The 136674-nt window shown below is 48.0% G+C and overlaps 10 protein-coding genes across 22 annotated transcripts in view; 5 read left to right on the top strand and 5 right to left on the bottom strand.

The window, feature by feature from the left end:
• The window catches only part of LOC111151399 (nemo like kinase), a 167218-nt gene extending 143983 nt beyond the window's left edge, over positions 1 to 23235 (top strand). The window contains exons 7-11 of the mRNA XM_022509393.1: positions 2404 to 2505; positions 13009 to 13095; positions 19593 to 19791; positions 20717 to 20810; positions 22857 to 23235. Of these exons, the coding sequence (XP_022365101.1) occupies positions 2404 to 2505; positions 13009 to 13095; positions 19593 to 19791; positions 20717 to 20810; positions 22857 to 22911 (537 nt within the window). The 3' untranslated portion in view covers positions 22912 to 23235. The remainder of the gene's footprint in view (positions 1 to 2403; positions 2506 to 13008; positions 13096 to 19592; positions 19792 to 20716; positions 20811 to 22856) is intronic.
• A 21580-nt stretch (positions 23236 to 44815) lies between these two features.
• LOC111151356 (transmembrane protein 97) lies at positions 44816 to 52451 on the top strand. Its single transcript, XM_022509318.1, has 3 exons — positions 44816 to 45023; positions 50119 to 50263; positions 51086 to 52451. Exons 1-3 carry the CDS (start codon positions 44895 to 44897, stop codon positions 51343 to 51345), a joined length of 534 nt encoding a protein of 177 aa, XP_022365026.1. The 5' UTR covers positions 44816 to 44894; the 3' UTR covers positions 51346 to 52451.
• A 106-nt stretch (positions 52452 to 52557) lies between these two features.
• LOC111151357 (intraflagellar transport 20) lies at positions 52558 to 61003 on the bottom strand. Of its 5 annotated transcripts, none has more exons than XM_022509319.1 (6): positions 59946 to 60083; positions 56340 to 56579; positions 56050 to 56178; positions 54858 to 54943; positions 54214 to 54317; positions 52861 to 52966 (listed from the first exon to the last, which is right to left on the bottom strand). In XM_022509319.1, exons 3-6 carry the CDS (start codon positions 56174 to 56176, stop codon positions 52885 to 52887), a joined length of 399 nt encoding a protein of 132 aa, XP_022365027.1. In that variant the 5' UTR covers positions 56177 to 56178; positions 56340 to 56579; positions 59946 to 60083; the 3' UTR covers positions 52861 to 52884. The 5 variants fall into 5 exon arrangements, with proteins under 5 accessions (XP_022365030.1, XP_022365029.1, XP_022365027.1 ...); XM_022509323.1 differs by having other exon boundaries at positions 52876 to 52966; positions 56340 to 56391; positions 59946 to 60042; XM_022509320.1 differs by lacking the exon at positions 59946 to 60083 and adding an exon at positions 56974 to 57720 and having other exon boundaries at positions 52876 to 52966; positions 56340 to 56391.
• A 2294-nt stretch (positions 61004 to 63297) lies between these two features.
• On the top strand, positions 63298 to 71919 carry LOC111151353 (TNF alpha induced protein 1). 4 transcript variants are annotated; one of them, XR_002640853.1, is made up of 7 exons: positions 63298 to 63746; positions 64325 to 64494; positions 64917 to 65006; positions 65083 to 65135; positions 65915 to 66110; positions 67509 to 68783; positions 71326 to 71919. XR_002640853.1 is itself a non-coding variant. In XM_022509315.1 (6 exons), the coding sequence occupies exons 1-6, from the start codon at positions 63542 to 63544 to the stop codon at positions 67743 to 67745; spliced, it is 882 nt and encodes a 293-aa protein (XP_022365023.1). In that variant the 5' UTR covers positions 63298 to 63541; the 3' UTR covers positions 67746 to 70152. The 4 variants fall into 4 exon arrangements, 2 of the variants coding, with proteins under 2 accessions (XP_022365023.1, XP_022365022.1); XR_002640854.1 differs by lacking the exon at positions 71326 to 71919 and adding an exon at positions 69365 to 70152; XM_022509315.1 differs by lacking the exon at positions 71326 to 71919 and having other exon boundaries at positions 65083 to 65132; positions 65981 to 66110; positions 67509 to 70152.
• LOC111151352 (DNA polymerase delta interacting protein 2) lies at positions 70931 to 79776 on the bottom strand. Of its 3 annotated transcripts, none has more exons than XM_022509311.1 (11): positions 79544 to 79776; positions 77869 to 77950; positions 76292 to 76389; positions 75469 to 75565; positions 75225 to 75300; positions 74883 to 74990; positions 74292 to 74428; positions 73487 to 73513; positions 73187 to 73312; positions 71926 to 72005; positions 70931 to 71389 (listed from the first exon to the last, which is right to left on the bottom strand). In XM_022509311.1, the coding sequence occupies exons 1-11, from the start codon at positions 79702 to 79704 to the stop codon at positions 71275 to 71277; spliced, it is 1107 nt and encodes a 368-aa protein (XP_022365019.1). In that variant the 5' UTR covers positions 79705 to 79776; the 3' UTR covers positions 70931 to 71274. The 3 variants fall into 3 exon arrangements, with proteins under 3 accessions (XP_022365019.1, XP_022365020.1, XP_022365021.1); XM_022509312.1 differs by having other exon boundaries at positions 76292 to 76335; positions 79544 to 79759; XM_022509313.1 differs by having other exon boundaries at positions 71339 to 71389; positions 71918 to 72005.
• A 96-nt stretch (positions 79777 to 79872) lies between these two features.
• Positions 79873 to 84491, top strand: LOC111151492 (transmembrane protein 199). 2 transcript variants are annotated; one of them, XM_022509507.1, is made up of 6 exons: positions 79873 to 80124; positions 81407 to 81480; positions 81808 to 81897; positions 82418 to 82460; positions 82655 to 82767; positions 83081 to 84491. In XM_022509507.1, the coding sequence occupies exons 1-6, from the start codon at positions 79914 to 79916 to the stop codon at positions 83174 to 83176; spliced, it is 627 nt and encodes a 208-aa protein (XP_022365215.1). In that variant the 5' UTR covers positions 79873 to 79913; the 3' UTR covers positions 83177 to 84491. The 2 variants fall into 2 exon arrangements, with proteins under 2 accessions (XP_022365215.1, XP_022365214.1); XM_022509506.1 differs by lacking the exon at positions 83081 to 84491 and having other exon boundaries at positions 82655 to 82985.
• Positions 84492 to 87063: 2572 nt separating this feature from the next.
• LOC111151223 (SEBOX homeobox) lies at positions 87064 to 87951 on the bottom strand. Its single transcript, XM_022509018.1, has 3 exons — positions 87888 to 87951; positions 87585 to 87745; positions 87064 to 87444 (listed from the first exon to the last, which is right to left on the bottom strand). The coding sequence occupies exons 1-3, from the start codon at positions 87916 to 87918 to the stop codon at positions 87064 to 87066; spliced, it is 573 nt and encodes a 190-aa protein (XP_022364726.1). The 5' UTR covers positions 87919 to 87951.
• Positions 87952 to 89449: 1498 nt separating this feature from the next.
• On the bottom strand, positions 89450 to 93447 carry LOC111151505 (vitronectin). 2 transcript variants are annotated; one of them, XM_022509532.1, is made up of 9 exons: positions 93409 to 93447; positions 92211 to 92340; positions 91993 to 92112; positions 91596 to 91916; positions 91376 to 91515; positions 90993 to 91149; positions 90637 to 90789; positions 89880 to 90224; positions 89450 to 89639 (listed from the first exon to the last, which is right to left on the bottom strand). In XM_022509532.1, the coding sequence occupies exons 2-9, from the start codon at positions 92272 to 92274 to the stop codon at positions 89527 to 89529; spliced, it is 1413 nt and encodes a 470-aa protein (XP_022365240.1). In that variant the 5' UTR covers positions 92275 to 92340; positions 93409 to 93447; the 3' UTR covers positions 89450 to 89526. The 2 variants fall into 2 exon arrangements, with proteins under 2 accessions (XP_022365240.1, XP_022365239.1); XM_022509531.1 differs by lacking the exon at positions 93409 to 93447 and having other exon boundaries at positions 92211 to 92429.
• Positions 93448 to 94228: 781 nt separating this feature from the next.
• On the top strand, positions 94229 to 112833 carry LOC111151330 (sterile alpha and TIR motif containing 1). Its single transcript, XM_022509253.1, has 10 exons — positions 94229 to 94768; positions 95350 to 95352; positions 100772 to 101390; positions 101824 to 102036; positions 102299 to 102390; positions 102488 to 102723; positions 105201 to 105303; positions 105380 to 105569; positions 111103 to 111224; positions 111314 to 112833. Exons 1-10 carry the CDS (start codon positions 94299 to 94301, stop codon positions 111441 to 111443), a joined length of 2178 nt encoding a protein of 725 aa, XP_022364961.1. The 5' UTR covers positions 94229 to 94298; the 3' UTR covers positions 111444 to 112833.
• A 1813-nt stretch (positions 112834 to 114646) lies between these two features.
• On the bottom strand, positions 114647 to 121385 carry LOC111151331 (solute carrier family 46 member 1). Of its 2 annotated transcripts, XM_022509254.1 has the most exons (5): positions 121131 to 121385; positions 119823 to 120675; positions 117604 to 117687; positions 115782 to 115938; positions 114647 to 115240 (listed from the first exon to the last, which is right to left on the bottom strand). In XM_022509254.1, exons 1-5 carry the CDS (start codon positions 121356 to 121358, stop codon positions 115183 to 115185), a joined length of 1380 nt encoding a protein of 459 aa, XP_022364962.1. In that variant the 5' UTR covers positions 121359 to 121385; the 3' UTR covers positions 114647 to 115182. The 2 variants fall into 2 exon arrangements, with proteins under 2 accessions (XP_022364962.1, XP_022364963.1); XM_022509255.1 differs by lacking the exon at positions 117604 to 117687.
• Positions 121386 to 136674: the final 15289 nt, after the last annotated feature.

Genomic DNA, 136674 nt, shown 5'->3' with positions numbered 1-136674 from the left:
AGCTAAGTAATGATAAATTCTGTGAAGAAAAATTAAACCAGGTTAGGGATAGGAAATGATGCTAGGGCAAAGCAGTGCTAAAGGATTCTCTGAAAGGATGACATTTGAAGAGTGGCTCAAGTGAAATGAGGGAGCGAGATACTGGGTAAGTTCCAGGAAAAGGACAACCAACATAATTCAGCTCCTGAGGCAGGAACAAATGTAGCCTGTTGGAGGGATGGCATGATCCAGGGAGAAATCGTAGGAGACCAGGTCAGAGAGAGAGAGAGAGCGAGCCTGACCATGGTGACTGGATAAGGACTTTGGATTTTATTCTGTCCAAAGTGTAAGGGAAAGCTGTATGAAGGTTTTTGTTTTTGTTTTTTAAAAGATTTTATTTATTTATTTGACACACAGAGAGAGAGAGATCACAAGTAGGCGGAGAGGCAGGCAGAGAGAGAGGAGGAAGCAAGCTCCCTGCTGAGCAGAGAGCCCGACGCGGGCCTCGATCCCAGGACCCTGAGACCATGACCTGAACTGAAGGCAGAGGCTTAACCCACTGAGCCACCCAGGCGCCCCTGTATGAAGGTTTTGAGCAAGGGAGTGTTATGACTTGATTGATCACATTTTTTAAAAATCACCCTGACTACTGTGTATCTTTGTAAATAATACCTGCACTTGACCCAAAATGGAGTAATTTCTTTTATGCTCTTCTAGAAAAGAATTAACCGATACATTAGAAACTGTATCTGCTATGATCAGCATTTGAAATTATTTCTCTGCTATACATTCAGTCTATTTTTATCAAGTTTACATCTTAAAAATTGATCCTGGTGATAAAAAATTATCATATATAGTAATAATGTTGGGTACTATTGACAGTACCCACTTTACTATTTAGTTTTTTTAGAAAGTAGATTTTAATGGACTACCTGTAAGACCCATCATGTCTGGACATGAGACATGTCTACCATACAGAAAAGCTTAAATAGGGGCAACTGGTTGGCTCAGTGGTTTGAGCATCTGCCTTCAGCTCGGGTCATGATCTCAGGGTCCTGGGATTGAGCCCCGCATCGGGCTTTCTGCTCGAAGGGGAGCCTGCTTCCCCCTCTCTCTCTCTGCCTGCCTCTCTGCCTACTTGTGATCTCTGTCTGTCAAATAAATACAATCTTTAAAGAGAAAAAAAGAAAAAGAAAAGCTTAAATAAAAGTTAAGGGGTTGTTCGGGACACCTGGGTGGCTCAGTCAGTTGAGCATCTGACTTGACTTCAGCTTATGATCTCGGGGTTGTGGGATCAGCCCCACATTGTGCTTAAGATTCTCCGTCTCCCTCCCAACCTGTGTGTGTATGTATGCACACACGTGCGCATGCACGCAAATGTATGTTCTCTCTCAAATTTTTTTTTTAAGATTTATTTATTTATTTGACAGAGAGACAGCAAGAGAGGGAACACAAGCTGGGGGAGTGGGAGAGGGAGAAGCAGGCTTCCTCTGAGCAGGGAGCCCGATGTGGGACTCAATCCCAGGATCCTGGGATCATGACCTGAGCCGAAGGCAGAGGCTTTAACCCACTGAGCCACCCAGGCACCCTAAACTTCATAGTTTTGATAATTGCAAAAAATAGGGCTTTATATCTGGCAATCCCAGTACAAGGGAAAGAAGTATTCTGTAGGTAAGAATTTCCCATCCTGGAGGAATCTGAATGGCATGTTATTGCTAATTAGGTTATGAAGTTAGAACAGTTTTCACACCACAGAAAATTGTGAAGGTGGTTTCCTATCTACCAAGACTTGAGAAGACCATTTTCTGTCATGCTCAGCTGACTAAGGTGGTCTTATGCAGTGTTACAGTTTTTTCTAAGAACGACCATTTTCTGCCAGTGTAAGAGATTTCTAGAATAACTAGAATGTAAATGATGTGTACAGGCCCAAACATCAATAGCTTAGCTTTCATTTCAGATGTAAAAGTTCTGAGTATTTACTGAGTCACAGCTGCCTGATTTATGGATTAACTCCTTGATGAGCCTAAATCCATTCGAAGCATAAGAATCCATTCATTAACTGTTTGAAAAGAAGAGTCATTAGCCATGTGCAAAAGAGCAGTTCACCCCGCAAGGATCATAGATACTGTCTTATCAAGACCCAGGGCAGGTACATGCAGATTCCTATTACTATAGCCTTAGAGTGCCCTGCTTGTCAAAACGTATTTTATTTCTGTCCTATGGGTTCCTAATAACATTTTTCTGGCTTTTTTAATAGTCCAGAAAGTGAAAGTAGGGGCTCCTATCAGTTAATCTGGAACTTACCTTAAAGGCTTGTTTTCCCCCCACATTTGGTCCTCGTCTCTAAGGGCAGTGATTTAAGAGTAATGGAAAGTTGTTTCCATGAGCTCTTACTATCTGTCTGTATTTCGTGTTTCCTTGCAGCTGGATTTGATCACGGATCTTTTGGGCACACCATCGCTGGAAGCAATGAGGACAGCTTGTGAAGGCGCTAAGGCGCACATACTCAGGGGCCCTCATAAACAGGTAAATGAGAGGGCGGGGCCTATAGTTGGTAACCACCTGGGCAGGACTTCTCTTCCAACAGAATAATGATTTGAGACTTTTTAAACAAAAACATGACTTATAGGTTTTATTTAGTTTTTTAGGTCACAGTCATAAATAAGAAATTGCTAAATATTTGTCAAACCAAATAAAATATCATCATTCCCAATGCTGTGGGAGAGAGTAAATACTTCTGTAGCACTATTGCTAAGAAATGACTCCTGGCATTTTGTCTCCTGGTCTTTGATGTGTCTGGGAAAAGTTACTGGGGTGGAGCTTTCACTTCAGTGCCATGTATATCAAGATGTCTTTTCTGAATACTGAGCCAAAATACCTGGTTTCTCTTATTCCAGCCAGGAGTATGAGGCTGATTCTATTGCACTCTTACCACTCACACAGAACCATGTTTGAATGCTTGTAGAAAGGAAGTATGAAGAAGAGATTGCCAGATTTGCACTGATCAATATTGCTTGTAACCAGATAAGTCACTGCTGAGAAAGACAAAAAGATGGCTTTTATCTCCACATAAGCAGCATTTTTAAGGAGAACTTTTCCTAATCTACTTTGGACAGAACAGTTTACTGATGTGAAGAGTGAGCAAGGGAAATAGTTTTCCTAGGAACAGCAAACTGAAACAGAAAGAAGGCTTGAACAGAAAGACTCAGCAACTAATTTTCGTGGGCTCTGCCTTGGTTTCTTTTAAATTAGTCATTTATAGGGGCGCCTGGGTGGCTCAGTGGGTTAAAGCCTCTGCCTTTGGCTTGGGTCATGATCTCAGGGTCCTGGGATCGAGCCCTACATCGGGCTCTCTGCTCAGCAGAGAGCCTGCTTCCTCCTCTCTCTCTGCCTGCCTCTCTGCCTACTTGTGATCTCTGTCAAATAAATAAAATATTTAAAAATAAATAAATAAAAATAAATTAGTCATTTTTGTGCTCTGATTGATCATTACATCTGATTGATCTGAGTAGCCAAGTTTGCTACTCCTCTCAAATTACCAGCCAGACATTTTGGCAGGGTCTTGTGCCTTGCCCCTGCAGTTTCTCTCTCTAATTCCAGTGTGACTCCAAAGCTCCCATTTTCACATCATAGGGAGGGGGCAATGGGTTAAGTGTGTTCTCTTCTAAAACCAGTCTGAACTAGAAAAACAGAGATGTGGATGGTGGTATTTTATTTTATTTATTTATTTTTTTTTAAGATTTTATTTATTTGTCAGAGAGAGAGAGTACACACAAGCAGGCAGAGAAGCAGGCAGAGAGAGAGGAGGAAGCAGGCTCCCTGCCGAGCAAGGAGCCCGATGCGGGACTCGATCCCAGGACCCCAGGATCATGACCTGAGCCGAAGGCAGTGGCTTAACCCACTGAGCCACCCAGGCGTCCCAGGATGGTGGTATTTTAAATAACCCCCTGTTGGTTATATCTTTCTGTTGTATTTAGTTTATAAACTGTGAAATAATTTGAGCCCTAACTCTCTTAGAAGAGCACACAGTAAGTCTTAACCTAGAGGAAGGTTCTGTATTAATGGAAGGAATTCAAAAGATCTATTATGTTCTATTTATTGGCCATTATCAGGAATATTAAAGTAATTTATCAATACTTCATGGTAAATGTGTCCTTGGAACTAGCAAAATAATTTTCCTCTTTTCCTGACCTTAGGTCAGTAAATCTTTCCTGGCTAAATGTAACCAGTAATGAAATGTGATTAAGATCTCATACCCTGGTGCCACCCTTCCATCTCTAGAGGAATTTTAACTATTGCTAATGGTTGCCAGCTAATTAATCCTTTGTGTCAGAGCTGCTGAAGTGCAGCTGAGAGAGCAAGGCTTCCTAAGGAGTTTCCTCCCTGCCTTCTAGAACAGATCAAAATGGTAACATACTGCACCGAAGATATCTGTGCTCTCCTTTGAGCATTCCTGGCAAGTGAGTCCTTTTCCTTCTAGAAATTTTTAGAAAATCTGTTAGTTGTAAAAACCTTAAATTTTCAATTAATAAAAAATAGTTAAGTATCATATTACTGTCTAAAACAAAGGAGGGAAGAAAGTAAAATTTAAAGACCTATGTTTATTTAACTAGTTAAGTAGGTTAAGATGTTAAGCAGAGGGGCACCTGGGTGGCTCAGTGGGTTAAATTAAGCCTCTGCCTTTGGCTCAGGTCATGATCTCAGGGTCCTGGGATCGAGCCCCGCATCGGGCTCTCTGCTCAGCTGGGAGCCTGCTTCCCTCTCTCTCTCTGCCTGCCTCTCTGCCTACTTGTGATCTCTGTCTGTCAAATAAATAAATAAAAATCTTTAAAAAAAAAAAAAAGATGTTAAGCAGAATTTTTTCCTACACATTTTTACATGAACCGGCCTCTTAACAAGAATGCCTCTTAGAATTTATTTTGTTTATCATTAAGTTTTGTGATGGTCTTAAGAGAACACCATAGCTACCACTAAATTTAAATCAGCTACTGGAATATTTTGGTTTTGAAGAGAAGACTGGTAGGGTGGAAAGAAATTAGGTGACCATTTTTCCTCAAAGGCTAGATACACTTTGCACAAAACTTTAAAGTCTTTTTTTTTTTTTTTTAAGATTTTATTTATTAATTAGAGAGAGAGAGCACAAGCAGGGAGGAAGGGCAGAAGGAGAAGCTGACTGAACAGGGATCCAGATACGGGGCTTGATCCCAGGATCATGACCTGAGCCAAACACAGACGCTTTTTTTTTTTTTTTTTTTTTTTTTTTAATTTGACAGAGAGAGATCACAAGTAGGCAGAGAGAGAGGAAGGGAAGCAGGCTCCCCGCCTAGCAGAGAGCCCAATGTGGGGCTCGATCCCAGGACCCTGGGATCATGACCTGAGCCGAAGGCAGAGGTTTTAACCCACTGAGCCACCCAGGCGCCCCCAAAGGCAGATGCTTAACCAACTGAGCCACACAAGTACCCCAGAACTTTTAAGTCTTATCTTTAGATGTTTTTAACCAGGGCTAGAAATGGTCTCCTGAGTCAACTATTCATGGTCTTTAGCAGTAACCCAGGTAGACTGGTATAGAGTAAGTTATGCCTACCATATGTAATTAAATGTAAATGAACTTAGCATTCTACTTAGTTCCAGTTTTTCCCCAGTATAGAACTTCAGGTTTTCATCTACATTTGCTAGTTGATCTGTATACCACTAGTGCTCTCAAGAAAGGTTAGCAGACCCTTGAAGCTCTTTACTTAGACCGTCATTCAGACTCTACTTTTCCCCTTTCCACTCTCTATTCCATCCCTTACCCCATGATGCATATCTTTTATGCCTCTTGTTGGCCTGTTAGCAGCTGTTTGAAGGTATCTCAATTCATGTTAAACCTGTTTAGAGCTGAGATCGGAAGACACATACATACCCATGCCCAAGCATATTGGTATGTAGCCACTTGGATTTTTTTTTTTTTTTTAACTTTAAAAGATGAATTTGGTCCCAAATCCAGTATGGACACTATAGCTTGTATAGTTCTGTACATGATGACTATTCTGCAAAGAGCATAGTTCTTAGCTCAGCGCCCCACACCAGATATATGCTCGTTTATTTCTTTGGTCTGTAGTGATGAAGAGCGCAGGCTGCGGTGGCAGTGTCAGGCTTAGCGCAGTGTACAGCACGTTGACGGTGTTCCGGGAGTTGTATGCTACAGTTTTCAGACAGACTGAATGTGAATCCTGCCTCAACCGGTAACTCGTTTTGTGATCCTGGGTAAATTATTTAACCTCTGTGTGCCTCAGTTCATTCTTCTATAAAATGGGAATAAAAATGGTTCCTACCTCATTAAATTGTTATGATGATAAAGAGATAGTGCATGCCAGGAAGCATAGAATAGTGTCTGGCGGGACGCCTGGGTGGCTCAGTTGGTTATGCAGCTGCCTTCGGCTCAGGTCATGATCCCAGCGTCCTGGGATCGAGTCCGACATCGGGCTCCTTGCTTGGCGGGGAGCCTGCTTCTCCCTCAGCCTCTGCCTGCCACTCTGTCTGCCTGTGCTCGCTCTCTCTCCCTCTCTCTCTGACAGATAAATAAATAAAATCTTAAAAAAAAAAATAGTGTCTGGCATTCTAAACATCTAGTAAATATTAATAAATATTACCGGTTAAAGTTACCACCCTAACATGGTGTAGCTATAGCTTGTGATTTTTTTTTTTTAAATATATACAACATTATGATCAAATGGAGTTTGTTCCAGGGATCCAAAGACAATTCACCTACAGAAAATCTGTTAATGTATTTTGACATTTTAAATGAGAAAAATCATGATTATCTCAATTGATGCAGAAAAGGCATTAGATAAGGTTCAGTCCTTTTTATGTGCTACCATGATGAAAGTTCTTTACAAAAACCTATAGATAAATTTATAGATAAGTATATGAACAAGGCAGAATGAGCTGTATTAACACATTACTAATTAAATGAGATAAAAATGCATGCACAGAGAAAAAGCCTCTAACTTTTAGAAAGGACTCAATTCTTTTTTTATTTAATATTTTATTTCTTTATTTGCCAGACAGAGATCACAAGTAGGCAGAGAGGCAGGGGGGCGGGGCGGTGGGGGAAGCAGACTCCCTGCTGAGCAGAGAGCCCAATGTGGGGCTCGATCCCAGGACCCTGAGATCATGACCAAAGCTGAAGGCAGAGGCTTTAACCCACTGAGCCACCCAGGCGCCCAGGACTCAGAATTCTTAATGAAGCTGCTTAGGCTATTAGAGGTCTTCCCAGGGCAAGATATACCTTACTGTACTTATACTAAATTACTGGATATAGGAGTTAGATAAACTATATATAAACTCATGAGGAATACTTCTAAAATTTCAGTACAAGTTTTTGAGTTTGGACTATAAAAAGAAAAACTTTTTTCAAGTAGTTCCCACTTAAGTAGCTACTCAAAGTTAGATGGAAATAGCCATTCTTTACTATTAATAATTATTTCTAACAATATTTAGAAGTATGCTATATACTAGTCACTGTCCCAACCACATCTTATACATTAGTTCATTAAACCCTCACAGCACTATAATACACCATTTGTTCCTTTTTACAAACAAGAGATGAAGGATTACTGAGGTCAAATAATAAGCTTAAGGTCATAAGCCAGATCTCAAAAGTAGGTTTTTCTACTTCTAAAACTTACGTTCTTAGCCAGTATACACTGCCTGACTCATACACCTTCACAGCAGATTTTTTTTATTAATTTCATTTATACATACACAAGTAATGTGAGTACATGTAAAATAAAAATTTTACAGTTCGTCATCCATAGCTACCCCCCAATACTGTCCCAGTCACCTCTAGATTAATGTGAGAATATCTTCCCAGACATATTTTGTTTATTTATATATATTTATATAAATAAAAATATGTCCTATTGTTTGTTGGGACTTCTTAAAAAATACAGCCATACATATACATAAGGACAATCTAATTGGCTATTTTCTTAGAGTACAGATTACTGTCTCAAATTAGTTTTCTTGTGTGCTTGATTAATAAACATATTCCCATGGGTGCCTGGGTGGCTCAGTGGGTTAACCCTCTGCCTTTGGCTCGGGTTGTGATCTCAGGGTTCTGGGATTGAGTCCCACATTGGGTTCTCTGCTCGGCGGGGAGCCTGCTTCCCCCTCTCTCTCTGCCCCTCTGCCTACTTGTAATCTCTCTCTATCAAATAAATAAAATCTTATTTAAAAAAAAAAAATATATATATATATATACACACACACACACATACTCCCATACAGTTTATCAGTCAGGACTCTTTTTGGTGAAACTCAATTAAAACTGGCTTAAGTAGGGGCGCCTGGGTGGCTCAGTGGGTTAATAAGCCTCTGCCTTCGGCTCAGGTCATGATCTCAGGGTCCTGGGATCGAGTCCCGCATCGGGCTCTCTGCTTGGCGGGGAGCCTGCTTTCTCCTCTCTCTCTCTCTCTCTGTCTGCCTCTCTGCCTACTTGTGATCTCTCTCTGTCAAATAAATAAATAAAATATTTAAAAAAAAAAACTGGCTTAAGTAAAGGGAACTTACTGGCTCGTAGCACTTTTCATATGAAGTTGTTGATCTACAGCTGACTCAGTCTTTGCTGGATTTAAGTAGTCAAGTGATGTTCCAAGCCAGGAATCTGATTCTTTTCTGTTTTGTTTTCCTGTGTGTTGGCTTCATTTTCAGACAAGCTTTCTTTTCCCCTGTGTGTTTGTAAAAATGGAACCAGTGGTCCAGACCTATGTTCTACTAGCATATCAATCCTTCAGGAAAGAGCTTTCCCAAACAGATCTAGAAAAAATATTTGGAAGGTCTCTGATTCAGTTATGAATATGTTTGGTTATGAGAAATAGAAAATCTTGCTTACTATGGTTTAAAGACATAAGGGTTCATTTTTTTCTCATATCAAGAAGTCCAGAGGTTTGCAGTCTGGAGCTGGTATAGCTGCTCAATTTATGTCATCAAGGACCCAGGGTTTTTTTTCTTTCTTTCTGCTCTGCCATCTGAGGAATATTGATTTCATACCCTCTAGCTTATCTCCTCCTGGCCACAAAATGACTGTAGCTTGAAATCGTATTCACATTCAAAGCAAGAAAGTGGAGGAAAGAGGGAACACTAGTGCTATCTGTCTCTTTTATTAGGAAAGGATATCTTCCCAGAAGCCTGCCTAGCAAGGTTCTGCTTCTGTGTCATTGTCTAGAACTGTGTAATATGTAACCTCCCAGATGTTAAACAAGCTTAAAAAAAAAAAAATGAGTGTTTCCTATCTTCTGTAATAAAGGTAGGTAAAGGAGAAGAGGATTGGGGTGGGTATGTGTTGGATTAGCCAGTCCATTGGCTGTCTTCTGTTTTAGAACCTGTATCTTTCTCAGAGTCAGTCAAAGGTGTTCAAGGGAATATTTCATTTGATCGGCCAGGCCTGGGTCAGATGCCCATCCTTGGAATTGAGAGATTGAAATCAAGCTCAGCCCTTTGATTTCTGAGTGAAGAGGGAGTGGTATTCGGTATTTTTGTTTGTTTGTTTGTTTCTTTTCTACAGCTCAAAATCTTGGATGAATGCAATCTTAGTTGCCATGACCCAAGTATCTTTTAAAGTAGATACTTGGGAGGGGCGCCCGGGTGGCTCAGTTTTTGGGCGTCTGCCTTCTGCTCAGGCATGATCCCAGGGTCCTGGGATTGAGCCCTGCATCAGGCTCCCTGCTCAGCAGGAAGCCTGCTGCTCCCTCTCCCACTCCCCCTGCTTGTGTTTCCTCTCTCACTGTGTCTCTCTCTGCCAAATAAATAAATAAAATTGTTAAAAATAAAACAAAAAAATAAAGTAGATACATGGGGCACCTGGGTGACTCAATCAGTGAAGCCGCCAGCTCCTGATTTCAGCTCAGGTCATGATCTCAGGATCTCAGGATCATGGGATCAAGCCCTGCATTGGGCTCTGCGCTCAGCACAGATTCTGTGTGAGATTCTCTCCCTCCCCCTCTCCTCTTCTCACTTGTTCTAAAATAATAAAATATTTAAAAGAAGAAAAGAAAGTAGATACTTTTTGAGGCACTGACTTACTGGTAGGATTGAAAAGTCTATTATCAGCCCTTAGTCCTTCTGTTCATCTCTTTTAAGGTTTAGATTTTCCTTTTTCCTCAGATTGCTCCAACTAATTGTGACAGAAATGCATGTAATATTTTCGTTAAAGTGAAAATGGTTCTGTCTCCTGACAGGAACCGTATCTTACATTTAATAGATTATGTTAGAGAGTTCATTCAATTCAAACTAATTATTTTTCAGGTCGGGATTTCTTTTATATAATCCCCGCGTGCTCACCATATAGTGCACTGCACATTGTGCATACTTAATTAACGTTGCTGACTGATGATCACAGTTTTTTTCCCACTGGCTAAAAACTTACAGGACAGGACTCAAACGGCCAAGCCAGCCTAGCCAACTCTATTGTGGTGACCAGCACTCTGCCCTTGGCTTATGATGACTGTGACATATAATTTAGGGCCCCTCACCCAGGTCCAGAAGCTCATCCTTGCTTCATTTCACTGACAGTTAATCATAGTCATTAATGGAGGACTCTTGATAACCTTTCCCATCCTCATGATTCAGCACTGGCGCCTACTCACTCCTACATTGCTACATGGCTTATAAACTTGCAAAACGAACAGAAAATGGCCTGGCATGTCTTAAAAGGGAAAAAGTAATATCTGTGAATGCTGGGGGAATTGACAAAAACTTTTTCCCAAATGAAGTATTTAGGGCATATTTCTAAGCATTCTGTTTTTTCATTCAAATTGATTCTGTTGTGCTTGACTGAGAAATATGAACTTCTTATCTAGTTCTGATACCTTGTGCCCAGCTGGTTTCAACCATAATGGCTGATGAATTACAGGGGAAGAAAATGGAATTAGATATTTGGCATCTCTAGTACAGCATCTTTCCCATGGAGCCAGTGCTAGGAACTAAATTATTAGTGGTTATCCTTCTGGAGAGGTATTGGCATAACTGAACTGACTTCTTTTTCTCTGTGTCCCTTCTGAACGTGCAACACAGTAAAGGAGAAAACATAAGATGATGGTTCGAGGCTGTGGTGAAACTTAGCCTTATTTTTAGTGTGTTGTTAGGGTGTAATTCTATAAAGAAAGATAAGATGGGAGAGGGTGTAAAATTTCAGGTTACCTTAACATCCACTCATTTGATTTTCACAAGCTCGTCATGTATCCAGTTGTCCTCGTGTCTTAACAAATTTTGCCTTCTAATTTGTCCTCTATTCTCCATCCTCTAGAACTGTTTGTTCGTATGTTTTCCGTGCCCACCCAGGACCCAATATTCATCTTTGTTACTCCAACATCTAACCCAGGCCCTGGCATTTTGTGCATGGTAAATGATTAACAATGCTTTGGGTCAGTAGGCTGATCTGTGCCAGTACAATCTAATAGAAGAGAAAGCTGAGGTTCTAGCAACTTACTTGACCATAGTGATGGCAAAGTTAGAATTGGAACCCACCTGTTCTAGTACTCATCCCAGTGTTCCTGACCCTGACCCTGACCTTAAGCTATAACACCATCTATAGATGTTATACATGTTATAACATCTATAACACTAAATTCACTTGGAAAATGGAAAGGAGGGGCGCCTGGGTGGCTCAGTGGGTTAAAGTCTCTGCCTTCGGCTCAGGTCATGATCCCAGGGTCCTGGGATCGAGCCCTACATCGGGCTCTCTCCTCTGCAGGGAGCCTGCTTCCTCCCCTCTCTCTCTGTCTGCCTCTCTGCCTACTTGTGATCTCTGTCTGTCAAATAAATAAATAAAATCTTTAAAAAAAAAAAAAAGTGGAAAGGAGGGGCTCCTGGCTGGCTCATTTGGTGGAACGTGCGACACTTGACTTCAGGTTTGTGGGTTTGAGCCCTGTGTTGGGTGTAGAGATCACTAAAAAAATAAAATCTTAAAAATTATTTTTTAAAAATAATTTTTTTTTAAAGTGGAAAGAAGAGATTTGCTTATGGTGAGATATTTTGGTAAGAATTGGCTGAAATTTGGCTGCTAACCTGCATAAACCATTGAAAAGGACCAGCTATTTACAACAAACCAAGAATCAAAATCTTTAAAAAAATATCAGATTACTTCATTTTACACAATAAAGAAATTGTTAGGGGAAATATGTAAATTAAGTTGTAAATCAAAACCTCCACACTCTCCACATGCCACTCCTTGACTAATGTAGATAATTTCAGGACTACCATAGACTTACATATTTTTAACAAGAAATACTTCTCTATTGGCAAACAAATATTTGAGTGCCAATTGTAAATGGGTTCTGTTCACATAATGCTTTTTCTGTCATAATCCTACCGCGTTTCCTATAATTTTTGAGCTAAAGTGAACTTCAGAGATCATTTAGTCCAACCATCTCCTTCTGTGCTTAAGAATACTGGGATTCTCACATGTTGATTTATCCAATCGGTTAGTGAATTAGAGCCTCATCTCATCTCATCTCTGTTAGTCCTTGATCCTGCAGAAAACTTCTATGAGGTAAATAATTCTCTCCCGGTGATTCTGAGACACCTTGCTGCTATTCTTACTGGGTTTTTACTATGTGGCTTTGTTGGAAATAGGCGACGTGTAAGACAGAGTTCACATGCACAGTTTCCATGCTTGACTTCGCACGTACCTATGGTTTTAAATATTTTTGCCTCCCAATCCCAGGCATGTTTGGTCTTCCCTTCTTGCCTGAGCATTTACAGTATAAGACTAACAGGAGCACCATATTTACAGGATTAGCCTTCATTTTTTGTAGGCTCCTTTGTGAGCTAACCTACAATAGGTAATCCTGCAATATAAAATATTCTACTGGAAGTCAGTAACAGTTGCTGCTTCTGAAGATTGGTTAATTAGGGGAATACCCCTTCCCTTTGAGGGGTTATACATATATGCACACAACTTTTGAGCTGGATACTTGTAATAAATTGGCTGTATTCTGTATCTACGTACACAGAGACTCACATATTTTAATTCTTCATTTCTTGCAGCCATCTCTTCCTGTACTTTATACCCTGTCTAGCCAGGCTACACATGAAGCTGTTCATCTCCTTTGCAGGATGTTGGTCTTTGATCCAGTAAGTAGTGTTTATTTTTATATTGTTTTAATGAATTAAAAATACATGTGTTCTAAGAAAAACATCCTGGCTTTAAATAGATGAGCAATGTGGGACGCCTGGGTGGCTCAGTTGGTTGGACGGCTGCCTTCAGCTCAGGTCATGATCCCGGGGTCCCGGGATCGAGTCCCACATCGGGCTCCCAGCTCCATGGGGAGTCTGCTTCTCCCTCTGACCTTCTCCTCGCTCATGCTCTCTCTCTCTCAAATAAATAAATAAAATCTTTAAAAAATAAATAAATAAATAAATAGATGAGCAATGTAAAGGATGACTTTTCAAAGATAAACTTCAGTCCCCAGTTTTGTGTGTACCACTGTGCCCACTCACTGCACAGAAGTTTGATTATTAACACATAAACATCTAGGTGAAAAGTGATAAGGAACCTGCACCATCCTTATTTATCTCAGGATTTGAAAAAAGAATTTGACGCCAAGGTAAATCAGGAGAAAGGAATTTTAACGTTCTTGGAAATAATCTGCCCATTATATTGCATAAGGAACTGTTGACTCGTTTGGTGGTTGAGATGGTAGCTTTATCAAATGCCATTTGTAGTCTTGACTCTTCTGGGACAAAGTTCAGGTCTTCATTTACCTATTCATCCGAAGAGTATTTATTACTCGTCTCTGTTCTGGTAACTATTGCCAAAGAAGACTCAAAAATGAAAACATTTAGAAAAGAACGTCTTACTTGCCGAGAGTATAAGAATTCCTCAAGTACAAACACAGCAGGTATTTAAAGAGGGAAAAACCACAAAAGTACCATTTATGAAATTTACATTGGTATGTTCATAATGAGAAAACAGCTGCATTTCAGGGGACGGAGTGAATTTTTTCTTCATTTGGTGTTTATTTTTTGGTTTCCATTTGTTTACTTCAGCATGTGAGGTGCCCATGATATGGGAAGCAAAACAGAGTGGCCCTTCTTGTTTCCACACCCCCTCCCTGTGGCCAAGCTTCTACCATTGAGGACAGTTTCCAGCACATCACTTGCTCAGTGAGCTAGTGATTTAGTGTCATTAGTTTGATTTTTTTGTTTTATTTGGCAAGCCTATCTACGTAGCTCAACTATTTATACAACAGATGTTAATACCTAAAGACCTTTTACATATTTTTTATATATCTTTTGTGGTTAACAAAACTAGAACCACATGAATTTCAAGCGTCAGAGGTCGTTTCTGTATGCCTCTAGACAATATATAACAAATATATTTTGTATATTAGTATATAATAAATAAATTATAATAAAGGCCCTGAGGTTAAATTTTATGTTTATGTGTCAGAAATATGTTACTCTTTTTAGTTCTATTAAGATTGAGAACCAAGAACCATGTGATTCACCTGTACCAACTTTTATTTGCAGTACTTAGAGCTGTTAGCTGTCCTATTTCTCTGAGATCCCATGGTTATTAATGATCCTGTCCTGCCAGGAATTCATAATCTTTACAGCCCTAAGGCTGGAATTTCCTAAGCCACAGAGTGGATACCAGGCATGTTTTCCTGGGAGGCCTTTTAGACATCAGTTCTACACATGAAATGTCCTTTTTCCTTAAGAGTGGGATTGTCACACCTAATTAAAATGAAGCTTTTGGTGTGTTCATAGTTATACATTAGGTTTATCTATAAGAAGGAGGTAAGATTTATCTGGTAAAAAAATAAAAAGAGGATCAATTCTTACTGGACCTATGCAAATAACTCCATGGTTATTTAAAAAAAAAGAATTCCATTAACACACCCCATGTAATATTTACCCATTTTTATCATTGTCTTATAGAACAAGGCCAAAATATATTATTATTTATTAAAATATATATTAAATATATATAATATATATATAATATATATATTATTATTTATTTACCAAAATATATTATTATTTATTTACAAAATCATTTTTAAATTGGCCTGATGCTTTATTAGTTTATGACTGATATTAAGGATTCTTTTCTTTCTAATTCTGAGGGTTCAATTAGAAATAGATACCATTTTTAAAGAGTGTTTCTGATTTTAACCTGTTAAATTGAGGCCTGATGCTTTATTAGTTTATGACTGATATTAAGGATTCTTTTCTTTCTAATTCTGAGGGTTCAGTTAGAAATAGATAGCATTTTTAAAGAGTGTTTCTGATTTTAACCTGTTAAATTGAGGGCTAGAGATACATTAAGAAGAAAGAAATGAGGTTTTAAAAAATATCCATTAAAAATAGAACATTAGCCATAATTAAATCACTTTATTTAGTCCGGTTAGTCTGAGATAATTATTTAATTACTTTACTGATCTTGGGTTAAGCATGTGTCTGCTCTTGGACTGACACATTCTGAAATCCTGACTCAGTTACTTGGTTTAATCTAGGTGATGGCTGTCTGTGGTGATAATATCAGCTGTTCCCATAAGTTTATGTCCTGAATTTAGTAGTCAGGAGTACCTGGTGTAACAGTCCTTTACTGAGGTTCTTGTGATGTTTCTCATGGGAAATTTAATTCCTTAGCTTGTAGTAGAAGTCTTTAGGCAAATAAAAGGAGAAACCAGAAGCCACTAAAGGGTAAGGTGAAGGGCTCTGGTTCTTTTATTCTAATAATATCAGTAGTGTTGGAAAGGATGGGTTGTAGTAATCAGTTTATAAAGGTGTAATTAACTATTAACCCAAATAGTGAAGGCATTAAACAAATCTCCAGAGACTTTATCTAAATGCAATAAATAGTTACAAGCAGTATTTTTAAAGCACAGCAATAATTATTAGGAAGTTAGACAAAATTATTCACTTTTTTCCTCTTGCCAAATATATCTGTTATCTTGCATAAACATCTTCCTATCATCCCATACTCTTTTATACTCTTTACAAAATACATATTACTTTAACCCAAAGATACTTGCACATCTTTTTTTTTTTTTTTTAAAGATTTTATTTATTTATTTGACAGAGATCACAAGTAGGCAGAGAGGCAGGTAGAGAGAGAGGAGGAAGCAGGCTCCCCGCTGAGCAAAGAGCCCGATGCGGGGCTCGATCCCAGGACCCTGAGATCATGACCTGAGCCGAAGGCAGCGGCTTAACCCACTGAGCCACCCAGGCGCCCCTTGCACATCTTTTTTAACTGTTTATTGATGGCTCCTCTATGATATATTAATGAAGAGTCTTTGTATATTAAAATTATGTTGTCCAGGTATCCCAACGACTGTCTATTAACTCAAATTAATTATTGCCAAGGTCTTAATATTAACTAAGAATCAGATTAAAATTTAAGTTGACAAATTAAGTCCTTATGAATTGTAACATTCTAAAAACTAATTTCTTTTTAAAAGCACGTTACCTGTTATCATTCATCTAATGTAGTTGAATACATAATTTTGCAATTCTGTAATCTTACACAAAGGGATATTAGTTTATCTGACCAACAAAATCAGTGGAAAAAAAATTAAATTCAAAATGATTAGGCTTTTTGTGAGAAAACCCAAAATTTATAGAATATTGTGATGGCATTATGTGTACATGGCAGTAAAATCAGAAAGAAAACAGAGATTTTAAAATATTTATAACTATTAACTCAGACTGATTTGTCCAGAGTCACCTTGCATAGTAATACCATATGACCTCTTTATCTTATACAATTATATACCAGATATTAAAACTTTTTTAAGTTAAGAGAAATATTTTGCTTGTTACTTTGTAACCTACTAAACCAAGAATATTATTTTAATTCACAGTTAAAGCTTTATTTAATCTTTGAGTTACAACTTTTTTTTTTTTAAGATTTTATTTATTTATTTATTTGAGAGAGACAGAGACAGAAAGAGCAGGAGCAGAGGAAGAGGGACAAGCAGACTCCACACGGAGGGCAGAGCCTAACACAGGGCTCAATCCCAGGACCCTGAGATCATGACCAGAGGTGAAATCAAGAGTCAGACACTTAACTGACTGAGCCACCCAGGCACCCCTATGAGTTACAACTTTAGCAAGAAAAATTTCTAAATAGCCAATACATTTAATACATAAAGAAGAATAGGGTTTTAAAAATCTTTTCATTTCTTTGTATATGTCTTTAATGTGTTGATATTGGTCCTCAAAACCAGTTAGAATAGGAATTTGCCCCATTAGCTTTTTAAGAGATCTCATAACATGATATATTAACTCCCCTCAGAGGTATACAAAGTACATTAATGTGTTTGCTTAGAAATGCTTTTTATTTGTAAAATGGAAATTTTTATTAACTCTTCAGAACTAAAAGAGCCACAATTCTGATGAAGCAACAAAATCTAGGGTAGAAACAAGTGTCCACATCTATTATAAATGTTGATCAGTTAAACAACATGTGTACAATATGTCATTAAGAATATATATGAACATGGGACGCCTTGGTGGCTCAGTCAGTTGAGTGTCTGTATCTTGATTTTGGCTCAGGTCATGATCTTGGGGCCCTGGGATCGAGCCCCAAGTCGGGCTCTGTTGCTCAAGCAGGGAGTCTGCTTCTCCCTCTCTCTCTGCCCTTCCCCCAACTTGTACATGCACGCACACATGCTTTCTCTCAGATAAGTAAATCTTTATATATATATATATAGAGAGAGAGAGAGAGAGAGAGAGAGAGAGAGATAACACAATTAAGCACCACTAGGTCCTTCCAAAGAACATTATTGAAAAATCTGAGTAATTTTGTGATCCCTTTTTCAATTTAGTAAAGCAGTTTTTCTTTTCAGTGTTCATACCCTTTACAAAATGACAGTCTCCTTTCTTTGCAGAAGTTCTAAAGAGACATTAATTTATTTAGAAAAATGAAAGCTGATCATTGATTGCATGCTAAGGATTTGATTTACTTTTTGTTCAAAGACTTCTCTTAGGTAAAATACTTTAGAGGACCCCATGTTGGTGCACACAGAACGTTCAAAAACAGAGCATGCTATCAGTCATTGGGATAACACCAAAATCTTTTCAAACCTGCATGCTGGAATTTTAGGAAATATCAGAATCCACAGACAAAAAAAACTAACAGGAAAACCAGATTCCAGCTGCTGGTGGCAGCTGAGATGACCCAATTTCTGACATCTGCCACCTGACGGAAATGACTTAATGGTCAGGTGATAAACTTAAAACCCAGATTCACCCACTGCTAACACCTGTGTGTTCACAATTGGCCATGCTCAGTCAGAAACAGAAATAGATTTGTCCAAGAACCAGCTCTAGTATGCAGAAGCCAAAGAGCTCAGTCCCTCACATGAGACCGGCCAGGGTCACTGAGGACTCCCAAGGGGCCTGGTCCCAGGCACAATGTACTGTCTAGCCAGCTTGTTTCCTTTGGTTCTGACAATAGACCTTTATCCCAGTGAAACCTCTAGGAATAGCTGGATCCATTTAGAAAAAAAAAGAAGAAGCTTACTTGCTAAGAGTACCAGCGAGTCAAGCTTCATAAGGGCTGGATCACCAGTTATACCATATGACAGGTAGTGAAAGAAACAAAACCAAGGTTGTCAAGTTTACATTCGTCTGTTCATGGTATATAAACAGCAGCTTTCTTTTGTGATTATCATATCCTGAAAAGTCATGACATGCCTTTTAACATCAGCAAAAAATTAGAGATAGAAGTGTTTTTAGGGAAACCAGGTTTATGGGAAATAGTTACCATTTTGTTATTTGGGGGACCAGAACCAGTCAGGATGATCCATATATTTTTGGTTTGAGCACCAAATGGTTTCCTTTGTTTTTAATTGTGTTGTGTGTGAAGTGGGGCAGAGTGTCCATTTTTGTTACTCTGTACTGAATCCATCCTTAAATTCTTTAAAATGTACGTGTATGTCCACTAAGCTAAAAAGAGGAGCAGGGTTGTTTCTTTTTTTTTAATGGAGAAATGATTTTATGATTTATGTAAACCTGAACCTACTACATGAAGTATTCTGATCTGAAGTGCTAGAAAACCACAGGCCACTGATACTCAGACGGTGTTGGCTGTCAAAACATGGCATTCAGACCTTATCTGCTGCCTGACCCCAGCAGTTCCCCATAGGCTTTTGCCCTAAGTTCAGTTGGCATTCTAAGAGAATAAAAGTTTCAAGCAACTTTGTAAAATTGCCACTGTGATCACATCTCTACCAAATGCCAAAACACATTTAGAAAATATAACTGTTATTTAAAATGTAAACTTATCCCCTCCAAAGCTTTGCATATTTAAATGTCATGGTATTTGCCATTTTTGACCATGCATATATCTATTTCAAGGTAGGAACTCTTCGGGATCTTAGCAGAGTCACTTCTAAATGCTTTCTGGTGGTGTCTGGTGGTTGGTTGTCCTACGTCATATACTCACTCTGCTGCTGCATTAACGTGCCTCTGCGTTCAGACATCCTTCTTTATACAAGACACACTATAAATTAGGGATAAGCTGTGAGAAGCAGTCACTGTGTCTTAATGAAAGATCCTGTGTAGACAGTCATGTTTATCTGTAGTGTTGATGTGCTGGTCTCTAAATTTGATTTCAGTCCAAAAGAATATCCGCTAAGGATGCCTTAGCCCATCCCTACCTAGACGAAGGCCGACTACGCTATCACACGTGTATGTGTAAATGTTGCTTTTCCACCTCTACTGGAAGAGTTTATACCAGTGACTTTGAGCCCATCACCAATCCCAAATTTGATGACACTTTTGAGAAGAACCTCAGTTCTGTTCGACAGGTTAAAGGTGAGTATCATTTTTGGCCTCCGGCCAGGCAGGATGAATAATAACATTTTCCATTATGTGGCTGTGAAAAACTGAGTCTTGATGGTGACCAAAGTTCCTCCATATGTTTATTTTACAATGTTGCATATAGCTGTTTGTCCAGGGCATATATGCCAAGAAAGCTATGTGTGTTATAAAAACAGATTTAATATTGCATCCAGTGAAGGGTCAGGCAGAGGAGCTTTTCAGACTGACTTGTTTAGTGAGTGTGAGACTCAAAGCAGATAATATGTATTCACTCAGTGTAATTTCATTGCATGAAACACGTTGGACTTTTTTATATAACATGCAAATTTTAGGAAGGATAAACACCCACTGAGGGAATCATTCCTTGAATGATCACAAGAGAGGAGAATTTCCAATAGTCCACTCATAAAATTCCCTGACACGATCACCTGCTGGGGTGGAGATGGAGGTTAATGACACCCAAAATTCTGAATGATATTAGACATTTTAGGGCGTTTTAGAAGAGAGTAGACCCCGAGGTAAACAGCCCAAAACTATGAACCTAAACAACTGTGGGTTTTTTTAAGTGATTTTCAAAAGAGCAATAATTACCATCAACGTAGAAAATCGATTCATAAGGCCAGCTCTGTGGAATCACTGTCAAATTTGTAGACCATTTTACTCCTCCCTTGGATGGAGTTTTAAACCCATATAAATGCCATTTGGTCAGGGGGGTGGGGAAGTTGCCTGTGTTTAGCAGCCACTGTCACTTTGGTTTCAGGAAAGTTCCACTGGATCCTGCCTTATACATGATCTGTGTGCTTGACCTCACAAAACCAGTGGGAAATGCTGTTTGCAGATGCTGGCCAGTTAGCTGAGAGTCTAGTGCTCACAGGCCTGCAGATTGGCATGGATTGTATGATGTTTGTTTTCTCCACAGAAATCATTCACCAGTTCATTTTGGAACAGCAGAAAGGAAACAGAGTGCCTCTCTGCATCAACCCGCAGTCTGCTGCTTTTAAGAGCTTTATTAGGTAACTATATGTATGTAATTCTTACTTTCTTGTTACTAAAAGGATGTCATTGTGATTTGATTATTCAGCATATTTCTCTTTTTATTTAGATTAGATAATACAGACAAAAACAAGGTTTCTTTTACGAGTTTTGACTTTAGTCAAAAGCAAGTAAAAAATGTGAGCATTGGTTTCTACACTGATGCCCCTTCATGGGTGGTGGGGGGTTGCTTTGGCAGTTTTGTTCACAGATGACCACTCTGCTCACTGCTTGTGCACATGCATAGGGATCCTCCTGCAGCAGCAGCATGGTGGCCACTGCCCTCGAAGTAGACATGGTCATCTTGGTTCCCACTACCATCCCCACCACCTTAATAATAATGCAAGCAAGATGATTTTATAGGTAGAGTGCTGGTGTGTCCTATCTAGAGTTTTGTTTAAAGAGCTTCATAGCTGCTTTGGAACCTGACAAGTCTCATTCACTTTGTCTCCCACCCTGTCCTTTCCTTCTCAGTGTCTTTTCCCCTATTCCTTGCATCAATTAAGGTACAGCCAGGAGAAAGCACACCGGTAATGTGAACAGGGAAAATTTAGTAGTGAGAAGTATTAACTAGGAAAAGATGGTTAACTTCCAAAAGGTGCATAAGAAGATTCTGGAGGGCCCCGAAGTAGCAAATGCAGAAAGCAGGTACTCCCTCTAGACTAAGGAAGAATGAACAAGGAAGATACTAAGAATTTGGAGAAGGACCCTCCACGCAAGGCTAATAAAATTTGGACCTCTTTGTAGAGGATATGACTGCCACAAGAACACACAGAGCTTGAGGGTGGTGAAGAAACTTTGCAAAAGGTGTGGGCAGAACTGGTCCATCAGAGAGGCCTGCTGGGTTACAGAGAAACTTGCCAGAAAGTTTGGGTAGGACAAAACCGGGCCTTCCATGTCAAAAAACCACTCCAGAACCAGGAAGGGAAGCTGCTTCCTGATGCTGTGGCCTTGCGGTGTCCTTCCAGCATAAGCCAGCTGGCAAAGGATAACTGTGAGTAGGGTCTGGCTCCAGTATCACAAAGCAGGACAGAGAAGGGTGGATTTAGATCTGAGAGGCCACACTCTTCCTCCTTTCTTCTCCACCTGCCTTTCTGCCTTTCCCTCTTCTTCTTGCTTCCCTTTTAATTGGCCTTGACATGATGTTGAAGTTGATTAAAGTTATTAAATCAAGGTCAAGAATTTTTGTTTAGAATTTTTTTAATCAGAGTGACTTTCATTTCTTCCATGTATTTTTCTGTGGAAAGAAGGAATTAGGTTGCATTTTTACCTTTCTGTGGTTCAAAATTACTTTATTATTTTCCCCTAAGAGTTAGTGACCCAGTCAATCATGTGTTTTAATACCTTTCAGGTGCAAGTTATTCATTATCCTGGGCCCCTGGGAAGCAAAATGGTTACACACACACCCTCAAGTTTATAATCTAGTTAGCAAAATTAGACAGATACGTGAAATAACTGAGAAAACTGATCCGTGGATAACAAATGCTAGATGATTATCATTACTGTTGAATTCATACTTCATAAAAGAGTGCCTGTAAGGCTCATTCACATAGATTCCCACTTAAAGTCACTGTATTTTGAGAGGCTGCTTTTAAATGGATAATTCTGCATCCCTTGAGGTTATTTTCTTAGTTGATTATAGACATTATTGTAATACCTTCCACCTACTTCATATTACAAAGTAGGCACGGTAGAAGGCACTTTACCTACATTATCTCATGTATTCATCACTGTCCTACAAGATGGATGGCAGGCATCATCCCTTTCCAAAAGAGAATTATGCTCGGCCTCCCACCTCAAGTAAATGACTCATCTTTAAGCCCATCACTGTTGCCTCACTTATCAATACAGATTCTTGAATGAACAATTTGGAACAAATGCAGCTTTAGAGAAGTTAAACAAATAAAAATCCAGAAATGGACTTTATAATTTTTTTAAAGGAAGAGAGGAAAACACACAGCGTTGACTCATCCTCTTGCCCTTTGTGGTGTCACACCTGGTTTCACTGTGTCTCCATTTTTTTCCAGTTCCACTGTCGCCCAGCCGTCTGAGATGCCCCCATCTCCTCTGGTGTGGGAGTGACGGTGGAAGATAATGTACTACTGAAGATGTAATGTAGCTTTCCACTGGAGTCTGGGATTTGCAATTCTGGAGGTTAATCATGCTTGTACTGTAATTTTACTAATGAAGTTTTAAATTAACAACCACTACTTGTATGATATGAATAATATTTAGAAATGTTACTAGACTTTTAATCTTGTAAAGTGGTTGTGCTTTTAGAAGAAAAATATTTTACCCAGAGTTGCACATGTTTTATGAATTTAGTGCAGCTGTTATGGCTCACCTCAGAACAAAAGAGAATTGAACCAAATTTGGGATTTTGGGGTTTTGTGTTTTTGTTTTGTTTTGTTTTTCTTTTCTTAAAATGAAGTGAGATTGTTCACACACACACACACACACACACACACACACACACAGAGGACAGTCGTACATTTTGATATTTGAGCCATTCCTGAAAATTTGGGGTTTTCTAAAACAAAAGAATCTAGAAACCTTGCCTGCGACCAATCATGGAGCCACATGAGCTGATCGTGGCTGCACCTGGGGGGGTGGGGGGTGGGGCATGCCACCTAATGATCAAGCCCTATAATTAGCTTCTCATTAGAGCCGTGACGGTGATGTGTGCTGTCTAAAATCCAATGTTGTGGGTAGAGAGAATGAGTTTGTGACTAGGAGAGACTAAACTTCTGTTTTCCTTACCCAGTATAAATATATATATATATATTTAATCTATTTTTATTAGAAGTTTTTCTGCTCTTTCTTACATAAAAGAACCCCCCAAGCATGCATCTTTCACGTGTGTAAATAATTCATTTCTGGGCTAATTTCAAAAGAATCCCAACATTGCTGTATAGAGAGAGAACTAGCTTGCACATTTTAGGTCTGTGAAATTTTGTGAGACTTTTCCTGCACTGGACAGTTAAAAAATAAATAAATAAAGACAAAAACAAATTTTTAAAAATTTTAAAGCCACAAAAAAAGGCACATAGGGAATTATGTCAAATGTGTTTGTGTCCTTAGGCAAAGCTGTGGGAGTCTTGAAATGTCACAGTAGTAAATAACTTATTACTTTTTGACAAATTTTTTTTTCTGTTGGAACACTGAATTCTTCTGTGCATATGTATATATGAATACAAATTGAAGGCCTCTACCTCCTGGAGTTATACAACTTGGCTTGTTTACCTCCACATGCTGATGATGACTATTTTTTTTTTTTTTTTAAGTTCAATGTGGAGACTTGAAACTTGAATGTCCCTTCCAACTTTTATATTAAAAATAAAAAGACAAGAAAATTGAAGATCGTTTTTCACCTGTACAAGGAATACTAATGGATCGTCTTAAAATTGGTCTAGGAAAAAACCTTGGTGTGTGTTATGGACAATTAACTGTTAAAGTTATTGTAAGTTATCTGTATTTAGCAGAGTATTTTCATCTTGAGTGATCTGAGCTGAATTTGAAGACTATTAATAAGTTATGTTTGGAAGTTTTAACTTCAATGAAGTAATTATTTGCTGTGAAAGAAACAAACATTGAATTACTAAACAAAGATGGTGCAATATCTTTGTTTTTTTTTTATGAGGCTCCTGAGAATCAACCCAACTGAAGCATTTCAATTCACTTGAATGAGAAACGTGTTTAGTATCAAAAGAGCCCAAGAAGACACTGGTGTGAAAGGTACAATCTCAGAGGTTGGTCAATTACCGTGGCACACTTACTGGTCACTTTGTACAATGTAGATTTGAAGTACAGTGGTGAAAACATTAAATGTGACATTTGAAAAAGATGTGTCATCCGATTTCTTTTAATTCTTTTGTTTTCTCTTCAGTACAGCTTTCATTCCTGATTTTGCAGTTTTAAGACATTTCTTATTTTTCTTATTTTTATTTTGATCTTTGAGGAAATTAATTACGGTTTTTGAAATTGTTCCCAGAAACTTTACATTGCCAAAAATATACCAAAAACTTACTTAAGCAATATTAAAGATACTTTGAGTCATATATAATTTGAAAGTCTTTCCAGACCTTAGAGTCTAATCCAGTGGTTTTCAAGCCTTTTTTTTTTTTTTTTTTCCCTTTTTTGAGCAAAGAGCCCTATTCTCATGTGAGATCAAATTTCAATACACTGGAGTCAAAAACATTAAATAAACAAACTGGATGAAACAGGTGGCTGGGGACTTGACCTCACCTTCTCTTCCTTTCTGCCTCCTGCCCCCTGGCAGCCCAAAGGTAGTTCTAGCAAAGGAAGAAGTCCTAGCTGGAGTGCCTGGGTGGCTCAGTCAGTTGAGCATCTGCCTTCTGCTCAGGTCATGATCCTGGGGTCCTGAGATCGAGCCCTGCATCAGGCTCCCTGATTAGCAGGGAGCATGCGTCTCCCTTCCCCCCTGCTGCTCCCCCCTCTTGTGCTCTCTTGTTCTCTCTGTCAAATAAATAAATAAAATATTTTTTTAAAGGGTTGGGGGAAGAAGTCCCAGCTGGGTGGTGGTGTAATTATGACCTGACACCAGACTCCCTAACTTCAGAATACCTTCCGGTGGCAGATAAAGCAACATGACTCTTGAGTTTGTAGATGGCATGTATTTCCCCCTGTCTTTCCTTGATTCAGCAAAATGAATGGATTTTTTTCCCTGACATGGAGAGAATTGACTGTTCTAACTCATATAAATTAATACACATAAGTTTGTTCATCCAATAAACTTTTGAATACCCATTGAGTGCAAGAATTAACAAGGACACCTTGTTAATAGTACTTGAATAAGAAAACTAGCTTTTATCACAAGAGAACATTATGAATTGCACATATAACAGTTTGAAACAAATTCTTCACAGATAGTTTGACCTGTTCCCACTGGAACCTGCTAAGCTAACCAAGGGATGTGTGCCCCGCTTTTTTATTTATAATTGTTGATAATTGCGGGGCACCTGGGTGGCTCAGTTGTTGGGCGTCTGCCTTCGGCTCAGGTCATGATTCCAGGATCCTGGGATTGAGCCCCGCATCGGGCTCCCTGCTGCTTAGCAGGAAGCCTGCTTCTCTCTCTCCCGCTCCCCGTGCTTGTGTTCCCTCTCTCGGTGTGTCTCTCTCTGCCAAATAAATAAAATATTTTTTAAAATAAATAAATAAAATTGTTGATAATTGCAAAAATGGGGAATTTCTACAGCCAGTGAGTCAGTATGGACAGATAAGTTAGAGCTCTAATCAGCTACAGTTTGTTTGCCATTTAGGTATAAGACCCAGAAGATGGAAGTAATTTCTTGATAGTTCATAAGGCTTGGAATTTTTATTTGTTTTTCTTCTATGGTATATCATTTAAAATACTATTATATTAAAGCAAAAATATATTCAAGAATAGAATACGACATTTGCATGAATTTTGAAATAAAGGCCACATTGCGGGGATCTGTTTCCTGCTATGCTCTAAGGAGCATCGAAAGGGCATGGGTAGTAAATGAGCACTTTGAGTCTTCTCTCCACCTCTCCTTCCTTAAATGGTCTTTCCTTGGCTTCCATAACACCACTCTGTTTTTCTCCCTTCTTGGGGACCACAATCTGTACAGGCTTCTTCCTCTGCTTAATCCTCACAATGTTAGGTTCCCTGGGCTAGGGATCCATCCTGAATCCTGGCTTCTTTTAATGCTCTGAAGCCACAGGTTCTTGACGGTTGGCTACTCTCCTCTTGTGACTTCATCTGCCCTCAATGAGCATAATAGAATGAACCCAAATCTCTTACCTATATATCCAGATTTTTTTGCTAGGTGCCTATCAGAAATCTCCACTTGGTTATCTTATAGGCTTCTCAGACATGTCAAAAACTGAAATTAATAATGATTCCCACACAACTTTATTATTAAATCCTTCTCACTTTTCCATAGTGGTTCTTTTTTCCCTCATTCCTAGACGAGGGCCAACCTTAGCATATTGTGAGAAATTGTGGAAGAGAAAGGAATTGTATGTTTGTGGGCAAGAGGGACAGAGTTGGGAGCTGGCCCAGGCCCCCCTCTTCACATTAGGTTAGGATCTGTGCCAGTGTGGTGCTCTTGGCACCAGAGTGCCAGGTTTTCCTTTGTGGCAGGAGAGGTGAAAGAAAATGGCTCAGGTTACACTGTTCATCTGCTCCCTTCCCCTCAGTTCTGGTCCAGGGCTTCATATCCACCCCATTACTTAGGCCAGAAATCAGAGTCCTCCTCACTCCCATCTTCACAACAGAATTCATGCACATTTTTCATTCCATTCTTTAATATTCATTTATCTTGGGGCACCTGGGTGGCTCAGTGGGTTAGGCCTCTGCCTTTGGCTCAGGTCATGATCTCAGGGTCCTTGGATCAAGCCCCGCATCCAGCTCCCTGGTTGGCGGGGAGCCTGCTTCTCCCTCCCTCTCTGCCTGCCTCTCTGTCTACTTGTGATCTCTCTCTTTCTCTCTCTCTGTGTCAAATAAATAAAATCTTTAAAAAATTCATTTATCTTAATGTTCTAAATTACATGCCATAAAAAAAAATATAAAACGTGCCTAGCTGATGAGTTAGATGCTGTTGAATCTTGTTTTCCTTTTTGGAAATCAGGGCTGAATTGAAGAGACTGCTATTACTTGCCGAACGAACTTAACAGCCAGTTTCTCCTCTCTCAAGATTAAAATATTTTGAGAATCAAACCCGTAAGTGGTGACATTTTTCCTACACTTTCTTATGTGTCAGGTGTACAGCTCTATAATTCAACATCTGTATACACTACAAAGTGATTACCAGCAAAAGTGAAGTCACTGTCCATCACTATACAGTTGTCCCACTTCACCTGTTTAGCCCACCTTCAACTTTCTTCTCTAACCGTTAGTCTATTCTCTGTATCTATGAGGTTTTGTTTTGTTTATTTTTGTTTTTAAACTCCACAAGTGAAATTATAGCATTTGTCTGCATCTGACTTATTTTGCTTAATGTAATACATTCAAGGTCCATCCATGTCACAAATTGCAAGATTTTTCCTTTTTATGGCTGAGTAGTGTTGCATTATATAAATATACTACATCTTCCTTAACCATCTCTTAACAGATGCTTAGGTTGTTTCTATATGTTTTTTTTAAGATGTTATTTGTTTATTTTTCAGAGAGAGCACAAGTAGGGGGAACAGCAGGCAGAGGGAGAAGCAGGCTCCCCACTGAGCAAGGAGGCCAACATGGGACTCAATCCCAGGACCTAGGAATCCTGGCCTGAGCCAAAGCCAGACGCTTAACCAACCAAGCCACCCAGGTGTCCTGGTTGTTTCTATATCTTGGCTATTGTAAATAATGTTGCAATGAACATAGGAGTGTATATATCTTTTCAGAGTAGTGTTATCACATTTGTCACCTAAATACCCAGAAGTGGAATAGCTGGGTCATGTGGTAGTTCTTAATTTTCTGAGGACTCTCCATAGTGTTTTCAATAGTAGTTGCACCAATTCACAATCCCACCAGTAATGTACAAGGGTTTCCTTTTCTCTACGCCCATTCTAACAGTTATTTCTGGTTTTTTTTTTCTAATAGCCATTCTAATAGATGTGAAGTGATACCTCATTGTGCTTTTGATTTGCATTTCCCTAATAGTGATGTTGAACATCTTTTCATGTGCCTGTTGGCCGCCTGTATTTGTTCTTTGGAGAAATGTTCATTCAGATCTTCTGCCAGTTTTTTAATTGCGTTTTCTGTTGAGTTGTATGAGTCCTTGTATATTTCAGCTGTTAACCCCTTATCACCAAAGTTTTGCAAATGTCCTCTATTGATAATGGTTTCTGTTGCTGCATAGAAGCTTTTTAGTTTATTTTTGCTTTAGTTTCCTGGATCTTTGGAGTCTGATCCACAGAGATGCTGCTAAGACCAATGTCAAGGAGTTTACCACCTGTGTTCTCGTCTCAGAATTTTATGGCTTCGGGTCTTATATTCAAGCCTTTCATCCATTTTGAGTTAATTTTTGTGTGTGGTGTAAGATAGTAGTCTAGTTTCATTCTTTTGCATCTGGCTGTCCATTTTTCCCAACACCATTTATTGAAGAGACTATCCTTTCACAATTGTATGTTCTTGTCTTGTATATATGTCTAATCTGTGTCATAGATTAAATGTCCGTGTGTGTGCGGGTTTATTTCTGGGCTCTTGATTATGTTCCATTGATCTGTGTGTCTGTTTCTGTGTCATACCATACTGTTTTGCTTACTGTAGCTTTGTAGTATAGTTTTAAATCAGGGGTCCTGATACCTCCAGCTTTATCATTCTTTCCCAAGACTGCTTTGGTTCCATACACATTTTAGAATTATTTAAGTTCTGTGAAGTATCCCATTGGGAATATTGGTAAGTATTGCATTGAATCTGTAGATTACTTTCAGTGTTATGGACAGTTTAACAAAATTAATTCTTCCAATCCTGTATTCCAAGAATACAGAATATCTTTCCATCTGTTTGTGTCCTCTTTGGTTTCTTTCATCAGCATCTTACAGTTTTCATTATACAAGTCTTTCACTTCCTTCATTTAATTTATTCCTAGGTAATTTATTCTTTTTGATGCAGTTTGTAAATGGTATTGTCGGGGCACCTGGGTGGTTCAGTCCATTAAATGTCTGCCTTTGGCTCACATCATGATCTCAGGGTCCTGGGACAGAGCCCTGAAGCAGACTTTCTGCTCAGTGAGGAGTCTGCTTCTCCCTCTTCCTCTGCCTGCTGCTTTGTCTACTTGTGATCTCTATCAAAAAAAAATAAAATCTTTTAAAAATAAATAAAATAAGAGTTCTCATTCTTTTTCAAGTAATCTCTACACCCAGTGCAGGGTTCAGACTTAGCACCTCAAGAGCAAGAGTCCCATGTTCTACTAACTAGCCAGCCAGGTGCCCTGGTATTGTTTTCTTAATTTCTCTTTCTGACGTCTTGTTATTTATGTATAAAAATGCCACAAAGGGGCGCCTGGGTGGCTCAGTTGGTTAAGTGTCTGGCTTCGGCTCAGGTCATGATCCCAGGGTCCTGGGATCAAGCCCTGCATTGGGCTCCCTGCTCAGTGGGGAGCCTACTTCTCCCTCTCCCGCTCCTCCAGCTCGCTCTCTGTCAAATAAAATCTTTAAAAAAATAAAAATAAAAAAAGCCACCGCTATCTGTATATTGATTTTGTATCCTACAACTAACAATTCAGTTACTAGTTCTAATTGTATTTTTGGTAGATTCTTTATATATATATATATATAAAATCTGTAGATAGTGGGAGTTTTATTTCTTCCTTTCCAATTTGGATCCCTTTCTTTTTCTTACCTAATTGCCATGGCAACTTCCAATACTATGTTGAATAAAAGTGGCATCCTTGTCTTGTTCCTGATTTTAGAAAAGGAGTTTTCAGTTTTTCACCATTGAGTATGATGTTAGCTATATATAGGATTCTCATATATGACACTTCCTTATGAGGTATGTTCCCTCTGTACCCACTTTGTTGAGTTCGTAATTATAAATGGATGTTCAATTTTGTCAAATGCTATTTCTGCATCTATTGAGATGGTCATACGGTCTTTTGTTAATGTGGGGTGTCACACTGATTTGCAGGTGTTGAACGATTGTTCATTGTTGAACCATTCTTGCATCTCACTTGATTATGGTATATGATCCTTTTAATGTATTTTGGACTTGGATTGCTAATATTTTGTTGAGGACTTTTGCATCTATGTTCATGAAGAATATTGGTCTGTAATTTTTTTTGTGATGTCCTCTGGTTTTAGTATAAGGGTAATGCTGGCCTTGTAAAATGTGTTTAGAAGCTTTTCCTTCTCTTTAGTTTTTTTCAAAGAATTTGAGAAAGATCAGTATTAAATTTCTGAGTGTGTGGCAGAATTCTCCAGTAAAGCTGCCTGGTCCTGGACTTTCTGTTTGTTGGGAGATTTTTCATTACTGCTCCATCCTCCTTACTGTTAATCTGTCTATTCACATTTTCTATTTGTTTATGATACAATCTTGAAAGATTGTATGTTTCTAAGGATTTTTTAAATTAACATATAATGTATTATTGGTTTCAGAGGTAGAGGTCAGTGATTCATCAGTCTTATATAATACCCAGTGCTCATTATATCACATGCCCTCCTAATGTCCATCACCCAGTTACCCCATCCCTCCACCTCCCTCCCCTCCAGCAACCCACTAGGAATTTTTTTTTTTTTAAGATTTTATTTATTTGTCAGAGAGAGAGAGAGAGAGCTCAAGCAGGGGGAGTGGTAGGCAGAGGGAGAGGGAGAAGCAGGCTCCCTGCTGAGCAAGGACCCATATGGGGGACTCAATCCCAGGACCCTGGGATCATGACCTCAGCCAAAGGCAGGTGCTTAACTAACTGAGCCACCCAGTTGTCCCTGTTTCTAGAACTTAACATTTTTTTTTAGGTCACCCAGTTTTGTTGGTGTATAGTTACTTTCCCTACAATTTTAAGTAACTTTATTAGTAAATGAACAATGCCCAGAATCTTGGAAAGAAGTGGTAAATTGCTGTTCGTAGAACTTTTAACAAGTAGACTTCTTTTGCTAAGAGGTCAGCTTCTATGTTAGGTAGCAGACTTCAGAGGTCTGCAATCCAGTGGTCAGTTTCCTCATATGTCAGGGAAATACTCACCAAAGATCTCTAGGGCGCCTGGGTGGCTCAGTGGGTTAAGCCTCTGCCTTCGGCTCAGGTCATGATCTCAGGTCCTGGCATCAAGCCCCGCATCAGGCTCTCTGCTCAGCAGGGAGCCTGCTTTCCCCTCTCTCTCTGCCTGCCTCTCTGCCTACTTGTGATCTGTCAAATAAATAAATAAAATCTTTAAAAAAAAAAAAAATCTCTAAAGAAAGATGGGTTTATTTTATTTACTTATTTTTTTAATGTATTCATAAGAGAGAGGCAGGCAGAAGGAGAAGCAGGCTCCCCTGTGGAGCAGGGAGCCCAATGGGGAACTCGATCCCAGGACCCCAGGATCATGACCTGAGCCAAAGGTAGATGCTTAATGGACTGAAGCCATCCAGGCACCCTATTTTAACTTTTATTTGGATAATAACACTGGTTTTCAGAGCTCATCATCCTCATAGCCAACTTCATCCAGTTCTTAATTGCAGCAGCTATCATGGTTTTTAAGAATGAATAGCTTTAGAGTCTTTGAGAATCCTTATCCTTGAGAAAAAAAATCTTGTACAGACAATATTGTGGGATCCTTTTAAAAATGAGACTGGTTGTGTGTGTGTGTGTGTGTGTGTGTGTGTGTGTGTTAGTATTACATTCACATGGTACAACCTACAAAAGGACAGTGAAAAGGGAATTCTCCCTAAAGTCAAAAACCACTGTTTCCAGTTTCTGTGGATCATTCCAGAGATACTCTGCATAATCAAGCTTATGTATTTTTATAGAATGATATCATAATCTGTATATTCTCTTGCCTCTTTCCACGTGATATATGTAGAGATTGTTCCACATGAACACACACAGATCTGATGCTTTTAACTTGAGCCACTTTTTTATTACGAAAGTAAACAATGAATAACTTGAACTAATTACCCCTTATCCATGTTTTTATCCTTTGTCGTGACATTGTTTTCCATGAGGACAAATAATTCAGGGTAGAACCAACTTACCCAGTTTTAGTACCCATCCTTTAAATTATTTTTTATTTCATTAATGAATTTTCTTAAAAAGTATTCAAGCCACTTTTTTTAACTAACCATTTTCCGTCTCCCTAAACACATTTGTTATATAAACTCTCACTTGACAATTTCAGATGTGGCCCTTTCTACTCATTTCGTACCGTTTTTCATTCCATTATGTTTGCCAAAATTCAAGGGCCTTAAAAATTAACATGACTTCACACACATCATCACGCATATGGCAAATAAAGGCCAAGGGAATGACCATATCTTTAATACCCATGTTCTCAGCTAACTATCAAGAATCAGGTGAAGCTGGGTTTTGCAACCAGTTGTGTTTGTATGTCTTTTTAAGTACAGCAAAGATATTTTTATTTCCAGCAATATAGATGATTTGATATTCTAAAAAACAAGCTCTATTAAACACCCAGGAATTCTTGATGAAATATAACTATAAGTAACCAAGCTTACAGAAAGAGGGGAATCTTTAAGGACCAAAACGAAAGAACACTAGAGCCATTGGTTCCCTAGGCCATCTGCCAACTGGTGAAAAATATAATAGCTAACACTAAAGCTAATATTTATCAACTGATTATAATATGCCAGGCCCTGCTGTAAGTACCATACGAATATTAACTATACAACATCTCCATACTGTGGGTATATTATTAGCCCCATCTTTCAGAGGAAGAAACGAAACACATGAGAACCTTGGCTAGAAACACTACATGGGAGACAGAGATACAACCTTGAGCAAGATATGGAATTAAAATTTAGATTCCCCCATATAGCTGAAATATTCAAAGAGCTATCCTTCAGTGAAAGGAAAAAAGCAAAGTCCAGCCTGCCACAATACATGAGAGACCACTAAAAATGAAGTACTAAAGATACCAGAAGTACTAGATGCAGAATACAAAATGATTTTGCTCTAAAATATTTAGAGAAGGGACGCCTGGGTGGCTCAGTCTTTAAGCATCTGCCTTTGACTCAGGTCATCATCCCTGGGTCCTGGGGTAGGGCCCCACACTGGGCTCCCTCCTCAATGCGAAGCCAGTTTCTCCGTCTCCCACACCCCTTGCTTGTATTCCCTCTCTCGATGTCTGTCAAATACATAAAATCTTTTTTTAAAAAATATTTAGAGAAATGAAGGTATGTACTTTAAAAAAGGGGGGTTGCAGGGGCACTGGGTGGCTCAGTCAGTGAAGCATCTGACTCTTGATTTCAGCTCAGGTAATGATCTCAGGGTTGTGAGATTGAGCCCTACACTGGGGCTCTGCACTGGGTGTGGAGACTGCTTAAGATCCTCTCTCTGGGGGCGCCTGGGTGGCTCAGTGGGTTAAAGCCTCTGCCTTCGGCTCAGGTCATGATCTCAGGGTCCTGGGATCGAGCCCCGCATCGGGCTCTCTGCTCAGTGGGGAGCCTGCTTCCCTGTCTCTGCCTGCCTCTCTGCCTACTTGTGATCTCTGTCTGTCAAATAAAATCTTTTAAAAAAAAAAGATCCTCTCTCTGTCCCTCTCTTAAAAAAAAAAAAAAAAAAAAAAAAGCCAAGCAAGCAAAAAAAGTCATTGAACTATGACCAGGCAAATTTGAAAAATAATAAACTTATGCAAGTGAAAAAAAAGTCATTGAAAGTAAAAATAGAATGGGTAAGTTAAACAGTTAAATGGAATACTGCCAAAGAAAACAAACTAGAGAAATGTCTGGATGGTTCAGTTGGTTAAGCATCTGCCTTCAGCTCAGGTCATGACCCCAGGGTCCTCCGATCGAGTCCCACATCGGGCTCCTTGCTCAGTGGGGCACCTGCTCCTCCCCTGCCTGCTCTGCCTGTGGCTCCCTTTGCTTATGCGTGCTCTGTCTCTCTCTGACAAACAAAAATCTTAAAAAAACAAAAACAAAAACTGGGGCACCTGGGTGGCTCAGTGGGTTAAGCCTCTGCCTTCAGCTTGGGTCATGATCTCAGGGTCCTGGGATGAGCCCTGCATCAAGCTCTCTGCTCAGCAGGGAGCCTGCATCCCCTCCCTCCTCTCTCTGCTTGCTTCTCTGCTTCCTCATGCTATCTGTCAAATAAATAAAATCTTTGAAAAAAAAAAAAAAAACTAAACTAAAACCTATAAAAGATTACCAAGAATACATTACCTAGTGTACAGCAGAAACACAAATATGCACAGGAAATAATAAAAGACGTTAAGAGACTTGGGGGATAGAGTGAAAAAGATTGAATCTATATAAAATGGGAGTTCTGGGGGCGCCTGGGTGGCTCAGTGGGTTAAAGCCTCTGCCTTTGGCTCAGGTCGTGGTCCCAGGGTCCTGGGATCGAGCCCCGCATTGGGCTCTCTGCTCGGCGGGGAGCCTGCTTCCCCCACTCTCTCTGCCTGCCTCTCTGCCTGCTTGTGATCTGTCTGTCAAATAAATAAATAAAATATTTTTTAAAAATAATAAAATAAAATAAAATGGGAGTTCCGAAGATAACACAAGAGAAGCAAAACTAAATAACAGCTGAAATTTTTCTAGATCTCATCATAGTAGGGAATCATTGGATTTAGGGAGCACACAGATCATGAGCAGGGCAGTGTTCTAGGGGGACTGCAGGATGACAAAGCGGTCTTAAATGTGACAAAGAGACACCTGGGTGGCTCAGTTGGTTGAGTGGCTGCCTTCGGCTCAGGTCATGATCTCAGCATCCTGGGATGGAGTCCCACATTGGACTCCTTGCTTGGCGGGAAGCCTGCCTCTCTCTCTACCTCTGCCTGCCACTCTGCCTGTCCGCTCTCGCACTCTCTCTCTCGCTCTCTCTCTCTCTCTCTCTCTCTCTGACAAAATAAAATAAAAAATCTTAAAAAAAAAAAAAGTTTAAAAAAAAATGTGACAAAGAAAAATTGCCTAAAAAGAAAAACATTGAGAACTTGACTTCTCGACAGCAACAAGTAAAGCTAGAAGACAACAGAATGATACAAAGTTTTGAGAAGAAATAAATGTTCACCTAAAATTATAAACTGTCATTTAGTGCAAAGACTTAAACATATTTTCAGAACACAGATTCCGTTTACTATGAATAGATCACCACCAAAGGATGTACTTCAAGAAGAAGAAAAAGAATAACTAAGCAGATCTCCAATGCAAGAATGGTGAACAAAGAATCCGGTGAACGTGTAGGAAAACTAAACGAATGCAGGTTGCGTAGAGGAATAATAATGTCTCGTTGGAAAGGGGATAAAATCAGACCAGGATTCTCTCAACTAGAAAGAAATGAAGACTCTGGGAGGGGCAGAGGCACATCTGTTTTCTTTTTTTTTTTTTAAAGATTTTATTTGACACAGAGCGAGAGCACAAGTAGGCAGAGCAGCAGGCAGAGGGAGAGGGAGAAGCAGGCTCTCCACTGAGCAGGGAGCCCGATGCGGGGCTCGATCCCAGGACCCTGGGACCATGACCTGAGCCGAAGGCAGCCACCTAACTGACTGAGCCACCCAGGTGCCCCGGCACATCTATTTTTAAATCAGCTTCAGGGAGCGCCTGGGTGGCTCAGTGGGTTAAAGCCTCTGCCTTCACATCAGGTCATGGTCCCAGGGTCCTGGGATCGAGCCCCATATTGGGCTCTCTGCTCAGCAGGGAGCCTGCTTCCCTTCTTCTCTCTCTGCCTGCCTCTCTGCCTACTTGTGATCTCTGTCAAATAAATAAATAAAATCTTTTAAATAAATAAATAAATCAGCTTCAGTATGTTCCTGCCATAGTTCTCCAGGGTGTCCTCCACCTCCCCCTTCACAATCACCATTCTCCTGTTTCACAAAAGACAGACTTCTTACGCCGTAATTATTACTGTGGCGCAATGGCCCTATGTATAAAAAGCCTGGTTGTTAAGTAGAAGAGACAATATGAAACTGTTCTTGTTTATAAAGCCCCCACCCTTCATCTCACTGCTGTCAAATAATACGTCAATCCTGAAAGATAACCTCTTGGAAGTAAAGACGGCATTAGTAAGAAATATTGAGACTGGCAGAATTTGACTTCACTCAGACAACAAATTCATACCACAGCTCTGTCTTAAGATTCAGAAGTGAGAGGTTTTTTTTTTTTTTTTTTTTTAAATGGAAACACGTATAAAATGAAGCCAGGCTTTTTCTAACAAAATTAAATCTATTTTGACTGCTTGGTTTGCCAATAAGGACTTTCCAATCAGTTCATATGGTAGTCATTTTTTCCATAATTAGAATTAGCTGGAATCTGCAGCTACCAAGTGCTGACAAAAATAGGCAAAAGATTTAAAAATTATCAAAAAATATTGCACAAGTGTTGTCAAGAATGTGAGGAATTGGAACCCTTGTGCATGGCTGATGGGAGTGTAAAATGGCATAGCTGCAATGGAAAAGTGTGGTGGTGGTTCCTAAAGTTAGAATTATTTTTTGATCCAGCTATCCCTTTTCTGGGTATATACATTAAAGAATTGAAAGCAGGGACTTAAACAGATATTTGGACACCAGTGTTCATAGCACTAATTCACAATAGGCCAAAGGTGGGAACAGCCCAAATGCCCATTCATGGATGAATGGATAACATGTCATACACACACACACACACACACACATGTACACACACACATATGTGCACACACATACATACATACCATGGAATATTATTCAGGCTTTAAAAGGAAGGAAATGCTGATACCTGATACATGGATGAGACTAGAGCACATTACGCTACATGAAATAAACCAGACACAAAAGAAGAAATATTGTATAATTCTTCTCATATGAGGTATCTAGAATAGTCAAATTCACAGAAGGTAGTATAGTGGTCCCAGGGAGAAGGAGGGAGGGAGGGAGTGGGTGGGGAATGGAGAGCTAATGTTTCATAGGTATGAAACCTCAGTTTCAAATGATGAAAAAGTTCTGGAGATGGATAGTGGTGCTGGCTGCATAACAATGTGAAAATAATGCCACTGAACTGTACAGCAGTGCTGTCCTAGAAACAGAAATATGTTTAATTATTGTCTCTTTTCTAAGTCAGAAAATCATTTTAAGAATATAAAATAAATCAATTATAAGTTTGAGGGTTCACTTCTGGACTCTCAGTTCTATTTTACAGATCTAGATATCAGTCTTGGTTTTTGTAGCTTTACAGTAAGTTTTGAAGTCAGGAAGTGTGGGTCCTCCAATTCTATTCTTTTTCAAGACTATTTTGGCTCTTCTGAGCTCCTTGCATTTCCATATGAATTTTAGAATCTGCCTGTTAATTTCTGCAGAGGCCAGCTGAGATTCTGATAAGGATTGCACTGAACCTATAGATCAGTTTGGGGAATTGGTCACGTTAACCATATTAAATCTTCTAATCCATGAACATGGGATGTCCATCCATTTATTTAGCTCTTCTTTCAGTTCCTTCAAGGTTTTGTAATTTTCCATGTATGAGTCTTGTACTTCCTTTGTTAAATTTATTTCCAAGTAGTTATTTTTGATGGAATCTTCATTTCATTTTCAGATTACTCATTACTAATATATAAAGATACAACTGATTTTTGTATATTGATACTTATCCCAAACTGGCTGAACTCATTGATAAGTTCTAATAATGATTTTATGTATTCCCCTTACGATTTTATAATAAAGTTTAACATTCTCTGGAAAAACACTGTAATCCAAAAATTTTATATAAAGATTTTCTGACTTCCAGGGTGCCTGGGTGGCTCAGTGGGTTAAAGCCTCTGCCTTCGGCTCAGGTCACCATCCCAGAGTCCTGGGATGGAGCTCCGCGTCAGGCTCTCTGCTCAGTGGGGAGCCTGCTTCCTCCTCTCTCTCTCTCTGCCTGCCTCTCTGCCTACTTGTGATCTTTGTAAATAAATAAATAAAATCTTTAAAAAAAAAAAAAAAAGATTTTCTGACTTCCCCCACCCCCAGAGGGTAAAACAAAATAATGAAAAGTTTCTAGTTATGTTAAAAAAAAAAAAAAAAAAAAATAATGCCATTTTAAAAAAAAAATTTTTTTTTTTTTTTTCTAAATAGCCTCCACACCCAGCGTGGAGCCCAGCACGGGGCTTGAATTCTGAAATCAATCAACTCTGAAATCAATACCTGAGCTGAGATCAAAAGTCAAACACACACCTAACACTGAGCCACCCATATACCCCAAAGAAATCTTTTTTTTGTTTCTGTTTTTTTAGATTTTATTTATTTGAGAGAGAGACAAAGAACGTGAGCGGGGTGAGGGGCAGAGGGAGAAGCAGACTCCCTGAGCAGGGAGCCCGATGCAGGGCTCGATCCTGGAACCCCAGGATCATGACCTGAGCTGAACGCAGATGCTTAATCAACTGAACCATCTGGGTGCCATGTTTTTTGTTTTTGTTCATTTTGGGGGGCAGTCAGGCATCACTCTCTATCCTGCCAAGAACTTTTTATTTTCAAAGATGTCAAACCTATTAAAAAGTAGAAAGAAATGGTACAGTTGGCCCTTGAACAACACAGGTTTGAGCTGTGTAAGTCCACTTATATGTAGCTTACAGTACAATATTATTAATATATATTCCTTAGGATTTTCTTAACATTTTCTTTTCTCTAGCTTACTTTATTATAAGAATATAGTATATAATACATATAACAGAATATGTTATCTGTAAGGCTTTCAGTCAAAAGCACCTTACTAAGTTTTGGGGAGTCAAAAGTTATACAGATTCCCACTGCCTGGGGAAGTCAGCACTCCTAACTCCACCTTGTTCACAGGTCAACTATATGATGAAAACCAAATACCCTTCACCTAGATTCACCTGTTTTAAACATTTGCCACATTTGCTTTATTAGTCTATACATAAATATGTGTATGTGTCTATTTATGTATACAAATATATGTACTTTTTAAAATTTTTGCTGAAACACTGTGAAACTAATGAAGTCCCTAATGTGTCCCCCAAAAAACAAGGGCATTATCCTAAATAATCGTAATTCTATCAGACCTAAGAAATTTAACAATTGGTATTTTACCTAATATCCAGGACATATCCAATTTCACTAATTCCCCTCAAAATTTTATTTATAGCTGGGTTCCCCCCACTCCCACCACCAATTCAGGATCTAGCCCAGGATCATGTCTTGCATTTGGTTGTCATGTCTTTTTAGCATCCTCTAATAGGCGAGGCTTTCTGCCTTTTCTTTCATGGCATTTGGCATTTATGAAGGTACAAAGCCAACTGTCATGTAGAATGTCCTATAAAGATTTGGGTTTTTCTGATTGTTTCCTCGTGATTAGATTCAGGTTAAACAATTCTGGAAAGACTGTTACAAAGCTGATGTGGTATACTTCCCATTCCATCAAATCAGGAGGCACAAACGTTTGTCCCATCTTAGGTGACACTAAAGTTTGATCATTTGATTGGGTTGTGGTTGCCAATCCCTCCATTGTAAAAGTACCCTTTCCTTTTGTAATTAATAAGTAACTGATGGAGAGGTACTTAGAGACCACATCATTCCTCAGCCAACTCACCCAGGGCCATTTACTGATGATCTTTGCCCAATTATTTATTATGCTAGTGTTTGGGAAATCGTGCTTTCCTAATTTTCCCATTCGTTCTATACTTGACTTTCCTTTAGACCCCAAACAGATCCAGCCATATAGTGAAAGACTCATCAAAATTTCTCTGGGTATATGAACCTACCTTCCAGGATGGTTCTGGAAACTGCCCCTAAAGGAAGCTGTGGCAAACACTGTTCATGGACCACTGAAATCTCTTCTGCCCTGGCACAAGACTAGACTACATTCCCAAGCTCCTGGTGGCAATATGTGGGCACGTCTAAATTCTCTCCAATGGAATGTCATTGGAAGGGATGTGTGCCACTTCCAGGCCTAGGCCTTAAGATGATAGAAGGCAGCTCTGCTAACCACTATACCACCAACACGAGATGATGGATATACTCCCTCCATGCTTTCTTTCTCCTTACTAACTAGAACCCATGGCCACCTGGCCTTGACCATGAAGATGACAATGCCTTAGAGCAGGAATCAGTAAACTACAACCACCACAGGTCAAATCAGGCCCAGTGCCTGTTTTTGTAAATAAAGTTTTATTGGAACATGGCCACATTAGCTCATAAACACATTTTCAATAGTTGCTTTCACATAACAAATGGCATGGCCCACAAAGCCTAAAATATTTATTGTCTGGCCATTTACAGTAAAAGTTTGCCAATCCCTGCTCTAGTATACAGTAGGCACTTGATAAATGAGAAATGTTAACTTTCCCATTCAATGGGCCCCTTAAATCCACCACCAAATGTATTTGAAACACATCTATCTTGGGGAAAAAGCCTGACCCTAATACCTCCAACTCTTTCCTTTTTTAACAGTAGGCTTCTGGAAAATCCAGGATCTTGCTCCCAGCCCTCTCCCACACATCAGGCCACCTTGTGCTTTAGGTCCAGGTGAATCTTCCTAAAACAGGATTGTCATCCCAATTTGCCTTGGTCAAGATCTCCCACTGTCTATTGTCCTGACATCAAACCTAATCGGCTCTTAGCCTTCCAGACCCAGTAATCTGACTCTTCTTCCCCAAATCAAACTTAGCTCCACTCCTACCTTACAGCCAGAGCTGCTGGGACGGGGTGATGAGATGAGAGAGATACTCCCCAATGCACCAAACTTAGGTGCGTACCAAAAACTCAGTAATCAGAATTAACAGTATCTTAATGCAATTAAAAAAAAATAAAAATTAATGCATAAACATCTATGAACAACAAAATATCCAAATTTTAAACAAAGTCTTTGAAAATTAACCTCCACCTGCTCTGCCCCTCGGTCTAAGTTCACGGGTTCTTGGACATGAAAAGGAGGTAATCACTAAAAACAGCTGGCCAGCTGCCTCCTGTCTTCAGGAAACCCACAGATCTCAAGAGAGATCATTCTGAATCTACCCCTCCCACAGCCCCCTTGCTATACCTCCAGCACCAACAGAATCTTAGCTTTAGTAATAAACGTACAATGTTTCAGCTTTGAGGTAGGAAGCCACCTGCTGATCCTACAGTGGCTTTCTAGGTCTTTGCATTTTCCATTAGAAGCAGGTGGCAGTCTCCTCGCAACAGAGGAGCCTTTCATATACAGCTCACTCGACAATGACTCCAGCTTTGTGTTAGCACAGTCTAGCAGGAAAGGGGTGCGGAGACCCAGATCAGTGTGGCTCAGAGTGAGAGGAACAGAGAGCACTGCCGAGGCTGAGACGCCAGCAGTGCCATCAAAGAGACCAGCAGGGGAGAAGGGCTTTGTGCCTTCAGATATGCAGGGATGGGGGGGGGGGCTGCTGAGAGAAGTGTGGGCACATTCTAAGGAGAGAAAAAAGTGAAAGAAAGCAGAGGAAAGAACTCTACAGTTGCTGCCAAACAGGAAAGCGGCATGTCCCTCCTCTGAGCCCTTCTCAGCTGCGGTTCCGTTTCCAGTTACCACTGGGCCAAAGGGGGTTGTCGTCTCATCACAATACAAATAATTTTCAAAAGGTGCTAAACATTGCCTCATCTGACTCAGAAAGACAAGGAAACTGCTCAGAGCCGCCCCCCCCCCCACTTTTTAAAAGTCAGTCTCTCACTTTGCCCTTGCTTGTGGGGGCGGGGGGCTCTGCGGATTGCCTACCCCGCCCCCCCCAGGGCCATTTGCCTTCTACCACTTATCTGACCTCAACTGTGCAGTTCCCCCACCAAAGGAATTTCAAACATAAGGCAACAGCTGCAGAGAGATTTTGGGGGGATATTAAAGTCTTGCAGGGAAAGTGCTTGGCCTTGAAAGTCTTTATCTACAGATAACAAACTTGGCCCGGTGTGAGGTTTGCTGAAGAACAGTCACATTAGCAGCTGTCCACTTACACATTCCCCAGGCAAATCCCAGCTTCAGGTCCCCACATGCCCTCCCCCGCCCCCCAGCAAGTAGTTCTAAATCAACACTCAGGAGGCTGCCTTGTCCTGGAAGCCACTGCTGCCAGGCCCCACAGGAGTAGGCTGTTTGCCGCCCACCTGCACCCGACAGCCCTGGGTGGCCAGAACTCTGTGTTCTGGCCTCGTTTGGCCACCAGTGCCCTTGATCTCTCACACACCACACCTGAAGGAAGCTTCACCTCCCTCCCCTGCTGTGCTCTCCTTCCACCTGGCTCTGTCCTGCTGTCCTCCCTAGTGAACAGCCCCCTCCTCTCCAGAGCCCAAAGCCCTCCCCACCCTCAGCCTTTACCTGCTGCAGGAACGGACACCTGGCTCCCTGCCCTCCCAGGTCTCGGGCTTCCCCACGGCCCTTGCCAACAGAGGCTCACTCCCCCACTCCACAGCACACCATTTCCCCTCCAATCTCTGAGGTTTAAGCCATGCCCCAGCCCATGCCCACCCTCTCCTGGTTACTCCCCCTTACTCTACCTTGGCAACAAGCTCACAGCCTTCTCTCCACCCAGCTGCTACCACCATGGAAGGAGGTCTTCACCATCCATCAATCCCACACCCTGGCTCTCTGTCCCTTGACCCCATCTCCAAACACCTCCCCCCTCCTCTCCATTTCAACCACACCTTCCCCTACACAGAATCTCTTCTGACACCAGGAATTCTGACCTTGTGACATTGCGCCCCCTTGCCCTAACCTCCCCGCCTTCCACCCCATTCATCCAGTGACTCTCACCACACCAACACTGTGTCCTCGGCCTAACCTCCATTCCCTTTTCCACGCTTTTCCAGGCGGCCAGCCCCCCTGGTCCCCCGAGGCCTCTTCCCTATCCAGCCTGAAGCACACACTCTGTCTCTTCAACTGCCCTCTCGCCCAATGTCTCAAAATCACCATGGTCTTTCTGAACCGCAACCCTGGATAAGTCAATAGCCTTTTTTGCTGAGCAGACCCCACACTGGAGAAAAGCACAAAACCTAGATCAGGCCTCCGGATCAATGGCCACCCACCTCAGCGGGGCCCTCTACACTGCCACCAGTGTCTCTGTCCCAATCCCCAGGGGCCCGCCGGGGGGTACAGAGCTCCTCTGACCTAACCTTAATCCTTCCATTCTCTCCAGCTCCTTGGAGGCCTTGAGCCACATTTCCTGCTCCATTCCTCCTATATGGACAACCTCTCCCCATGACCCAGAAACTTCAAACAGCATCTAAACAAGTCCAAGTATTCTAGTCTCTCTCCTCTGAGAAATAAGTAAGCCCTCTCTGGGCACATCTCCCTCAAGCTACTGCCCCATCTCTCTCCTCTCCTAACCAGAGGTCTACACTCCCTGCCCTGTTGTCAGCTGGGCCGCCCACTTCCACCACACCACAAGTGCTCTCACAGGGCCACTGAGGGGGACATTCAGTGTTGTTCTGACACAGCTAACCTCCCCGCCCCGGCACCCCCACACACACACGCCCGTTTCTGTGACATCACACTCCTGTGTGCACCTGTGTCTCAGCCCCCCTCCTCACACCAACCCTGAGGCTGGGGCTCCTCCAAGACCTCTTACGGGCCCTCTGCTGTCAACACCTCGACTCCCATCAACTGCTCTGCCACACAGATTGACATCTGCAGACACGTTTATCCAACTGCTTCCTACACTTCTCCACTCAGAGGCTGCAGACGTTCATGGGCAACACAGCCAGAAACAGATTACTTTCTCTTCAACTCCTTCTCCTGTGTCCCACTCCTCAGTGAATGGCTGGGCCCAGCAGAGAGTTAAAGATCAATATTTGCTGAGTGAATAAATCTTCCCTCGTTCTTCACAGCCAGTCACCAAGATCTGTCCATCCTCTTACTACAACCCTGTGCTTCTTGCTTAGGTGAGGCTGGCTGTCTTCCAGGCAACTTTTCGAAAGGCCCCGGGGCCCCCTCGATTCCGGAGGGACCGGGATCTTGCCGGTGTGCCCTAGCCCGTGAATGGCGAGCCACCGCGCGGATCACAACGCACTGTGAGGCCCGCCTGGTCTGCGGCACCTCCGCTGCACCGGGAGCTCACTTCCACCAGCGCCCGTGGCCCGGCCCACGGGAGCCGCTCAGTCAGCATTATAGGTTTGCAGTCAATGAGCGGAGTACCGAGCTAAAGGGACCACAGCGCGCCCGGGAGTCGGCAGCTAGACGTCCGGCCCGCGCCAGGCCCCAGCGCGCCAGCTCAGCCGGCACGCCGCGCGCCCGCCCCCCAGCTCACGCGGCGGGCGAGGGGGGCCCCGCCCCCGTCCCACGCGGCGCCCCCGGAGGCCAATAGAAATGGTCTGCGGGGCACCGCCTCGACGCGCTATACACGGACAAGCCAATGGGCGCGCTCTGCAGCGAGCGCCGCTCCCGCCGCGGATTCGCAGCCAGCCAATGGGAATGGCTGGCGTAGCCCTCAAGTGGGCGGAGCGGGCGGCGGCGGCCCGGAGTCCTGGGACGCTGTTGCGGGCGGGGGCCCACTTCCCACGTCCGCGGTACAGGCGAGCGCGTTCTCGGCTCCTGCCCGGCGTAACCAACGGATGATGGGGGCTCTGGGCGCCCGGCGCGGCCTGGAGTGGCTACTGGGCCTCTACTTCCTCTCCCACGTCCCCATCACTCTGCTCCTGGACCTGCAGGTGGTGCTGCCGCGCGATCTCTACCCGGTCGAGGTGAGGGCGACAGTCCTGTCCGCTGGTCTTCGAGGTTGGGGCCCCTGCGCGCGCTGTGGTTGTACGCTGGCGTCCCCAAGACCTCCCCTCCTCCGCCGGAGCCCCCCCGCACCCCGGGTTCTGGTTCTGCTCCCCCTTTCCCTACCGCCCTCTTAGGCCCTTCCACCGCCCCGACCCCTTCTTACCGGTCAACTCGACGTCTTGCTTGGGGTTTTTCTTGCCCCAGACCCTTACCCCAAGCTGCTTGGTGCAGATACTTTGGTCCTTTTGAAGACACTCCTTCCCTGGGTCTGTAAGGCGCGCACCCCCCACCTCTGGTCGGTGGTATTTGAGGGAAGTAGCCTGAGTGAAACCAGTGTCTCAATCACGTGCTGGATCTGTGTGTTCTTTGAAAGAGCTCTAAAGTACCGTCTAATCCCAAAGAGATAGTGCAAGTGGAATTAGACCCGTAGAAAGGGCATGCACAGATCATTCCTTCAGGATCAGGATCCCCCAACTTCAAAAGCTCCTAAGTAAATTAAGGACACCTTTTCAAATCAGCCCTTGTCATTAGGTTCCAGTAAGAATGATCACCTGAGTAGAAATCAGGGCGAAAAGCCCCATTCTCTGGTTGTTGAGTATTCTTTACCCCAAACATTGTTTTAATGCTTGTCAAACCATTTTATTTTCTCTGGTCTTTTTTTATGTCTGGACCCCGTAACCTTCCATGAAACTCGTGTCCTCAGTTCTGTGCTTCTCCAGATCGTCTGCAGAACTGTGAGCAAGACTGACTCGTCTACCTAAGTAATTGATTTTGCCTCTCTATGTCTTTAGACGTTTTTTCTCTGCAGCGCAGGGGTTCTTAACTTTAGGTCCAGGAACCCCTTACGGGGTATGCAAATTGTGCCTTGTATTTTTCTGGGAGGAGAGTCTACAGCTTCCATTAACTTTTCTAGGTGTCTGACCTTCCCAGAAAGGCCACTGCTCAACAGTGTGCCCCACTCCATAGTCCTTTTGTTTGCCTCTAGATCCCAGGCGTAAGAGGGAAGACTTCTGACCTACCTTTTCTTGAGAAAACTGTAGGAATTGAGTGGCAAGAACATTGAATTGCAGTCTGAGGACCTGGTTCTTTCAAGAGCTGCCTTGATATCTTGGGCAAGTCCAAGCTGTATAGCCTCACCTGCCAAGTAAGAGAGCTGGGTGAGCTTGTGAGCTAGCCATATGGGGGTGTGAGTTTCCTGTTGCCGCTGTAACAAAATACCAGAAACACTGGGACTTGAAACAACTTACTGGCTCACGGTTTTGGAGTTCAGGAGTTCAAAATGCATCTTTTTGGGCTGGTTCCTTTGCAGGTCCTACTGGAGAATCTGTTTCTTGCCTCTTCCAAGTTGTAGTGGCTGCCAGTGTTCCCTGGCTTGCAGTGATACCGCTTCAATCTCTGCTTCTGTCATCGCTTTGCTGCCTTTTCTATAATTCGGGCTCCCTCTGCTCCGCATTTATAAGGAGGCTTACGATTACATTCAGAGACAACCAGCTGGTCCGCATAGCTAGTCTCCCCATCTCAGGACCCTTAACTTAGTCACATCTGCAGAGTTTCTTGCCGAAAAAGGTTAGGTGCAGAGATTCCAGGGGATTAAGAGGGGGATATCTTTTGGGGCTGTCATTCCGCCTGCCGCACAGTCGCACTCTCAGAAGGCCTCCACAGCTGTGCACCAGCTATTGGTTGCCTGAAGAAAGGAGAGCCTCGTGTGTGGCTTGCAGAGCCTGGGTGACCAGCAAAGCTCGGGCAGGCTGCCTGCTCAGTCTTTGATGTGAATCCCTTTAGGACTGGGCACTTCTGTTCCTCCAGGTATTCCTCACTTAACAGCTGGGACTTTATCTTTTTTGAATGTGCCGTTCCCCCAGGTCCTTGCTCCCCACTCACTGAATACAATAAAAATGCGTGGAGTGTCATAAAGACCCCATTTAAGCTTATATATTTGATTTGGTAAAAAAATTTTCTCACCTTTATAATACTGACTTACTGTAAAAGGTCATGGGCAAGCAGGATCTGGCCAAATGGTGCATGTGTGTGTCTGTCTCTCTGTCTGATGCCATTTGAAGGTGTTAGCAACACGGGGGCATCCTCCTATTTTGAAAAGGCTGTGTCTGTTTTCACTCTTGTTGCTTTGGAGTAGAATTTGAAGGTTTTATTGGTTCTTTATGGGGAAATAATAAAATCCTTGAGTTATTCTCAGGTTCTCTTTGAAAAAGTTCCAAATCTTAACATCTGTCATGTTTTTCTTCCCTACATAGAAGGAATTTTCCCCTAGAACTAAAAAGTTTGCAGAGCTCCCATAATGGTTAGGCTAAAATTTGTCAATTAAATACCTTCCTTGGTTTGAACAGATCAACAATTGGACAAACTTTTACTATGAAACAGTAAGGATTTCGTTTGACTTAGAACTTGGAGAAGATGGGGAAGCATTTTGTAATATCATTTGCAGCTGGGGAGCATTGCTTCTGCTAAAATAAGGAAAGATGGGGAGCACCTGGATGGCTCAGTCGGTTAGGCTTCTGCCTTCAGCTCAAGTCATGATCCAGGGTCCTGGGATCGAGCCCCTCAGTGAGAAGCCTGCTTCTCCCTCTCCTGCTGTGCTCTCCCTCTCTGTCAAATAAATAAAATCTTCAAAAAAATTTTTAAAAGGTGAGCATCTATGTGTGAAATCAGTCTGTGCTCTCGTTCTTCTTTTTAAGAGAGAGCATGATCGAGGAGGGGCAAAGGCAGAGGGAGAGAATCTTAAGCAGGCTCCACGCCCAGCAAGGAGCCCAGAATGGGGCTCAATCTCATGACCCTGAGATCCTTACCCGAGCGGAAATCAAGAGTAGGACGCTTAACCAACTGAGCCACCCAGGCACCCTCATGCCCTCATTCTAAGGTAGAGAAGTACCTTTGCAACTCATGGTTTAGAAATCCTTGTGCAAAGGCCAGGTAAAAAGTTTAATGGGTAAGAGTGGTAAGTTGAGTCAAATGAGAGTCCGGTATAAACCTTTTTTTGGGTCTTAGCTAATAGGAATAATTCTTACTAACAACAGTTGCATGCTGAGATTTTAATAGGATTAAACTTGAATTTCTCTGAATATGGGTTAATTACATTTAAATACGTAATGGTAACATTTACTGTGTGCTTGCCATTGTTCTAAGGTCCATGTACATTAAGTCCTTTCATCTTACCAATAGTGAGCTAAGTACTGTAATTGGGAAACAAATTTCGTGAGATTAAGCACTTTGTCCAGAGCCAGGAATTGGGCCCCCACGTCCCATGCTCTTCACTCGGCCAAGGACCTATGAGTTGCCTTCCACCTGCCCTTGTCCAGGCCTTGGTCTGGCGTCATGTGGCTATTATGTGACTGTGGGCAGGTGCTTGGGTCCTAATTGATTTACTTCCAGAGCTGGCTGATTAGATTATTTTAAGTTTTGCTACTCATCCTGCAGCCCTTAGAAATCACCAGGCAGTATAGAACTGTCTGGATTTAGGAAATAGGTTGATCTGAGAGGTTGCATACAAATTGAATAGAAAATGAAACTCAAACAAATCAGAGAATGCCTTGTAAATCTTAGGGTAAATCTTTAGAGCAGGTCATTCCCTTAAATTTTTTTTTTTAAGAAAATCTAGAAAGCAGGGTGCCTGCATCTGCCTTCAGCTCAGGTCATGCTCCCAGGGTCCCGGGATTGAGCCCCGCCTCCAAGCACAGCCGAAAGCCTGCTTCTCTCTCTCCCACTCCCCCTGCTTGTGTTCCCTGTCTTGCTGTCAAATAAAATCTTTAAAAAAAGAAAAGAAAAGAAAATCTAGAAAACAAAAAAGGACCTTAAATATTTGGTCCACGTTGCTTGTTCTACTGATGAGGAAACAGAGCCCAGGAGAGGTGCAGGGACTCAAGCTTTATGAGTATTTTCTATGCCATTACCTCCCTGAGAAGTGTCTAGAAGGAAGCCAAGAGTATTGCTGTAAAATTTTGATTTCAAATCAAGTACGAATTCGGTATCACTTGGTAGATAAGGTTGTTGAGCCACAGCCTTTCTGAAAGTAAGATCAGGCCAACGAAATGTTTGTTTCTGGATATTTGCTTAAAGGCTACTTTCAGCAGTGAGGCCTTATTTCACAATAGTGAGCCTTTATCTTTTGATTAAAGATTAACAGGAAAAACATCTTAGGATTTTCCATTACAGGCTGAATTCTGACACTGGAAGTTGCCTTGATTTATCATGAGATCAAGAAACGTTTTTGGTTTTGGAGGCTGGTGTGTCAAGACAGGGTGTAAAATGCAACAGACCTTCAGTCGTCTGTGTGGTGTGGGGCGCCCTGGGCTTTGGGCCCTTAAAAAGGGCACAAGAGGGGCAACCTCAGACCTTCCTGCTTCCTTCCTCTGCTGGCAGCCGTGTCTTCACGGATGCACAGTTTCTGATTTAACAGTGGTTAGCGGGGTGGGCAGCCAGCTGGAACCCAGACTGCTAACGGTCAGGCGGTGACACAGCCTAGAAGCTCTGTAGCTTGTGGTTTGGGCAGTGTGTTCTACAAATACCCTCCTGGTCTCCTAAAAGAACACTCTTCAGAACTAGAGTAGTTAAGAATGATGAGGAGCTTGAGATTTAGGGATTAAATTGTCTAAAATTGCATCTTCATAGAAGTTAAATTGATCTCCCTTCTTCCATCCCCGCCACACCCCCCAACCCACCCCCAAAAGGCAAACTCAGTTCATTTCTGCGTTTGAGGCAGTCTGGGCCCTGGAGCCGGGTGTGCGGCCGCTCCTGTTCGAGGCTGGATGGTAGGATGCTTTCCACAGCTGTCCTTGACCAAGAAGGAGACTGTTGACAGATCCATTGCCTTTGTGTGCTCATTCCGCCTACTATGTGCCAGCTGCCCTTGCTCATGACAGTGGGCAACGCAGCTGGCTGCCTGTTGTCACGGAGTCGTGAGCAAATGCTGGGTAGCCCAGAGGGCGTGGAAGAACTGAGAGAAGCTTCTAGGAGGATCTAGTGAGTTGTTTGGAAGTGACCACCTGGGCTGCGGTGGGACGGAGCTGCGGCCTGTCCCACCAGGTGGCTGTACTCACAGTGACCTTTCTCTTTCCTCAGCTGACAAACCTGCTGAAGTGGTACATGAAGGAGTTCAAAGACCCTCTGCTTCAGGCCCCCCCAGCGTGGTTTAAGTCCTTCCTGTTTTGCGAGCTTGTGTTCCAGCTGCCTTTCTTTCCCGTAGCGGCGTACGCCTTCTTGAGAGGTCGGTAACTAGTGGGGAAATCCCATTTTTGATTTTGAAATGAGGTCCCAGAAATCTTGTGGGAAAGTGTCTTGGAGAAGGGGAGCAGTCCCTGTGAGGGTGACCTCGGGTGGGGTGGGGATGGCAGGAGACGTTACTTGGGGTGCAGGCCTGTGCCTGTGCTTAGCTGGGAACCTCTCCCGCACCAGGGGCTGCTTGCAGATTGAACTCGTTCCTTTTTATTGTTTTGGGGGGTTTTTTGTTCGTTTGTTTGTTTTTACCCCTGCAGAATTTTCCTTTCATCATTGGTTTTTATGTTTCTGACTTGGATAGCACCAGACTGGCTTTTATGCAGTAGCATCATCCCAGAAGGGTTTCACTTCTCCTTTATTCTTACGGTGTTCCCCTGGGACTAAGGCTTTTATAAAGACGGGGCCGAACTCACGTACATAGTAACTAAGCTCATACACCCTTTTTCCCACTGGAGACCCCCAACTCTGTGTCTTGGCAGAAGCTGTTGGTCTTCTCGCCCGCATGTAATTCCTTAACAGATGCTGTTGGCAGGCCCCGCCCCCGGCCTCGTGTCAACTGTTAATGGCCATTTTACTGCCACAGAGTTGTTCTGAATCCAACTCCAACCCCCCCCCTCGGTTCTCTGGCGGTCCCTGTGCTAGAGCCCCAGCTCCGGGCGCTAGGCGGCATTAGAGCACCCCCAGTCCTCCATTCGTTTGCCCTGGGAGGGGAGCATTCAACTGGAGGGAGCGAGCAGGCATGAAGAAAAGTGGGGGCCCCCCCAGGGCCATGAGCAGACCTAATGCTTCTCTCCCCCACTCCCCACTTCAGGAGGCCGCAGGTGGATCCGCACCCCTGCAATCATCTATTCAGTTCACACCATGACAACGCTCATTCCAATCCTCTCCACGTTTCTATTTGATGATTTCTCCAAAGCCAGTGGTTTCAAAGGACAAGGACCTAAGACTTTCCACGAAAGACTTACCCTCGTCTCTGTCTATGCCCCCTACTTTCTCATCCCTCTTATGCTTCTGCTTTTCATGTTGCGGAGCCCCTACTACAAGTACGAGGAGAAAAGGAAGAAAAAATGAATGACAGCAGTAATGACTGGCCCCAGGGGGAGAAGCCCACAGCGTGGTTTTCCTGTTGGACCCGGTATGAGGAAAACTGCTCCGAACCCATGTCTCCAGTAGCATTTGAAACACACCAGCAACACACAAAGAGCAAGACTCTGGCAGGAGCCACATCAGAACCTTGCCTTCTGAGGACACTGGTGCCAGCAGACCAGGCAGCTGAGCACAGACAGAAGGGTGTGGGCTGGCTTATAGGGAAGCGGTGCCAAATACCTCCCCGTGGCCCCGAGTTCCACTGTGAGCAGGACCAGACCAGATCCCGGATAAACTTCCAAGAAACGTGGTCTGCTTGGCATATTCATGAGTCCCCTGACCCACAGTGCACATGTGATTAAAACCCTTGACTCCTGATTCTTTGCAGCATATCCTTTATCAGCAAAATGAAGAGTGGGATTTCTGGGGTCATTTTTAAGTTTGAAATTATGCCTCTTTAATATGCATTAAAAACTATCATGGCTTTTTTTTTTTTTTTTTTTTTTTTTTGCCTCCACCCTTGGTTGGGGGAAAGTTTCTGCAAGAGGCCTAAACTCAATTTTACTCAAGGGTCAGCTCTGGCCTGACTTTCAGAAATGGATTAAGCTTGAAGGTGTTTTGTTTCTGTATTAAACAGGTCATCCCAGAAAAGACTTTTTTTTTTTTTAACCTCCTGATTCCTTCTTTCCAATCCTTAATCTTCTATGTTTTTACAGACTACCTGAAATTAAGTCCCTTCCCTCTGAGGTCTGGTGCCTCACACCTGATGTGGAATGTGCTTCCTGTTGGATAACTGCACATTTCCTGAGAGTTTCGTCATCCTTCCTGGCTTGTTCTGAGTAAAGGGGCAGCAAGGCATGACATGTCCATTGTGTAAATGCTGGCTTGCTTCATTGGGTTCCTTTCTCTAAATCATACTCAAGGTCAACTCAAAACACACACACATACCTGTGAACACACATGGGAAATGAGAACTGGTCCTGTCTGGTTCCCTCTTTTTGTCTGTTTTGCTCACAGGCCATGCTGGTCTGCTTGTTGGGAGTATCGTCTGACTCATGTGTCTGGTCCAAATAAAGGCACCTGCTGACCACTGCCTGATTTGTTTCGTGGCCGAGGGAGGGGTGCGAGAATCCAGGGTTCTCTCAGGGTCTTAAATGTACACTTCAAGGGCACCAGGAAAAGAGGGAGATCAAAGCATTCGAAAACAATAATTTATTGCTCTTCCTTTCCAAAGCTTTGTGAAATTACAAAAAAAAAAAAAAAAATCGAGTTTACAGACTGCTCAGGTCAGGTTAAGAATGCCAAGAGGTGAGAGCCTGGACCACCGTGGCCGTGGGTGTTCGCCAGCAGCTGCGCACAGACATCTGCGACAAGCTCCCTGATTTGTTTACTGCCTTCAGAGATGCTGCATTCCTTACACACCATCTCTCAGGACATACGTGGGCCATTAGTCAAGTCACTGGAACAGTATAGAGGTTTTTTGGGGTTTGGTTTGGTTTTTTGCCCTCCTATAAAATTTTCAGTTCATTTCTGAAAAATAAATTGGTCAATAAATTCATTTTGTTCTGCTTCTACTTTACACAGAGCTTCATATTCAACCCGATACCTGAAAAACAAAATTGTTAGAAGCCCTAAAAATGTATGAAATAAACCACGCATTTAATTCTTCTAGAGAAGAAGATAAATTATTTATTTACTTACTTATTTATTTTTAAGACTTTATTTATTTATTTGACAGATAGAGATCACAAGTAGGCAGAGAGGCAGGCAGAGAGAGGAGGAAGCAGGCTCCCCACTGAGCAGAGAGCCCGATGCGGGGCTCGATCCCAGGACCCTGGGATGATGACCTGAGCCAAAGGCAGAGGCTTAACCCACTGAGCCACCCAGGCGCCCCAAGATAAATGATTTAAATGATGCCAAGAAATAGTGTGCGTACACAATGTAGAAGTTAGGGTAAGAACAAAGAGTGGGGTGCCTGGGTGGCTTAGTGGGTTAAGGCTCTGCTTTCGGCTCAGGTCATGATCTCAGGGTCCTGGGATCGAGCCCCACGTCAGGCTCTCCTCAGCAGAGAGCCTGCTTCCCCACCCCCTCTCTGCCTGCTTGTGATCTCTCTCTCTCTCAAATAAATAAATCTTTTTTTTAAAAAAAGAAAGAACAAAGAGGCAAAGCCCAGCTTAGGGCCACACATGAGAAGTCTCCAGCCCCAAGAGGTGTTTTCCTTTAGGAGAACCAGCTGACTCTGGACACTTGCTACCTGAGCTTTCAAGCTCTCAATATTAGAGGTGGTTTTGTTTTAAGAAATTTTCTTGGGGCACCTGGGTGGCTCAGTAAATCATCTGCCTTCAGCTCAGGTCATGTTCCCAGGGTCCTGGGATTGAGCCCCCCCCCCATCGGGCTCCCTGCTCGGCAGGGAAACTGCTTCTCCCTCTCCTACTCCCCCTGCTTGTGTTCCCTCTCTTGCCGTCTCTCTCTCTCAAAATCTTTAAAAAAAATTTTTTTTTTCCTTTCAGCAAATGTAATTTTATTTTTTAAAAGATTTTATTTATTTGACAGACACACAGCGAGAGAGGGAACACAAGCAGTGGGAGGGAGAAGCAGACTCCCTGCTGAGCAGGGAGCCCGATGTGGGCTCAATCCCAGGACCCCAGAATCATGACCTGAGCTTAAAGCAGATGCTCTACTGAGCCACCCAGGTGCCCCTGTAATTTTATTTTTAAAATCTTCAAATCAGGATGACAAGTGAGACACTATCCCTGGGAGAACAATGATGAAGAAGGGTAAGAGGTGACCATTCGAGAAGGAAAATAGAATTGCAATTAAGTAAAGAACTTGCTTTACATCATAACTTCTTACCTTTCAAGCTGCATTTTCTTTTCCGCTATTAGTGCTTGGAGTTGCTGCTGTTGGGCTTCTCTCTGTTTTGCTATAGATTTGAGCAAGTTCCGAGCACCAATGGCCTAGAAAAACAGTATCACCGAAGAAGGTCATGGCTTCATTAAAACTGTCTTCAGCATTAAGTCCTCAGCCAAGGAAGGGCCACTGGGGCTATCTCAGTGTCCAGCTGGCAAGACAGTTGAGCCCCAGAGCCTCGGAAATGAGGAGGAGGACTACCAGCATGACCCCGAGTGCCTGACAACACCCAGACGGCAGCTTCGGGGCAGGTCTATGAGCATCCCCGACTCTGACACACAGGTGGTCAGCGGCCCATTTGATGTGCCATTTAGCCTGGGGTCATTTGCCAAGTCCTTGACACCCTGCATGCCCACGTTGCTTCACTTATAAAACGAGCATAAAACCACCTATCTCGGTGATATGACGGTTAAAGGAAAGAATGACAAAATGTACTGGCATGTAAGAGTTTAACAGAAGGTTAACTGTGCTCGTTACTAAAATCCTGTTTTAAATAAAGAAAAGTCCACACCCCCCTCCCCAAGAAAAAGTCAAGATGGCAGAGGAAGAGTGAATGGGCCAAGATTTAGAAGACATGCTGATCTTACCTTCATCTTCTCATTTTCTGCTTCTTTTGCAAGCTGGTCAACAAGCTCAATTAAACCGCCAACTATTTTCTGAAACTGGCCAATTTCTTTCAGGGAAAGAACAAAAAAAAAAAGATTTTATTTTCTCTGCATCCCCACTCCCTCAGTGTTCCCTTGTGGCAAGAGGGCATGGCTAACTGCCCCTTCTAAATTGTGTCAAAACCATTTGGTGCCTGCTGACCTAAAGTCTTCCACCCTTAGTCTAAACCAGGAGAAGGGGGCCAGGTGCCCAGAGCTGGACGAGGGCCCACTGGACTGAGAGTCCCAAGTGAGCCAGCCAGTGACTATTAACCTTAGGTATGAGAACCCTGATGGGCCCATCCTCTGCGCACTCTCTCTCCTGCTTTCCCAGGAGTGACAGGAAGCACAAAGGGCCACATTCATAGAAGGACTGACTCAGGACATGAACAGAGCCTCCTGACTAGCCCCAGATAAGGAACTAGATGTCAGTTAATGGTGGTTAGGGGGGCAGGGCCTTGCCAACCATGACCAGAGGTAATACAGAATTCAAAGCATTTAAGGGCCTCATCTCCCATTTGCTTCTTTCAGTGTCCTTGGGTGTGGTAGGACCTCGTTCTACCGAGGAGTGAACTAGACCCCAGGGAGGAAGGACAGCATGCAGTGAGAAGACTGGCCACAAAGCCCATGCTGCCTTTCACCAACCAAGCCCTGTAGAGACTCAGGAGAGCCCAGAAAGCTCAGAAATCCCTGCTTTGGCGAGAGCTGCTGTCATTGGGCTTACCCGCCTGCTAGAACAGGCTAGGACAGGCGTCCTGGATAACTAGCTAAAAAATGACCTCAGTGAGTCTGTTGAACTTCCAGGAAATCAAATCGTGAGTACCTAACTCTTTCCTACCCTCAAGCCCTAGTTCTGTTCCAAGGTTTCTGAGAGCAAAAAAAATCAAGGATGGGATAGCCTCTCTCCATTTCACCATTTGCCTTGATCGGTGCTCTGTGTCTGACTACACGCGAGCATTAGAGAGCAGGGAGACAAGGTCGCTGGTACGTGGGAATTCACAAAGGCCAGACACAAATTCCAGGGAGCCACAAGGCCCATTCTGGCAGGGGCGACAGCTACATGGGGTGTGGGGGCAGAGCACAGTTGGCACAGCTCAAAGCCAAGTGGCACCACGTCTCCCCAAATGACACTCACTGTCCACAAAGTCCTTGCATTCTTCCTTGAGCTCAATGGTCTGCTGGGTAACCTCAGGGTCCAACACGCGCAGCTTGTTCAGCTCATCAAAGTGCAGCCCAGCTTCCCCCAGGATATCCTTGGCCATAGCTGTGAAGAAAGCAGCCTCAGTCCCCGATCACTTCCCAGCCACCCAAAGAAATGCCCACTTCCAGCCCAGCCCCACTCCTGCCCCCAGACACCAGTGCCAAAACCCCAGACGCTCCTCCAAAGGCTCCCCTTCCCTCTGCCTCCACCTCTCTGAGCCTCACCTGTTTCCCTTCCGGCTTCCCTAGAGAAGCTCTGCTCTGCTCTGAAGGGGTGCTAGTGGCAGCCGGGAGGTGTGTCATAGGAGCAAGGGTCAGGAAAGAATAAAGTCCAGTTGCTTGTCACGGGCATCGTTCATTCAACACACATTTCTTGAGTGCCTACTACATGCCAACACTGCTAGATGCGGGGGGTACAAGGATGAGGGCGACATGGTGCCCGCCCTGGAGGAGCACATAGTTTAGCTGGAGGAAGACAGACATGGAAACTGAGAAAGTATACTGTGTTAAGTGCTTTTACAGAAATATCACGCAAGTGTTGCAGGAGAACAGAGCAGTTAACAGGGTGAGGGAGTAACATTCGAACTAAGTTGTGAGAAGCCATAAGTATATTTGTCCCCAATTATGTACCCACAAGGACATGAAAAAGCTCTTCCAGCACAGCCCTAGCATAACACCAAAAGCAAGTAAAAGAGGACATCTGCATGACTTAAAACTGAGAGTTAAAAAATAAGCCAGGAATAAAGATATTACCCACAATGTCTGCCACAGACATGCTGGCCTGAACTTGGACCAAAGTTGGTTCCATCTCTTTCTAGCAGAGAACACAAAAAGGAATGAAGCATCAGCAAGAACGTACCAAGTGAGGAGGCTAGGGAAAGGCTTCCCGGGTGGAGAAAACAGCACGGACAAGAGTGTGAGGTCACTGAAACAGCCTGAAGACCTAGAAGATGAAAGGACCAAGAACGGAGCTGCAAAGGTTAGCTGGGACCAGATCAGTAAGACCCTGTGTGTCCAACTCAGGAGTCTGGGTTTCTTTCTGCAGGCAAGAGAATCAGCAGGGAGATCTTTTCCCTTCCCAGGCCACCCTGCATTCCTGGTCCAAAGGATGCCTCAATTCTGGGAAGGACACACTGAAAAATCACTGTTGTTCTGGCAAACAGACACCGCGCGCGCACACACACACACATTAAAAAAACACACCCTGTCCAAATAGGGAAGCAAGGCTACTTAGGTCTAGCCGTTGGCTGCCATACCAATTCCCAAACCCCAGGTGTTCCAAAGGCTCTGCCACCACCTGGCCCTGCACCAGCCCATTCCTCAGCTCCCACCTCCCCCAGCTGTTTCCCTTTGGGCTTCCTTAGAGAAGATCTGTCTCAAATGCCGTGATAATGGGAGTAACTTCCCAGAGCAGGTATACCATAGGAGGAGCAACAGTTAAAAAAAATTAAGTCCCCCAGCCACAAGAACTCATTTTCAAGACAGTCCAAAATCCAAATTTAGAGAAGAAATCTGATTTCTTTTTTAAGATTTTTTTAAAAGATTTTTATTTATTTACTTGTCAGAGAGAGAGGAGAAGCACGGAGAGCTACAGGCAGAACTGGTAGAGGAGGCAGAGGGAGAAGCAGGCTCCCTGCTGAGTAAGGAGCCCGATGTGGGACTCGATCCCAGGACCATGACCCCAGCCAAAGGCAGATGCTTAACCAACTGAGCCACACAGGTTTCCCAAAATCTGATTTTTTTTAAAGATTTTATTTATTTATTCGACAGACAAAGATCACAAATAGGCAGAGAGGCAGGCAGAGAGGCCAGCAGAGAGAGAGGAGGAAGCAGGCTCCCTGCGGAGCAGAGAGCCCGATGCAGGGCTCGATCCCAGGGCCCTGGGACCACAACCTGAGCCGAAGGCAGAGGCTTTAACCCACTGAGCCACCCAGGCAGCCCCAAAATCTGATTTTTAAAGGAAAATCTTAAATTCAAAATTTTAAAGGAAAAACCACATCTAACACTGTGGGCCAACTAATGCAAGTCTGTAGACTGCCCATGTATGACTGTGGCCCAGAGCCCTTGGCCTACTGTACTCCACTGAAGGAACCAGGCTAGCATCTTCCTTTTGAAACATTTTAATCATCCCGAGCTTCCTTTTAATCCAGATTTTTAAAAGATTCATCTTCCTGCTGTTCTGTTACATTTACACATACAGTCCGAGCATTTAACACCTACAGGGCCCAGACCAGCTGCTCTAGAAAGCCTCCAGTAACCTAAGGGATCAAATATCTGCTTCCACTTCCACTCCCTTCCCTGAGAGGATGCATTTATTCAGAAACATTTCTGATCTCTGGTCAGTAAAACAATCACAAGTGGTGAGGACAGTATGAGGAAAAGCACATGGGCTATATGAAGCTGCAGCAAGAGGACATAATTCATATGAGGGGAGGATGTCTCAACAAAAGTTTCTTTTTTTTTTTTTTTAAACACTTTTTAAAGGTTTTATTTTTTTGAGAGAGAAGGAGAGAGGACAAGCAGGCAGAGGGGCAGAGGCAGAGGGAGAAAAAGGCTTCCCGCTGAGCAGGGAGCCCGACATGGGCTCAATCCCAGGACCCTGGGATCATGACCTGAGCCAGAGGCAGATGCTTAATTGAGTGAGCCACCCAGGTGCCCCTCAACAAAAGCTTCTGAAAACTTGACACTCAAGCTGAGACCTAAAGAATACCCAAAAGTTTGCCAAGTGCAGCAGGGAGGAGGCATTCCAGGCAGAAGGAAAAGTATGTGTGAAGATCCTGAGGTGAAAAGAAATGTAGTGTATTCCAAGAGCTGAAAGGCTGGCGTAGTTAAAACCCAGTGAACAAGGGGAAGTGTGGAACAGGGTTAAGTCTAGATGGGAAGGCCAGAGCTGGCTCATGGAGGGCTCTGAAAGCCTCAGTCATGAGCTTGGATTTGATCATAAGGGTAGTGGGCAGCCAGCAGTTCTCAGTAAAGAAGCACAGTCATATCTCCCTTTTAGAACGATCACTCTGACCTAGGATGGAGAATGAACTGGAAGGAACAACAGTAGGGCTACACCTACCTTGTTCATCACTGTAACCCTAGCATCTAGCAGAGTGCCTGCACATACTGGGCACCTGCACTCAGTAAATGTCTGTGGAACGAATGACTGGAAACAGAGAAGGCTATTACAGTAACCAAGGTTTGGAGCTGAAGAAAAGTGTTCCAGTTTGCCTTGTCACGTAAGTTGATGGCATTTGGCAAAGGACTGACTGGATGTAGGGGTTTGGGGATGAGGGAAGGAAAGAGGCAAGCAAGATTCCCATGTATCGGGCTTGAGCGTCAACTGTATGTTCGGAGGGCAGAGTTGAATGAGATGGATAGGACCGGAGAAGGAGGGCAGGGAGAGGGTTCCCAGCCGACCGTCAGATGCCCTCCCAACTCCCACCACACGTGCGTGTCTGGGCATCTGAAGAGCACCGGGCACAAGAACCGCACTGAGCTCCTGAAGTTAACTGCAGCGACACTCTCTCCACCCCCTGGCTCTCCAAGATCCACTCCCGGCCCCGCGCGCAGGCGCCATCCGCGGGGTGAGGGGAAGGGGCACCGTGCACACAGAAAGACCTGGGTGATGGAGCTGGCTGTCCACACTACGTAAACGCCTTGAACTTATATGAGCTGCAGTTTTCTCACAAGACCATTGCGAGCATCAGCGCGGAAAGCTCCAGGTCCAAGATGGGCGTCGCACCGCTCGCAAAGAATCGCGCGGAATCCCCACGTTTCTTTCGGCCTGTCAGGTTCACTCGCCCCAGGTCCGCCCGCGTCCTCCGACCCGCAGTCGCTGCCTACCTGCCAACCCCGTAGCGGCGGCACGCTGCCGCCCGGGCTGATTCCCGCAGCCCGGTTCTCTCCCCGGTCAGCTGCAGCCTGTGCCTCGCCCGCCGGCCTCAGCTGCTGCCACGGCTACAGGACCTGTTTACCCGTAACGTCATTACCTGACTGCGGAAGTACTTACCTCGCCCAACCCGCAGAGCCTGCTGGGAAACAAGCCTGAGAGGAGGGACGGCTGCCTACAAGATCCAGAGGGCTTTGCGCGGGAAAGGCTGCCGGAAGTAGCTGAGCGCTCACCCCCGAAATGCTCTCAGGGGCCCCTCCCTCCCCAGTGATTGGGTTCTGGGCAGGGCAGGCTTTAGAGTTCCAGGTTGAGGAGCGGGCGGGGTTGGGCCGCGGCTTAGGGCGGAGTCCGCGGGTGGAGGATGTGAGCTCACAGCCCCGGATTGCTGGCGGGCAGGCGGCCACAGCCCAGGGCGGTGAGGGGTCGCCTTGCAACCCAGCTGAGAGGAGAAGCGCCCCCCCCCCCCGCCGCCCGGGGACGGTGAGAGCCGGGGTGCGGATGTCCTGGGGGGCAGGATGGACGGGTCCCGAGCTGGAGCAGAGATTCCCACCCAGTCCTGGGGAAAAGGCGTGGGACGGTGTAGGGGAGATGAAGAGCTCAAATCCTCCACTGGGATGGGTGTCAGAATCGGTCTCAGTTTCTCGGTCTTGAGGAGGGGGTGCGGGCCGGGGAAGACTCAGCACAGATCAGAGAGTTGGGTCTCGCTAAATCTTTCCAAACCCTTTGGACGAAGCTTAAGATTTACACCTAGGATTTCTGCTAGATCCTCCCCCTCTATCCAAGATCGGTTACCCGCCCGCTACCGCCTAGTGTGATGGGTTTTTGGGTACTTCTTCCTTTAGGATTCCACCTTCTATAGCCGTGGTTGTGGTCCTGCCCTTTAATCTGCTTAGGTTCCCTTTAGCCTCGCTGAGAGAGACTCGGATACGCCCTCAGCCCCAGGCTATCCACACACAAAGTCCAGAAGGAACAGCGGTGAGGCTATCAATGGAAACTTCATTCTCATTGGAATTACTTACTGAGGCGTCACCTGCCACAAGACTCCTGGAGCCCAGTGATCTGGGAGCCCTAGGGTCTGGGAGGAATCCGAGCAGGCGGCATCTGAGCTGACGTCATCCAGGGGCTCAAAGCAATTGCTTTGTAGGCCCTGCTGGCCACTGCCTGGCCTTGAGTTCCTTTACTTTGGCAGAACGTATGTGTGCTTGCTTTGAACCTGGGGAAACTGGAGCTAAACTACACCCAAAGTACATTGGGAACTTGCTAAAACCTGTTAAGGGGTGGACTTATGCCTTTGGGGTGAGCCGAGGAAGGTGAGGTGATTTCATACTATTCATGTGTTACTTAGGGATTAGGCAATCTGCTGGCAAGGGTTCATCTCATCCATACTCCATTTTTGGGGCAAATGAGAGGCTCCTGGACCAACCACCGAAGAAATTAGGTACTTTACAAAGCACCCGCTCTGCTCCTTCCTTGGACATTCTTCCTAGGGGCCTACCTAAATCTTTTTAGGGACAGTTTTCAGTCTAACAAACTGATATATATTAAATACTAAATATATTAAATGCATGACATTGTGCACTGCTTCTGGATCTCACAACCGTTAAGCTTTTGCATGTTGTGAGGACTACAAGGCAATTTAGCCTTTTTTTCTGTCTGTTACCAACACTGCAGTCCGAGCCTCCGTTTCCTCTGGTATTCCCGCTTGCTCTCCTGCACACTTATGATCCGTTCTCTACCAGGCAGCCGGAGTGATCTTTTCAAAATGTAAATAACTCAGATCCTGTCACTCCCTTGCTTCAAACCCTCCAATTGATGTCCATCACAATTAGTATAAAATGCAAACTTTTTCATATGAAGCAGCCCCTGCGTTGTCTGACTTTACATCAAGCCAACTTCCCCCTTTTCTATGCACTAGACATCTTGACCTTATTTCTGTTCCTAAAACTTGTGGCTAACTGAGAAACTTTGCACTCACTCTTCCATCCATCTGGAATGCTCTTTCAGACTTCAGCTGGAATGTCACCTTCCCAAAGAGGCTTTCCCTGGCCCCATCCATCTTAGGACTTCTCCCTAGTCACTCTCTTATCACTAGCTTAGTTACTGCATTTCTTACCATCTGGAACTGCTCGCATATTTATTTTCTTGCTTATTATGTATATCTTCCCCCTAGAATGTAATCTCTGAGACCATGACTTACTTGTTCTCTTCTATATCCTCAGTGCCTGGCACATAAAAGGGGACAATAAATGCTAACTCTTACTATTTTTATTCTTGTTAACGTTATGTTGCTTCTTTGTACTCCATGAAGGCAAGGCCCATATCTTTCCATCTCTCTGTCCCTACTGCCTAACAGAGTAGGCACTCAGTCTTATTTTCTCGCTGTATGAATTAAACGAAGTAATGTCGGTTAAGTCGCCTAGACTAGTACCTAGAACACAGTAAACCTGCAGTGAATGTTTGCTCTTTTTTTCCAGTGGATGAATTGTAGTGATTCCTTAGAAAACCAAGACATGTAATAAAGAATCTAGCTCACGAGGGGTGACCTAGCTCTGCCCTCCTTTGCTTCCCTCACTCCTCCCTCCCATGAATGCCTATCAGTGTTTCAGTTTCCAGATCACTTCGTAGTTGTTTTGAGATTTACCGTCTTTTTGAGCCCCTTCTCCCCAGTCTTGTGGGCAGGGAAGACAGGAAGAGATAGGGCTGGGCCTCCTCTCAGGAAGAGGTAAAAATAACCATCCTGTAGTTGTTCTGTCCTGGAAAATGGTGACAATTTCAGGAACCTGGGACAGGGCTGGGACCCAGAAAGGGGAAGGTCAGGAAACTCCACTGGGGCCAGGGGAACCTCTGCCAGGAACACTGGCCAGTTCCCTCCAGCCTAGCTCATTCCCTGCTCTCCTAAAGCTGCTTTTACTTTGCTTCCCGAAGCCAGACTGCGGTGGTGCTCAAAGTCAGCCCTGGTACAGGCTGCTTCTGAGCCTGGAATATTTAGAAAGGAAGTACATCCTGTCTCCCTCTGGCTCCTGGGAATCTCCTGCGCTGGCAGGATTCCCAGTACGTTTGGTGGGAAGTCTTGGGTCCTGGGAACGAGAATTGGACTGTGGTTCCCCAGGGTAAAACTTCAGCTGCCCCATCTGCTCCTCAAACCGTCTCAGACTAACTCCAAGGGTTTGCTTGTCCTCCTTGCTGCTGAGAGCTGAGCTGAGGCTCAGGGAGGCCGGCGAGATGGTTGGCAGGCTCTGGGAGACTGCGCTGGTGGCTGGTACCATAAAGAAGAGCAGGGATGTCTTCTCTTGCTGTTGCCTCGGGCCTTAGCCTCTGCCAGGGAAGTTCTTTGCTTGTCAAGGAGAGAATGACTGCATGGTCTCCTCCCGTCCCCTTGCAGCTGAGGGTTTTGCTCGGCTAACTCTTGTCTTTTCTCTCCCATCTCCTGCTCACAGTGCTGAGAGTATGAGGCTCTGGCCTCCACTGGCCACTCACTCGTGATCCTTCCACCACGGCGGAGCCTTCCAAGCCGACCTCCTGCCGTGTGGTGATCTACCTGCAGCGGGAGATGTCAGGGGATACCTGTCTGTGCCCAGCCTCGGGGGCCAAGCCCAAGCTGAGCGGCTTCAAGGGAGGAGGCCTGGGCAACAAATACGTCCAGCTCAATGTGGGGGGCTCCCTGTACTACACCACCGTGCGGGCACTAACCCGGCACGACACCATGCTCAAGGCCATGTTCAGCGGGCGCATGGAGGTGCTGACCGACAAAGAAGGTGAGGCATCGGGGCTCGTTGGGCCAGCTGAGGAGGGAAGGAAGTGTTCCTGAGGAAGCGAGTGTGGGGCAGGGCTCAAGCGTGGCAGGTCTAGACTCTAGATTCCCTCTCCCTGTTACCCAGTGCAGATCTCCTTCGCCTGGAGTCTTGGGTAGAGCCTCAGAATTCTTGGAGGTTGTAGGTAGAAGGGTGTGCGCTTACACATTTTCCAGGGTGAAGATCCATACTTCTTAAATATTCCCAAAGGACGAGATGCTCCCAAGAACCACAGCCGTAGTGAGTGGGCAGGACACAGAAGGCAGGCAGGTCCTGGCACTGTCCACGTGGCCAGCAGTGGGCCTGAGTGCTCCTGAGCTGAGACCTCCGTAGGCTGCCGCGTTGCCTGGAAGGCCTCTGTCCCCCGCAGTCCAGGCCAGCCTGGGAGGAAGAGAACAGCCACAGGCCAAAGAGCTGGAGGTGGTGTTCCCGATCCTGTGACCCTGTGCTGCGGGCTGCCCCCAGGCTAGTCAGGTGGCCTTTGCCCGCTTGTCATTCCTGGAGGCAACGAGTAACTCTGTGCGGCCTGTCTGAATCCTTAGGCTGGATCCTCATAGATCGATGTGGGAAGCACTTCGGCACCATTTTGAATTACCTCCGAGATGACACCATCATCCTCCCACAGAACCGGCAGGAAATTAAGGAACTGATGGCCGAAGCCAAGTATTACCTCATCCAGGGGCTGGTGAGCGTGTGCCAGACTGCTCTGCAGGTACGGAGCTGAAGAGGGCTCAGGTCCAGGAGGTTCGGGGTCGGCTTCTCCCTGCAGGGCCATCAAGGTCCAGTTCCCAGAAGGTCGCGTGACCGGTAGGGTTGGGAGTCCGAACCTCACTGTCAGATATGCGGGGTGCTGCCCAGGCCGAGGATGCTGGCAGCCAGTCATTTGGAAGGTGGCGGACTTGGGCAGTAGGGGACTGAGCCTAGTTTCCAGTTTCTCCGCCTTGGAATCTGGATTTTAGGTTTTCTGGAAATGGGGTTCTGCCTGCCAACTGGCAGTTCCTATGGCCAGATGCCTCCTCGACAGGCAGAGGGTAGCCTTGGCAGAGGGGCTCCGACAGCTCCTGGGGGAGGCCTGGCTTAGCCTGGCAAGCAGGAGAGCTCAGAAAAAGATTCTCGGTTGTGTGTGTCACCCAGGAAAAGAAGGACTCCTACCAGCCTGTGTGCAACATCCCCATCATCACCTCCCTGAAAGAGGAAGAGAGGCTCATTGAATCCTCCACCAAGGTACTGGGACCCCGGTGGGCTGTGGGCAGGGGAGGATGGGACCCTGGCCTGGCCCTCACGCTCTCCTCCCTCCCAGCCCGTGGTGAAGCTGCTGTACAATAGAAGCAACAACAAGTATTCCTATACCAGGTAGGGTGGGCAGCTGGGGGCTGGGGTGGGCAGGGCTTGGGGAAGGGTGGCAGAAGTAGCTAGAAGGACTAGGCAGCCAGCCATGGGGCAGGAGACCCGAGAGAAGCCACCTGCATTCCTGGCACCGTTGGCTTGGGTCTGGGTCTCGAGGCGGGAAGAACAAAGAGAGAAGGGAAGTGAGGGCAGAAGCGTTTGGAACTGGGTGCTGGGCCCTGGCTGGGATCTAGAGGAGAACAAACCGGAAACCACTCCCACCCCCTCACCTCCCCCCCAAGCATGTCCTGTCAGGCAGTACGCCAGGGGTTTTCCCAGAATTAGCTTCTGGGTTGGAGGAGGGACCCTGGAAGCCCGTGGCTGGGACTCCTCCTAAGCCAAGCTCTGTGCTTCACAGCTGGGCCACCCTCTCCCTTGCCCAATGTCCCCTCAGCCGGCCACAGTTAGGTAGACGCCGAAGGCCACGGATTCAGGGAGTCCCCGCGGACAGACGTGTTGCCGGCATCCCCCCTACAGCCAGGGAACAGACCCTCCTGCCGTGACAGCTGAGAGCCTCCCTCCTTCGGGGCCAATGAGAGGAGACCACCCTCCCTCAGTTCTCCCTGCTTTAATTTCCGAACAACTCCCCTCCTCTTCCTCACAGGCCCCCAAACCCAGAGGGTCCCATCTACCCCTTGACTTTTCCTCAGTTCTGCGTGATGGGGAGGAGGAGACACACCCAGTCAGCACCCTCTCTTGTGCTAGAATCTCATTCCCAGGCCCACTGGCCTTCTTGGGTTTTCCAGCAACTCGGACGACCACTTGCTGAAAAACATCGAGCTGTTTGACAAGCTCTCCCTGCGCTTCAATGGCCGCGTGCTCTTCATCAAGGATGTCATTGGCGATGAGATCTGCTGCTGGTCCTTCTACGGCCAGGGCCGCAAGCTGGCCGAGGTGTGCTGCACCTCCATCGTGTATGCCACGGAGAAGAAGCAGACCAAGGTGTGGGGGGGCTTCCCTTTGCGCGGGCAGGGGCGGGACGCAGCCCAGGGCAGCCCCAGCTGGGCCTTTCATCACCGGGAGCGAGAGGGCGTTCGGTTTGCTCTGTTTTCCCCAGACTCACATGATGGTGCTGGGCAAGGACAAAGTCAGTTCGGGGAGTTCGGGGAATGGCCTAGGAATGCTTTGTCCTGGTCAGCTGAGAGGCAAGAACAGCATGGTGTGGCGGGAAGGACTGGGTCTTTGGAGTTGGCCCAATTTAGGTCTGAATTCTGGTTCTACCGTAGCCCTGTTTTCTGGCCTCATACAAGCTGTTTAAAGCATCAGGGCCTTAGTTTCCTCACCTGCAAACAGGGGCCTGATAGTATGCAGTCAGTGGAAGTATTAGGAGAACGTGGCAGTTCCTAGGAGCAGCAGTATAGGGTCTGATTGCCTCTCTGGCCCTGGCTAGTCAGGCGTTCCTGGTTACCAGCTCAGCCCCTGTAGTAACAACGCAGCGCCAGGTGTATGTGAGGGATTCGACAGGTGACAGTTAACGCAAATTCAGCAAACCCTGTTCTCCCGGTCTGCAAGCTGTTGGTGTCCTCCCCAGAGGGGAGCTGCCCGCCCCCCCACGCCGGCCCTGTGTGTGTAACAGAGTGGGCGGAGTCCTCTGCTGGGCGGGGAGGGCAGCCCACTCGCAGAGTCGTGGACGCAAGGGGCTCGGAGCACCCAAGCTCGTGTAGCACCTGCTCGGCCCCCAGGCCCCTGAACTGCATAGGGCCATCTGAGGTTTGCGGGGGGACAGCTTACAGGAGGTGTCCCTGCTTCCCCCTGGCATTTTGTTGGTGCGGACTCCTGTGTGCACTTAACAGAGTCAGGATTCCAAATCAGGTCACCTTCCTGAGTGTTTTGTCTTTTGTGAACTTTGACTCTTCACAGCACACCTATGAGACAGGCAGGGCTGGAGCATTCTCCGCACTCGACAGCTGAGCTGTCAGGTTAGGCTAGAATCCAGCTGCCTTTCTGTCTTTCATGTTCACACCAGCTCTCTGAAGTAGGTATTGGCCCTGGTTTTACGCGAGAGGAAACTGAGGCCCTGCCACTCATAATTGCTGGAGCAGTATTTAAGCCTGGCTCTGAGCACAAGGCCAAGGCCCTAACCTCCCCACATGCTAGCCCGCTGGTCTGGGACTGGGCGGAGCACGGGTGGCATGCTAGTCTTTGACGTCCTTTTGTCCACGAATCCAACTCCCCACATCTCCTCCAGAGAGAGGCTTCCCCTCCCTCACGAGATGGGAAGCCACCTGTCTTGGGAGAGCGTTTGGGAGGAACTTAGCCAGCCCAGGGGCAAGGGCCCTGCCACATTGCAGCGTCTGTGGGATGAAACCTCACTCAGTCCTCTTGTTCCCCTGAGCCCAGGTGGAATTCCCAGAGGCCCGCATCTATGAGGAGACGCTCAACGTCCTCCTCTATGAGACCCCCCGAGTCCCTGACAACTCCTTACTGGAGGCCACCAGCAGGAGCCGCAGCCAGGCTTCCCCCAGTGAAGATGAGGAGACCTTTGAACTGCGGGACCGGGTCCGCCGTATCCATGTCAAGCGCTACAGCACTTACGATGACCGGCAGCTCGGCCACCAGTCTACGCATCGCGACTGACAAGACCCTCAGGGAGTCAGGCCACGGGACACCCTGTCTCCTGTCCTGTGGAGCCCTGCCCCGTTGGCCACCCCACGCTGCTGTTGGCTCGGTTTCTGCTCCAGCACCCAGAAGCATGACAGGAGGGCAGAGGGCCTGGGCAGGAGAGGGACCACATTCCTTTGCCCTGCTCCCTGAGCACTTCAGGATGACCCAAGTCCTGGATCCTTTGCTCACCCTTCCTGACAGGGAGCTGTGTCTGCCCCTGGGGCAACTGGGCTGACCTGCCCATGTCCCACGAGAACAGTCCCCTTGGCCCCTTGCTGAGTGTCCTTTGGCTCTACTGAAGGGCTACCTTTAAGGCCTCTGGGGAGGTCCGTGGGGAGTGGGCTCATTCTGGTGCTGTGGAGGCCCAGTTTCTTATAGAAGGTGGGGCTTCTTTTTCCTTGAGGTCTTTAAGCACAGGCTTCATGACTTTGGTTTTTAAAAAATTACCTAGGAAATGAATAGCTTGAACTCTAATAATGAGGGGACTGGGCATTTGTGCTACCCCTTTAGGGTGCCAAGACCCTGGGTAGGGCTGAACCCTTGGCCTTCCTTGATGCCTTTGGCATCTGTTTCTTTAAAGCACTTTGTACTCTTACTCAATTTGTATTCTGCCCTGACCCACATCATCTTTTTCTGACTCTAACCCCTCTTCCCTGCAGAATCAATCTGAGAGGGGCTAGAGAAGCAATAAAACAAAACAAAAAACTGACTAGCTTTGGCTTTGCTGGGCTGGCCAAGCAGCCAGTCCAGAGAGCATGCAGGAAAGAAGGACATTTAGGTTGGGAACTGTGGTCCTAATAATGCCCATGAGAAAGGACATTTTAAGGTCATGTAATGGACTCCTAGGGCTTAACATGATTGCTCTTTTTGATTCTTTTGCCCTCAGCTACAAGGCATGCTTTGCTTTACTTTCTGGAAACCCAAAGGGCCATTACAGGGGCCAGGATCATGAGCCACAGTAGGAAGGCAGTGGAGCCCATGAGTGCTGCACTCGGATGCCCATCAGCTGAGGTCAGTGACCACCGGCTCCGTGTTCCCACCAGCCCTGTGCAGAGGTGACATGTACTTGGCTGTGGAGCCCCTGCCTGCCCCATATTACTGGTTTCGTGTCCCCGCTGAGGATGGTGGTTCTGCCCAGCGCTGAGTCTGGACACAGGGTGATGGGAGCAGCCTAAATCCCTTCGGAGGCCAGGTTAACGTGGCTGTGGAGCCACCAAGCCCCAGCTCTCGGGCAAGGTGCAAGTTCCTCCTTGGGGCTTTTTCTCACTACCTGCTGTTTGGCTTGGCCCTCGGGAGACTGCTTATCCAAATTCTTTTCCAAAGGAATGCCATCAGGGAGGGACTGCGCAGCCGGCCTAAGAAAATGCCATATCCCACAGCTGCTGAGCAGTAGCTACTCTGAAAGGAGCACAGGTTATTAGGCTCCTCTCCCCTGAGAACTGTCACTCTAGCTAAGTGGCCTGCTTGTGGCTGACCCGATGGAGCCTATAGGCAAATGCCAGGCCCACGGTTCGCAGACACCCACAAGGACCTGAAATGACATGATGAGGCCGGGGAAGTGTGACTAACCATGTATTTTACACTTGTCACAGCCTTGAATGTGTAGATTTTCCAGTGAGGCACCCTGGTCATCAGCTCAAAACACTTCTTCCAGCCCTGAGTGGAGTAACTAGATGAAGACAAATCCTTTCCTTTGGCCAGATTCTGGCCTTTGGCTTTGTGGTTTTCCCGCGGAGACTGGAATGCTTTCTGCCTGAGGCCACTGGCCTATTTCCTCTGCTACCCTCCTGAGGCCCTCTAATACTCAAAGCCCCAGCTTCCCACTGAGGTATTTTAGTGCTTGTTCTTTGACCTCCCCAGCCCCAGCCTCTCTGCTGCTTTGACATTTAGATCCTCAGCTGTCTTCAGTGGTGACTAGCCTTTCTTCCCAAGAAAGCACAATAATCCTGGGCTGATCAAAAATATCTCCCTGGTCTTAAGAAAAATACTAACGTTGAAATCACTGAAGTAATCTTAGCTTCTTTAATCAGACTTTGTGGCATAAGGGTTGGGGGAATTTCTTTGCGCTTCTCAGCCCCATTCAGAAAGCAGCTCTCAGCCGTGTCAATTTTTCAACTTGGAGCAGCTCATGGGAGCGCAAACAAGGAGTGTGGATGAAGGTCAAACCTTGTCAGTTTCTGAGAAAACTGGAAGCCTGCTGTTTACCACTGGTCCCGGGACTGGGCTTTACTCCATTTCTTATCTGACCAATGTCTACCTAAAGTGATGGCCCAGGTCCTGCCATAAGAGAACATCCCCTTTGTCACTTACCTGCAATCCCTTGTTGCTCAGCACAGGTGATGAAAACAAACACTAATTTCTAATAAAAATGTGTTACAGTGCTGTGGTACAGAGCCGTGCTTGCAGTGACCAGAACTGGGTCAGCTCACTGTTGTGGACCTAGCTCTTGTTTTCCTCCTGTTCGCCACCTGCCTTGCGTTCTCTGAGTCCGAAATCCTATTGCACTCAGTTGCCCTGCAACCCAGGCTCCCCCTGGTGGAGGATTAAGGACAACACTAATAAGGGCTGGAACTGAGATTTAATATTAAGAATAAAATGATCTCTTTAACAATCACTATGGTAGTAGGGAAGCAGGAATCCCTATGATTCAGGGGGAAATGCAGCACATTTCATCTCTGGCTCTTAAGGATCTGTGAGCAGCTCAGAAAGTAGCTTGGCTCAGTCACCATTCATACATATCTAAAGCTTCTCGGCTGAGTTTCTCCATTTGTCGTCTGGAAAGGCCTGACAGACACAGGCTAATGGCTGGCAGGCCTATTATTCCAGGGACCTCACATGGCTTGCCACACTCCTTCCCAGGATCAAGGAGGCCAGCGATGCCAACGGCTGACCAGTGCGGAGAACCCTGAGCCTGATGCTGGCCTCCTGCTCAGCACTTGGCAGAGGTTAAAGAAAACAAGAGTCCAATCTAGCCCTCACCCCACTGGCTGAGAGGCACCGTGACCCTGGGAGATGTTCAGCCAAGTCCGAGCCTCAGGGGAGAAGCATACACTCTAACAGATGGGGCAGTTTCCTGGAAAGGCAGCAAGGACAGCAATCAAGGGCACCACTGGTCAAAAAGGGAGCCTGAGAACCCAGGGGCAGAAATGGCGAGGGTGGCCAAGTGTGCACTGGTTTATTGACCAAACCTCATATTCCAAACAACTTGTGGAATAGGCCAGGAAACCCAGGCCTGTGGCAGCTGAACACAGAATTCCTGGTGGAAAGGTTTACTGGAACACAGTGTAGTCAGGGCTTACGGGGGAGGCCAGCCTTGGAGGAGTCCTACACAGGTCTTCTGGAGAAAACGATTACACCCACCCGCTGAAAAAGAACCCCACAACCAAACGGTACAAACAATAGAAGAGACCCACTGTGGCCCCTGGTGGAAAGAGAGTTCTGCAGCAGTTGTGGGAGGAGAGCTGTTCAGAGGCCAGGCCTAGGCACTCGGGCCTCAGCTGGCCTACCAGTGAAGGCCTGATGGTGGTGTCTTCTCATCTTTATTGCTTTCCAGGGAGAAGGGAGGGATCCGGACATCAAAGTGGGAGCCATCAGGCCTCTCGAAGCGGAACGTGCCCCTGCAGGTCAGAGAGAAGGTGGGTTAGAGGGAGTAACGGCAGAGGCCCTACTGAGGATCTTGAGAGCCCTAGGCCCTTGGCTCCGGGACTGAACACAGCACGATGAGCTCCCTTCAGCCTGGTTCACGTCAAGATAACACTGGTCTACAAACCCGAGAGCCCTTCCTGACCCTACAAGAAAAGAAACAGCTGCCCTGATTCTGGCCCTTAGATGCACACTCATAAGCTACCCAACCATACTTTTAGGTTAAGGAGTGAACCACCAGGGGAAAACCAACTACATGGGCAACTCAGTGCCACACCAAACCACCAAACCTCTCAGGTCTAAGTCCTCAGTCCATGAAATCACAGGAACTAGAAAACAGAAAAAAATCCAACAAGTCCCCCATGACAACGAACAGCAGAAAAACCCCATCTCAAGATGGAAGCCGGCCCAGAATTAACGACGGCAAACTCTGAGCTCTCATGTTTCTGAGCTGCGGCTGTGTCTGCGGAGTTGGGGCACCCCGTCTCCCAGCATGTGCTCACCCACTCACCACATGTGCCCGCTGGAAGCTTGCAAGGAGACGTGGCTGCTGTACTGGAATGCAGGCTGCTCCTTGGATAACACGGGTTCCTATAAGGGTTCAGGGAAAATCGGTAAGGCCAGGCCAGCTCCCCATACCCTGGGGTCACATGCCGACTGCCAGTTCATCAGGAGGGTGCCCCTTCTGGCCCCCCACGATGACTGCCTGCCAGTACTCACCGCCCCCCCGCCGCCCCCGAGACCAGCCACTGACCTGGGTCTTGCATTCTGCTTCTGGGAAAGAGAACCTCAGACTTAACATCTAAGGCCACTGGGCAAAGATGCTGGGCAGAGTACCTCCTCTGTAAACAGCCCTTCCAGAGTCCATTGACTAAGTGCGTGGGTGCCAGGTGCTGTGCTGCTGCTCTGCAAACCTTGGCTAACTTAAACCTCCCGGGAATTATGAGGTAATAGGTGTGACTCCCATTTAACAGGAAGAAACTGAGATTTTTTTGTTAAACTGGCCCAATGTGGGGAATAAACCACAAACAGCTGGCATTCAGAGCCAGACTATCTCACTCCAAAGCCCTGGTCTTACTCAGCATCCCACCCTACATCCCAAGTCCCCGCTCATGGGGAGAAATACATGTTAAATGTGGTCGCTGGCCGTTTCTCAGGACTTCATTCTCAGAAGACACGGTGGGGTAGTACAGGATTTGCAAAATCCGATCTCTTCGTGGACCAGCAGAGGCAGGTGTATTAAGAGGCAGAGGAGGGGTGCTTGGGTGGCTCAGTGGGTTAAGCCTCTGCCTTCAGCCCAGGTCATGATCTCAGGGTCCTGGGATCGAGCCTGCTCCCTCCGCCCCATCTCTGCCCTGCCTCTCTGCCTACTTATGATCTCTCTCTGTCAAATAAAATCTTTTATTAAAAAAAAAAAAAAAAAAAAAGAGGCAGAGGAAAGACAACCAGAAGCAGAGGCTGGGGCAGGTTAGGGGGAGGAGCCCCACAGAAAGGCACAAAAGCTCTGATGTTGGACTCCCCTGGATTCAAATCTGCCATTACCAGGCACAGGACCGGGGGCCAGTTGCTCACTTCGCAACCTCTCTCTTCAGCTGTGACTCAGGCTGTAAGAAACCATCTCATGGGGTTGTTGTAAGGTGTCACCCAAAGCAGCCCAAGGCATCCCACAATGAGCCTCTGTCTCCAGCCACAGAGGAGAGGAGAGCAGGCACTGAGCCCCCAGGCCTGCCGGGAAGGACCAGAAGCGGCATTACTGGCCTGATGATGCTCACCCTTCCCACCACGCCTCGGCCTCGCACTGTCTCCAAGGTGCCAGATAAACTGAATATCCTCCAGTGTCGCTCCCGGAGCTGCACCACGTCACTGTCGAGGTTCTCTAAGCGGATACAGTAGCGCCACTGTGGAGGGCAGAGGACAGAGTTCACAGCTGACAAAGAACAGACCTTGAGCTAGCCTACCTGGAATTCTACGAAAGCAAAAGGCAACCAAAAGGGATATCTGCAGTGCACAGACCCCTCCCGCCAGAGCCAAACTGCCCCCCTCCCAGCCCATCTACCCAGGTACACACTCACCCAGTAGACATGGGAATTCTGGGCTTCCTGCGGGGGGAAAAAAAAAAGAATTTGAGTCCCAGAGGGCAGGACCAAGTCTGTTCCAATCAAGAGCTATCCAACTGAGGAAGTGTATTCCAGGAAGGTTGCAGAGACAGAACAATGCTGTGAGTGTCTGTGGGATGGTGACTGGACTGCAGCCAACAAGCCCCAAAGGAGGCAGCCTCCCCTGGCCTGGTCCCTGGCCTCCTCCCTCCTCCTTGATCACCAACAGAGCTGGGTGCCAATGGACGTCAGCCACAGGGCCCTTCCCCTTCTCACCAGTCTTCCAGCCAGCTGCTGCCCCCCACCCCTGCAATCACGGCTGGCCCAGGCCACGGCCCTCCTCGGCCCTTCCACAGCCCAATACTGTGACAACACTTGATGGGTTCTGTGCTAACCTCTCCCACTACCATGGGCTCCTGAAAGGCAGGGACAGGGTTTCATGTTTACTAGAGGCTCACAGCCAGGCAAGAAAGAGCTCAACAAACATCTGACTAACGCATACCGAGTATGAACATCAGCTTCTACTGATTTAAACAAGTACGTGTATGTTCTTCATGAACAGGAAGCTTTTGAACCAGAAAGAAGGAAGAGTCAGCCTGGAGGACTCTGTCCCAGAACTTGAGTGTCTGCCGCTCTAGATCCTGAGAGTCCGCCCAGTATGTGCGGCACTTGGAAGCAGAACCACTAGGCACATGGTGGAATCTACTCCAAAGTCACACTGGGGATACCAGAGAAAATCTGGGGGCCCACCCCGAGGGGAGGGACCCAGCCAGGTACACACCCTCATGCCCATGTAGAAGGGGATGACGGTGACACGGATGTTCTCAGTTGTTTCCCGGTGGACATCAGAGAGCTCCAGCCAGGGGTGATTCTTCTCTTGCCAGGCCCGAAGCGTCTCCCGGGCCACAAAAGGAGGTGCTGGGGCAAGAGAAGACTAGTTAGTCCAGGCCAGAGTCCCGGGTGTTCTCCAACTGCCCCTCCTAGAAAACTCTTCCAAGTGAGGGCCCAGGGAAATAAGGCACCCAAACTGGAAGCAAAAGCACAGGCTAGAAGAAGGCACAAGGCCACCAAGAATAAGCCCTGAGGCATTATGGGACATCCTGGGAAGAAAAACGGGCTGGGAGTGAGGAGCCCAGGTCTTCAGACCCTACTGTAACCCTGACCTTGCAACTCACTAGCAACCCTGAGTCCCTTCTTCTCATCCCTGAGCCTCAGGTTCCATATCTGTTAGGAGGAGACAACTGCCATCCGCCTGACAGATCTAATGGGAGGCTAAATAAGGTTGTGGATATACAGCTTTGAAGCTACTTGTGTGATGCCATCTTTGAAGAAGGGCCCTCCCATTTCAGCTTCCCTTCTTGAGAGAGCTCACCTTTTGTCTGGTCGTACAGAAGAAATCTTTCAAACAGCTCATGCTGGATGGGAACCTGATCTGTGGAGGTATAGGGGAGGATGTCTTCATGGCTGACATAGTCCAGGCCTGGCACAGAGAGGGAAAAGAAACAGTGAAACTCACACAGGAAAAGAGAGGAACAAGACTGAGAAGAAACACAATGCTGGCCTTGTCTCCAAGTGGGACAAGCCTGGCACCACTGCTCTCAGCTTCTATAATCCCTCCTAGCAGATTAAAGGACATCGGAAAGGCATCGGAGTCTTCTAAGACACACCAGGCCTCTCACCAACAGGCATACTCAGATACACATTCACTGCTCACCTGGGATGGCATAGAGGGCCCGGCTATCATCATGGTTAGCCAAGAAAGTCACAGCTTCTGTCTGAGATCTCTGAGACTAAGGAAAGAAGCGAGACAGACTTTCTTAGTCACAATCCAGTCCTGAGAACTTGGGGCCCAGTGCTGATCTGGGCTCTCTTTGACCCTTCTCCCTCCCTCTGTCTCCACCAGGTTTAGGCCTTTCCCAGGGAGAGAAACCCCAGGCCCAGCCACCTTGCTTACTTACTATATGTGGACAGTCTCGGGCATCAATCAGCACCTGATAGTAAGTGTGAGTTTTGCCTTTCACCTCCTTAGAGCCATGGCCTGCAGGATTCTCTGCTCTAGAGGGTAGGGGAAGAAGCCCAAGATCACCCCAAGAGAAACCAAAGTGGTGCCTGCCCTAGCTCCCTACCACCTCCTTACCTAAACGGACTTGTTAGTGCCTGATCTGAAGGGGTTTTGGCGTCAGCTGTGTACCTGCTCAGCAACATCCGGGCCCAGCCCATCCCCAGTCAGAATGTGGAGGACCCATGGCACCACGGTAATGAGGAGGACCCATGGCACAGAGTCTTTATTTGTCTTAGTCTCTGGCTGCTTCTTGGAAGGAGGGGACGACGCTGAGAAAATCAAATTGCTGGTTCTATCCCTGGAGCCCTGAGTACCCCACTCTTCTCACATCCCTGGGGTGGTCTGGGGTGGTCTGTGATTACTTAATGGAACTAGGCCTTTTCTTTTTTAATGTACTCTAATGATAAGAGACAGAAAGATTCTAATTGAACATCAGAAAATGAAGGAAATTAGTCCCTCAATGCCTTCTGGGCTACTTATAATGCAAATAGAGAACAGCTTGGGAAGGCATCCTGGGGAGGCCTAAAGGGACCCTGTGGCTTCAGACTGTCCCTGGCACTCAGCACTTTTGTCTCCATGGTGTCCAGGAAGTATTCTGGGACTGTTCCCATGGCCCAGGAGGATGTTCAGTTCTCCCCTGGGACCCCAATTATGTACATCAGCCATGAGTCAGGACTCCTCCTGAGGGGACCATGAGGCACAATGACAGGGGTACTTACTTTTCTGGAGCTGTAGAAGCCACATCCCGGTCATACAGTCTGGCCTGCCAGGGAAACAGGACAACACCTCGGTAGCCAAAAACACTATGAAGGAAGAGCTAGGAGGAAAGAGAGCCTCAGTGAGTGTGTGGTCCACAAGTCTTTTTTTTTTTTTTAAGATTTTATTTATTTATTTAACAGAGATCACAAGTAGGCAGAGAGTCAGGCAGAGAGAGGGGGAAGCAGGCTCCCTGCCTAGCAGAGAGCCCAATGTGGGGCTCGATCCCAGGATGCTGGGATCATGACCTGAGCCGAAAGCAGAGGCTTTAACCCACTGAGCCACCCAGGCACCCCCCACAAGTCTTTCCAGGTGGGACTCAGACCACTAAGCAGCACAGGTAGCTGGTAACCCCAGCACAAGGTCCTACCGATCTTTCCCTTGAACTTGGTGATCCACCCCCACCAGCTTCAGAATACTCTTGACCCCCTTCACTGGGCTGACTTCTGCTGATCCCTTAGATGGTAGCCTAAAGCTCTAGGAAGACTTCCCTGACCTCCCCTCAACTCAGCACAGTGTATAACCACTGACCCCATAATTCCTTTCTAGACTGCCAACTCTACGAAGGCATTGCTTTTTTTCTTTCTTTTTTTTTTTTTTAAGATTTTATTTATTTATTTGACAGAGATCACAAGTAGGCAGAGAGGCAGGCAGAGAGAGAGGGGGAAGCAGGCTCCCCGCTGAGCAGAGAGCCTGATGTGGGACTTGATCCCAGGACCCTGAGATCACGACCTGAGCCGAAGGCAGAGGCTTTAACCCACTGAGCCACCCAGGTGCCCCAGGCATTGCTTTTTGATTCAGGTCCAACACACAACACCAGGTCTATTGCAGGAAGGCAAGAAAAGGGGAGTGGGAAGTTGAATAAACAGAAAGTCCTTACTTACAAGGTGCCTAAAACTATCTCAGTGCATCTGGCACAAAGTTGATACAAAAACTCTGCACCCACAACTTATATTACACTGCAATCAGTTCAACCATGACAAAGTATCAAAGGTTTGCTCTTCTTTCTTTTTTTCTTTCTCTCTCTCTCCCTCTCTCTCTCTCTTTTTCCCTTTAGCAAGAGAGGAAGGGGAGAGGGAAAGGGAAAGGGAGAGAGAAAATCTTAAGCAGGCTCCTCACCCAGCAGGGAGCCAGATGCAGGGCTCTATCCCAGGACCCTGGGATCATGACCTGAGCCAAAACCAAGAGTTAGCCACTGAAACTTCTGAGCCTCCCAGATGCCCCCAAAGGTTTCCTTTTCTGAAAGCTCCCTCCACTGGCTTCCTACCTTCCACAAACTTACAGGACTCTTCAGCAACCTGGCCCTCTCCTCACTTTGGTCCAAATTATCTCTGTCCACGCTAACTTGGAAAGGGAACCCACTGACACATGAAAAGGATTCACAACCAGGAAAACAGAAACCCCATCTTAAAAAATTTGTGATTCTGCTCTGGCACTAAACACCAAGGCAGAAAAATTCGGGTCTAGGACCAAAACTAACCCTTTCAGAAGCAGGGCACACCTTGAAAACAAATATAAGATGACCCAGCCCAGCACTCACCTGCCCAGTCTCGTATTTTCCGTTCTGTTTTGGCACCTCAAATACACCAACCGTCTCCAAAACTTTGCCCTCTGGTCGGTTCCTGGTTAGGAAGGAAAAGAACAAGCAACTGAAAAGAAAAGCTGAGAAGGTAATGGTACCTACACCATTAGAATACGCTACTAGGATACTGAGGGGCCAGGCAGTGAGAGCAGAGAAGGGTCAAAGCAGTGGGGGAGGGGGGGTGAAGCAGATAAGGGTCCTCCCAAACCACCACTCCAGATTCTGCCTTTCGTCCTTGGAGGTCCAGCCACAGGCCCTGCCTCAGTTTCTCTGTTAAGTCTGACTGCTCCCAGATCACTTCCTCCTCTCTTCAGTCTCAGCATTCCTCATATCATGCCCTTGCACCCTGCTTATTTATACCCCTTGCCTCTGTTTCTTCCCTGACCCATCCTCCTGACCTCCCACAGCAATTTTTTTTTAAGACTTTATTTATTTATTTGACAGACAGAGATCACAAGTAGGCAGAGAGGCAGGCAGAGGGGGGGTTGGGAAGCAGGCTCCCTGCTGAGCAGAGAACCTGATGTGGGGCTCGATCCCAGGACCCTGGGATCATGACCTGAGCTGAAGGCAGAGGCTTTAACCCACTGAGCCACCCAGGCGCCCCCCTCCCACAGCATTTTAACCGCCTTTCCCATCTTGCATTTCCGTTGTTTGTGCCCAGCTCTTATCTCCACTAGAGACTGTAGGTGCCCTGAGAGCAATGCCTGTGTCTGATTAGTTGTGTTCCCCCTCAGAGCCGAGTGTGTGAAACATTTGTTTTATAATTCCAGCTCTGTCTACCCTCCCCCCAAAACTGCAGCCTTTACCCTACCCTTGAACAGCTTAGCCATCATCTCCAGATGTCCTACCACACTCACTGCACTGCACCTAGTAGTCTCTCAATCTAGTTTTTGTTCAGATTCACATCACATTTCACAGGGGTCTTACACTGCAAATATTTATCATCTCTCCCCAATACCAGTGTCTGATTTCAGCCACCAAAAAGTCAGTTCTCTCTGGTCTCTCTGGACAGGGGTGCTTTTTCTAGGAGTGCTTCAAAGACCTGCTATGCTTAACATTTTGGGGATGTGAACCTTATGCTTCCTCTCACTTGATCCTCCAGCCCCAAACTGACCTGCCTGTCCCATCGCTAGAGACAATGCTCACACCACTCCCCATGGCCTCAAGCCCCCTCGCCAAGTCACAGAGAAAGAACCAATCTCCCAAGGTCACGCAGAAACCCGGAACCCACGCAGGGCTCATTCTCAAGAGTCCGGTTTCCCACTTCGAGCATCTTTCTGAGGGAGGCTTTGTCCCAATCCGGGGCTGAGGGTTCAAGTCAGGAGCCCTGGGGTTTAATTAAAAGGCTGCCCACTAACAACAGCGCTCGAGATCTCCACTTGGGGAGGTAAAATTCGCTCCGGGAGGGTTACTAGCTCCCCCTCAGAGCCAGTACTGCGTAACCCAGGGCTCTGGGCCGCGCTCCCTTCTCTGCTCCTGGCACACATCCCAGGCAAGGCAGGTCGGCTCCCGGCCGGGACCCTCTCCCGGGTCGAACTTCAATCACCCTCGGCCGGTCCGGCCTCCTGGCCTCCTCCCTGGCCGAAACACGCTCCCTGGGCTCCACGTACGGGCCCCGCGCTCCGTCCCTCACCGGGACGAGAGGTGCCTCCGCGTTGTCGTGGTCGCCGCTGGTGGGAAGGCCCCAGCTCCACCTGCCGAACAGAGCGGCCTCGGCCCTCGGGCCCCGGTTAGCGAGCGGGACCACCAGCGGCTGCCCACCGCCAGGGCTCGCCGGGCCACACAGCCCGCCATGTCCCGCCCGAGCGTCTGCTCGGCTGCTGACACTGGGCCCAACCCGCGGCCGGAGGCGTTCTGCCCCCGCCCCACACTGCCCCGCGCCGCGTCCCCGCCCCCTTGGCCCTCTGTCGCGCCTCATCCCGCCCCGCAACCTCCATGCTCCTTCCGCTGAGCGATGAGCGGAAGTCCCTGCTCCCGGTCACCTGACCCCAGGTCCGCCAGACATGGCGTCTTGCTTGCTGGCAGGGGAGCGACTGGTTCGCGCTTTGGGTCCCGGTGGGGAGCTGGAGCCAGAGCAGCTGCCCCGGAAGCTGCGGGCAGAACTTGAAGCTGCGCTAGGGAAGAAACACAAGGACGGCGATTTTTCCAGTGGCCCCGCGCGCCTGGTTTCCTTCCGACTGATCCGAGATTTGCATCAGTATCTGAGAGAGAGTGGTGAGCTGCAGTCTCCAGCCCGGACTCGTCCCCCTTTTTCCACAGTCTTTTCCTTCCTGACTCTTTTTCCCCCTCTGCCATCGTTATGAGAGGGGAAAAAAAATCCATCACTCTTCACCCGCGGAACAGTCATCTAGCTAACCCAAGAGTCACCTCATAAACCATAGGACAACCCGCTCCCTTAACAGCTTCCATGAGGATTTCTTGTGGGTGGCAAATTTTACGTGTGCAGTTTCTGCTCTCTTGAGAGTCTCTTCTTCACTACCACCCCGCCTTAGGGCCTCCTGACCTTTGAGGAAGTCCAGTTCTAACCCAGTACACCGCACACAAGTTCAACTTTTTCCTTTTAAGCTACAGTAGAAAACAACTTAGGATAGTGAGCTTGTCCTGTTTGGGTATTTGGATTTCTTTTCATCTGATAGCGTCTTTCTGCACCCTCCCACCCCCCACCCCCCACATAGAACGATGGAAAGCTGTGTTGAAAGACCTGAACTGGGAGTAGCAGCTGAGTTCTAGTCCTAGCTCTGCAGCAAACTCCCCTTGGAGAAGTCGTGTCTCTTCCTTGCGTCTCAGTTCCCCTCACTGTGAGGGGAGGGACTAGGACAAACTGGCCTGTAAGGTCTTTTGTCAAAATTAACACAGTCTACCCAGAAGTACAAAGGGTAGACCGCTCAACTACTAGAACTATTAGAACTAAAAAATACCTTTTGGGGGCACCTGGGTGGCTTAGTGTATTGAGCCTCTGCCTTTGGCTCAGGTCATAATCTCAGGGTCCTGGGATCAAGCCCCGCATCTGGCTCTTTGCTCAGCAGGGAGCCTGTTTCCCCCTCTCTTTCTCTGCCTGCCTCTCTGCCTACTTGTAATTTATCTCTCTGTCAAATAAATAAAATCTTTAAGAAATAAAAATAAAAAGTACCTCAGATATCATCTAGTACACTATTCTTTAAGTATTTAGCATCACCATGACTTAAACCTATTTAGGGCAGTTCTATTGTGGCCACAGCGTGACTTAATCTGAACGCAAATGTAAGTGGCTTATTGTTAGCTGTGACTTTGGCGAAATAATTGAGAGCTGACACTTAGCTATGCATACTAGGAGATATTTATGTGGAATTGTCCTCGATTCTTCTCAATTGAAAATGATCTTGGAGATGAATTGAAATAGGGATGGCCATGTTTTATTTTGGTAGAAAAAAATAGAAGGGCCAGACCCTTTTCTGATCTTAATCCTTCAACCTCAATTCTATGCATCATTATGTTTGTAAAAATCTTTTCTTCCCAGGTTCCACACTATACCTTCATGAGCTCCTAGAAGGCAGTGAAATCTATCTCCCAGAGGTGGTGAAGCCTCCCCGGGTATGTAACGGATATATTTGTGAAAGTGGTGTTGGCTGAATTGGACTTACAATACATTCAGATTTATGAATCAACCTCTAGGCTCAAAAATTTGTCTTTTAAATCCTTGAGAGCTGGGATGGGGGAAACAGATACTGTCCTCCCTGCTTGACAGGTTGGAAAACAGATCTGCAAAAAAAAAAAAAAAGTTTCCAAAGCAGTGGAGGCATAACTAGTACATGGGTCTCTTAGCACCCTTAGGAGTGCTTTGCCCCCTGAAACCAATGATTGTAACATGGCTTTCTAATAAGCTGGGGATATCCTTCTCATTTGATTTTTCTGCCTCAGAACCCAGACCTAGTTGCCCGTTTGGAGAAGATTAAGATACAGCTGGCCAATGAGGAATATAAGCGGATCACATACAATGTCACCTGTAAGGTAAGGGCCCGCTCCTCAATACAAGGACTGAGTAGCTTCTGAAAGCAGACCTCTGTGCTGGGAAGAGATACAGAGGGGGAAAAAAAAAACATCTTGGAAGCTTGGTTTTTATACTTGTCAGGGTCCACAGAAGCTCTGTGCTGCATACAAACCTAATACAATTCCCAGCTCATTTACTGAGACTCTGGGCTCAGGTCGTGACAGATTCTTAAAAGTTGGAGAGATGGAGATAAGCCTTGGAGCCTTTCTTCTGATAGGACTCCCTATTGTTCTGTGGCATGCTCCCACCCTGGAGCAAGAGAGGAGTAGATGGGTACTGGGAACCTATGTCCTTTTTCTGAAATGCATGATCTGTGGTTCAGGAAAAAATCCATCTGGTTCTGACAACAGAATCCATGGAGAAGGCAGACTTAATATGTTGGGAAATAAAGAGAGCAGAGCCCAGACTGACAAATAGTTACTCTCTGGGCTGCCTCTGAGCTGCTTCCATTTGGAATCATTTGTGTTTTCTTTTTCCCAGGATTCAAGACATGGTGGGACTCTTAGTGAACTGGGAAAGCAAGGTGAGGTGCTGGGAAATCACACTGCTGAAGCCTGGGACGGGTTGGTCATGGCACTTCTTCCCACCCCAGGGCTCTGGGTTTAAGCCTGAGCTATTCAGGCTTGCCGTTTGAAGGCCCTTTGTCTCACCCAGAGACAAGAGGGCCTTGTGGAGGATGCTGACATAAACGTTTCTTCCCTGGGTTCTTCCCCAAAGTGAGGTCAGTGAAAGCTCTGGTCATCACCATCTTCAACTTTATTGTCACGGTGGCAGCTGCCTTCGTCTGTACTTACCTTGGAAGCCAGTACATCTTCACAGAAATGGCCTCAGTAAGTAAGCAACTGGGCAAGGCAGGGTATCCCAGGTGGGAGTGTTGGTGGGAGAGAGAGGATGTATGTGAAGGTGTCTTGAACAGGTTAGGCATTAGACAAACATTTATTTAGTAAACAAGAGGAGCATTTGAGCTGTCCAGCATTCATGGGAGTACATAATAACCTCAAGAGAATCCAGATTCTCTTTTCCCTTCCCCGAAACCTGTGATCTGGGCCCCCCCCCCCCCCCGCCATCTTTACCAGAGGCCCTGGAGTCTGCAGAGCTGGATGCTGGCCTGCATTCCCTAAGCCTGGTTCTTTCTCTCCCCAGCGGGTACTGGCTGCCTTGATCGTGGCCTCTGTGGTGGGCCTGGCCGAGCTTTATGTCATGGTGCGGGCAATGGAAGGCGAGTTGGGAGAGCTTTAACCTGAGGGTTCATCATCAAAGTCTGGAGCCGGTTTGGGGAGACTCCAGGCTCCCAGCAGCCAATCACTGACTCAGTCCACCTGTCAGGCCCTTTGTCTACAGCTCTGGTTAGTCAGAGGGCCAAGCCAAGGCCACCTGCTGTTCGTGCCAGAGCCCCAACCTCTCTCAGATTCCAGAGGGGCAGTAAAGGAGAGTCAGACAACAACTGAAAAGAACTGGTCTTTCAGTTCCTTCTCCTGAACCCAGTGCCCGTCTGCGTTCTATAGTCCATCTGGGCCCTCCCAAGGCTGGGTTTTTCCCCATCAGGAGTAAATAGAATCCAGGTCTTCCCAGAAGAGGACCACATTGCCTTGAACTTCCCCAAGTGTACAAATTGATGGTCCCCCTTGCTTCACACACCCTTGAGGCAGACATGTAATTTAGATCAGTAACCTCCAAAACAGAAAGGATTGCCTTTCTAGAAGCCAGTTTGTTTCAGAAGAGGAGCTGATCACAGGACATCAAATGAGAGAAAGGTTGGTACAGGATGCTGAAATTGGGAGCTAGGCGGCTACCTTTCCAGAATCTTAGTTTCATTCTTCATCCTCTGCTCACCTTTTTCAGATTTTCTGTATGTTTCTGCCTGTCTCTACCACTCACCAGCCCTCCTTAAACTGCCCACCTTTTCATCACCCTTTGCTCTGCCTCCGAAAATGAAAACAATTCAGATGGCAAAACAGTATGTCTGCTTTTAATTGAAAATCTCTTGTGCTGGTGTGTGTTGGTGGCAAGAGTATGCCTACTGTAGATTGTCTCAGCTAATACAGGGAGACGTTCTTTGTAGATAGGGACTGTTTCCAGATTTGACTGTATATATGGGCATAAATAACCATATACATGAATACATAAACATAACATGTTATGAGGATGTATACATATTATTGTATGTAAGCCTAACGGAGGTTATTTTATGTAGATTCTTAAAATGTCGGAGTTTGGGGGAGTGTGGAAAGTAGATTGTAAGTGTGCACAGTTGAGTAATTGCTTTACGTGATTACTCTTGGTCTTCATAACAATCCTGGAGGTTGGAAGAGGAAACGGCTTTAGGCCCCTTTTCCCCGAAGACAGAACTGAGGCTGAGAGAGATCAGATGACCAGCTGTGGTCCTTCCTCTGTTAAATGGAGCCAAAGACTGCGAAGTGGTGTTGAAGTCCCCATGTAATGTTAAACTTCCAAGAACTTAAATTAGTGGTGTACTGATAGAATCTGTGTAAAGGTCCTTAGAAACTGTCAGTAATAGCTTTTTATCCAATAAATATTTATTGTATCCATTGTATTCTTACTTCAGATCTTGTCACAACACAGAAGCCCAAAGATTGCTTAGTTCTGATCATTGTTCAGGTTCTGTTCGTATTCTTAGTATATGTGCTGTCGAAGCAAACACAGTTCAGGGTCTGTTCCTAATGGTATGTTCCTTTCCTTTTGTTCACACTGTGAGCTCCTGTGGCCTTTTCCCCCCCGCAGGATACACTTCTGTTCTTAGAAATTATACACTCATGGGGCTCCTGGGTGGCTCAGTCAATTAAGCGTCCAACTTGTGATTTTGGTTCAGCCCACAATCTCATGGGTTGTGAGACTGAGCCTCGCATCGGGCTCTGAGCTCAGTGGGACATCTGCTTGAGTATCTGTCCCTCCCTTCCTGTCTCTCTTTAAAATAAATAAATAAATCAGGGGGGGGGTGTTTGTTTGTTTTTTTAAAGAAGGAAAGAAATTACACACTCATTGGTTCAGTAGACATTTGCTTTCCAGGTTTGCTAGTTTCTACTTGATGCATAGCCCGTCCCAGCTTCCCCAGATGGTACATGAGAGAGAGGGAAGGTTTCCTTCCTCTTGTCCCACCACAGATGACTTTGTTGAGAAATCTTAGAATTTCTGTTGTTGGTTGAAAGAAATGTCAGCTGTGAGAAAAAATGCAGGTGGCATTTTACAATGTTTCTAGCAACCCAGACCACTTAAGACTGAGTTTAAAAGCTACACTGAATGTTTGTGGAGATTCATGGCTATCCTACTTGTGCTGAATTCTGCTGGCCAGGTAGCCTATGGGCCCACATGGCCTTCAGTGTTCAACCTCCCACTCCCCACCCCAGGTACCTGGATTGGAAGTTTGGAAGGCTTGTAAATGTTAGATGAAGGGCAGGCCCCCTCAAACAGCTTCTGACCCAGAGCGTCTTCTCACACTGAGATTGGGTCATTCCACATATACACCCCTTTTACCAGAATGGGGTCCTTACCTGAACCCAAGCCCCTCCTCCCAAGTTTAACAGACTCTGTAGCCTCGAACACTTATGGAGTCCTCCTTTATGAGCCATGGTACTGTGCTAGCTGCTGGAAATCAAGAGGTAAAAGACCTAGTTCCTGCCTAGGAAATCTTGACCGTGCAAAGTTTTCCATGTGCAGGGACAGAGCTGGAGATAGCAATCGGGTGGCCTGTCCTCTGGGTCTCGTCACAGAGAGGAGAACTCTCTGCTCTCAGCCACTTCCTCCCTCTCTTACCGCCCCCAGTGCAGTCTGGACGTAGGGCTTCCCAGGGCAAAAGGGAGTGCTTGGCAGGAGGCCAGGGGAACAAGAAGATTGGGGTCTTCCCAGTTTCTCCTCACCTGCCTTATGGAGAGGGAAGGTTGAATTGAGAGCTTTTACAATGCATCAACCAGACGAAGCCCTTCACTTAACATTATTGCTTCTCATTCCCCAAAATTGAGAGAAGACAAGTATTATCACCCCCCATTTTGCAGGCTCAGAGACTTTGAGAGAATTGCAAGGTTACATAGCAGAGCCAAGATTTGAATCCAGCCCAGACTGATGGCAAACTCATGCTTTTCTGGAGCAGAGCAGCTCCAGAAGTAGAGGCAGCTGGAACATCCTGGAAGCAGTGGGAGCGGGAGCAGAAGGTGCTAGCTGAGGCTCCCATCTCCCTAGGGTCTGTCAGCCGGAGCCCTAAGCCCTTCAATTAACCGTCCCTCTACCTAATCCCGCTGGAAGCCTGGGGAATGTCCCCCACCCAGGACCTGTGTGGAACCTGGCCCTATTTAGGGATTAGGTGATGGAGATACATTTCAAAAAGCAAACAGCGCTTGTCCCCATTCATTTGCAGCACACAACAATCCAGATTAAGGTATAGAGTTTGGGTTTTATTTGGAGATTAGTTGGCATTACAGATGACGGTGATATGAAAACCCAGTGTTGCCAGCACGCACTCCCCCACCCCCTGCTAAATCTGTCAGGTTGTCTCCACAACCTCAGGTCACAGGGCAGCCAATCTGATCTTTGTGAAAATTAAATGAACATAAGCCCCGGGCTCCTCTTTCTACTTTATGACTTTAATATCACTTCCTCTTCAGACCCGTGGTTCTGATTAATATGTCCAGGTGGTGGTAGGTCAGAAAAGGGGGCCCTGGTTCCCAGCAGCCTGAAGTTAGTCTCAGTGCTCTCCTCGCCTAACTCACTTAGCAGTTAGCTAGCTAATGGCCTGAAAGTGAGGGCTGGCTGCCCATTCTTTGGAGGGAGGAGGTGTTGTCACCTGGGGTGAGAAGAATTAAGGGCCTGGCCTGGCTTCTGAAAGGTGGAAAACCTGGCCCTTACCTCATCTCTCTGAAGGGACCTCCCGCCATGGCGATGGGCACAGGCTCAAGGAGGGGCAGAGTGCTGGGGAGCAGGACACAGGCCCTGGTGACTCTGGGCTGGACAGGATGACAGTCAGAGGGAGGGATGCCTGCACTAACCTTCCTTCTGATAAGAAAACTCCCTTGTGTAAAAGGAGGAGTGAGGGATCCACATCTGGTATGTTCAGTCCTAAGGGGCAGGGTGGGCTGCGGAGCCAGAGGAGCTATCTCAAAAGTTCTAGACTTAATTTAGGAGTGGTCCAGGTTGGTGACGATGGCAGAGGCATAGATGAGGTCAGATAAGCTGCCCAATGAGGTCTGGGGAGTGGCTCGCTCTGAAGAAAGGTGGACCCCTGAAACCCCAGCTGGTCCCCATGGGGCTACAGCCTTAGCCCCTGTCCACCCCTGTCCTGGACCCAAACCAGGAGCTGGGCAGGAAGCATGTCGACCCATTGAGGCACACTGAGGTGTGCTGTTGGAAGGTGGAAGCTGGACTAGTGTTCGGGGCTCCCGGGCCTGCTGGAGCGTGTCCGGAAGAGGACGGGCTCTCTGGGTGTGCTCAGGCCTGGGGCTTAGGCCTCCTGCCTTCCTATTCTTGATTCTCTTGGCCCGGCGATTCTGGAACCACACCTGATAAGGGAAAAAATAATCTCTTCTGGCACCAGCTCCCCCTCCCCCAGCTACAGGGAAAGCAAAACCTGGAGACAGGATACCCAGAGAAAAGGGACTGTGCGAGAGTACCCTCACCCTCAGAGGGGGTCACTGCTCACCTGTATCTTGGCCTCAGGAAGGCAGGTGACCCGAGCCAGGTGCTCACGCGTGCTGATGTCAGGGTAGGGCCATGCTGCAAACACCCGCTCCAGCTCCAGCAGCTGCCCCCTGCTGAAGGTGGTCCGCTTTCTCCGGTGGGAACCCAACCCACTGGTGTGGCCTGTGGGCCGGAGTAGGAGTCAAGCCAGGATCCTTTGCAAGAGCCTCCATCCCAGCCTCAAGACCCTCAGCAGACCCTGAAGTCCCTTCCCCGCTTCCTCATTTTGACCTTCCCCCAGCCTACTCTTTCCCCAGCAGATCACCTGTTGCGGGTGCATCCGCAGGGCTGGCCATGGAGCTGGCAGAGAACGAGGAGCCAGAGGGCCATGCCAAGGCTGTGCCCACACCACACCCCTCCTCCTGGGGTTTTATCCTGCTCAGAGGAGCAGCCCCGCCTCCAGGAGGGGAGAGGTTTCCTGTCCAGCTTGAGAGGAGCGGAGCCGTCCCAGAGGAAAGAGGGGAGGGCAGGGGCAGTGTTGGGGCTTGTGTGGGTCTAGGGGCGGGAGGCAAAACTTTGGTGGCCCCTGCTCCTTCAGGGCTCATGAAGGAAGCCGGTCCAAGACCCCCTCCTCACACCGCAGACTCCAACACTCTGTGTCTGAAATCCTGTGCTTTGTGGAAATCTTCCCAGGACACCTTCCAGGAGGCAAAAAAAAAACAAAACAAAACAAAAAAAAACCTGTCTCTAGGGCTCCTGGGGCTTCACCAGGCCCTTCTGGAGCCCTCAATGTGCTGTGCTGGTTGCCTTCAGGGGAGAGCGGGTGGACTCCTGTGCCACAGTGGAAGGCTGGGCAGGATGAAGAGGATGACAGGGACGGCAGGGGAACTGCAGCCACCCCGCCCCCAGCAGGGCTGGGGAGCAGATGTCCTCACCAGCCTGCCCTCAGGTCCGCCTCAGAGATTCATCTACGTTCAGCCATTTCTCCATGGCCCCCTGAAAGCCCAATGGGCTTCTTGGAGTCCAGGAACCTAGAAGCAGAGGAGGTTCCCCGGAAACAATCGAGGAGTTCTAAGGAGATATTTGTTTTTACAGAGTATTCATCCTTTTAAGTCTTCTGAGCCACTTTTCTTTTAAAGATTTTATTTATTTATTTTGACAGAGATCAAAGTAGGCAGAGAGGCAGGCAGAGAGAGAGAGAGAGGAGGAAGCGGGCTCCCTCCTGAGCAGAGAGCCCGACGTGGGGCTCGATCCCAGGACCCTGGGATCATGACCTGAGCCAAAGGCAAAGGCTTTAACCCACTGAGCCACCCAGGCGTCCCTGAGCCACTTTTCTAAGAGAAGTGGGTGCATTTGAATTCCCTTCGAGTTCTTGCCCTTCCCCCTCCTAACCTCAGTGACCCACACCCTAGACTCAAGACAGGCCTCAAAGAGAGGATCATCCTAGGGGTGCGTTTGGGGGAGCACAGCAGCCCCCCAGACCAACCACACTGCAGCTCAGAACAGGCAGAAAAGCTAAACCAGAACCCCACTCCCTCCGCCCCTTCTCTCTCCTCCAAGACCTTAGTCAACTCCAAGAGGCAAAGCAAGGCCAGGGCTGGGAGGAGCACTGGTTGCTCCCGTCATCATCAGTGGGGTTCAAGTTCCTGCTGATGTTGGTAGGTTGGTAGGGGCTGCTTAGCTCAGGCAGAAGGCTAGCACTCATGAGGCCTTCCCCAGCCCAGAGTTTTTGGGGTTCACAGGGCCTGAGCCCAACCGTGGACTGGACACGAGGAGGCTCTCCTCCCCCAAGACATCATGACACTCCAGCCTCCCCTCCTTTCCCCAAGCAAATCCGTGTCTCCTGCCTGTCCACCCCAGTCAGGACAGTAGTCTTAAATTCAGGGTCAGGGGATCTTTATTGGGCTAGATGGAAAAGGTTGAGGAAGGAATAGTGGAGGGCCCAGCTGTGTGGGCTCTGATTCCTACTGGTGGCCGGGGGCTGAGCAGCCCAACCAGTACTGGGCGATGGAGCGTGGGTAAGGAGGGCTCACAGTGTCCACTCGCCGTGTGCGAAGGTTGACTCGGTAGTACTTGTCTGAAAGAGAGGTTGGAAGAGGGTGTGTGAGACCCAGCCCCACCCTGCCCATCCCTGCCCTGAGAAGGAACACGTGGGTGTCTCCTGGAAGGGTAAGTGAACATCCAAAATGCAGCTAAGGACTCCCACCCTGTCCTTCTGGAGTCACCGCCCAAGAGCCATGTTCAGCCCACGGGGGACCAGGGACAGCAGGGAAGACCCAGCTGGACGAGGAGCTGCAAGGATGGCAGAGGCTCCCACCTTGTGAGAAGAAGTAAACACTTTGGATGGGTTCGCAGGTGGCAGGCACAAGCCAGTCCATGTCGTAGTCATAGTTGTAGGTGCCCAGGCCGCTCTCCTCACTGGAGAACCAGGACAGCCAGGTTGAACGGGATTGTCGGTGGGGGTTCTGGCTGCGGCCTCGGCCACGGAGACGGTTACTGCGTGAACGGTAGCGCTTACGGTTGCGGCGCTTAGACTTGAGCTTCTTGGCCCAGGATCTGGGAGCTGAGCCCGAGATGTAGATGCGGCCAGCTATGGCCGCGTCCACCTGCGTGGGCACACCGGGCCAGTCCTGGCTGATGAACCGGGGCTGTCCAGCACCACCTGTGGTGGGGGATGGGTTAATGAAAGCCCTGGGGGCCTGTAGAGTTCATCTGGTACCCAGCAATAGGCTGTTCCTTTGCCCAAGGACACCACAGGCTCATGGCAGAGCACAGCACCTGGGCCCTCTGACTCCCTGTCCAGTGCTCTTTCTCCTGGCCTTTCTCCACAACAAGCCTCGCCACTTGCCTCAGTCACAGCCCCTCCTCCTGCCGGCCATGCCCTTGGCTGTGCTAGGCAAAGTCCAGTGTGCGGGGTCCAGGTGGACCTCCCCCGAAAGGTCAACAGAAACAAAGTCTGGCCTGAGCAAACAGCTTTTGACCCATTGCTCCGCCATCACAGCCCCCTCTGGCTGGCAGTGCCCTGGCCCTCCTGGTCCCAGGAGGAAAAAGTGAGATTTGCCCTCCCTCCATACCGGAAGGTCTGTTCCAGAAGAGAAGCTCGAAGAGGGTCTCCCAGCTGTCCCTCTGCAGCAGGGCAAAGTGTTCAAACACGGCAGACAGGGAGCTGCCTTCACACTCCTCCTGACTGGGCTGCTGCTGGAACTCATACTCCCAGTACTGTCTCCCTGAGTGAGGAACCAGGATGGGGGAGGGAGGCCGGGGGTGGGGAGGAGATGTGTGAGCAAGGCTGGAAAGCCAGCCTCAAGGCTGCTGAAGATGGAAGCTCCTGGCAGGGGGTGAGCCTAGTTTGACCTTGCCCCTAGAGGAGTGTGGAGGCAAACTGAGACCACCCCACTGCCTGCTCTTTCTCCCACCCCTCCCTTGGTACCCTTGAAGAAGTAGACCCGCTCCCGGCCACTGTAGCTATGAGCAGGGAGAGCCAAGGCTGCATCCACGTTGTCTGGAATGCCCTTGAAGCCTTCAGAGATGTCGCGGGGGAAACCGGGGTCCAGGACACCATCCTCGTAGCGCCAGTACTGATTACCCTAAGGTAAGGCACAGGCTGAGTCTCCCACCCAAGGTGCAGCCATCCCAATTCTAAGCTTGTCACCTGGGATCTAGAGCCCTGGGTTTCCCTGTCCTCAAGAGCCCCAGTCACGAACCACAGGCTGGGATCCTGCCTTCTCGCCCGCCCTAGTCCTGGGCACAGCAGCCCTCCTCCCCTGCCTAGATTACCTTTGACCCTGACCCCCAGCCTCCGGGGCCTGGTACCTTGAAGAGATAGGTCTTCCCCTGACAGTTGATGCGGGTGAAGGCAGCATCAATGGGGCCCTCAATGCCCCAGACATCTTGGATAAGCTTGGGGTACCCAGGCCTCACTGCCTCTTCATCCAGCTCATAACAGTACCGCCCTAGAGTGCAGGAGGCTGTGTGAGAGAGGGGAGGTTCCAGCGACAGACCCCTACCCCCCAAGACGTGCCCCTGGAGTCACCTCGAAAGGCAAAAAGGGAGCCATTCTTGAGGTCAGTGAAGGCATCAAAGGGCTTCCCACTGCATAGCTCCTCCTCTGCTGGGGACTCAGTGATGACTTCAGCCTGTCCCTCAGGCCCTGAAGCCTCCTGTCCAGGTCCCGGCGCCTCTTCCTCTGGGCTCAGAATTGGTACCTGGGCGGGAGACTCTTCAGGCTGGGGCTGCAGGCCAGGGCTCAGTGTGGTGCTCTCTGGCTGTGTGAGGACGCTCGCCGAGGTCCCCTCGGGGTCGTCAAAGGCCCCGTACTCATCTTCTGGCAGAGTGAACACGTCCCCACGAGTCACTGCAGGCAGAGTGGGTGGTGGTGAGTGTCCAGCCGGAGAGGGGACCCCAGGCTCACCCAGCCCCTCCAGACACACCTTGGGGTTTGCACTCGGCCACGTAGTCCTCACAGCAGCTCTGGTAGTAAGAGCAGAGCTCGTCGCACTGACACTTCCTGTCCGAGTTGAAGCCCTCAGTGCAGCGACCTTTGCAGGACTCTGTGGGGGAGGATGGGTCAGTTGGCATGGCCAAGCCCAGACCACCCTTGCCCACCCTTCATTGGCCCCAAGGGCCACCGGTACCCTCTTTCTCGCACCTTGGTCAGCCAGAACAACCCACGCCAGCAGGGCGAGCCGCAGCAAAGGCCTCGGGGAAGCCATAGCAGGCCCCTAGCTTCCAGCCTGGTGAACTGGGCTATGCACTCCTGGAGGTCTCTGCTGTGGATGCTTGAGGAAGGGAGGGAAAGGTGGGGACTGGGAGGGAGGGAACCAGAGAAAAAGAGCTGCCTTCTCTCCTGTTCTGTTTGCTCAGTCTCTGGCCCAGCCCCCAGTGCCCTGGATCCCAGAGGCTGCTGTAGCCAAGGGTCACATTCCTGGAACTCTGGGCCTGGGAGAACTGTGAATGGGATTCTTGCCAAGCTCAGTGTCCTATCCGAAGGGAAATGGCACAGTGGATCTGGAGGACAGAAGGAAGGCTCACTATGCCCCTCGCAGGCTGTGTGACTTTGGGCAAATGGTTTTACCTGCCTTGGCTTTCTTTTTGGTCAAGTGAGACTAATTACACTTGCCTCGTGTTGTGTTGGGGGTTACACAAGCTAAAGCAGATGAAATGCCCAGGGCCTGGAGTAGCGCCAGCTTCATTCTCCATAAATGGTTATTTATCTGTGATCTGTTTGATCAGGCACATCCCCGACTGTGTGTCTCACTCATCCATTGTGTATTTAGGGCAGGGAAAGGGGGGTTGGAAGAATGCTGCTAAACACCCTGGGGAAATATTTTTATTAAAAAAACACAGATTTCGGGGCGCCTGGGTGGCTCAGTGGGTTGAAGTCTCTGCCTTCAGCTCGGGTCATGATCCCGGAGTCCTGGGATCGAGCCCCATATCGGGCTCTCTGCTCGGCGGGGAGCCTGCTTCCCTTCCTCTCTCTGCCTGCCTCTCTGCCTACTTGTGATCTCTCTCTCTCTCTCTCTCTGTCAAATAAATAAAAAAAAAAAATTTAAAAAAAAAAAAAAAAAAAAAAAAAAAAAAAAAAAAAAAAAAACCACAGATTTCTTGTGTTTCGGTTCAACTCTTGGTGCATTGATTTCCCTAAGCTGGGCTTCACAGCACAGCAGAATGGGGTGACTATGGACCGTTTGGATTGGATTGGATTGGATTCCTTGGTCTCCCAGTAATTCACTGCTCCTTGGCAGGTACTGCTCCCTGTCTCCACCTCCACCTACCTTCTGTGGGTAAAGAATAGCCTCGTTCCCCACACTTTTAGACTAAGTACCATCCCTCTTTCCAGAAAGTACCTGGCACAGAAGGTCTGATTTTGTACCCACTCTCAGGGGTCCATGGGGCTCCTGAAATCCTGCCACCACCTGGAAAAAAATGATTCTTGGCGTTTCCAACGGACTTTTCCCATTCCATAATCAGAGAGGGCTGTGTGACTTTGGGCAATCTCTTTTCTATGAACTTCAGTCAGTTCTACTGTTAAATGGGAACACTAACCCCTATCCTGTAGGCCTGTCACAAGGCTTCACTGAGAAACAGGCATAAAGTTGTACGGAATTGTTCTTATGATTGCTTGAACCAGGGGAGGGAAAGGTGGGGACTGAGCTCCACGAGCTCCACAAGCTCCACGGTGTTGCCTTCACGTTGCAGTGCCACGGAGTTTGCGGGGAAACCGAGGCAGCCCTCCAGCTCTGCACCCTCTCGCCCTAGTCGCCACCCCACCCCTCAGCTACCGCGTGGACGTGGCTGGGGGAAGCCTGGGTTTGAGGCTACGCAGGCTGCAGGGGAGGAGTCCCACGTGACAGAGAGGCGGGGTGTCAGCTCCGCGACTGTGGCTTCTCAGGGGCGGGGCCGCTGCAGAGCATCTCCCAGCCGGAGCCCCCTTTTGTTCCTCTTGCTGCCTCCTAGGTCCGCCGGCCTCTGGGTCCATCCCTCGCTCCCCTCTCGCTCCTCCCGCCCACCCCTTGCATCCGGGCCCGCATCCCTTCACCCAAAAGCTCGGTCCCAGTTCCTGTCCTTGCCCCTCCCCCAGACTTCTGGCCAGCGCCTTTGCCTGGTAGGTAGCCTTCTGCCCATCCCTCCCTTCTGCACCTTCTTTTCCCTGGATCCGTCTCCTGTCCCCCTTTTCCCCAAGTCCCGAGTCGCTCCGCCCTTCCGGACCGGGGATGTCCCCCGCAGCCCCGCGCCCATGGTCCTGACGCTGCTCCTCTCCGCCTACAAGCTGTGCCGCTTCTTCACCATGTCGGGCCCACGGCCGGGCGGCGAGCGGCTAGCCGTGCCGGGGCCCAACGGGGGCGGCGGCGCGGGCCCGTGGTGGACCGCGGGCAGCCGCGGGCCCCGCGAGGTGTCGCCCGGGGCGGGCACTGAGGTGCAGGGTGCCCTGGAGCGCGCGCTGCCCGAGCTGCAGCAGGCGCTGTCGGCGCTGAAGCAGGCGGGGGGCGCGCGGGCCGTGGGCGCCGGCCTGGCGGAGGTCTTCCAGCTGGTGGAGGAGGCCTGGCTGCTTCCGGCCGTGGGCCGTGAGGTAGCCCAGGGTCTGTGCGACGCCATCCGCCTGGACGGCGGCCTCGACCTACTGCTGCGACTGCTGCAGGCGCCGGAGCTGGAGACGCGCGTGCAGGCCGCCCGCCTGCTGGAGCAGATCCTGGTGGCTGAGAACCGGTGAGGGTGCTCGCGGGCTGGAGGGTAGAGCGCGGGGTGCTGTGGGGTGACAAGGGCGGTCCGCGGCCAGGGTCTCTGGTGTGAATCGCCCTGTGCCTTTTCCCGCCTCACCTCACCAAATCCCTGTACTACCCCCCTGTTGGGGATGAGCGTGTCCGTTTTACAAATGAGGCTTGGGAAAGTTTCATGCCTTGCAGGGAGTCACAACACAGTGAACTGATGGTTCAGCCAGGATTCTCCTGGGACTGTTGGGGTGAGGAATGAGACAGGGAGAGGAAGAATAGAGTATAGCAGGACAGGAATTTGTCCCTGGTTCTGAGGGTGGGGCTGGGACCCTAAACCCACAGACCTCCTCCCCACAGGCATGGGTGCCCTTCTAGGCTACCTTCTCACTGCCACTGTGAAAGGAAGAGAACACAATGCTCAGGAAATGGGGTAGGATTACTGAAATGAGTGCTGATCTGAGGGTTACTTGCCCTCTTTAGGCCACCCCCAATCCACCTTCTGCTTCCTCCTTCTTCATTTTGGCCCACATAACAAGCCAGACATGATCTCATCCTGCGGCTGCTCATGGGGAACAGAAGGTTTTCTAGTGGGATCAATGGGTGAGAGAAGAGGAAACAGGTGAGGAGCGAGGCAGGGGCCAGAGTGTGTGTTCTCCGTCCCTTCCCCACATAGGGCTGAGATACAGTAGGGGGTGTCCAACTGGGGCCTGGAAGTCCCTCTCTTGCCTGCCTCTTGAGATCTCCCCCAGAATATGAGGACTCTTGCACTCACTTTCTCTCCCCTCCTATGCCAGAGCAGATCAAACTGTCACTCAGCACTCAGTCACGTGCTGAATTCTCAGGCCCCTCAGATTTAGAAGGGTTTGGGAAGGGTCACTTTCAATTCATGCAGCTTTGTGATGTGTGATGGGTTAGGGATGCTTTCCTTACCATTTAAAAAAATTAAACATAACCTTGTGGGTGATGGAAATGATACAACCGTCAGAAATACATGAATGGAGCAATTTAAGTTGGGAGAGCAAGTTAGGGTTCTGCTTACTCAGAAAGTCATTAATCTCCCAACTACCATCAATCATCAGTACATTTGGAGGACTAGCAAACGGAGTGGGTGCTCCCTGGATGTGGTGGGCACGGGGTGACAGCGTACCAGGTAGCCTGGTATGTGGGGTGTGGCAGCTATAATTAGAACCCGTGGAGAAGCGGTGCAGCCAACACCCTAGGAAGAGGAGGGCGGCAAGATGCAAACTGCACTGATATTTTTTTCAAGGTTGAAAATAACAACACTCACCTCTTACAGAATTAGTGAAGGGAGGAGTCACACTCACCATGATCTGGGGAAACCACGCACTGGTCCTGACAGCACTTCAGGACCAAGGACAGAGCCCAGGAAGCCCCTTGGCCATGGGATTTTTTCCCCAAAGAGAGGCAGAATCTCCTCAATTTTTAGTCTACTTTGGGTGGAGGCTGGAAGGAAGAGAAGGGGGGTGACACACTGAGAATTTGTGTTGATGAAATCTTGCCCTTCATCAGCCAACCTCCTCTTAAAGAAAGTTCCTCAATCAGTGCACCCACTCCTTTTCCCATTCCCTTCTTCCCAGAGTGCTGCTACACCTGTTGGCCAGGAGCCTAGATCACAGCATCCCTCACCGTCAAATGTCAAGAGAAATCCAACAGGGTAGGACCCTCTGAACTTGATCCCATGACACCAGTGAGGGCCCCATGTGACTGCTAGCCTTTGAAATTTATAGCCCAGCCCCATCAGGAGACCATAATTAGGTTAAATGGTTTAACTCCGGTTGAATGAATGAATTTCCCAAAAATACACAGTTAATAAGTGGAGGAGACATGTTTAAAAAGTAAAACAAGGGACGCCTGGGTGGCTCAGCTGGTTAAGCCGCTGCCTTCGGCTCGGGTCATGGTCCCGAGGTCCTGGGATCCAGTCCCATGTTGGGCTCCCTGCTCAGCGGGGAGGCTGCTTCTCTCTCTGCCTGCCACTCTGCCTGCGTTTGCACGCTCTCTCTCTCTCTCTCTAACAAATAAATAAGTAAAAATCTTTAAAAAAAAAAAAAGTAAAACAAAACAGAAAGCTATTGCATATAAATTCAAAAAGTGCAAAGGTACAAAAAAGTCCCAAACTTAAGAATTTTTCCTTCTACCCAGACCCCTCGCTGGATGCAAACCAGAAAAACAAGTTTTTTTTGTTTTTTTTTTTTTAAGATTTCATTTATTTATTTGACAGAGATCACAAGTAGGCAGAGAGGCAGGCAAAGAGGGGAGGGGAAGCAGGCTCCCCACTGAGCAGAGAGCCCAATTCGGGGCTTGATCCCAGGGCCCTAGGATTATGACCTGAGTTGAAGACAGAGGCTTTAACCCACAGAGCCACCCAGGTGCCCTGCAAAACAGGTTTCTTGCACGGTATGTCCTCCCAGAACAATTGTATACATACAAGGATTTACACATATATGTATATTATATATACATGCTGGTACGTGTATGTGTATGAATTCCCCCTCCTGAAGCTGGAATTTGAACCCAGACCCACAGCCTCTCAGGCTGCAGAAGCCAGGAGCTGAGTGTATAGTTCTCACTACAAGGATATAGTCCAAGTTCTGTGAAGGTGCCAAGGGCATAGGGAAAGGGGAGGGCTGGGGTGTCAACAGACTCAGAATAAAGTCCTCTTAAAAAAAATTAAAAATGGGGCGCCTGGATGGCTCAGTCAGTTAAGTGTCTGCCTTTAGCTCAGGTCATGATACCAGGGTCCTGGGATCGAGTCCCAGGTTGGGCTCCCTGCTCTTCAGGGAATCTGTTTCTCCCTCGTTCTCTCTCTCTCTCTCAAATAAATAAAAAATTTTTAAAATAAAAAATTTAAAAAACAAAACAAAGCAAAAAAAAAGAATAAAGTCCTCTCTGAATTAATATTCCTGAGCAAGCCCTTCCCTTCACTTGTCCTCAGGAAATGAGAGTGTTGGATTAGATTATTGCTTAAACACATCTGCTGGTTCTGATATTCTCAGAGTTTATGTAGTCAGATTGTTCTGGAAGCACAAAGTATAGATGAAGGATCTTAACCTTGGAAGACAGACAGATGCAGGTTTGGACCCCACCTATGCCTCTTACCAGCTGTGTAACTCTAAGCATGACATGTAACTTCCCTGAACTTTGGCTTTCTCCTTGGTAAAAGGAACAAGTGAATGATTGGAACCCACCTGTTCTTTTGGACTTTAGGGAAGCTCAGTGATCAACTCAGAAGAGTTGTTGTGCCATGTTATGGGCTCAGCTGGGACCTGCAGTGGACACAAAGTCACAAACATCACTGTGATGCTCACTGGGCAGGGACTCCCTGCCTGGCTGAGTCTCTTAAGTCTTTAGGGGTAGTGTCAGTTGTGGAGGACATCATTTGTGGAGGTCAGGGAGACAGAAAACTTTCACCTCTGCCTAGAGTGTGCCAGCTTTCCTGCCTGCTGTGCTGGCAACCAGGCTCCCTCCCTTGGACATTTCCTCCCTAGAGCAGTCATAGTGCTTCCTAAAACCCATGTAAGAGCAGGTCACTCCCCTTCCTGAAGCCTTTCAATGGCTCCTCATTTGCCATCGAAATAAAGTACAAATGCCTGAAGAGGGCTCAGAAGGCCCCCAGGACCCTTTCCCTATTCTCCCCCCTTGAATCTTCCACCTCAGCCACTAGAAATGGCTTCACTTCAGTGTGGCTGAGGTGGGGACAGATCCCCAAATGCACCAGCTCTCAGATACCCCCCAAGCCTTTGCATACATCTGTGCCTATAATACAATGTCCACAATCTCCCCTTCTCCTCTTCATGAATGTCTCACCATCTTCCCCAATTAATACCCTAGGCACCCAACCAATATATTTAATGTGTGTCTTTATATCTGTGTCCTGGTAGGATCTTTATTCTTGTTTTGTGTGCATGTATTTTTAATTTACACAAATGGAGGGATGCCTGGGTGGCTCAGTTGGTTGTGTCTGCCTTTGGCTCAGATCATGATCCCAGGGTCCTGGGATCGAGTCCCTCATCGAGCTCCTTGCTCTGCGGGGAGTCTGCTTCTCTCTCTCTCCCTCTGCAGCTCGTGCTCTCTCTCTGTCAAATAAATAAAATCTCTTAAAAAATTTATACAAATGGTGCTGTGTTTTATAGCACATTCCAGTTCATATTTTTTATCCACTTAGTAGTATTTTTTTTAAGATTTTTATTTATTTATTTGACGCAGAGAGAGAGATCACAAGTAGGCAGAGAGGCAGGCAGAGAGAGAGGGGGAAGTAGGCTCCCCGCCGAGTGGAGAGCCCGATTCGGGGCTCTATCCCAGGACTCTGAGATCATGATCTGAGCCGAAGGCAGAGGCTTAACCCACTGAGCCACCCAGGCGCCCCAGTAGTATGTTTTTAAGATCCTTCCTTCATGTGCCATGGTATAATCTGTTCAGTCCCTTGTAACTGCTCCATAGCCCTCCAGAGTGGGTAACTGCCCATGTTACCTCTCCACTGTCCCAGGCTCGACAACCAGACTGCCACTATCTTCCCCAATCACAAACAACCCTGCAGCCTTTTCCACGTTCTTTTGTGGATCTGTGACAATTCTTAGGGATATAAACTCAAGAGCCCCAATTTCTGGCTCATAGGGTGCATATCTCTTTAACTTCACCCACGCATCCCAGCCTGCTTTCCAAATTGACTGCCCCAGCAAGCACCTCTACACAGAGAGCTTCAGGGTAGTTCATGGCTCCTCACACTGCCAACCTTTTCTGTTACCCAGCTTCTGCTTTTTGCCTATCCAATAGGTGTAAAGTGATAGCTGATTTAATTTTCACTTCTCTAATTACTAATGAGTTAGAGCATCTCCTAATTTGCTTGTTAACATTGTGGATTTCCTCTTTTGTAAATTGCCATTTATATCCTTCGCCATTCCCTATTGAATTTGCTGTCTTTTTCTTATTGACTTGACTATTCATATCTTCTATATATGAAACCTTGTTGCTTTTATATTTTTCCTTTTAGGTTTTAAACATTGCAAATATCTCTGGCCTTCTTTCTATTCCTCAAACATGCCAAGCTCACAAGCCCTCAGGGCTTTTGTCCTTGCTGTTCGTTCTGCCTGTTACACTCTCTCCCAGACACCTGCAGACAGGAGTCTTTGGATATTGTACTCTCAGATCTCACCTCCTCTGCCGCCCACTGTCCATTACATCACCTGCATTTGCTAGCATAATAGCCATCTCACTCTTGTCCTGTTCACTCATTGTTCCCTTGCTTATTGTTTGTTTCCATATTAGCTGTGTATAAGTTCCAGGCTCTCTTAGGCCCTGCTCAGCTTCAGTCTCTAGCACAAAGCCTGACACACAGTAGTTCCTCAATAAAAATCTGTTGAGTGAATGGATAAATACACCCCAGTCACACCACATGAAGTGAAGAGAGGTTTGAAGGCAAGGCGAAGAGGGGTGTACTTAGAGTGATGCTTCAAATGATGATAAGAAGTTAAAATTTAGTAAGTCTTCCCTATGGCAGGCTTCCCCTGTGGGAAGCACTTTACACGGATTTTCACACTGGTACTCATAATGACCCTGTGGGGTGGGTACTCCTTTTATCTTATTTATGAGATGAAGTTCCTTATTTAGGAACTGAAGTTGGATAAAGGAAGGCACTCAAGGTCCCACACATTTCTAGACCAAAAAAAAAAAAAAAAAAACCACCAGTTCCCAAGGGATCTTCGCCAGAGTTAGGGTTCTTAACCATACACACTGCAGGGCAGGAGGCAGCGTTAAGGGAGGAATTGGGTGTGGCCAGGATGAAGCACCCTTATAATCGTAATGGGAGGAATCTGTTCCTTGCAGGGCAGGTGGAAGGGGGAGGCAGGGAGGTTAATGCTCTTCCTCACGTTCTATATGACACCAATGAGGCCGGAGAAGTTAAATGACCTGACCAGGTCATGGTCAGCCTTCCCCGGTGGTACCGCCATTCCATCATCCTTGTCCCACTTTGTTTCGCCAGGGACCGCGTGGCGCGCATCGGGTTGGGCGTGATCCTGAACTTGGCAAAAGAACGGGAGCCAGTGGAGCTGGCGCGGAGCGTGGCCGGCATCTTGGAGCACATGTTCAAGCACTCGGAGGAGACGTGCCAGCGGCTGGTGGCGGCCGGTGGCCTGGACGCTGTGCTGTACTGGTGCCGCCGCACGGACCCGGCGCTGCTCCGCCACTGCGCGCTGGCGCTGGGCAACTGTGCGCTGCACGGGGGCCAGGCGGCGCAGCGGCGCATGGTGGAGAAGCGCGCCGCCGAGTGGCTCTTCCCGCTCGCCTTCTCCAAAGAGGACGAGCTGCTGCGGCTGCACGCCTGCCTCGCCGTAGCCGTGCTGGCCACCAACAAGGAGGTGGAGCGCGAGGTGGAGCGCTCTGGCACGCTGGCGCTCGTGGAGCCGCTTGTGGCCTCGCTGGATCCCGGCCGCTTCGCCCGCTGTCTTGTGGATGCCAGCGATACAAGCCAGGGCCGCGGGCCTGACGACTTGCAGCGCCTCGTGCCACTACTGGACTCGTCGCGCTTGGAGGCGCAGTGCATTGGGGCTTTCTATCTCTGTGCCGAGGCTGCCATCAAGAGCCTGCAGGGCAAGACCAAGGTGGGTGAGGGGTGGGAGTGGGGACAGGAGTTAGAGAGCATCTGGGAAGGCTTCCCAGAGGAAGTGACATTCAACTGGGACTTAAAGTACACATTATAGTTAAGTGAAGCAAGCAGAAGGATGAGAGACCAGTTACTGGCCTTGAAGGCAAGACCGAGGGTTTTAAGCAGGGAGCATGCCTGGCATTCATACTTAGAGCTCAGCCTTCATCCCATGGAGATGGAAACTGTTAGAGGGGAGAAATGAGGGGGAGAGTCGAGAGAGTTTCAGGAAAGGGAATGAACGGAACTAGGTGATCTATAGGGTGAATGCAGGGCTAGGGCAGATGATGGGAGTTTCAGCGCTGAGAAGAGGCTACGGGAAGGACTGGGAATCTTTGGGGATGGCTGGTGAACTGGGGGACCCCTGACACTCTCTCCCCACCCCTCCCTAGGTATTCAGCGACATCGGAGCCATCCAGAGCCTGAAACGCCTGGTTTCCTACTCCACCAATGGCACCACGTCGGCGCTGGCCAAGCGCGCGTTGCGCCTGCTGGGCGAGGAGGTGCCGCGGCCCATCCTGCCCTGCGTGGCCAGCTGGAAGGAGGCCGAGGTCCAGACGTGGCTGCAGCAGATCGGCTTCTCCCACTACTGCGAGAACTTCCGGGTAGAGCAGCGCATCCCAAGGGCTCGCGGCCCCTAGGGGCGCCCTGAATGAGGCAACAGCGCCCCCTTGCGGCCCGTGCGCCCGCGGCTCCAGGGATGATTTTGGGGGTGGAAGCCTGTACTCCAACACTTTCGGGGTCACTCTAATTCGGGTCCCATCCGCCTCCCCCGTCGTAGTCTCCGGTTGTCTTTCCTTGCATCTTATGCTTGGGGTCCAACGACTGAGGAGGAGCGCCCTTCCTTACGTCTGACCCCTCCCCTAGGAGCAGCAGGTAGATGGCGACCTGCTTCTGCGGCTCACGGACGAGGAGCTCCAGACCGACCTGGGCATGAAATCTGGCATCACCCGCAAAAAGTACGGCACCTCCTGCTCGCCAGTCCTCACCTTCTGCCCCTAGCCAGTCCTAGGTCAGGACCTCAGCGTCCTCTTCTTCCCCCACCCCCGGCTGCAGATTCTTCAGGGAGCTCACGGAGCTGAAGACTTTCGCCAACTACGCTACGTGCGACCGCAGCAACCTGGCTGACTGGCTGGGCAGCCTGGACCCGCGCTTCCGCCAGTACACGTACGGCCTGGTCAGCTGCGGCCTTGACCGCTCCCTGCTGCACCGCGTGTCGGAGCAGCAGCTCCTGGAGGACTGCGGCATCCACCTGGGCGTGCACCGCGCCCGCATCCTCACCGCCGCCAGAGGTCAGCCTGCCCATCTGGGAGCCCAGTCCTCGCCCAGCCCTCTCCCAGCCCTCAGCCAGGGGTGCTTACAGAGGGTAGGTGTGGGAAGACAGGGGGCTTAGGCGATTAGCCAACAGCTTACCAAATACGGGTCTGGAGGTGCTTTAGGGAGGTCACGAGGGCAGAATGGATTCTAGGGCTCTAGCAACCCTTTTTATTTACTAATTTATTTTAATTTGCTAATTTACTATCTCGCTAATATTGTCAGTTACAATATATAAAGTTTTAAATATTATCTTATTAATATCTATATGCATTCTATCCAGTGGGTGTTAATTTTTTAAAGATTTTATTTATTTACTTATTATTTTTTAAGATTTTATTTTATTTTATTTATAATAAAGAGGGAGTGAGCGGGAGGAGGGGGACGGGCAGAGGGAGAAGCAGACTCGCTGTTGAGCTGGGAGTCCATCGTGGGGCTCAATCCCAGGACCCTGGGATCATGATTGAGCCGAAGGCAGACGCTCAACCAACTGAGCCACGGGGGTGCTCCTGGGTGTTAATTTTTTTAATCAACTAGTCACCATGCTGTGCATTATATCCCAGAACTTACTCATCTTTTTTTTTTTTTTTTAAGATTTATTTATCCATTTTAGAGAGAGAGAGAGAGCAAGGCAGAGAGCAGGGGTGAGGGGCAGAGGGAAAGAGAGAATCCTCAAGCAGAGTCCCCACTGAGTGTGGACCCCGACTAGGGGCTCAATCTCACCACCCTGAGATCATGACCTGAGCCAAAATCAAGAGTCAGACACCTAACCGACTGAGCCACCCAGGTGCCTTTCTATAATGTACTTTTTAAAAATTTTTAAGTAATAAGAGAGGTGTAGCTTAAAAGTGTCCAATTTGAAGAGTTTTGAAAAATGCATACATGTGTAACTACCATCATAATCCAAGATGAAGAACATTTCCATCAAGGGTGTTCTTTTTAAAGATGATGAAACTAAGTTTTAGGGAATTGAAATACGTTTCTCAAGGTTATCCCTTGGGGAATCCCAAATACAAACCCCAGAGCCATTTAAGTAACAGAACTAGGATTTGAACCTCTGTCTTTCTCCTTCAGAAACAGACAGGGGCTGACTGTGAGTGCTGAGACTGAATATTATATGAAGATGGATTCTTTTCATTCATCTCAACAAGTTCAACCAAAGCAGATCAGCTTTCATTATTTTCACACTGCAGCTCTTAGTATAACCCCAGGATTTCTTTTTTTTTTTTTAAGATTTTATTTATTTATTTGTCAGAGAGAGTGAGCACAGGCAGAGGCAGAGGGAGAAGCAGGCTCTCCACTGAGCAAGGAGCCTGATGAGGGACTTGATCCCAGGACGCTGGGATCATGACCTGAGCCGAAGGCAGCCGCTTATCCAACTGAGCCACCCAGGCATCCCTAACCCCAAGATTTCATTTCTTAAAAACAGGGAGGGGCGCCTGGGGGGCCCAGGTTTGCATTCAGATTTCTCCTGCTCCGAATCCTTTCTGGAGTTCCAAATGGCACATTTTCTTTCTATGTTGCTGGCTGAGTCCTCGGGTATGGCTTTGGAGCCAAGCTTCTGCAGGTTGTCCTCTCAGAACCCAGCCTGGGGTTAGGGTTAGGGTTAGGGCCAAGGAGCATGGAAGGTCTGGTCTGAGGGCATTGTGGCAACCTTCCCAGAGGGCTGAGTTGAGGGCGTGGGTTAGGGTTAGGGATCCAGGGGAGATTGTGACCTCAGCCGAAGGCAGACACCTAACCAACTGAGCCACCCAGGTGCCCCCCTCCATGCACCCTTTTTAAGTGGATGCAGTGACCCACTGAGACTTAGATTTTAGAAGGACCCCTGTGGTTGTTGTGCAAACAGATTGAACTGGGCAAGTGTGGATTTGGGGAGACCACTGAGAAGGCTGAGTTGGGGGCCTGGACATAGAGAGGGCCCTGGGGCTGGAGTCCAGGATGTTTAGTTGGAAGAATGCAGAGCATGGAATCAGGTGTTGTGAACGTCTGTCTGTTCTGTTCACTGTCGTATTGCAAGCCCAAAGGGTAGTGCCTGGCACACAGTAAGTACTTAGTGAATATGCGTGGAATGAATTAATGAGAGGTAGGGGTATGGGCCGATACCCGGGTTCTGGCTGTGGTGGGAACTAGGAAGGCAGGGGCCTGGGGAAGACTTGGGATGTGTTGGGTGTAGTGTCTGTGGGCAGCTGCCCGTGCAGGTATGGAGTTCTGGAGAGAGGACAGGGCTGGAGGTGCCGATCCGTGTCCCTAAACACAATGCCTGTCTCCTGAGAGGGACTCACCAATAGTGAGCAGCCTTCCTTCCTGTAGGCCCAGCTCTCCATCTCAGTGACTCTCTTTTGCACAAGCCAGGCGGCCCGGGCCGGGCTGCGCTGAGAAGGCTGAGTGGGCAGCAGGTGACACCCCATGGGGAGTCAGGGGTGACTCTGACCGAGCTGTTGTCTGTCTGCCTCAGAAATGCTACACTCCCCGCTGCCCTGCACTGGCGGCAAGCCCAGTGGGGACATCCCAGATGTCTTCATCAGCTACCGCCGGAGCTCAGGCTCTCAGCTGGCCAGGTGAGAAGGGGTAGGCAGGTGGGCAGCCCAGGGGCTGGGGGCCGGGCCGGGGCAATGATGTGGGACCTCTCGCCAGCCTCCTGAAGGTGCACCTGCAGCTGCACGGCTTCAGTGTCTTCATTGATGTGGAGAAGCTGGAAGCAGGCAAGTTCGAGGACAAGCTCATCCAAAGTGTCATGGGTGCCCGCAACTTCGTGCTCGTGCTGTCGGCCGGGGCCCTGGACAAGTGTATGCAGGACTATGACTGCAAAGACTGGGTGCATAAGGTAGGTGCTGGCCTCCGTTGTCCCAGCACTGGCCCGTGGCCGGGGTCAAGGTCCTCCTCCCTTTCCTTCTCATTCGCACTCCCCAGCCACCTCCGCGGTCCAGCGGCGAGGCAGGAGCCACAGCTCGGTCTGTAATTGGTCTTTGGCAAGTCACTTAGGCTCTCTGGGCCTCAGTGTTCTCATGCAGAAAATGGGGATAACATGCCTGTCTTACTCACCTTGTGGGATGGCTGTGAGGGTCAGAGAAGGAGGGAAGCGCTTTGATAAATAACCTCAGTGAGGGAAGAGGGGCAAGAGAGCCTGGTGACAGGCACAGTGGGATCGTGAAAGGCACAAAGCTGTGAGTTTGAATCCCAGCTCCGGCCTTGGGCAAGTTGCGTAACTGCAATGAGCTTCGTTTTGGCTACTGTAAAGTGGGAGAAGTATTGTCCTGGACTCCCTAGGATATTGTTATAAGAATTAAAAGAGCTAAAATCTGTCAAGTCCTTAGCAGAATGCCTAGTTCTATAGTAATTGTTCTATAATGGCAGCATTTATCCTTGTAATTAGTATGAGCGCTTCCCGCTGTTTAATTAATGCCATTCTATCTTCAGTGCCTGGCATATACTAGAAACTTACTGAATACTGACAGAACAGACGGATGGATGAAATGGGTTCATACCACATCTGTAGATTATTAATTATTAATCAGTGAGGGATACAGCAGTCATCTGACCTGGAACCCTTGTCCTGAAGCAGCTAAGGAAACAAGACGTGTAGAGATCATCTATGGGTTGGTGTCGCCGCTAAGCTATGTAGGTGAACCTCTCACTGGCCATAGGTGCGTAGAGAAGGGGGAGAACGTTAAGGGCTGGAATAACCGGGGAAGGCTTCGTGAAGGAAGCAGAACTTGAGAAGAGACTTAAGAATTTAGGTAAGTGGAAGAGAAGGCATCCCAGGCAGGGCGACTGCGCGAGCAGAGGACAAAAGTGGGGATGAGGAAGGCACATCCCCGGTGATTGCTTACAGATGAAGCGGAGACTCAGAGCAGTAGAATTCTTCTTCCGCTGGCCACGCTGGTGTAGAAATCCAAAAAGCTGGCCTCTGAACTCCCATCGATCTGACTCCAAAGCCCGTGCTCTTTCCCAGCACCTGCCGTGGCGCAGACCTGAGGGGGTGGGAGGGGAGGTGGGGGGTTGGGGCAGGATTCTGCTGACACCGGAAATGGTCGTTTGCATCCCTTCCCAACTCCATGTCGGGTGACGCCATGTTGGTAGCCTGAGATCAGCCCTAGTGGGAATATTTACACCAAGGAAATTGGTAAAGACTACAAAGCAGGATTTTATTTGGTTAGTTGGTTGTTTTCTGTTTGTTTGGTTTTGGGGTTTTTTTCTTTTTGCCCCCAGAGAGTTATTTGTTAAACATTTGCCAGCACACCACTGGGGTTCCCCGGGTGGCTCAGTTGGGTAAACACCCGACTCTCGACTTTGGCTCAGGTCATGATCTCAGGGTGGTGAGATCGGGCTCCACACTGGGCATGGAGCCTGTTTAAGATTCTCTCCAGCCCTCCCCTCTCTCCTCCTCACTGGCTCTCTCCCTCTCTTTATTTTTTTTTTTAAAGATTTTATTTATTTATTTGACAGACAGAGATCACAAGCAGGCAGAGAGAGAGGAGGAAGCAGGCTCCCCGCTGAGCAGAGAGCCCGATGCGGGGCCTGATCCCAGAACCCTGAGATCATGACCTGAGCTGAAGGCAGCGGCTTAACCCACTGAGCCACCCAGGCGCTCCTCTCCCTCTCTTTAAACAAACAAACAAACAAACTACAGAACCCATTTGCTGAGTACCTAAAGGTTGGGAGAAGACTTGTGTTTAAAGCACTGGGGGAAAGGGATCCCACAAGGGCAGTGAGGCCAGGCCAGCGGTGGTAGGGAGAAGGCTCTGGCATCAGAGTACAACCAGACCGACCATGGGGAAGAGGGTCAGGCCCTGGAAGCCATGTTTTAGAGGCTGAGTACTGGGCTTGGTTGGGTGTTGGGCCGAAGAGACACCTGGAGGATCATGGTTGATGGCCCAGAGCAGGTTGCAGGCGGCCTTCTGGGATAAAGAGAGGAATAGCTGAGCTCCACTCGAGGTCAGACCTTGTTCACTCTATATCCCGGATGCCTACAAGCCTGCGTGGTGTGAAGCAGGCTCTTGACTAGTTGATGCGATACTTGAATCAGTTACCAAGCAGAGGAAGCTGAAATAACTGGGAAGGCCACACAGGTCCACCAGGTTTACCCGGCCAGAACACTCGACTCTGATCAAGTTTTCGTTCTTTTTTTTTTTTAAGATTTTATTTATTTATTTGACAGAGAGAGATCACAAGTAGGCAGAGAGGCAGGCAGAGAGAGAGAGAGAGAGGGAAGCAGGCTCCCTGCTGAGCAGAGAGTCCGATGCGGGACTCGATCCCTGGACCCCGAGACCATGACCTGAGCCGAAGGCAGTCGCTTAACCCACTGAGCCACCCAGGCGCCCTCAAGTTTTCATTCGTAACCTGCTGGATGACCTTGAACAAGCCACTCTTCCTCTCTTGGCCAGACTCTGAATCTTTGCAGCGAGCAGCATGCGGTCTTTGATTCTGGATAAAACATGTCGAGAGGCTCTCAAATAAATTTGTGCAGGGTCAGAATTCAAACGAGGGCTTGGCTGAAAGAGCCCTGAGCTTGGAATCTGAAGGCTTGATTCAGAAGCCTGGCCCCTCTTGGGCTGGGCATTTGTGTGACTTGGGGGCAAGTCCCCTCTCTGGGCTTTCTTCTTCTCATTCATAAAATGAGAGGTTCCCCCCAAACCAATCAAGGTTGGAGTTATGTGGGTTTTTTTCCCCAGGAAGGCTCTGGGCCCCAAGGGTGGTCGACACCCATCTAGCTGACTGCACTGAGGGAGGAGGGATGGGCGGAGCCTCTGCCTTGGACCAGTCCCAAAGGCCCCATCAGCCTTCCTGGGTTGTTAGTGCTTCACTGCCTCTGGTTTTAAGACTCCTTTCCCGAAGCCACATTTAGTGGGTAATCAATACAGAAAACCACAAGTGAACTGCACTCAAGTAATTCCAATCCCTGAGGTTGCCCCTTGAAAAGAAAAAATTCAATAAGCCCTTACCAGAGCACCCATTAATAGTAATATCCTCAGAAGCACCTTGTGAGGGAGGTTTATTATCCTCTTTTACAGAGGAGGAAATCCTAACACCTGTGATTGATTGATTAAGCACACGCTACATGCTGGGCACTGGCCTAAGCACTTGCCACAGGACATGGCAGGTACCCCCCAACAGAAGAGAAAACAGAGGCTTTGAGGGCCCATTGGTTGCCTCATGCCACAAAGCCTATGTCAGAGATTCGATATGAACCCCAGTCTCAGGATTCTGGAGTGCAGCCCCTAACAGCTGTGCTTTGTTGTCCCCCTCCCTCCCTCCCTTCCTTCATTCATTCATTCCAGCCATCCAGCCATCCATTAAGTATTTGGCAAGGGCTGACTGTGGGCAAGGCTTTGTGAAAGATGCTGAGATACAAGATGGATAAAAACCGGACATGATCCCTGTCTTTATGTCTGGTGGGGAAGACAGATATTAAGTAAATTACTCATTAATTAAGTTTGCAACTCCAGCATGAGTTAAAGAGCCCTCTAGAGCCTACAGTAGGAGATTGTGCATGGTCAGAGAAGGGAGGGGAGACTTCCTTGGGAAAGTATGGATTGAGCTCAGATCAGAAAAATTAGTAAGCATTAGTTAGGGGAAGGGGCCAGGAAGAACCTGTGCAAAGGCCCTGTGCAGGGAGGGAGGATGGCTAATCTAAGGGGGGCAAGGTCTGTGTGGCTGAGAGAACAGTGCAGGGCTGGAGTCTGGAAAGGGAGCTGTGGCCAACCACACGGAGCCTTCAGACCACAGTATGGAGGGGTTTTTTTGTTTGTTTTTTAAGACTGTATGTGTTTATTTGACAGAGAAAGAGCACAAGCAGGGGCAGTGGCAGGCAGAGAGAAAGAGAAGCAGGCTCCCTGAAGAGCAGGGGAGCCCAATGTGGGACTCAATCCCAGGACCCTGGGATCATACCCGAGCCAAAGGCAGTCGCTTAACCAACTGAGCCACCCCGGTGCCCTGAATTTTATTCTAAGAGCTATGTAAAGTCTTGAAGACTTTTAAGTGGGGGGGGGGGGGACATGATCAGATTTGGATTTTGGAAAGAGCAGCCAGGTGAAGGGGCAATGTAGAGAACAAGTTAGAGGAAGCAAGAGTGATGAGGAGAGACCTGGTGGGGGACAAAGATAAAGGGGTTGGAGCAGCCCGGTGAGGGTGTGTGTGTGGAGGAAGAGCCAAAGTGGGTAGATCTGAGAAATGAGGACAACTGCAGGGCTGGTAATGGATCAGTTTGGGTCCAGACAGTGATGTTTTTCTCCTGACACCAAGTTGAGTAGTTGGTTTTTTTTTTTTTTTTCCAGCACTAACAACCATTTCTCCAATCTGCCAACACCAACTGGGTGTCCCGCAATTCAGTTCTTTTTAAGAAAAATTTTTAGATTGATTTATTTATCTGAGAGCAAGAGACTGTGCCACAAGTGTGAGGGGGGTGGGGGCAGAGGGAGAAGCAGACTCCTCCCTGAGTGCAGAGCCCAACACGGGGCTCCATCTCACGACCCTGAGATCGTGACCCGAGCTGAAACCAAGAGTCCGACGCTTAACCGACCGAGCCACCCAGGCACCCCCAGTTCGGTTCTGATATTGACTCACCCAGAGCAAGTGTCAAACTCCAGAAGGGCTTAGTCCCACATGTCTGTGCTCACTTCAGACGTCTGAGAGTCCCGGGTTCCTAGGCCACCCACACTTCTGTCTGACTTGGTTACCAAGTCAGGAGTTCCCATGGCACACATCCCTCCCCTGGCCAGTGCAGTCATTTGTTAGAATGACATGCAGAACTGAGAAAGCACTTAACTATATTCCAGGTTCATTGTAGAGGCTATAACTGGGGAACATTTGAATGGGGGCCATGCACAGGGCAAAGGTATGGGGTGTGGGGCACAGGCAGGGAGGCTCAGAGCTCCCATGCCCTCTGCAGGCCACCCTCCCAACACCTGGATGTGTTCAACAAACCACATCCTTCGGGGATTTGATGGAGGGTTCACTGTGGAGGCATGGTGAAGTCTTTGGGCCCTGGTGAGTGAACTCAATCTCTAAACCCCTCTCTCCTCCTGGGAGGTGTGCATCTGTGACTATATGTGAGATACTTAGTTTCCAACTTTTTCATCATAGCTTGGTCTTCCTGGCAAGCAGCCCCCATCCAGAAGCTCTCTAGGCAACCCCCATGCCCAACCTCCAGTCATTTGGGGATTCCCAGTGTTTCAGGAGCTCTATGCCAAGGACTTGGGGCAAAAACCAAATATTTGATTTTTATTAAAAAAAACAAGGGGTGAGGGAAAAGCCAAAGCGGACTTCGGCACCAGCACCCCTCCTAGGGACTGCCTGGCACCAGGGTCCCTAGATGGGGGACCCAGGTCTCTTCCTTATCCCCTCATTTCTTCCTGCAGGAGATCGTGACTGCTTTGAGCTGCGGCAAGAACATTGTGCCGGTCATCGATGGCTTCGAGTGGCCAGAGCCCCAGGACCTGCCCGAGGACATGCAGGCCGTGCTCACCTTCAATGGCATCAAGTGAGGAGAGGGGCGGGTGCGCAGCCCCCAGCCAGCAGCTCCCCCCACCCCCACGCGGCCCCCTAACCCACCAGCCCCTGTGCCCACAGGTGGTCCCACGAATACCAGGAGGCCACGATTGAGAAGATAATCCGATTCCTGCAGGGCCGCTCCTCCCGGGACTCATCGGCAGGCTCAGACACCAGTTTGGAGGGGGCCGCACCCATGGGCCCAACTTAACCAACCCTTAGATCCTAGGCCCTGCTCTGACCCCCGTTCCCATCATCCCGCTCGAAGAAACTGCTCCTCGACCTGGCGTCTCTCAGCTGCAGCCACCTGGGCCCTTCTCTGGAAATTGCTGTCGCTCTGCCCCCATCCTCATGGTCCACCTCAAGCCCAGCCCCCTCTGTGTCTGCAAAGGGAATGGAAACCAGGCATTGGGGGTGCTCAGGGCCAGACACCTTCCCCCACCCCATCTCCAGGTCCTGCTACCAGGTTCTCTATCTCAGGTGTGGGAGAAACCCTGGACAATTGAGGGTTTGCCACACACAGCACCCCCTCCTGCCCAGACAGCAGCCAGCTTGAGTAGGGGGAAGGCTGGTAGCCTCCCTCTGACGAGTTTGGGCGCTGCCCTCCCCTCTGAGCTAAGCCAGGGCTGGGGCCCAGCAGCCAGCTGGAGATCAGGCTCCAGTGACGGCTCTCCACCCAGTTCGTGCCTGGCTTCTGGCCTCACTGCATCCTGCCACCCTGTGGCCTTGACCTGTAATCACTGTGTCCTTAGCTGGCCTGGTCTCCAGTCCCCTCCCAGCCTTCCTGAGGTGCAGTCCTCTTAGCCACACCAGAGGTCAGGGTCGGCCAAGCCAGCCCTCACTGTGGCTGGCGGCTGTTCACCAGGCCTGGACCACCAAGGCCGTCTTGACAGGCAGCTAGCCACCCTCCCTGTGCCTTGTTGCTGGGCCTTGTTGCCGGCTCCGGCCTGGCTCTGCTGGCTTGCCCAGCCCCTCCCCACCCTTTCGCTCAGGGGGCAGCCGGGGGAGACAGCCCGCTGTGATGGCAGTGCTGGGCTGGACAGAGGCCGCAGCAACACGGGAAGAGGCAGGATCCTGAAGAAGGGTGAGGGGTGTGTTGGAACCACCTGGGAATTTTGCAACAATGGCGTTCAGACCACCTGGTCAGGGTTTGGGTTTCTGCTTTTCTCACAAATTCCCAGGTGGGTGGGTGCAGATGGTCAAGGAATGAGACACTTGAACTAGCGAGCCTCTAAAACACAAATCCCTCCCAAACCTTTGCCATTCCACCTCCCGCCCTCCACCCCCTGCCCCACCTCACGCCACTCCATGGATCCTGTAGCCCCACTCAGTATTATGTCCCTTGTATGGAGAAGGGACTGAATGACTGAATGACGGGCCATTTCCCAAATCAGCAGCGGCCACCCCAGGATCCAGACCTGGCCTTCTGGTGCTCGGTCCAAGGCCTGTCTCGAGAACCATCCTAGAAGCTGTGCTCAGGGCAGGGCTGTTACTATCCCCACGGCTGGCTTCTCTGCCCCAAGGGTCTGGCAGAGGGGGACAGGTTTTCACCAAAAAAGGCTGGTCCAAGAGCTATACAGAAATAAACAAGCAGGAACATCCCTCTGCCCCTTTCTCCACTTGGGTAGGAGAACAAGAAAGTATCTCCCCGCTTCCATAAAACTGGGCTTCGGCTAACAGGGTCAGCTGGAGCCTGCCCTGCCTCTCCCCTCCCGGGGGCAGTGGGCAATGGCCTGACACCTCAGGCTGGCTCAGCTTCCAGAGTCACCTCACGCGGGGGCCAGCCAGGTCACTCATAGCTCCTGAGCCTCATCGGTCTCACCCTGGGCTTGGGACACCTTCCTTCTACTCCCCCCTCCTGCCGAAGATTCGCTCTCTAGCCAGTCCTGGCCCCAGCTCTGGCCTTCACTGCTCTTGACCCTGCCTCCTTCAGGCCACAGGAGTGTCCACCAGTGCCAGGCCCTGGATGCAGAGTGGACATTGCCCTCGCAGAGCAGCGTCAGTAATGATACAGCGGCATGAGTGCTCTCCCAGGGAAGATTTTTGTCACCGTCAGTCCCCCCCGCCTCCTGAGGTGCTCTGCGGTATTCAAGGAGGCTGCCAGGCCGTTTCTTCTGTTCCTACACCCTCAACTGCTGCCCCTTGGTGACTGGGGAATCAGAGCTCGGCCTCCGACCCGGAGTCATGACCCCCACCCCCAGCCAGGCTTGGCCCCACAGGGCTAGTCCTGAATGGGGGCTGAGAAACAGCCTTTCCCCCAGAGCCTGCTCTGACATGGGCCTGCAGGGTCAGGGTTTTCCATCCGGCTGGTCTGCAAGTCCGGGCTGAGTCAGCAAGGCCCCTGCCCACCTCACCCTAGCCGTCCCGAGGGACTGAGGACTGCTCAGGGACACCCAGAGGTCAGAAGTTCAGCTCCAACTCCTTCATTCTTCTCCCCTGCCCAACAAGAGAGGCATCTCATTCTAGAATGTATGAGGTGGGAAAGGTCTCAGCATGTCATCTAATCCAGTGTTTCCTAACTTGACCACCTGTGATCAGACAGTTCGGGGCACGGCTGCCCCAACCCTTCGGAGGAGGGCTTTGCTTAAGGTCACAAGCAAGCCAGAGACAGTGCTCAGAGCAGAGCCCAGGCCTGAGGACAGCCCAAAACCTTTTCCCAAGCCTCTCACTGCCTCATGCTGGGACAGTGAAAAACTGTATTCCCTGCCTTGCTTTGGTCTCCCCATGATAGAGACGGTGAGTTGGGAACGTGGCAAAAGGCCCGAGCTACAGAGGCCACAGCTGACCCCGGTGGGGTCACACTTCACACCTGTGTGATTTCTAGGGCAGGGAGAGGAGCCAAGCCCTGTGGCCAGTGCAGGCAAGTGTCGCCTGAACTGGGTCTATGTAGGGGCTGGCAGCCCTCAACAAAGGTGGTGCCTTACTACTTCTGGGCCGGGATTCCCTAACAGCCTGGAAAAAGGCCCCTTGTTCTCTGAGAAGCTGCAGCCCCGATCCTATTGGGGAGTCAGGCCCCTCTCCGGGTTCCCGCTGAGCTACAGAAGCAGGAGGACGGTCTCAGCACATGGTCCCACTGAAACACGTGGCAACGGGAGCGTTGGAGGGCAGAGTAGTAACAAAACCCAATGCCTTCAGGGGCGGATCTCTGGTGGACCCTCAGGAATGGGCTCTGCCCCCAATCTCTCCACTGGCCTGAGGCCAGCCGGGCAACCCTCCAGCCTCTCCAGCCTCTCCAGCCCCTCAAGAGAAGAGAATGAGCAGTGAGATGCGGTGTGGGCCAGCCCATGGCAGCTCAGGGGGCTCCTGCCCAGCCCAGAAGCCTACTGCTGTCTGACTGCTGGTGGAAAGACCGGGAGCGGGAAAGCAGACAGCCCCACAGCCCAAGGCCTTGCAGGCCCGGAAGGTTCATTTCAGTGTGATTCTGTGGATTTATTGTGATTGGCATTGCTAAGCTCAGAGGGTCGATCCCAGCCCAAGACGGCAGCACCCTTCCCCAGAGGGCACCCAGCCCTGCCACAGCCTTCCCCTCAGAACCACATCCGTCACTGAGGGGCCCACTGGTGGCTGCACCCCGGAAACGGCCCGGTGAGCTGTGCCATCTGGGCTGAAGCAGAGATGCCAGCCCTTGCGCTTCAGCCGCTCCCTGAGGTGTCCCTCCGTCGGGACCTCCACTCCCCTGGAGGGTTCCCTGTGACCGCTGGTAGGAAGGGGGCACCCACCCCCGTTCCAAATGGCTCCCCCACTGCCTCCTGGAGTAGGACCGTCTGGGTTCCAAGCTAGGTTGAAGTCCTAGGCTGGCACAGCTGTCCAACTGGACCACTCTGTCCGAGGCAGACGTGTGCCCTCTGAGGGGTGGTGCCCGTGTCGCGTGGACCGGGATCCAGATGCATACTTGGAGTTGCTTTGTGTTCGCTTCGCTCGCTTTGACCTCTGTCTCCCATGCAGGCGGATCAGGGGCTCTGAGGAAACTGCTGGAATTCAGGGTGAGGATTGGCCTTTTCCAGCACCCTGTGAGAGAGACCAGAGAAAGGGTTCAGATTTGACATGGGGAGACATCCTTAGCTCTTAGAGATGGGACACAGGCTTTATCGCGTGGACTGGGACAGGTATTCCCTCCCAAAGCCGAGAGGTGGAGGACAAGGCAATGTCCAGAGACAGGGCTCTGGAAAGCAACTCTTAAGGCTACAGAGGGAAGAACCCAGAAGGTCAGGCTAGCCTGGGGGCCAGCCATATTAGCTGAGAAAGCTCTCCAGGCTTCTTGTTAGCACATTCCCGCCACCTTCCTTCCATCTGCAAAACGGGAATGGAGGAGGGGAGCTGAGGGAGAGAACACAGCCTTGCCAACAAGCAATGGGAGCCTGTCCCTTCCCCTACTGCCCCTCCACCCCTCGGCCTTGCCCTTGGAGAACGGCTCCCAGAAGATTAGGCAGCTGTCCTCAAGGGGAGAGTCAAGGGGTTCCAGGAATGAGTTCTGGTTGGGAGGAGGAGAAAGTGGAATTCTTTGGGATAAAGGGCATTCTTATGATCATAAGTCAGAGCCCTGCATTACCCAATCAGAATGGCCGGGATGAAGAGGAGGCCGGCTCCCAGGAGGAAGGGGAACCCCTTCATGAAGTTCAAGGTGGCTGGGTAGAGCGAGTTGAAGATGCCAGAAGCCATCAGCATGGCCAAGCCATTGACACAGGCCACAGCAGAAAAGAGAGCACCTGCAGAGAAATAAACATCATACTTTTACTTTGAGATGGAAGACCTAGGTTCAAATCCCAGCATCACTCGCTCACTGCTGTGTGACCTGGGGCAAGTCACTTAACGTTTCTGAGTCTCACCTTCCTCAGCAATAAATCCTACATCATGTGTTGTGATAAGGGTTCAATGAGGTCGTGCATGGAGAGCGGTTGGCACACGGGCTACCAAATAAATGGCTGTTATTAAGTCCATGTATTCAAAGTATGTGTGCTATCTTCTACCAAAACCCTGATAAAATGGGTTTTGGTTTATGTTCTTTGGGAATCATCTCCTGTTCGGAATAATTGCTGGCTTAATTCCCAGTTCCACCACTTATCTGTGTCATCACTGAGTAAGTTGCCTATCCTTCCGGGTTTCTGTCCCTCTTCTGTTGAACAAGGACAATACCTATTTCATAGATTGGCAGCAAAAGTAAATTCACATGTAAAAACATCCATGACAGACCCTAGCCCCCTGCAGGCAGGCAGTTAGTGAGGGCTGTTCTTTTCTCCGGTTCCCCCTTGGGGCCTCTCTGGGTACAGTGAAGGTACTAGAAAAAAGGCTTACTGAGTGAATGAATGAAGGTACACGGGTTCGGGGTGGGGGTGGGGGGCAACAGAATGAACCCGTAGTGGGCTGCACATGGCACCAGATCCCCCTTCCAGGCCAGATGGGGGGAAATGGATGAGCCAGATATTTCCAGACTAGGATCTAAAGACCCAGAGGCCCCAGAAGCTATTCCTTAGAGAGATGCCAGCAGAACCCAGATTTTGCAAAACGAGCAACAACCCAACAGAAGTTGAGTTTGCACTCTGTCAGAGTGTTAGAGCCAGGAGGACCCTGTCGTCAGGAGGAAACCACTCATGTTACACAGGAGGAAATAGGCACCGAGACAGAAAGGGACCTGCCCAAGATCACACAGTCAGTGGGTGACAGAGCCAGGACCTGCTGCTCTTCAAAACAGAGCTGGGGGAGTGCCTAGGTGGCTCAGTGGGTTAAGCCTCTGCCTTCGGCTCAGGTCATGATCTCAGGGTCCTGGGATGGAGCCCCACATCAGGCTCTCTGTCCAGCAGGGAGTCTTCTTCCCCTTTTCTCTGCCTGCCTCTCTGCCTACTTGTGATTTCTCTGTCAAATAAATAAAAAAAATCTTTAAAAAAAAAAAAAAACAGAGCTGGGTTTGCATCCTGCTCTACCACTTTCTGAGGGAACTTGGCTGACCCGATTTAACCCTCTGGGTCTCTGCTTCTTCATCTGTTACTTGGGGACAAGGAAATATCTGAAAGTTGCTTGCTTCCTCTCTAAGCTTGCGCACTGGCCCTAGTGAAGCAGGGAACTCTGACATCATCACGTCCATTTTACAGACAAAAAAGCTGAGGTCTGGAGAGAGTAAATCCTGTGCTCAGGTTACCCAAGAGAACAAGCGTCCTCTGCTGACTGCAAATTCCAACCCCGTGATCTCAAAATCCAAGGTCTTGTGGTCCTCTGCGAGCCCTAGGCAATGTGACAGAAGTGCATATGTCTTGGCTACTAACATGTTCTGGGTGGGAGGGAGGAAGGTAGGCCCCTCCTGGCTCACAGTTGCTCTCTGTCCAGTTCGGGCAACACTGGCTATGAGCAACCAAACGCAGGCTGACCCCGGCACTCACCCTGCTCTGACTCGCCCACCAGCCTGGAGAGCTTGGCCCTAATGATGGGTGTGATGACTAAGGACAGGAACAGGAGTCCATACCCTGCAGAGAAAGAAACAAACAAGAAAACAGGGTCAGGGAGTGGGGTGCCTAAGCACCATGCATAGCAGAGCTCCTCTACATACATAGCCCACGTGGGACTCAGGATGGACACAGGAAGACCTTCCCTATTGAAGGAGACAGTGATCATGGAGGGTCAGAGACCACCTTTCTCTAGGCTTGACCCACCCACTACCTCTTTCGTGAATGAATGCTGATTTCCCTCCAATTATGTTCTTGTCAGAACGCCTCTTGCGGTCACAGCGGGCACGATCCACCCACCTTGAGCTTCGAAGGGAGACGGCAAGGCACAGAAAACAAGCATGGGCTTTGGAGTCGGCCTTGAGTTCCTAACCTGATGCCATCTCTTACTAACTGTGTGGCCTTGGACATGACTCCCATCTGTGAAATGATAACAAAGCCTTTATCACAGAATGGCTCTGGGGTGTGTAGGAGGCTGAATAACGGTCACCCTGAGACATCAGGTCGTAATTCCTGGAATTTGTTAATGATGCCTTATTTGGAAAACGGATCTTTGAAGATGTGATTAAGGATCTTGCAATGAGGTGATCTTCCTGGATTGGACTGGGCCCTAAATGCAATCAGGTGAATCCTTAGAGGGAAATGGAGGGAGATGTGACAGAACAGAGAAGGCTCACAGAAGAGGAAGAGGCCATGTCACTACAGAGGCAGAGATTAGGGTGACTTGGCCACAAGCCACAGAATGCGGGCAGCCAGCAGAAGCTGGAAGAGGGGAGGGAGATCCTCTCCCACAGCCTCCGAAGGCAGCATGCTGACCCCTTGCCTAAGGCCCACTGAGACAGATACTTCACTTCTGGCCTCCAGAACTATGAGAGAATACATTTCCACTGTTTTAAGCTATCCAGTTGGTGAAAATTTGTTACAGTAGCCCTGGGAAATGAAGTTCCTTTTCCCTTTGCGTTTGTTACTCAAGGGCTTACAAGCATTCTTTCGTAACAGTTTCTCTCCCTTCCATGACTGTTGGTCCTAGAGCTCAGTGGACCCTCACAAATGGGTATTTGAGGTAACCCACGGCCCCTTCAGGTGTCAGGCCCTCAAACCCCACTCCGCTGAGGCTCCCCAGAGTCATGACAGTGTCTCCATCATCTCTGCACCCCTGAGGGCACTGAGCCCAGCACCGGGGCCTCGGGAGATGCCGTGGGCAGGAGAGGAAGGTACCTGGTCCCCTTCGGCCTCACTCTCCATGCAAGCAGCCAAGTTAAGACATCTCTGATTACTCATCAGCTCACTTTGTAAACAACGTATTTAAGGACTCTAACAAAATTCATCTGTCTCTCTAAAAAAAGTTAACTTCCTCATTCCTAGCCACCCCTCTCCTACCAAAAGAAAAAGGGGGAGGAGTGAGGGAGGAAGGGGAAGGGGATGAGGGAGAGGAAGAGAAAGAAAAAAAAAGAACTACGGCAGGCAGGAATTTGATATCTGTGTCAGAGAAGACTTAAAAAAAAAAAAAATCTCAAGGAAGGGGTGCCTGGATGGCTCAGTCATTAAGTGTCTGCCTTCGGCTCAGGTCATGATCCCAGGGTCCTGGGATCGAGCCCCACATCCGGCTCCCTGCTCAGTGGAGAGTCTGCTTATCCTTCTCCCATTCCCCCTGCTTGTGCTCTCTCTCTCTCTTGCTGTGTGTCTCACTCTGTCAAATAAATAAATAAAATCTTTAAAAAAAAAAAAAAAAAAACTCAAAGAAGGTGACCAAGGATATTTGAGGTACAGCCTGTGATTCTTATCAGAGAAGTGAATATTAAGGAATTAATGGCATGTACTTTGTTTAAGAACACCATAAATGCTGGCTGTGGGAGGCCAACAAGTAAAGCAATCAGTGTATGAGCCATACTTGTGTCTTTTGCTCTATCTTACTAATGATGTTTATAGTTCACAACGTGAATTAATGACTGAGGCTACTGAAGGTCTGTCTTTTCCGGCTAACAAAGATGGCATTTTTATGACGATTCTTGGTTGTCTGTCCTCCAGTGCAGGCAAGGAGCCTAACAATGATTTTAGACACAGGCACGAACCACATTTAGAGGCCGTGAGTGTCTGACCCCCAGTTTTCACCCAGCACCTTTGGGACAAACCGTCCCCAAGCCCACACACTTAACCTGTAAACACGAGAGGGGTGATGGTAGCAAACGCAAAGACCACCATTCCCAGAATGTTGAAGGCCAGGCCAATCTCGGCCACCCAGGTGTCGGCGAGGCAGTGCTGCAGAAGCCGCAGGCCCACCAGGCTGGTGAGGTACGGCAGATGCTGTGCGGCAGAACCGTAGCCGATCAGCTTGGAGTCCCAGCAGAGGGGTCTGCTCAGCTCGTAGAGGGTCAGGATGTCCTGGGCTCCAAAGTGCACAGTGACTACCATGAAGATGGCCAAAGAGTACAGGGCTAAGTGCCTCCTGGACTTCTCTGGGGCCGGAAATGCATACAGCTTGACAATGGACCAGTGATGGCGGAGCGTGAAGAGCCGGGTAGGTGTTGGCTCCTTTACCGTCTCACCAAAGCAGAAGGCTGCATAGAGAGTCATGGCTATCAACAAGGCCAAGGCCAGCCAGAAGGGGTTGGCATAACCCTGGGCCCTGAGCCAGTGGCCCCCAAGGAGGCTGGCCAGCATCCCTGCCACCCCGATGCACGCCTCCAGCAGGGCCATTCGAATGGTGCGGCTGTGGCTGGAGCTGACATCCGCCACCGAGGCAAAGCCTGCAGCCAGCAGCCCACTAAAGTCCCCCAGGAGCGCGCAAAGGATCCGGCCCAGCACGAAGTAGCCCACGTGGAGCTGCAGCTGCACCACGAAGATGGACACCAGCGCCTGCAGCAACAGGCCCAGGGAGGCCAGCACCAGCAGGGGACGGCGGCCCACGCAGTCACTCCAGGCACCCAGCAGGGTGGACGAGAATAGCCCCACCAGGAAGCCGCCCAGGTTCATGTAGAGGGTCCAGTGGGAGGTAAGGGTCTCCACTTCCTGTGGGGACATGAATCATAACCAGGTGCTGTTCCTCACTGTGGGCTGCCCGTCCCGCAAACCACCACCATCCTGGGAGATACAGGGATGGGGACTATCCTCGAAGCCCTAAACCTCCGAGAATCAGTAAAACTCCCAAAAACTTGGCCCTGGCTTATGGGGGAATGGACCACGGTCCCACTCCCTTACTTTCACTCTCTTTTGTTAATCCTCATGGCCTCTCTCTACCCAGGGCGACATTAAGCACAACACCCGCCCCTTCCCCCGCAGCGGTCGCTCAGGCCCCAACTTTGCTCTGGCCCCGCCCACTACCCCCAAACCAGCCAGCCCTCACCCGGACGCAAGCCCCGCCCCTCGGCCGCCCCCACACTCCCGCCCCGGCCACCTCCCCCCGCCCCCACCCCACCGCCGGTGCCCCGCTCCGCGCTCCTCCCGCGCTCCTCCCGCGCCGTCACCTTCATGATGGGGTCCGCGCTGTGGTTGCTGCAGCTGCCCCTGTCGCGGGTCCCATTGTAGCCGAGGTCGGTACTGAAGCGGTGCCACAAGTACTGCGTGGTGAGCGGGCCCTGCAGGACCAAAGCGAAGTTGGCGAGGAAGACGAGCGGCTCCACGGGGCCGCGGCACAGCACAGCGGGGCTGAGGCGCGCGCGGGCCTCGCCCGGGGGGCTCGCGCACCCCTCCATGCGCGTGCGCCTCAGGGGCTACGCCAGACGGATGGCTGGGCTTTCTGCGCCTGCGCCCAGCGTCCCTTTTTAAAAAAGTCTGACGGGGCGGAGCCGCTGTCCCCCTCACTCTCGCCCCGCCCGCTGTGGGCGGGTGAGGGCGGGAGAGGGGCCCCACACCCCTGCCCGCGAGTGACCTCATCGGCAGTCTGTGCGAGGATACCGCCCTGCAGCCCTCCTTTCCAGGCCCAGAAACTCTCCAAACGATAACAAAAATATCAATAATTAACATTTATTGATCATCTGCTGGGCACTGTACTAAACTCCGCGTGCATTATCCTTCCAACAACCCTATGGCTAGCCATTATTAATGATCACCGTCTACAGATGAGGAAGTCGGGACATGGGACACTGCAGGCAGAGCCTGGGGAGCACTTAACCTCTGATGCCCATGCTGATGTTCTGCGCGGCAGCAGAGGCAACTTAGTTCTGTGACTTTGGCTCTGCTACCACCTTGGCCATGGCACTTAACCACCGTGCTCCGTTTCTTCATCTTAAAAGTGAGGATGCTAATAGAAGCTGCCTCAAAGAGCTGCTGTGGAAATAGTTTGGTACATTCTAAATGCTATTATTGTTATCAATGGGCTGTCACTTGCTCCACATCTGCCGTAGGATCTTTTCCTGGGAAACCGTTTCGGAGGCTCAGGACTGGCTCTGCCCTCCGAGGAGCAGAGGAGAAGCTGGAGGAGGGCCTGGGAGGCCATCAGGTGTGGCCCTATGCTCCGCATGCTCCTGCTGTAGGAACTGGGCCAGAAGGCAGTCACACCTGTCTGGGCATGTTTTATTGCCTATAAAAGGGGAAAACATTACCTGCCTTTCTCCTTTATCATTGACTCACTCAGCCCATTTCTTAAGCACCTCTTATATGTCAGGGACCATGCCGGGCGTGCTCCAAGAACGCCTTTACCAGGCCCTGTAGGTTTAGAATGGTGGGGGAGACATCAAAGAATCCTACTAATCTCCACAAGAGTTCCACTGTGGAAAGAGCTTTAAAGGGGAGGAGCTGTGGGACTCCAAGGCTGCTCATTTGAGGGCCTGACCAGGTCTAGGAGGGACAGGACCAAAAAAAGGCCACCTGCCCTGACAATAGCGCAGCTGAATGCATTTCTGGAGGCAAGCTTTGTGCAGTGACCCACAGGCCTGAATTTTGGGCATGGTGAAGTTCCCTTTCCGGATACAATGACTGTGTGTGGGCTTGCTGCTGGCTTATTGACCATCCCCCACCTCCACGCCCCCCCGCCCCCACCCCCACCCCACCCCCAGCCAGAAGGTGTCCTAGGCTCACAACTGGTAGATGCTGGCTAGATACTGGTGGACTGAATGATGCCTGCACCGCCCACCCCCAGAACCATTAGCACCCTGTGGTCATCCCAGAGGTAGGAAATTCCACATTTAACATACAAGCCCCCAGGGTTGTCTCTCTCCCCTCCCCACTATCTACATAAAAGCTTGGCCCAGTTATGTCAGCTGCAGGAAGGGAAGAGTTCCTAGCTGAAACTGGATTGTTCTTTCCTGGAGAACTAAGAAGGAGAGAACTAAGGCCAAGTTCCCTCAGCTGGGAATGGGACAGGGTATAGACCACTCCGGAGCTGGAGCCTATGGTGGTCACTAGACCAGAGGCCACCACCTCCCCTTCTGCTTCTCCTTCTCCTCCTCCTCCTCCGCCTCCCCTACCTCCTCTTCCTCCTTCTTTTAAAATTAATTTATTTGAACTCTGCAACACATTGTGCCTCCCTTTTGTGCTAAGCCACAGCAGGATAAAGGGGCCTAAGCCCAACTATATGTCGCATCCGAGGCACCCCTAACTAGGGCACTGATTTCTGCAGTAATTGCTACTTTATTATTGGGGCCTAATCTTTTGCCTGCATTGGCCCTTGGGCACTTGGGATCCATGTGTTTTGTTTGGTAATTAAATGTTCAATAAATTCACAAAATAAAACAGCTAAAAAATAGTAATAATAAAATAAAATTTATTTATTTGAGAGAGGGAGACAGCAACAAGCAGGAAGAGGGACAGAGAGAATCCCAAGCAGACTCCCTGCTGAGATCCTGACCCTGAGATCAAGAGCTGAAATCCAGAGTCCAATGCTTAACCTTTGAGCCACCCAGGCACCAGAGGCCTCTTCTAAACCCTTTTAAACCTAGCTGCAATCAGGTCATTGCTCTGCACAAAACCATCCAGTGGTTTCCATTTCATTCAGTGAAAGCCAAACCATTAAGAGGGCCCTAAGATGATTTGCCCTCTCTGACCCTTTCTCTACACCATCCCTTGTGCTCCTTGGCTCTAGCCAACCTGGCCTCCTTGTTCCTTTAATCGGTCCAGCAGGTTTCTGCCCCCAGGGTCCTTGCATTTGCTCTTCCCTTTACCTGAAATGCTCTTCTACCAGATAGCCATGTGACTGGCTTCCTGGCTTCATTCACACCTCTGCTGAAATGTCACCTGAGCCTTCTAGATATAGTAGCAACTTCCCTCCCCCATCTCCTGGAACTCCCTAACCCCTTAACTCCTTTATTCTCTCCATAGTATTTGCACTATCTGAATTATTATAACTCTCTGGTTTCTCTGTTTTCCATCTCTCCTTACTAGAAGGGATGGCAGGGGCTTTATTTTCTTTGCTACTGTATCCTCAGCACCTAGAATAATGTTCAGCACAGGGTAGATGCTCAGAAGATGTTAGTTGAATGAATAAAATAGTTCCTCGAGGAGAAAGGAGCCCCAGTCCCCATGGAGAGGGTTGCCAGTGTTAGGCTACACTGTAGAGTCCAGAGTCCAGGAATCCTCACCCAGAAGGAAGCCTAGAGATCATAGCTTTGCCTACCCACCCTTTTAAAAGGTGAGGAGGGGTGCCTGGGTGGCGCACTTGGTTTCAGCTCAAGTTGTGATCTCAGGGTTGTGAGATCAAGCCCTGTGGCAGTCTCCATGTTCAGCCCAGAACCTGCTCAAGACAGTCTCTCCCTCTCCTTCTGCTCCTCCCCCACCCCAAATAAATAAATCTTTAAAAGTAAATACATAAATAAAAGAAATTGAGGTCTTACCTAGAGGGAGTGAAAAATTCTTGCCCTTTCAAACCTTTAAAGGAAAGAAGTGATTGTCAAGAAAGAGCTAGGTAGGGGCGTCTGGGTGGCTCAGTGGGTTAAAGCCTCTGCCTTTGGCTTGGGTCCTAATCCCAGAGTCCTGGCATCCAGTCCCGCGTCGGGCACTCTGCTCAGCGGGGAGCCTGCTTTCCCTCCAACCCCTGCCTGCCTCTCTGCCTACTTGTGATCACCCTCGGTCGAATAAGTAAATAAAAATCTTTAAAAATGAAAGAAAGAAAGAAAGAGTTAGGTAGGACCTAATTCCATCAGAATTAAAACCCTAAATTAACAAGCAAACAGAGGGGGTGCCTGGGTGGCTTAGTTGGTTAAAAGGCAAACAGAAAACAAAATATTCCTTTTAGCTCTTTTTAAAGTGTATTTGATAACAACTTAAGATCTCTCCCTCATCCATCAAGTGGCTAGATAAAAACCAAGCCCCGAGAAGTTGGAACGTGGAACCGTGTGTGAAACACACATGTGTGCACTTCTCCGGCTTTTGGATAATGAAGTAAAAGCTGTGCCTTTGCTTTTGTTTTTTGTGGCCAACACATTAGCAGAGATTTTGTTTTAAGGGAGGATGCCCAAAGCTGGTAAAGCTGGTGTGAACCAAACACAGCTGAGGGAGTTTGAATGCACCCTTTCAAGAGACAGGTGGCTAACGTTGCATCAAGGTTCTTAAATTCTCGAGTTACCTTGAGGCTCTAGCTTAGGGAAATAATATGAAGTACCCCCCACCAAAAAAAGCCTTTTGAGTCAAGACATTCTCTATCACACTATTGGTAGTCATAAAAAAAATTGCGAACAACGTATTTGTCCAACAAGCAGGAAATTCGCGGTGTAAATTGTAATAGATCCATTCAAATAGCTGTTCACCATTAAGATGATAATTTCAAAGAGATTGTCATAATATAGAAAACTGCTTATGTCACCATTTTTATGTGGAAAAACTAGAGAAGTTTTTGTCCATATGGTACGGTCATGGGTATAGAAAAATCTGCTGAGTAAAGACAAGAAGATACCACACCAAAAATATTCACAGAGATCTCTCTGGGTGGAGAGGCAGTGAGGTCATGTTTTCTTCTTTTCTTTCTCCTTTTAAAATATTGGCAATTCTCCTAAAATAGGCATGTATTTAATCATGGAAAATATCACATTTTTAAATATCTGATGACGTTCCTCTGCTTTAAACCCATTCTAGCTCAGTTGCCATAGATCAGTTTCATGCCCATTGGCATTCTGGAACCGTCCGTGGAAGCTGCCTTTCACTGAACTAGGAACTGTGTGAGGTCATTACATACATTATCTTATTCAGTCCTCAGCACTTAAGAGGGAGGCACTATTATCGTTTTTACAGATGACATATCTGTGGCTTAGAGAAATGCAGGAAAGAGGTCCTTCCCACTTTGAGAGTCGATTTTCTTCTCCTGACACCCATTCCAGGGCTTTCTGAATCCCAAGCCTTAGTATGTGTTAGTTCCTTTGCCAGGAATGCCTTTTCCACATCGCTTGGCCTATTCAGCTCCTATTCATCCTTCAAAACCCGCTTCTGTGTCACACTTCTATGAAGAATTGGTCATCGCCTCATATGAGCTTCCACAATACCGTGTTCATAATTTAGCCCTGGTTTTATACGTAACCTGGCTGTAAATATGGGTTCACAGTTTTGCCTACTCCCTGCCCCTACCCGTATTTGACTTGAGGGCAGAGACAGTGTGTTATTCATCCCTGCAATTCCTAGGAAGGGGCCCAGCATGCAATAAGGTGAAATGTTGACTAGGTTTGTTGGCGTGCACCCACTCCAGTCGTTTGGTTGCGGCTACTTGAATTGCTGCATTGATGGGCTATTTCTCTGGCTTGGTGGGAGGGAGTCCTGTGATCCATAAGTGATGTCTGCCATAGGCTCAGGAATGAAAAGTCTTGGCACTAATGACAGTGTTGTCCAACCCTGGGTGTGTACTCAGTACTTTTTGTTGAGAAGCTTTGGAGAAGTTTTTGGAAGCTATCCTGGCTTCTTCACACCCATTTGGGTAATGCCTGTAGACAACTGTGTTACAGTCACTGTGAGAGGTGGTTGCAACAGGGATCCTCATTTAAATGGCAGTCTGGGAGATGCCTGGGGGGCTCAGTCAGTTGAGCTTCTAACACTTGATCTCAGCTCAGGTCTTGATCTCAAGGTCATGAGTTCCAGCTCCTCGTTGGGCTCCACGTTGGTGTGGAGTCTGCTTAAAAAAAAAACAAAACAGGGCACCTGGGTGGCTCAGTGGGTTAAGCCTCTGCTTTCAGCTCAGGTCATGATCTCAGGGTCTTGGGATCGAGTCCCACATCGGGTTCTCTGTTCAGCAGGGAGCCTGCTTCCCTCTCTCTCTCTGCCTGCCTCTCTGTCCACTTGTGATCTCTGTCAAATAAGTAAAATCATAAAAAAAAAAAAAAAAAAAAAACTAAATGGCAGTCTGTCCCAGCTTCCACCCAAAGCTCGTACTTCCTTTCCACAAGTCATCAACCACAGTTTCTGAAGAGCTATTTATGTTTTCGGATATTAACAGGGAGTGCAGAGAGAGCATGAGGGGGAAAGCCTATTCCTGTTTTGAGTTGTGTTTCTCACATGCCAATTCTAAAGGTCAAAGCAGCGTCCATATCACGACCACCGGTGTCCCTAGCACTAATATGGAAGTGGCAAGTATATCTGTCTCCTGGCGAGACTTCGGCCAAATGCCTTTCTGACCACTGTTTTCTCACCCGGTAAGTTACGTCTGGCCTCTGTTTCCTTGCCTGTGAAAAATGAAGTCATAACATCCGTCTAAGGGCATGGTTGTTAGGATCAAATGAGAAGACATGTGTGGCTGTGTCCAGCTGCCAGGGACGGTGGTTTCTGGTGATCTGATCTTGAAGGTGGGAGGGATTTCGCCAGAAAGAAGTGAGGCTGTCGCAAACCAGGGGACCAGCTGAGCTGCAGACAGGAATGCTGGCTAGAGGCCACAGAAGTGAGGGGCTGGAGGGGAGCTCCCCAACCACTTACCCCACAGGAGCGATTCCCCAAACCACTTCTTGTCTTGGGGCTCCTACTTTTTAAAAAAAGATTATTTATTTATTTATTTGACAGAGAGAGAGAGCAAGAGATCACAAGTAGGCAGAGAGGCAGGCAGAGAGAGACAGAGAAGCAGACTCCCTGCTGAGCAGAGAGCCCGATGCAGGGCTCTATCCCAGGACCCTGAGATCATGACCTGAGCTGAAGGCAGAGGCTTAACCCACTGAGCCACCTAGATGCCCTGGGGCTCCTACTTTTGATCTCATTTTCTTTTTCTAAGTTTTAAAAAATATTTATTTATTTATTTTAGCGAGAGAGCGAGCAAGAAAGTGCATGCATACACACATACAAGGGGGGAGGAGCAGAGGGAGAGGGAGAGAGAATCTGATGCAGACTCCCATCTGAGCATGGAGCCCAATGCGGGGGGCTTGATGCCAAGACCCTGAGATCATGACCTGAGCTGAAATCCAGAGCAGGCCGCTTTTCTGGACTGAGCCAGCCGGCGCCCCAAAACTTTGTTCTTGCTAGAGCCTTCTCATCTCTCCTTCCCTCCCTCCATTCATTTCGCATCAACAGTCTGCCAGGACCAGGCTGGGTACTGGGGTTACAGACAAGGGTTTTCCCAGTCTCTTCCCTGGAGGCGTCCCCAGGCCAGCGGAAGGTGCACTGCCAATCCCAAATCGCAGTAGTAAACGTATGCAGCAGCGCAAATTAGTTCAGAACTTCCTCAAGAGGAATTCAAAGAAGGAGTCACAACAGAAGAGCTGAATCTTGAAGCAGGAAATGAAGAGAAGTCGCTAGAGGAACAGGGAAAGGAAATGAAGAAGGGCTTTCTGTGCTATAGAAAAGGCAGTTCCATCTAATTATCCATGAATAGCACAGTTAAATAGAATTAGTGTGTGTGTGTGTGTGTGTGTGTGTGCGCGTGCACACACGCGCGCTTGTTCGGACTCGTTAATTTGTTCAATGTAAATATTTATACTGTAAAAGCTTGTCTTGGAAAGTGTTCATTTTTTTTAAAGATTTAATTTATTTATTTGACAGAGAGGGAGTATAAGCAGGGGGAACAGCAGAGGGAGAGGGAGAAGCAGGCTCCCCAGTGAGCAGGGAGCCCCATGTGGGACTCAACCCCAGGACCCTGGGAACCTGACCAGAGCCAACGGCAGATGCTTAACTGACTGAGCCACCAGGCGCCCAGCAAGCGTTCATTTTTAATTTGCCTGAATCCTCAAATGAGGGAAATGGTCCCAGGCCTCTTGACCTCTGGGAGACCGTGCAAGGGCTCCTCATGGCCAACATAGTTTGGGGCTGACAATGAAGGTCATGTCTAGGGGTTCTTGGGAAGGACATCTTTTGGCCAGGCCCTCCCTCCAGTTCCAGGCTCAGAACCCCGGCACTGATGGCCTGGAGCATCTGGCTTTTCTAAGTGCATCGGATAACGAAACATAGACAAGGCTGGGGGACAAATCAGAAGGCTGTGCCTACACTGTACAGCCACATGGCTTATCCAGAGATGCTCATTCCCAGTCCAGGGAAAATGGGCAACAGAATTACTGAGCAGCGAGTGCTTGTGGCTGGCCCTCCCCTTCCTTGGTGTGTTCATATACCCAGTTGTCCTATGCTGACCATGTAAACACATTCTTTTGATATACATGTCAGTCGTGCTGATGGAGTGAAAACAGACTTCCAGACACCTGGGTGGCTCAGTGGGTTAAGCATCTGCCTTCATTCGGCTCAGGTCATGATCCCAGGGTCCTGGGATCGAGCCCTACATCGGGCTCCCTGCTCACTGGGGAGTCTGCTTCTCCCTCTCCCCCTTCTCTCCTAATCCTGCTTTCTCTCTCTCTCTCTCTCTCAGATAAAGAAATAAAATCTTTAAAAAAAATTGACTTCCATTTAGGGCACTGCTTTGGACCAGTCATTTCACAAATACAATCTCTTATCCTCATTACCACGCAGGGAAATATTTGAGCTGGTGTCTCTCTGACCACCAAGCCCCACACCCACATCTTCTACTCACAGACACAGAGCCCGCACCCAAGACAGGGATAGCACGGTGTTCTTAAAAAATTATTCGGCTCACATAGTATATTTTTAAATTTGAATTAGTTGCCACCATTTAAGGGTTGGAAGATTCACATGAATATCTAGATGTCTGGATTCTCTTGAAAACTCGGGGGTCATGGCTATGTGCACATAAGCCTACTCCCGCTGAAGGAATTGTCCCCTCCTTTGAGGTGGGGCCCATGTCCTCCAGTTCACCACCGCCCTGCCACTCACCTTTGCTCAGGGGAAGGATGCCTGGCCCCTTGAGGCGCCCTGCTGGTCCGAGAATGAGATCCCAAAGTTTCTATAGGATCTATACTGAGGCTTTCTGAACATAAAGCAGATGGGATCTCTGTGACATTATGCCAAGCTGCTATTCTAAGGGTCTGAAAACATTCTGTTGCCTTCCATATTCATTTGATTTAATTAGCTCTAAGGCCACATTCAGGCTGAGCCCACCACAATCTGGGAGATCGTGAGGCCAGAGACATCTGTGGGAATCAGATGATGCCTCTAAGGAGTTCCGTTTGGATCTTACTGAGTTTGCAGTGCCTGTGGGACATCCTGGTGGAGGAGGGCTCCCAGGGCCAGCTGTCCCCAGATTAACGAAGAAGGGCCGGGCTGGGAGCCATCTGCCGTTGTCTGACGGAGTCCTGGGAGTGAACAGCCCATCCTGAGAGGACAGAAGCGACAAAGAGCCCAGGTCAGTGGGGAGCCAGCCACTTCAGATGGACAGACGAAGAGGGAGCAGGCAGAGAGGGAGGAGGAGAAGCAGAAGAGAGGGTTGAGGAAGCCAAGAGAAGAGAATTTGTAGGTATGAGTGGGGACGTGCTGGTCACTAAAGAGACATCTTGGTAATTAGGGGTCTGTGCTGGACACCCTCGAAGTTCCAGAAGCTGAGGTAAGGGAAGGGAAGGATAGAAAGCAGATCACAATGTGTTCACTATCAGCTGGACATTTAGCACAGAGGAAAGAATCGGAGGTGTCCCTTGATAGGCTCTCCCTTGGAGAACGTAACAAGCAGGATACAGTACACATGTGTGAGATGAGCTCCTCTCTCAGAGGTGGAACTGAGGAGCCTAAGGGACAGGTAGGCTTAATCTCGGTGACCAGTGCAATCTCAAAGAAGCATATCTGAGGTGGAAAACTAGTCATGGGGAGTGGGAAAGCAAAAGGTGCTGCAACCCCAGCCAACCCTAGCTGGCTACATGGATGACAGCAGGAGACATGTTCTTGAATGTTCCACGGCATTCACTGGCCAAGGCAGCCAGCTGCCCTCGATGGCCCACAAGCTGACCCTTTCTTACTTATGTTCCAACACTCCTGGGTCACCTGTCAGAGGCTAAGCTGGGACATCATCACAGCCCTGCCAAACCAATACTTCAGGCTGTTCCACAGTGCCTTCCCCACCTGTAGCTTTTCTAGGCACTTATCTTGACATTTGGTTGGCGTTTGCTCTTACTCTATAATGCTGGGGAACAGGGAAAACACGAAAAAGGGAAAACACAGGGCTGACTCCAATGCTGTGTACTTCAGATAAAGAAGAAACATCAGCAGCCACTGGAAAGACACTTGGGGCCGAGGGTGAGTGACAGATGTTCAGTGGTGAAGGGAAAAGGCAAATTTAAGGACCACTTGTGACATGATGGGCCTGGGTTTCCAAAGTGTGTCTAATACTTGAAGAGATAGGATGTGTCTAAAAGGATGATTAAGGATCAAAACACCTGCCTCGATAAACCACTCTAGGATCCTTGGTATGACTGGTGATGAACACCGATCTAGGGTTCTGGCAGGATTCCTAATTTTTTCCCCCAGCTTTGAGATATCATTGACCTATAACATTGTATAGACTGAAGGTGTCATATGTGGATATATTGCAGAATGACTACCACAATAAGGTTAGGTAACACGTTAATCCCCTCACCTTTTGTGTGTGTATCTGTTGAAAACTTTTCAGATCTACTTTCTTAACAACTTTCAAGTATATAATAGAACATTTTTAACTAGTCACCATGCTGTATATTACATCCCAGAATTTACTCATCTTTTTTTTTTTAAGATTTATTTATCCATTTTAGAGAGAGAGACAGAGCAAGAGAGAGAGTGGGGAGGCCAGAGGGAGAGGGAGAGAGAATCCCAAGCAGACTCCCCACCGAGTGAGGAGCCTGACACAGGGATCAACCCCAGGACCCTGAGATCATGACCTGAGCCAAAATCAAGAGTCAGAGCTTGGGGTGCCTGGATGGCTTAGTCATTAAGCGTCTGCCTTCGGCTCCGATCATGGTCCCAGGGTCCTGAGATCGAGCCCTGCATCAGGCTCTCTGCTCTGCAGGAAGCCTACTTCTCCCTCTCCCACTCCGCCTGCTGTGTTCCCTCTCTTGCTGTGTCTTTCTCTGTCAAATAAATAAATAAAATCTTTTAAAAAAGAAAGAGTCAGAGCTCAACCGACTGAGTCACCCGGGAACCTCTCATCTTTTTTTTTTTTTTTTTAAGATTTTATTTTTAAGTAATCTCTCCACCCAATGTGGGGCTCAAACTCAAAATCCGGAGACCAAGAGTAGCACGTGCCACATATTGAGCCAGCCAGGTGCCCCCAGAACTTATTCATCTCAAAAATACCTATTCATGGGGACGTTTGTACCCCTTAAGCACCCATTTTTCCTACAACCTACCCAACTACTTTCTATTTCTGGGAGTTTTGTTTTTTCAGATCCATAGAAGTGAGATCACGCAGTATTTGTCTTTCTCTGTTTGACTTATCTCACTTAGCATCATGTCCTCAAGGTCTGCCCATGGGGTTCCAAACAGCAGGGTTTCCTTCCTCTTTGTGGATGCGTCCTATTCTATTGCCTCTGCATACCACATTGTTTTCATTCATTCATTCATTGATGGACATTTAGCTTGCTTCCATATCTTGACTACTGTCGATAATACTGCACTGAGGGGGCCTGGGTGGCTCAGTGTGTTAAGTGTCTGCCTTCATCTCAGGTCATGATCTCAGGGTCCTGGGATCGAGCCCCGCATCGGGCTCTCTGCTCAGCAGGGAGCCTGCTTCCCCCTCTCTCTCTGCCTGCCTCTCTGACTGCTTGTGATCTCTCTCTCTGTGTCAAATAAATAAATAAAATCTTTAATAATAATAATAATAATAATAATTCTGCACCGAACGTGGGGTTTCAACAAGCTCTCTGAGACGGTGGTTCATTTCTTCCCATACATACCCACAAATGGAATTTCTGGCAGGATTCCGAATTCTTTTTTTTTTTTTAAGATTTTATTTATTTATTTGACAGAGACAAACACAGCGAGAGAAGGAACACAGCAGGTGGAGTGGGAGAGGGAGAAGCAGGTTTCCTGCAGATCGATCCCAGGACCCTGGGATCATGACCTAAGCCAAAGGCAGACGCTTAGTGACTGAGCCACCCAGGCACCCCAGAATTTCTCATTCTTGACCACATTTGCATCTGCAGTTCTCCACTGCCAGAAGCTGACTCTCCTTTCCATACACCTCACCTTGTTCCCTCCCTCGCAGGTCTCTCTGTATCTTTAGAGCCTAACAAATGGACAGGTACAAACACGGGGCTTGTGTGTCGTCAAAGAGAGAAAGATGAGCTTCCCAAAATCAAAGCACATGATATCAGACCTTCTAAATGTTAATAACGCTGAGTGAGCACCATGCCCCTCTTTTTAAACGTATATGAATTTCCTCTTAGATATGTACTTTATCTGTGCTGCAATTCCTCTTGTTTTCAAAATGTATAGTTGAATCTCTCTCTTTTTTTAAGATTTTACTTATTTGTTTGACAGAGACACAGTGAGAGAAGGAACACAAGCAGGGGGAGCGGTAGAGGGAGAAGCAGTCTTCCTGCCAAGCTGGATGTGGGGCTCGATCCCAGGATCTTGGGATCATGACCCGAGGCAGAGGCAGACCCTTAACCAACTAAGCCACCCAGGTGCCCTTGAATCTCTTTTTAAGTCTACATTTACTTTATTTCCTCTGTTATCAAACTGTGGACTTGAATTTCTTTCCAAACATATACTTTAAATAAGAGCGTGCTTTGAGAGTTCAATGAGAAGGGTGCCTGGTGGCTCAGGCAGTTGAGAGTCTGCCTTTGGCTCAGGTCCTGATCCCCCCGGTCCAGAGATCCAGTCCCTCATTCGGCTCCCTGCTCAGCGAGGACCCTGCTTCTTCCTCTGCCTGCTGCTCCCCCTGCTTCTATTCTTTCTCTCTCCCTGTCAAGTAAATTAAAAAAAAAAAAAAAAATCTTAAAAAAAGAAAATCTTGGGACAGCTGGGTGGCTCAGTCGTCAATCAACTGCCTTCAGCTCCTGTCATGATCCCTGCTTCTCCCTCTCCCACTCCCCCTGCTTGTGTACCCTCTCCCACTGTCTCTCTCTGTCAAATAAATAAAATATTTTTAAAAATCTTAAAAAGAGAAATTACCCTAGAAACTTAATTTTGTCGTTCTTTGTATTTAATGCTGTCATGTAATCCAGCTTTAATTTTATATGATTATGAAAATGTACACACACACAAAATAGATTAGTGCAAAGAACCCCCATATACTCATAACTCAGATTCAACAATTAATCAAATCTTGCCACAGATTTACCTAGTTTTGTCCTTTGCTAGAGTATTTTTTTTAATATTTTATTTATTTATTTGACAGACAGAGATCACAAGTAGGCAGAGAGGCAGGCAGAGAGAGAGGAGGGAAGCAGGCTCCCCGCGGAGGACCCTGGGATCACCCGAAGGCAGAGGCTTTAATCCACTGAGCCACCCAGGTGCCCCTTCTAGAGTATTTTAAAACAAATTCCCGACATTATAATGTTCTGTCATTTCTAAAATATATAGACATTGTCTCACATAAGCATAATGTTATTATCACCCCTTAAAATGGAGCAATTTGGGGCACCTGAGTGGCTCAGTCATTAGGCATCTGCCTTCACCTCAGGTCATGTCCCAGGGTCCTGGGATCCAGCCCCCGTCGGGCTCCCTGCTCAGCGGGAAGCCTGCTTCTCCCTCTCCCATTGCCCCTGCTTGTGTTCCCTCTCTCGCTGTGTCTCTCTCTGTCAAAAAAATAAATAATAAAATCTTTAAAAAAAAAAAAAGTAACAATTCTTCAACATGATCTAATACTGGGTATTCAATAACCGTTGTCAAAAAATGTCTTTTTACCATTAATGTGCTTGGATTAGACTTCAGACAAGCCCACACAGTGCATTTTAAGGGCATGTACCGGCTCTTAAATCTCTTTTGTTCCAGAACAGTCTCTTCACTCCTCATCGTCCCCCGTGTCTGCTTTTCCCAAGTTGTAAAAAAACAATAACCATAAACATTTATATAATAAATACAGGTTTTACAATACTTGTGGGCTCCAGGAATGGGCTCCATCCTATGACATGTAAACTTAATTCTCAATTTTTGCATCCTTCACTGTCACAATATGTAAGAAACAAGGCACTGCTTGTAGTGGAAAATGTATCAACAGAAAAGAGGGGCCCAGAATAGGTTGGGAGGAACATCCGGAAAACAGAGATCAAAGGGAAAGATGAAATTTGGCAATTTATGCACTCCAGGGTGAGAGGCGTTGAACCCAGCAGACGTGGGCATTCACTTTCCAGGCAACATGGATGCCCCAGTGGACAGCAGTCCTCACCAGCAAGCGGCTCGGGTTGTCCTAAAGAGCCTTACAGGGACCCCACAATCCCACACCTTCATTCTCCTTCTCCCTTGGTGACCTCTGATGACCCTTCCAGGCCCCAGGGCGAGGGCATAGAGGTGCCTGGTGAGTGGCAAGTGAACGCTGTCCCTGTTTAGATCTGTTTAGGTTTACAGTAGTTTGAGTTTTTTTTTTTTTAAGATTTTATTTATTTATTTGACAGACAGAGAACACTAGCCAGGCAGAGGAGAAGGAGAAGCAGACTCCCCATGGAGCAAGGAGCCCGATGCAGGACTCGATCCCAGGACCCCAGGATCATGACCTGAGCTGAAGGCAGACGCTTAACCCACTGAGCCACCCAGGCGCCCCAGAAGTTTAATTTTCTCCTGGGAGTTAACACATTGATATTTGAAACTTTGAGGCAGTCCCTGATGGGCTCAAGTACTGTGTGTCCACCTCTGAAAACCAGATGGTCTGGCTGTTCTGACAAAGTGGCATTTGGCCACCCAAGCTTCCATTGCTGTGACCAGGATGGGTCTTTGGAAGACCGCCTGCCATCCTCATCACTCGATATCTTACCTGGTGGACAGGCCTTCTGTGACCTCATCTTTTCCCATCCTGCCGCCCCAGTAACCCTCCGATTCCTTCCCTGTCCCCACTGCTCTTCCACCAGCCCAGACCACTTTCCTCCTGGGACTATTCCAACCACATCCTGGCTTGTCTTATACATTCCAGTCTTGCTTTGCTTCCAAATCATTTCCACAGTGATTTTTTTTTAATGCAAATATCATTTGGTTTCTTCCCCCCTTAAAAACCTTCCGTGATTCCCTTGGCCTGACATCTGAGGGTCTTTCTGATCTGATGTCAACTCCATCCCCCTCAGTCCCCATTCCATGCAAGACACCATGTCCCCTCCCCATACAACCCTGGCACCGGCTACTCCCCTCTCCCGTGCCCATCCCCCTGGCCAGAGTAACTCCTTCCTACACATCTTTCTAGACTCACGTTAAATACCCCCTCCTCCAGGAAGCCCACACCCCATCCAGAATAGGCAATACCACAGAGCCCCATACTCCCCACACTGGGTTACTAGACTGTTAGTCCTCTGAAGCCGAATATGTCTTGCCTTATCCAGCAGTGCCCGACGTGCCAGGAATTACTGTCGGATGACTGAAAAAGTGACACTTTAAGATTGCATGCCTTCTTGGCTCCAGGCTGAAGCCCCTCGGCTCCTTTCACTTCTCCTCTTTTGATGAGATGTCCAGATCCCTCCTCACAGTGGCCCTTCTTGCAGCAACAGAGCACCCTGCAGATTGCTGCCTAAGCGTCCCCTGGCTTGTCCAAGTTCTATGCCCCATTAATGAAGCCATAACTGGGGAGGGAAAGTGCATTCTCACTGCCTTGCTGGCTTCTGCTGTGCTGTTCCTGGGAATCCCCAAGCTCTCACCTCACACTCTACCCCTGGGTCCCCT

This window comes from Enhydra lutris, unplaced genomic scaffold (assembly GCF_002288905.1).
Source record: "Enhydra lutris kenyoni isolate GAN:26980312 unplaced genomic scaffold, ASM228890v2 scaffoldscaffold26, whole genome shotgun sequence".
NCBI classification, from domain to species: Eukaryota; Metazoa; Chordata; class Mammalia; order Carnivora; family Mustelidae; genus Enhydra; species Enhydra lutris.
This window is presented reverse-complemented; position numbering and strand designations above follow the sequence as displayed.

Bases quoted from the DNA above. Each gene is read 5' to 3' on its own strand.
- LOC111151356 (XM_022509318.1), top strand. From the start codon at position 44,895: ATGATGGGGGCTCTGGGCGCCCGGCGCGGCCTGGAGTGGCTACTGGGC. The intron at 45,024-50,118 runs GTGAGGGCGACA...CTCTTTCCTCAG, and splicing joins GCGATCTCTACCCGGTCGAG to CTGACAAACCTGCTGAAGTG. The intron at 50,264-51,085 runs GTCGGTAACTAG...TCCCCACTTCAG, and splicing joins GGCGTACGCCTTCTTGAGAG to GAGGCCGCAGGTGGATCCGC.
- LOC111151357 (XM_022509322.1), bottom strand. From the start codon at position 56,176: ATGGCCAAGGATATCCTGGGGGAAGCTGGGCTGCACTTTGATGAGCTG. The intron at 54,944-56,049 runs GTGAGTGTCATT...TTTCCCTGAAAG, and splicing joins ATGCAAGGACTTTGTGGACA to AAATTGGCCAGTTTCAGAAA. The intron at 52,967-54,213 runs GTAAGAAGTTAT...TTTGTTTTTCAG, and splicing joins AAGAAAATGCAGCTTGAAAG to GTATCGGGTTGAATATGAAG.
- LOC111151353 (XM_022509314.1), top strand. From the start codon at position 63,542: ATGTCAGGGGATACCTGTCTGTGCCCAGCCTCGGGGGCCAAGCCCAAG. The intron at 63,747-64,324 runs GTGAGGCATCGG...CTGAATCCTTAG, and splicing joins GGTGCTGACCGACAAAGAAG to GCTGGATCCTCATAGATCGA. The intron at 66,111-67,508 runs GTGTGGGGGGGC...CCCTGAGCCCAG, and splicing joins CGGAGAAGAAGCAGACCAAG to GTGGAATTCCCAGAGGCCCG.
- LOC111151352 (XM_022509311.1), bottom strand. From the start codon at position 79,704: ATGGCGGGCTGTGTGGCCCGGCGAGCCCTGGCGGTGGGCAGCCGCTGG. The intron at 76,390-77,868 runs GTGAGTGCTGGG...CTTTCCTCCTAG, and splicing joins GAAAATACGAGACTGGGCAG to CTCTTCCTTCATAGTGTTTT. The intron at 73,514-74,291 runs GTGTGTACCTGG...TTCCCCCCGCAG, and splicing joins CCTTCTACATGGGCATGAGG to GAAGCCCAGAATTCCCATGT.
- LOC111151492 (XM_022509506.1), top strand. From the start codon at position 79,914: ATGGCGTCTTGCTTGCTGGCAGGGGAGCGACTGGTTCGCGCTTTGGGT. The intron at 80,125-81,406 runs GTGAGCTGCAGT...TTTTCTTCCCAG, and splicing joins TCAGTATCTGAGAGAGAGTG to GTTCCACACTATACCTTCAT. The intron at 82,461-82,654 runs GTGAGGTGCTGG...TCTTCCCCAAAG, and splicing joins TAGTGAACTGGGAAAGCAAG to TGAGGTCAGTGAAAGCTCTG.
- LOC111151223 (XM_022509018.1), bottom strand. From the start codon at position 87,918: ATGGCCAGCCCTGCGGATGCACCCGCAACAG. The intron at 87,746-87,887 runs GTGATCTGCTGG...TCCGGCCCACAG, and splicing joins TGCGGATGCACCCGCAACAG to GCCACACCAGTGGGTTGGGT. The intron at 87,445-87,584 runs GTGAGCAGTGAC...TTCCCTTATCAG, and splicing joins TTCCTGAGGCCAAGATACAG to GTGTGGTTCCAGAATCGCCG.
- LOC111151505 (XM_022509532.1), bottom strand. From the start codon at position 92,274: ATGGCTTCCCCGAGGCCTTTGCTGCGGCTCGCCCTGCTGGCGTGGGTT. The intron at 91,516-91,595 runs GTGACTCCAGGG...CCTGCACTCTAG, and splicing joins CTCCCTTTTTGCCTTTCGAG to GGCGGTACTGTTATGAGCTG. The intron at 89,640-89,879 runs GTGGGAGCCTCT...CCTCTCTTTCAG, and splicing joins TGTTTACTTCTTCTCACAAG to ACAAGTACTACCGAGTCAAC.
- LOC111151330 (XM_022509253.1), top strand. From the start codon at position 94,299: ATGGTCCTGACGCTGCTCCTCTCCGCCTACAAGCTGTGCCGCTTCTTC. The intron at 102,037-102,298 runs GTAGAGCAGCGC...CCCCTCCCCTAG, and splicing joins ACTACTGCGAGAACTTCCGG to GAGCAGCAGGTAGATGGCGA. The intron at 102,724-105,200 runs GTCAGCCTGCCC...TGTCTGCCTCAG, and splicing joins CATCCTCACCGCCGCCAGAG to AAATGCTACACTCCCCGCTG.
- LOC111151331 (XM_022509254.1), bottom strand. From the start codon at position 121,358: ATGGAGGGGTGCGCGAGCCCCCCGGGCGAGGCCCGCGCGCGCCTCAGC. The intron at 117,688-119,822 runs GTTAAGTGTGTG...CTTTCTCTGCAG, and splicing joins CACCCCTCTCGTGTTTACAG to GGTATGGACTCCTGTTCCTG. The intron at 115,939-117,603 runs GTGAGTGCCGGG...ATTTCTCTGCAG, and splicing joins GGTGGGCGAGTCAGAGCAGG to GTGCTCTCTTTTCTGCTGTG.